This window comes from Pelmatolapia mariae, linkage group LG4, assembly GCF_036321145.2.
Source record: "Pelmatolapia mariae isolate MD_Pm_ZW linkage group LG4, Pm_UMD_F_2, whole genome shotgun sequence".
NCBI classification, from domain to species: domain Eukaryota; kingdom Metazoa; phylum Chordata; class Actinopteri; order Cichliformes; family Cichlidae; genus Pelmatolapia; species Pelmatolapia mariae.
The window spans coordinates 12,182,281-12,304,238 of record NC_086230.1 but is presented as its reverse complement, the minus strand read 5'-3'; the positions used below and the strand labels follow the sequence as shown (position 1 = coordinate 12,304,238).

General features: G+C 41.4%; 6 protein-coding genes across 6 annotated transcripts; 3 read left to right on the top strand and 3 right to left on the bottom strand.

The window, feature by feature from the left end:
• Positions 1–5,537: 5,537 nt before the first annotated feature.
• On the bottom strand, positions 5,538–50,560 carry arhgdig (Rho GDP dissociation inhibitor (GDI) gamma). Its single transcript, XM_063470563.1, has 6 exons — positions 50,012–50,560; positions 21,347–21,520; positions 20,592–20,675; positions 11,378–11,454; positions 7,785–7,848; positions 5,538–7,110 (listed from the first exon to the last, which is right to left on the bottom strand). The coding sequence occupies exons 1-6, from the start codon at positions 50,082–50,084 to the stop codon at positions 6,914–6,916; spliced, it is 669 nt and encodes a 222-aa protein (XP_063326633.1). The 5' UTR covers positions 50,085–50,560; the 3' UTR covers positions 5,538–6,913.
• Positions 50,561–66,420: 15,860 nt separating this feature from the next.
• slc25a17 (solute carrier family 25 member 17) lies at positions 66,421–69,799 on the top strand. The gene is made up of 9 exons (XM_063470561.1): positions 66,421–66,618; positions 67,044–67,104; positions 67,202–67,268; positions 67,421–67,572; positions 67,770–67,886; positions 68,001–68,149; positions 68,459–68,554; positions 68,691–68,779; positions 69,476–69,799. The coding sequence occupies exons 1-9, from the start codon at positions 66,565–66,567 to the stop codon at positions 69,627–69,629; spliced, it is 939 nt and encodes a 312-aa protein (XP_063326631.1). The 5' UTR covers positions 66,421–66,564; the 3' UTR covers positions 69,630–69,799.
• An 853-nt stretch (positions 69,800–70,652) lies between these two features.
• On the top strand, positions 70,653–81,620 carry znf598 (zinc finger protein 598). The gene is made up of 12 exons (XM_063471478.1): positions 70,653–71,134; positions 72,458–72,570; positions 73,128–73,257; positions 73,934–74,145; positions 74,266–74,483; positions 74,578–74,671; positions 75,051–75,238; positions 75,340–75,418; positions 75,525–76,411; positions 77,278–77,443; positions 77,542–77,689; positions 80,432–81,620. Exons 1-12 carry the CDS (start codon positions 70,961–70,963, stop codon positions 80,804–80,806), a joined length of 2,784 nt encoding a protein of 927 aa, XP_063327548.1. The 5' UTR covers positions 70,653–70,960; the 3' UTR covers positions 80,807–81,620.
• A 4,196-nt stretch (positions 81,621–85,816) lies between these two features.
• On the bottom strand, positions 85,817–92,578 carry syngr3a (synaptogyrin 3a). Its single transcript, XM_063470560.1, has 4 exons — positions 92,340–92,578; positions 90,224–90,458; positions 88,418–88,563; positions 85,817–87,687 (listed from the first exon to the last, which is right to left on the bottom strand). The coding sequence occupies exons 1-4, from the start codon at positions 92,439–92,441 to the stop codon at positions 87,472–87,474; spliced, it is 699 nt and encodes a 232-aa protein (XP_063326630.1). The 5' UTR covers positions 92,442–92,578; the 3' UTR covers positions 85,817–87,471.
• Positions 92,579–93,650: 1,072 nt separating this feature from the next.
• On the bottom strand, positions 93,651–96,698 carry gfer (growth factor, augmenter of liver regeneration (ERV1 homolog, S. cerevisiae)). The gene is made up of 3 exons (XM_063471477.1): positions 96,261–96,698; positions 95,805–96,016; positions 93,651–95,610 (listed from the first exon to the last, which is right to left on the bottom strand). The coding sequence occupies exons 1-3, from the start codon at positions 96,477–96,479 to the stop codon at positions 95,448–95,450; spliced, it is 594 nt and encodes a 197-aa protein (XP_063327547.1). The 5' UTR covers positions 96,480–96,698; the 3' UTR covers positions 93,651–95,447.
• Position 96,699: 1 nt separating this feature from the next.
• Positions 96,700–103,247, top strand: drg2 (developmentally regulated GTP binding protein 2). Its single transcript, XM_063471476.1, has 14 exons — positions 96,700–96,783; positions 97,000–97,095; positions 97,339–97,499; positions 98,868–98,957; positions 99,045–99,105; positions 99,402–99,492; positions 99,598–99,670; positions 100,512–100,602; positions 100,715–100,812; positions 101,043–101,119; positions 102,019–102,107; positions 102,224–102,282; positions 102,388–102,441; positions 102,736–103,247. The coding sequence occupies exons 2-14, from the start codon at positions 97,032–97,034 to the stop codon at positions 102,820–102,822; spliced, it is 1,095 nt and encodes a 364-aa protein (XP_063327546.1). The 5' UTR covers positions 96,700–96,783; positions 97,000–97,031; the 3' UTR covers positions 102,823–103,247.
• Positions 103,248–121,958: the final 18,711 nt, after the last annotated feature.

Below are 121,958 nucleotides of genomic sequence, written 5' to 3'. Positions count from 1 at the left end.
AATACCACCTTTATTCTTCAACACAGTTTTAACTGTCTTAGGCAGGGTTCTTGTAATTTCTTTAAGTAGTCTTCAGGAATAGTTCTCCAGGCTTCTTGAAGGACATTCAAAGCTCTTCTTTGGATGTTTTTGCCTTTTGTTCTGTTCTCTATCAAGATGATCACACAATCCTTCAATAATGTTGAAGTCCGGGCTCTGGGGAGGAAAATCCATGACTGATAGTGTTCGACTGTGTGTTTTTTCTATCCAGGTATGCCTTTACCGCACAGTATGTGTGTTTGCGATCATTGTCATGCTGAAAGATGAAGCTGTTGCCAATCAGACGCTTTCCAGATGGATGCGTGGTGGATCAACATCTGACCATACATTTCTGTGTTCATAATTTCTAGTTTGGATTCATCACTCCTTCAGACCTGTTGTCTTTCAGTCCAGTTCTAGTGTGCTGGGTTTTTACCTCAGACTTTTTTCCCTGTTTTTCCTTCTTTAAAAATGGCTTCTTTATAGCCACCCTTCTACTGAGACCATTTATGGTGAGGCTTCAGTGAACAGTAGATGGCTCAAGTGAACAGACAGATTTCTCAGGTCATGAATCAGGTCTGAATGTCTTTCTGTTTCCTAAGAACATGACTTTCAAATACAGTTCAGCTGGCGCAGATATTTTTTAGAAGCCCACTGTTGCTTTTCTCATCCGTCACTTGTCCACTTTCCTCAAATTTATCAAGGATCCACTGCACATATGGCCAAACGAACATTTTTCTTGTAAAACAAAGGGGGCCCTAGCAAAAAAAGTTTGGGAACCACTGCCTTAATAAATGATAAGAAAGTCTGGCTCCTTGGAAGTAAAATAAATTATAAAGAAATCAGGAATAGCTCAAGACGTCTGCACAAAGAGTAGAGAGAATGAATGGGAAATACTTGTCCTTCATCAGAGGATTTAAAGATGTGGTATTTTAGATAAAGCATCTATATTATTTAGGCACGCTATCTGTTCACCTGTGATTTTATTGCCAAGCCAAGCGAAGAGAGTGAGGAAGAAGCTTCCTGATGTTTAGTTTTTAGCCCTATGACAACTGTATTGAAAACTTTGAACAGTTACAAATCAAACAGCTTGTCATCTGGACTGGAGTGAGCGGATTATGTTTATTGCATTTGTCTCATTTTATTATTTATTTATTGCCCTGTGGTACCGTTTCAGGTCAGTCCGCAGTTACTGTGATGTTCATAATCCCTCACCTTCACCTCGGGACTTTAATCTGACGGGTCCATGTGACAATCCAGTATTGTGAGCATGTGGTAGCTGAGGTAATGAAATGCCACGTTTTGTTTATGTGCTTTGTTCAAGTCTGCCCCGGCACGTCCAGGGGCATTGGAGGGCACCTGAGCAACGACGTGTGAGAGGACGAAGACAAAGGGCTCAGATTCAGAGACGGGGTGAAGAAAAAAGTACAGAGATGTCAAATGAATTTTGAAGCGAAAACGTTTCTCCATCTTGTTACGCTTTGACCTCCTCATAGGTCCAAAGCTAATATAGTAAGTGAAGATTCTTTGGAACATTACGTGCTGAAACACATTGGTTGAATAAAGCACAGGCTCTTCCAGAGAGTAATCCCTGAACGCAGACAGGTAATAATGTGTGTTGAGCTAAGAGGATGAAGACTTATTATATAATTGGCATTTCTGTTGTGCAGGTGTGTGTGTGTGTTGAGTCAAATGCTGGAGAATTGGATTCAGTCGTGCTGCTGTGATGCTGTTTTTCTGGTTATTGTTTCGTAACATGTCATAGCAAATCATGCACTCCGATAAGAAGGCACACATGCTCGCACACAGATGCACGTGGCACTAACACAGTCAGATGAGAGAGGATGAGCTGGCAGATACTGTGCAGGAGGCAAGCATCAATACTGATATTGTAAGAGGAAGTTTTTCAGCATCCTTACTGTGGATTGTGTGAAAAAAGATATCCAAAGATTCCTTGTTGCTCTGGATTTGCCTGATTCCTAACCAGCTTTCTCTATCTTGGATGTATTTTTTCTTTTTAGCACTGTTTTGATCTTTTCTGCACCACTTTGAGTTTGGTGCAAGTCTTTGCTGGCCATAATACGAGCATTTTTACAGGTCTTTTCTCAAACTGTTCTTTTTTTTTTTTTTGCCCAGAGACGTGACAAGGCAGGCTGTCTAGATACCGTTTATTTCATATCATTTGGATAAAGAGTGAAGGACATAGCTTATATAAGCGGTATTCATTTTTTTTCCAACTCTGAAAGGTGTAATTTTTCTGACCTTTCATTTATTTCTGTAAGATTACTTTCTGAGACTGCCGTGAGTATTTTAAGCCGCCTCTCCACCATGCATAATAAGTCATTTTTGCAGGCTCGCTGTGATGAGCCTATAATTACGTCGGACTGGGGTCTCCTTTTGCTGCTGGCTCTGCTGCTGCTGGCGCTGGTCTACTCCTTCCTCTACCTGCCTGCCTCCGCCCAGCGAGCCCTGCTAGAGCAGGCCCTCAGCAGCAACAACACCACCACCGCCGTGACTGACTGATTCAGGGATGAACCGTGACAGAAGCTTCACGAATGGATAAGCAGACAAGCGAGGCCATCTTACATATGTAAATAGTGTGGACTGTACTGCTTGTCATTTTGCCCAACAAAAATCAAGAAGCTGTAAAGTGTCAGTAAGGAAACAGAGACATGGATACTTGAAGATGGATTTAAAGTGCGTTTAGACTTGGAGGGGTTTGTAATGAGCCATTTAGCGCCTCTGTGTTTCAGAGAAGAAAAAAAGTATGTAGCTGTGTTGAAGCACTGTATTTTCTGGAGGTCCTACTGGCCATGTTGTTCCTTCTATGTATATTAAAAATGGTATCAGGCATGTGTTCCTGTGCTTCTTTTTTTCCTCTTTAAACTTTGCCATGTGTTTTCAAGACCAATTGATAATAAAATGATATGCAAATCAATGAAATGCACTAAATCTGCACAAAAAGGCTGTTTTGTTCTAATTTCCCAACCCTGTTACAGTCCTGTGAAAATGAGTTTCACACCCTTAATGTTTTTGTAGAAATTAAGGAGTAAGTAGGAGCCAGGTGCTGCTAATAACATGCACTTGATTCACAGATCATCAGGAAGTGTGAGAAACTCTGAAGCTTTGGCAGTTGCTGGTCTGGATCATTAACAATTCCACAATCGTCCAAAGAGTGGATGTCCCAGCAAATTCCTCCCAAGGTCAGACTGTGAAATGTTCGAGGAACCTGCAAAAAATCCAACAGCTATATCTCTGCCGGCCACAGTTAGCATATAAAAGTTCATGACAGTATAATTAGATAAAGAATGAACAAGTATGGCGTGTTTGGAAGTGTTGCCAGGAGAAAGCTCCTCTAAAATCAACATTTTAGCTTGACTTATGTTTGCAAAGTTGCATCTGAACAAACCACAATACTTCTGGAACAATACCCTTTAGGCAAATGACACTAAAGTGAAGATGTTTGGCCATAAAGAACAGCACCATGTTTGGAAAACATCAACATGATCACGTAGAGTCCTGTGAAAATACATGAGCGAGTCACGAGAACAACTTAGTTACCTGCTATTCAATTTCTGCAAAGCAGACTTGGGTTTAAGACAAACGAAAAGCTCTGTTTGAATTACCTTTATTAAAAGATACAGGATACTAGATTTGACACCAATATTTAAAGATGCAGCACTTGATTGTTACAGGCTGAGGCATCAGATCCAGAAAACTTTTTTTTTTTCCTTTCTGCTATTCGTGCCTTACAAATGGTTCCCGTAAATACTGTATCCGCAGTATACGACCACTACTGACATCTGGATATCGCATCGCTAATATTTTTTTTCTTTTAATCACATTAAATCCTTAAAAAAAGAAAGAGAGAATCTTGCTAAACCATGCAACACCCAACAAGCCAACATTTACAGTTAGTCTTAGACCACGATGATTCACTCAAATGGTACTTCAGAGTTCAATATGTTCAGCTACAATGAAAATATCATATCCAAAGACTTGACACAATAATGATATTACGTATTTTTTAAGGGACACCAGTTTATCCCTTGATTTACTGCTCTCACATTCAAGCTCGAAAGCTGAATATTATTCACATCTTACGTCCTTGGTATAAGAGAGAGGTTTAGAAAGGTTTAATTTAGTTCATAAGCGTATCAAATCCTTAAGGACTTACATGCATCTCTTTCTACAATATACACAGTTCAGTTCCAGTCGTTCATTGGTCTGCTCCTTCAAATAAAACATGCCACAAAGTCTCGCGAGAACTGGCGCTTCGATAGCAAACACAAAAGTTAAAACACAGCATATGTATGAAAAACGAAGGCAAAAAGGTCGGGCCTTTTTAGTTGGAGTGTAATCTGGGTTTAGGAGAGATGATGCACCATTATGAGGGGAAGAGAGAATATGTGAAAAGTTATTATAATCAATAACAGAAAAAAAAAACATATGAGAAAACAGAAAACTGAGATGTTAAGAAAGACAGCAAATACAGTGTCAGTGAATCTAAATGATCTAAATGCACTTAATTAAAATGTATCCTATTTTGCTGCCACAGTCTCTCACTCCAAGTAATGCCCTGTGGGTTTCTAAGTGTATGATGCCAGTTCAGAGGCACAATTACGTTTGCTGTATGTTGGGAGCAGGTACGGTTGTGACACCTGTTGTTTCAGTATCTTTAAAATCACAAAATTTTGGACCTACAGTTCCTAAACTTTGATACAAAGTACCCACATTTGTTCACGACAAATAGCGCCAGTTTACATTTGTGCAAGATTATTACAGATGTTTAAGGGTGATGCTAAATATGTGCTGTTCCTACTTTCTTTTCTCCTACTCCCAACTGGTCCTGGTGGATGGTGCATCTTCAGGAAGAAACCTCTGCCGGAGGTTTCTTCCTGTTAAGAGGGAGTTCTTCCTCCTCACCATAGCCAACTGTTCAAAGATCTATATTTGTGAGTGTTTGATGTTATATTTTACTGAGCTATCATTGGGAACATTTTTCAGCTAAATGAGAAAAAATTGAGCACATTGTCTGTCACATGTGCTAATTCTGCTCCTCTACAGGCTAATCTGCCATAAGCTAACCTTTAAAGGTATTTAATTATTAATTTAATAATGATTTGAAACTGAATTGTCCCTTTTTAACTTCATTGGCTGCATTTAAAAAACATTTGCAGGTACACCACAGGCGATCTGTCTTTCAGTTCCCCAGGCTTTCTTTAAAATGAATAAAAACCAACAGTGTTCTTTTTTTTTAAGATGTAACGGAATGATTATGCTATTTTCTAACCCACCCTATCCCTGGTAGCAACTACAAATAACATTAGACTTATAAATAGTATTTATCTTTTAAAATCTCTAATTTTATCTCTAATTGTATGTGCACTAAAAAATTGTGTTGGTCCCAAAAAAATTAAAAAATTGAAACTTGAAAGAAAGAAAGAAAGAAAGAAAGAAAGAAAGAAAGAAAGAAAGAAAGAAAGAAAGAAAGAATGTTACTACCTAAAAATCTCTTATCCTTTAAGCTTACAATGTTAAACACCGAACACCAAAATTTCTCATCCATGGGATAATAAAGGTTTATTCTATTCTATTCTATTAAATCAGGGATGGACAGGGTAAACAATGATCTTGTCCCTCATTGGTATATGACACTGTTATAACCCACATGTTATAAGCACGCCTATTCTCTCCCACCCAGTGACACCCAGACATCAGCCGCTGTATTACTTAGAAACAGATGAAAACTCTAAACTGGTTCTGAGTTGTTTATATTTCTGTAGTTGCTTCTCAACCATTTGCAGCAGAAATGTGAGATACAATCTTGAAGTGTAAGTCACCCTAATTTTAAGGAGGAAAGTGTACCACAGGTGCACTTTGTGATTTTGAGGTTTTTTCAGCTAATCTGGTGCTTAATTGCCTCGATGAGCTGTCCCTGCTGCTGAGTTCACTCTGTGAATGGACCAAACAATGTTTTCTATCACCGGCATGTGCCTGCCCCTCTCATCTTCGCTTTTGTCTGTATCTCTGCTTTTTAAACTTGAAATGCTCTGATGTGTGAATCCGAAATCCCTCCTGCTGGTTCTGCAGGAGGTTTCTTCCTGTTAAAAGTGAGTTTCTTCTTCCCCACTGTGGCCAAGTGCTTGCTCATAGGGGTTGTTTGATTGGTCAGATTTTCTTTCTAATATTGTAGCGTCTTTACCTTACACTATAAAGCACTTAGAGGTGACTGTTGTTGTGATGTTGCTATAAAAAAACCTGTTCTAATGTGTGCTGCAAGCTGTTCAGGACATCTTGTCCCAGTTAACTCTATAATGATAAAATAAAAAAGAATAAATCCACCTTACTTACTGGACACAACAGCAGTCTCTGGAGTTTGTTTCCCTTCAGCTATAAAAACGATTTTGCCATGTTTATATTTTATTGGATTTGTGCCTTGAATGGATTAAACACCCTTTCATTACTTGCCTACACACGCCATGAGGAAGGAACTGAAAGCAAGCGGAAAGGGAGATTTCAGCATATGGTTAACTCTGAACAATAGTAGAGAAAGAGGGCATTCTCTTTTCTAAAAGTCTCAGTCACTCGTGGTTTTCTGGAGGCCTGCATGTAGTGCACTAAACAGAAAAGGAGGGAAAAGGTGGAAGAGAAGAGTTAGAAAACTTCTTGTTTTGGCCACTGCAAGGTAGCTCTCATGAAATGTGGCGGAAGATGACAGAGACAAGAGGGGATGAAGAATAGACGTGAAAGAAGGAAAGAGAGCAGAATTATTACTCTCTCTCTCTCTAACACACACACACACACTCTCTCTCACACACACACACACACACACACACACACACACACACACACACACACACACACACACACACACACATACACTCCCAATTGATTAATTCCAGTCCTTGCTGATATTGAGGTTCCACTCCCAGGATAAGTAGACGTTCTTGTCATCATCAGTGAAGCAGGACTTGATCTGATACTGGCCACGGGACATCACGCCTTTAGCTGCCTCATCGATCGGGCAAAGAAACTCCTGCTCCTCTGCGCGTGGGCCGTAACTTCCTACCATGTACACCGCCTTGTTCACTGTGAAGAGACGCAAACAGAGCATGTAGCTCTCTGAGTCTAACAATCTATCTGTGCATTCAGTGCAAACATTTCAAAGGTGCCATTTTCACCCTTCTGTACTTTTATTTTTGTACAATGTGTAAATATGTGACATACAATATTTTGTTCATAAAAAATTGAAAGACAAGTCCATTTCACTGACTGATGTTCAGTGTCTTTGTTGATGTATGTTTGGTTGCATTCAAACACAATATATGGACAATATGCAGAAGCTGCTCAGCCATGAAGCTCCCTGCACAAAGTTTTTGTGCTGATGTTAATGCCCGGGGAGGTTTGGATCTCTGCAGACGCTGAGTCATCAGCGTGTTGGTTACCCCCATCGTTAACGCTACATAGTCTGACACTTTGTGGCTGAGTTGCTATGGTTACTTAATGGTTCCACTTTGCAATAATACCACTTTAGATGATCGTCACATATTTAGGAGGGATAGAATTTAATGAACTGACTTGGTGCACCATGCTCGAATTAAGTGAGCTCTTTAGAATTACCCATTTTTCAGAAATGTTTGTAAAGGCAGACTGCATGGCTAGATGCTTGATTTTACACACCTGTGGCAATAGGATCCACCTCTTAACTTGGATTCAAAGGTTAAGACGTGTGTTCCAGCACTTTTTTTCATGACTGAACTTACTTCTCACTCCTTTTCTGTAGGTCACTTGACGGTACTTCAGGCCAGAAACTATTTCTCTGTTCACCTGCAGACACACATAGTTTCAAACATGTTCATTAATTTATGATTTCCTCTTTCCAGGCTGCCCCCACTCCCAAAAAAGAAATCAGTTCACACTGACTCAGTGAGCAAAAGGTAATTGAGAGTATCTAATTCACATAATGCATAATGCAGCATAAACCGATGTAAAAAAGAAATCTCCACACAACCTTAAGGATATCTTTGCTACATTAATGGAAACACATTTTTATGTACAAAAGGAAAATGAAGTAATTAAAGAAAAAATACCAGAAACTTAAACAAAATGTACATATCTGAGATTTGTAATCTTATGTGGACTAATTTAGTCCAGATCTTCTAACATGGGACACAAACAGAGATACTACAATTGCTCATCACTCACTATGCAAAGTGCCTTAAAACACAATTACCTTTTATTCAGATGAGACCACAGCTGGAAAAAACAGCTTCGTGTAATATGTAGCAGTATCCTTCCTCAGTCAATACATCCATCATTACAGTACTTCTGCTATTGGAGATTTACTGCTATCCGGCATCCTTTTGGCAAATTAAATCAATTTTTTCATAAGTAGCCCATAAGTAGTTTTTTTTAAGCAGATTTGTGTTGATTAGCTTGTATTTTATCCATTTCACAAAATGGGTTATAAGTTTCACTTTATTCGTTACATTTTAATGAGGTGAGAAAAAATACTAGTCTCAAGGAAAAAAGAGAGAAATTCTGGGATTGTCATTGTTTCTACACATACCCTTACACACACATAAGGTCTGTGGGACCTTAAACATTCAATCAATGAAGTAAACCATCGTTAAATGTAACAGCAAACTGCAGTGATAATCTTTGCCCAGCAGGTGTCCTCGCAGCACAGCTGAGCTGCTCATTCCCTGAGCTGTTTGGCTATTCTACCCACCTCTACCTTTTCCTTCAGGGCAAGATCTCCTGGGTCCTTCCTCAAGCCCAGTACTTCCACACATTCACACTTAGACACACACTGACCTATTTTCTAGGCTTACTTACTTACTCTTTGCTTTTCAATAAAGATCCAGGTGATAGGGTGACTCGCTCCTGGTGATTCATTCAAATTACTTCTGTATCATAACAGCAATGTTTAGCTTTCATCTCCAGGTCAATAGTATTTCCCACACTCTCAGACAATGAGACCTACGCAGGGTTATAGATGAGCTGGCTCCTGGTTGTCTTACAATCAGCTCCACCGAATTTCAAAAATGCGATAAATTACTATCCCTACTGACTCAAGGGAAGTTCCTACATGCAGCTAAACTACAGTTGAGTTCTGACCTTTTCTTATTTCTGTGGCAAATAATTAATGAAGTTACCCTCTGGGGAATTCACTTGGTTTCAAAAACATTTTCATCACCTCAGGTGTTTATTGTGAATGTGACAGCTAAACGTTGAGTGGTTTATTTGTAACAGAGAAAAGAAGGAAGAGATTAGAGGTGTGAGGAAGTGTGGATGGCAGGGCATGAAGTTTAAAAGAAGAGAACAGGGAAGTGAGGCAAGAGACAGGCAGGAAAGGATGACGATGTTGGGAAGAGGAGAGGAGAGTGTGGAGGCTGGGCGGGGTAGCATTTGAATGATTAAAGGAACATTATTAAAAGAGACAGAGGAAAGAGGAATTGAATTAAATCACTGCTATCATCATGCTTATTAATATAACAAATAAACTAGGAGGAATTTGGGCTGTTACTGGTGTCATAATGAGCAAACATAACTAACTGGATATTTACTTTTTTCTTTACATTTACATATATAAAAAAAAGTTCTGCATGCATTTGGCAATACGGAAACACATTCAAATAAAAATATAATTTTCATTTGCAGCATTTATAGCAATGTTATCCACACCTTTCAGGGAAATTTACAACATCAACACAATCATTAAAGTCACTTTCACACATGCACCACAACTCCGAACTTAGCCTGCCGGCTATCTAGCACAAAACCTGTGTGAAGGTGCCAGTGGGAGAATATTTTGGTTATGTGTGCTGCCTCCACTAAACCACACAGAGGACTTCCAGTAGTACAAAAGCTACTGAAGTGGACAATTTCCCACAGTGTGAGAAGTGACAGCTGTGGAAAATGACCCTACCTGTTTCTGTCTCCTTATAATTTTACAGTACGAGATGTAGTCAGTTGTGCACGATATCCTTTGAACACAGTGTTCTCACTGTATCCTGTACTGTGGCTGACAGATACCTTGTCCCTTTGCAAAGACAAATTATAAATCAAAAAGACAAAAAATAAACACCCCCCAAAAAAAAAAAAATCAGGAAATGATTGTTGAGGACTGATTCCTGCTGAACCTTTACCCCTGTCTGGACTGATTTCTGCCGGGTTGTAGAGAAAGAATTTGTGGTGAGATTCGAGTGTGCAACTGAGGTTATCGCATTAAAGAGACAACACTGAACATTTGTAAACATGAGAAACAAGTCTGGCCAAGAAAACACCAATGACGAGATGGATTTCAAAGTCAGGATATCTACAGGACATATACAGAATCGAAATGTCGTTTCTTCCTTCTTCTTCTTTTTTTTAAAGACTTACAATATGTATTGATAGTCTTTGTGCATTAGAGTATAACTGAGGAGAGGTCACTATGAGACTGATGCATGTCTTCAAATGTGGTTTATATGATGGAAAAATATGAAAATGGAGCTGTTAGTGTCATATATGTCTGGGTAAACCATAATGGGCTTCCACAAAGAGGAACATTCAGCTAATGCAGTTAGAAGAGAAAATAGTTCAAGAGAGATAAAAGCCCAGAAAAAAACATGAAACTGGAAGAGTTTGTTGAAGTGAAAAATCCCCCGAAAGCATTAAATGTGTAGCAGAGTGCAGTGACAGAAAGGAAGCTAATGAAAGGGCTCCGGAGAAAAAGAAACTGACAAATCTTCCCAGAGAAATTATTGTGTGTATCCTTCCTTTGAGCCTCAGTGTGTCAGAGTGGATCACAACCTCGAGTGTGCTCCTCCAATGGCTCCACCTAAGTGACCTCTACCTCCACCGCCAGCAAAGAATCAAGATGGACAGACTCTTCCAGTGAGCTGTCTGCAAACAGTATAAAAACATCTTGCCTTTTGGTGCAAACTGCCATATTCTGCAGTTCTGCCCTTGGCCTCTCAGTGTTCACGTAACAAAGACAGCTGATAACGTGAAAACTCCCACCGAGTCTTATTTCCACAGCATTAAAAGGGTTTCATCTCCAGCATGAAGCTTTACAAGCACTATAAAATTAAGCAGCACTGAAAAAGCCCATTAAAAAAAGATAATGGTCTGCTTTGATTTTGGTGGTTTAATTTTATAGCACGTGGTGGCTTACTCAGCACTGTGTCTCCCTTTCCACCTCTTAATCACTTCCAGTAGATACCTTCCCATCTGTTTGTTTCCATCCCTTACACACACACACACACACACACACACACACACACACACACACACACACACACACACAGTAACCCACACTAAGGCTCACCATCCTTAATATATCCTGTGTGACTGTATCTTTCCAACTTACCTTGAAGTGTATCTTTAGTCTGTATTTCACTCCCTCCTGTAAGGAGAAGCTCTTCTCCTTCAGAGCGATCAGGTCTCCTGCACAATCAACAACAAAGAAACAATAAAACATCCCTAATGGACCACATGACATGTATGACATCACTCACTCCACATGTAAAATGAATCGAAGGGTCACGCTCTTGTTGCTTCTTACATATCCAGAAATGTAGCTTACTGACTTACACAGCAACTGGAGAATTGCACCATAATATGACCACCATGATATAATTGTTTAAAGAGGAATGCCAGTGAATTCCCAGTATTGTCTTCTCATGTTTTCTGCTAAATTGGAAGGAATACATTTTAAAAAAAAAAAGTGCTCAAAGTTATAGTGCGTAACATTTTCCCCTTGAGATGTTAGTAGATTGCAGATTGTCCCTCCCAATTAAAGCACATAATCCTAGCTATGGTAGCTGACGTAGGACAAACATGTTTTTGGCAGCCAAAACCAAAAAGATGTGCCCCATCACGGACACAGCCGGTTAGAGTGTTTCGCTACTTTTTTACATGCTATATTTCAACATATTTTAATAATATTATATCAACAATAAATTATGGAATAAAAAACACATATATAGTCCATTAATGATTTTGCAATATTTAACACTATAACCCCAGAGTCACCATAAAATCTCTGAGTGTATTTAGCAAAGCTAAGTTTTGCCACTATCTGTGAAAGGCTGTCAGTCCACCGTTTACCTCAGCTATCAGCGCTGGAAGTGTCTATGTCTGTTTATTTGGGAGGATGTTGTAAAAGTTTGTGAAAGAAGTCAAAGAGTCAGCGCAGCTCACTTCTGACAAATGACAATAATATTGAGGTGAGTTGTTGAGAACTTTTCTGACAGCAGGTGCTGCTGTTTTTGCCATAGTTAGCCAAACCAAGCTAACTTTTAGTTATAAAGCACTTTAGAATAGTACTTAACATTATACATTATACAATACAAAAACAACTCTCAGTCAAACACTGTGGCCAATAAAAAGAAGTGGATTTTAAGAAGTGACTTAAAACAATTAGCCTCTGTTAGCATATGTTAGCCTCTGTTAGCATCTGTTAGCATCTATTATCTGCTGTTAGCTGGTATTAATGAAACTTTCTTTGAAGTGGATATAACTTTGTTGGACTCTGATGGTGAATAAACTATTATAGGATGTGAGAATATAATCAAGGAGAAAGTGCGATTTTAAGGACGCTCAATCCAAATATTACCAGGCATATTGTTAGCTTACTGTATAACTGGCTGGTATTGTATAACCCAGGGGTCAGCAACCTTTAAGACCCAAAGAGCCATTTGGACCCAGGTTCAACGTAAAAGAAAACAATGGGAGCCGCAAATACTTTTTGACATCTAAAATGAAGATAACACTGTATACATTGTTTTTTACCTTTATGCTTTGTGTGAAAAACTAAGGTGTGTTGCTTATGAAATCCATGAAGTGCTACAGAGAAAATTACATTTTATTTATGTAATTAACACATTTTGAACTCTTAAAGAAATATAACAAAAGGAAAGACACCCAGCTGAACTAAAATTATCCAAGTAGCAAACAAAAACTGTTGTGAGCCTCCACCCTTATGTTGCCTTTGGGCTTTTGGAGCCTTGACCTGACTTTTAAAAAATAATTGGAAAAAAAGCACTATGCCGCTAAAAAATGAAAAATAGATATTTGCAAAATTCTGCCTAAATATGTATTTTACCACGTTAATGTGTGTGGCGGGGCGTGGTCTGCAGGGGAGGCGGACGCACCTGAGCGGCACCCGCAATCACGCCTCGCCGCCTTAACGTCTGTGCCATCTATGCTGTTGTGTTGTTGTTGGTATGTGTCGGGCTGTGAGCTGCAAAGCTACAGCCGGCTGTATGCGTACAGCACGTTCATGCAAACATCGTCGGGTCTGCCGTGGTATGTTTACAATGGGACTTCTGCTCCTGAACCTCTGCGCACAGCGTCTGAAAATCGGGGCTGTACGAAGTCACTTTCATCTTTACGCAGGACTGTAAGCTGTCATCTGTGAGGCGTGAGCGGTGTTTATTTTTAACATAGTTCACGGTGGAGAATAGCTGCTGACATAATGTGGATCCGAAGATCCATAATTGGCCTACCTGGGGTTGAAAGTCTCGATAAATGCATGGCGTTTAGGCGGGTATATCGGCTTCCGCGAGTGTGACGCTTATTTTGAATGATGAAAAAATAATAAAATATAATTTTATTTTTATATTTCAATATCACAATAATCTTCCAATTTAGAACTACAAGTTGAAAAAAGAACTAACATAAATAAAATACACTTCAGCTAAATACTTCTAATTTATTTTTTCAAGCCACGCGGAGCCGCACTATACGGACTAAAGAGCAGCAGGTTGCCGACCCCTGGAATAACCTGTCAGTTGTAGGTTGACTGGAGGGAACATGGCACTTTCCATAAAATAACCTATGAAAACGCATCAATTTCTTGGAAGATGACTAATTTATGTACCTTTTTTTTTTTTAAATTATGAAATAACCTGAAAAAAATTGCTGACTACCTTTAAAGGAACTCTGACATACTGGTTATTTATTGTTACTGGGTAAAACCAGTATGGTTTCTTTGTACAGTAAAAGTGTCTCAGTTGTGTGGTGTGGTTGAATGAGTTCATACTGCAGTGGGGGCAAAGCATCCTGGCCCATTGAAAAAGCACAGAGCAATCAGAAATGCATCCACTGCCTAATCACTTTATATGTCAATTTAAACCAAACCATCAGTCCTGAGTGCTTCCTAATGGACAAAGAGAAACAAAAGAGGAAGCAAAGGAGGAGGAGATGAAGGAGAGATAGAAGAATGGGGCAAATAAAAAAAACAGATAGCAGTGATATGATGCGAGGAAGAAGTGAGGCAGTCAGAGAATAAAAGCAAGACATCTTAAAAATCCACGTAGATGTAGTACATTTAAATTCGCAATAAATAAATAAATATAAACTCCTAACTGTCCCTACAGTATGTGGTTATGTCTTAATTTTGACAATCTGCACATCCCCTTGTGGTTTGGGAGCTTCTTGTTGCTGTGAGATAAAGTCATCAGATAAAAACCAAACATGCCATTTACCTCGGTAGCTTCTCCATCTCTATTTCTGTCTCATTTCTTTGGACTCATCTCCCTCTCTGAACTGCAGCCTGTAACCCCCCTCTCATATACCCTCCACCTCCTTCCTCTCCCTACTCTCGTCTCAGGAGACAGAGAGAAGAGAAAAGAAGCTGGCCACCCTTGGGAGCGTCTGACTGAGAAAATAGGTCAATGTGGAAAGCTGTCTACCTGTTCTCCCCCCCCTTCTCTCTTGCAAAAAAACGCAAGCAGGTATGAACACCAGCAAGTATGCATGCAAGGATACACACACACACAAACACACACACAACACACAGACAAATACACCCAATGATCGCATAGGCTTTCAGCCTAAACCTTACACTTTGCACATATTGGACCAATGGCGATCACTGCTTGTTATTTTTTATGCCACAAAATCACAAATTTGTCATTTTCTTTGTCAAGTCAGTTTTAAGTAGTCATTCTGGTTGCTGACCTAATTCAAAGGTCAATTATAGAATTATATTCTGTAGCAGGGTTAATCATATCTATATCTTTTATTTAATAATAATAATACATGGATATTACAGCGGTGCTACATGAGTATCATACTATAGAGAAGCCTTCTACTTTTTTTTATTCCACTCCATTAATCTAACAGCTACACGTGCTTGTATCACACTCTTCAGACTAGTTATTCATTTAAAATTCATGCACACTTTATATTAAATATGATGCATTAGCGCACCTTAAACTCACCAGCCGTATACAAAGCAGTCATTAGTAGTTAACAGCTGGGCGGATGTGTAGTGGCACAGCAGCGAAAAAAATGTCAAAACAGCTGCATAAGTTATGATTTTGACCCGATACCGGTGCTGCATAAGAGTCAAAAGACCACACTGGGATAATTGTGTAGCTGACTTGAGAAACATCCACCCAGTGTTTGTTGATACATGTCAGTCAGGGCTATAATTGACTGATGACACCACTATCTGTTAACACTGCCTACACAATTATGCCTCTGTGTGTAGTCCAGGGTTCGTTTATCATTAGCAGCAAAGGTTATTCTGAATGGGTCAGTTCATCAAACACTTCCCACCTCATCATTCATTTTAGATGTTTTTTTCCTAGCGTTATTTTAAAACTGCATTATCTAGAAAACCACTTTTTATGGTGAATTCCTGCTTCTCTGTGGAATCCCAGGAGTGTAACCCAGGTTAATATAAAATGATGGATTACGAAAATGAACATTTTATTTACAGCGGTCAAAGATTATAATAATATATATAATAATATATATATATATATTTTAAATGTGTTTGTTTTAAAATAAATGGCCTAAATTTCACTCAGTGCCTGCTATTTACTGGGTGAAACTGGATTTGACATCAAGCAGTGCTATAAAAAAATGTCTAAAAATGTTTTACCTTCATCCCTTAAAGCATTTTTATTAGCAAGCTAATGACAGTAGGGGCCTGAAAAGTTGTCATTAAGAATTGCATTTTTGCCCTGGCACCTTTTTAAGCCAATGTGGCGAACACCTTCATCTTAAATGCAAAACATCTGCAGTTCAAGACCAGAAAGAGACACAATCTCAGCTTCACAGATTCACAAGCTAGGACCCTCCTAGTGCTGGCCCCCAGCTTGGATAAATGGGGGGGTGGGGTTGTGTCATATAGGGTGTAAACGAGTCATCCCTTCAGAAATAAGGAGCCAGCTACTTAGCTAATAGATATGATAAGTATAAGATGTGACAATATGATAATTGTGGAGCACTCAAATCACAGAAAAACGAATCAGTAACACGTTGCAGAGCAAACATTCGGACATTAGACACCAGCTTGTGGTAAAAGTGCTCATCCTCTTTCACCTCTGTTTCATCCTCTGACACTCAAACAGCTGAGGTAAAATATTCAGGCTAGCATCCTGTTCTTTTGAATAAATCATCATGTTTTCTGTTCACTCTCAGTCGACTTTATTATATGCATTACACATAAAAAATATACCCTTGAAGTATCACTGACATAAGACACACAGAATATAATAAATGTTGCAGAGGCTGCTTGGTGTCGAGTGTGTGTCTGAATAAATGCGCAGCAGCATGCACGCTCAGCAAAACAACCCCGGGAACATGAAAGTTTAACAAAGCCAGTGCTTGCATTTAGGACACCAAAGCACCAAATGTCAAAGTCACGGATATTGCATTGTGCAGTGTGGCCACACAGAGTGCAATATGTGGTATACAATATATTAGAGCTTTAAGTTAGACTTTTCTACTTGGTTATATGGTTTTTAGTAAAGCTTACATAAGGTTGAAATACAAATTTTAAAAAAATAAGAAAGGACAAAAGTGGCTTGGCACCAGATTTTTATAACATGCATGCAATACAAGATATCTATTATTAAACATTATACTTTTCACAGGAAAAAAATCTCTATCTATATACCTGATAGTCTTGCTGCTATTTCCACTGAGAAAAAAAAACCCTTAAAAAGCTATTTTTGTGCAGAAACAAGGCATTTCTTGTGTTTCAGTGCATTAACACCCAGGCTCACTCAACTAATTAGAAATGACAAAAATAAAACACCAGAAAGTGTCATTCAAGTAAAACTGAAATGGATGGCAACAGTAAAGAGATGTTGATGACTGGCAGGATAAGTAGAAGATGGTTTATTCAAAAGAAGAAACATCAAATAAGTGCATGTGAGCAAGAACGTGGTTTTCAATTCACGTTCTTTGATTTATATTATTCCTTTCATTTAGTTGTGATTAAACAAGATCAATGTTCAATACACAGGCCAATATTACCTAAAGCCCTTCCCCTTCCTGATTTTTTACTTTTTTGCATTTTTGTCACATATACAGGTTTCAGTTCGTCACACAAAGATAACCAGCGTCAATGCAAAATGCAGTTTTTAAATAATGGATTCATTTATTGAAGGAAAAAGTTATCCAAACCTACATGGCCCTGTGTGATAAAGCGATTGCCCCCTAAACCTAATAACTGGTTTTGCCACCCCTAACAGGGAGAACTGTAATCAGGTGTTTGTGATAGAAGCCAATGAGTCTTTCAAATCACTGTGGAGGAATTTTGGCCCACTCTTCTTTGCAGAATTGTTTTAATTAAGACACATTGGAGGGTTTTTGAAGATGAAGGTCATGCCAAAGCATCTCAGTCAGATTAAAATCCTAATGCTGACTGGGACGCTCGAAGACCTTCATTTTGTTTTTGGGGTTTTTTGAGCCATTCAGAGGTGGACTGGCTTTTGTGTTTGTCCTGCTGCATAACCCAAGTCCACCTGAGCTTTAGGACATGAACAGAAGGCCAGACATTCTCCTACAGGATTTTGAAAAAGATGAAAAAGAGTTTTCACATGACTGTATATGATCCTGTTAGAATAGAATAATATATTACATAATGTAACTGGACCACAGAGCAAAGTCTGCTTTCCACCCACCTTGTTGTTGTGACAGAGACTGGGTACTTTGATATACGAGGTAGATTTCACACCCTCTGGGTGAATGAGGGGACGGCTATGATTTCAGATGTTAAGGTTAGGATGTGGACCCAAGTAACCTTGCCAAAAGTGAAAGGTCCCTGATGGGATGACCAGTCAAGCGTGCAGTCAGGCTGAGTGTCTGCTTTCTCTTCTCCCCACACACTGTCAGGTCAGTAAACTCTACTATTGTGCAATATCACCCTATATTTTTTCCAACCCTCTCCACTTCTGTAACATCAATACACACACACACACACACACGCACGCACGCACGCACGCACGCACGCACACACGCGTCGTATACAAACACAGCCTAGAGTGCAAAATGGGATCTCTAATGCATCCACTGAAGTGGTTTTAGCTATCTGACTGCAACATGATACCAGCATGGCTTATAGTGTTATTATGCTGCAGCTACTCTGTAGATTCATGCTTTCGCCAATCTCTCTTTTTCTTTTTAGTTCAAAACATGAACATGAATATCTCAAAGATTAAAGACTGATATATCCACTGGTCCTCCTTACTATCAAAATTAATCAGAATCAGTCATTTGGTACATTAAAAAATGTTGAAGTGTTGGATAGTTCAAAGATGTGGTTTATTTTACAGTGCTGTGAAACTGAAATAAGCATTATTCCGAATTATTGTCATTGAGTGACTTTTTTTTATTAGTGTGTGCACAAATATTGGACTTTGCAGGAGTGCTGGACTATATTATATTAATATATTATTAACTAGCCAGTTATCAGACATTTTTTGATGTATTTGTCCCAAATTACAGATCCTGATTCATTTTGATGGTAAGAAAGATCAGTGAAGATGGTTTTGAGGTATTTATTCAATTCAATTCAATTTTGTTTATACAGCGCCAAATCAAAACAAGAGTCGCCTCAAGGCGCTTCATATTGTAAGGTAGACCCTACAATAATACAGAGAAAAACCCAACAATCATATGACCCCCCATGAGCAAGCGCTTTGGCGACAGTGGGAAAGAAAAACTCCCTTTTAACAGGAAGAAACCTCCAGCAAACCAGGATCAGGGAGTGACGGCCATCTGCTGTGACCGGTTGGGGTGAGAGAAGGAAGACAGGATAAAAGAGTGCAACATGTTCAAACATTTCCACAGCAAAAAAAACAAAATTGAAAGGGGGTCTTTGGACCATTTTTCAAAACAAATATAACTTTAAAAGTATTTGATATATAAAGCTAAAAATTTCACAGCACTCATTATATATGTTCAATCTTTGCATCATGAACATTTTTATGCAAATCTGCAAACGTTTAAGCAGAAAATGTTCTCGAAATCGACAGATTTGAGATGGAATGAATAAAGCAAGGCCTCCATTATTAGTTATTAAGGTTTTTTTTGTCTGCTTGCTATGATGATGAGCATAAATGTTATTGTAACAAAAGCTTTCAGAGCAGTACTTGAATTAAATCATTTTTAGAAACTAAACCTTTACTCCCTGAGTCTTCGCTTGTATTGAAATGGTTCTCCAGATATTTCCAGAGGTTTGAATTCCACTTCTATGGAGAAGTACAGGAATTATGACCTGGTAAAAACAGTATCCTGCATTTTCCATAATTCGTGTTATTACCACTCATTAAAGCCTGTTTCCCTGACAAACTCATACATATTCCACACCTGCAGGTTGTCATAAAGGTTTCCGCAGCCCACGCTGAAATAAACTCATGACTCACTATGACATCACCTTAGCTATTGTCCCACACTTCATTCAGCTCCTGCAAGGCCACAGTAGACATTATACAGCTTTAGTCATTGGATAGCTGAGTCTATCTGAACATCTTGTACATAATCAATGCCGTGTCCTTTTAAAATCTATGCCACTTTGTAATGCAGTGTTTCTTTTAATGGGCAGCACCCAAGCTTAGCCCAAGATTACTCCAATGATTTTCAGTTTGAAAACTTTAGATGTGGAAACATAGCATGCTCTTCAAGCTCCATACAGTCCAGCAGAGCCTTTTACTCTGAAACAAGCGCTCCTAGATGCTTTTCATCGCTCTGCATTTGTATTAGTGGAAGCTGCACAGTACAAAGTCAGCATTGCCTAGCAACCAGGTGACCTTTCTTATTAGCTGTGTGTGAATGTGCATGTATGAGTGACTGTGATTGTAACAGGCAGGGAAATCCTCACATCAGGGTGGGGAAGCAAACCGGCATGCACTTAAATACAGCGCATGCATATCAGACTTGTGAATACACACACACACACACACACACACACACACACACACACACACAGATGTCTCTTATAGGAAGTGACATACACTTACAATTACCATTCAACACATGCACACACTGTAATTAAATATGAGAAAGATCACTCTCTGTCCTTAGTTTGCCACAGGGAGAAAAAAAAGAGTATGTCCACTAAGCAAACATCTAGCTGTCTCCCCTCTCTCGAGCACTGGCACACCCACTGCAGTCTTACTGCACATAAAATGCAGCACAGTGGGATGGGATGCCTTGCTTCAGGGCAAAGCATTAAACTGTTTAAGTGAACAGAAACACCATATCGTATCCACAGCTGGACAAGGTTAGAGAGAAAAAGTAGTTTGGTGAAGAAGTGACGAAACAGAGGCACTGCGTACCTGTCAGGTCCATAGTTATTGGTTCAGGAGCATCATCGCACAGCAGGGTCAATCTGGTCACCTTGACATTAGGACCAGAGGCGTCTGAAGAGGAGAAACAGTCCATTATTGCAGAATTCAAGTACCTGCTTGGCTTTTGTTTGTTCAGTTTTCATCTTTTCTTTTTTTCCTGATTGACTGAGCTCCACATCATGAACAGTAGCAGGGAAAATGAACAAGCTGGCCACATTAGATATCACTTATTTGATCTGTAATCAGAGGCTGGCCATTGCACTAATGCTGGAATATCAAAAGGCATCTTAAAATACAGTATCTAACATTTAGAAACACTAGAAAAACGTATTGTCCCAAGCTGGTATTTAGAGATAGTTTCGGTATTCAGCATACAGCTTCTCTTCGACGATAAAGTCATCTCCCCTCTTTGCTGCTTTTCCATTGTCTCATTATAGCCTTTCTTACAGAATTCAATGCTACTAAGCTGTAGATGAGGTGGTGCTGAGTTACAGCAGTGAGGGAGTCAGAGCTGTACTGATATCAGCTGCCATAACACTGGCTGCTGGGTTAGAGATGCTGAGACAAGCAGGTCCGTAGGAAGTTTGTGTGTGTGTGTGTGTATGTGTGTATGTGCAGGTTTGTGCATCACAAATTGTTGTTGTAAGTGGACAGTATTAAAGTATAAAGCTGCAGTAAGACTGGGCACCAGCGTGAATCATGAATCTTCCTCTTCCACGGCCAAAGAATAAACACACGCCAACCTGCCATCATTGCTTCTGGCCCCAGCAGGGTCTGCTTGTACTTCACCAGACTTTCATCATCCTTGTCCAGCTCCTGAATCTCCTGCAGGGACTTTTGAGCTGGAGGGTTGTAGTTGAGATTTCGCTCATCATCTTCCTCCTCGATGGGCAAGTCATTCTTTTCAGCAATCAGACCTTTGAGAAAGAAGAAAGAATATCATATTACAGATGCACATTTTCTTGCAGTTTGCAGGCTAGGTGGGACCAGTGTTTATATCATGTACATTTCCACCCCCACTTACTCACCGTCATCATCATGTTATTTTTTTCATATTTAAATCATTAACACTAAAAATCTGTTTTTAAAAAGTGAATATTGTTTACACTTCACACCTTTGGACTATTAATGTTTAGATGTGTTTACTTGCAGTTGCACTACATTAGCAGGATTAGCACAAACTAGCTGCTATATATTTTCTAGCTGAGTATTTCATCCATTTATTTTAGAAGCTTGTTTCTGCTACTAAAAAAAAAACCATTGCCATGTTAAAATTTTTTACTTATTAGCTCACAATGTTGACTTAATGACTTTTAACCTCCCAGGACCTGGCGTCCACATATGTGGACATAACATTTTGGGTTGTCTATATTTTTCTCTACAAGGGCCTGATATCCACTTACGAGGACATTATACTGCCACTGTTCTATCAGAATTTAAAATCAGTGGCCTCTTATTTGGATCTCATTTTTCTCAGAAACAAAAATGAGGTAAAAAAAATAAATAAATAAAAAAAAAATCAGGTAATTCTTTGTTTTTACATTCATCAGGTCCAAATCACCCCAAATAGCAAAGAGAAATTAAAAAGGCATGTCATGAAAGAGTTCGGGTCTTAGGAGGTTAAAATTATTTTGTTAATTTCAAGTTATTTTCCCAGAAAGTTTACATTAGTAAGTTGAAATTTTTACTTGTGGATGGGAAAAAATGTTTTTCCTTCTTTCAGTTGCAGAAACAAGCTTACATATAGCCTTTTATTTGTCTCATATTGTAGAGCATACTGTTCACATGCTATTCACATACTGGATAGCAACAAACAAACAGAGCAATGTTAGCGGTAGCAAGCTAAACACAATCTCAGTTGTGATTACAATTTTCAAAACTTGACACAGATGAGCACTTCTGAAACATTTATAGTGTAAAACGCAATGCTGTCCATGGCAACACATCTAATCTGAAGAAACGCCTGGTCAAGTACAAAATAAATAAAAGCTAAAGGGTGTATTGTATTTGGTAACCTGGTAGCCAAATGTTAGCTAATGTTAGCATGCCTCCTTCCAACTTTTACGAAGTTGAACCCACAGCACATGATGATGAAGAAATGTTTATTCATGCACTGACATGTTCTCCAGGGAGTCTAATAAGCTGTTATCAGAAATATGTGTGGTTAACATTTTTACATTAACGGCACTGAAATTTCTTATTAGCATGCTAATTACGCTAAACATGTTAACCATATGTGAGATAGTATGCCTAAAACCTAAGTATACAGTAAGCAATAGTTGTCTAAGATTACTATTTAATACTGTTGTATGCAAACACTGTGACAATGGCATCAACATCACTGACATTATCAGACAATATGGAATTACTTTGTAAGCAAAAATTTGCACTCTATCATTCTAAAACAAGTAAAGTATCAATAAACAAGTAATTAGTACTAAATTCCAAGTACTGGTACAGGTATCAAATGTGAAACGTACTCAGCCCTTAATTACCGTCCTACAAAATACCTTAGGTTTGACAAGCACCTGTATACTATCAAGAAGCCAGTTATAACTGTCTGCCTGACAGTCATCTAATTGCAAGTAAGGAGAACAACCCTGTCAGCAACGTTCATCTGCAGTAAATATTTCTGTTATATTTCTCAGGCAACACAGGCAGGATTGCTTCGTGTCAGCTATATGATGCCTTTTACTCCACATAAGTCTGCTGGCTGCAGCCATCCGGAGTTTGATTTCATCAGGGATTTTGATTCAATACTGAAATTTACAGACATTCGATAATGTGTTCTGCAAGCCAAAATTTCATTTCAGCATCTCCATCTCATGTGCACCTCCAGAGAGCGATGCTTGCAGGCCGGAATAGTTATATAAATGAAAGGATGTGACCAGATAATGCTACATACATGAAAGCTTGTCAGCACTGGCTCATATTTACAGGGATGTACAAAACGTCTAAAACAGGTTGTAGAATTTTGTACATTAGATATCAATTAATTAATTTTTTTTAAGTTTACTTTATTTTTACATAGGGACAAGTGTGTTATAGGAACCAGGCAACACCCCACAGCAAAGCTAGATTGCCTGTCGCTAGTTAGGTATTTATAACAACAATGTTTCAGTTTAATTTTAAAATTTTTAAATTATCCCAATCAGGCTCTGGGTTTGAAGGCAAAAAATTCCACATGCAAATACTCTGAACACAGAATATTGTTTGACAAATGTGAGGATAAAGGAAAATTGCTTTATTATTACAATATATTTCATAGCTTTGTCATAGCACTAATCACACAGCTTATAGCTTTAAGGAAGCCTTGAAACATTTAAACATACTGACACCATATTAATCTCTCACAGGTGCAGTCATAACCATTTTATATTGTTATATCTTTACACACATTGCAGCTCTATGGTCTTAAAGAGTTGAAGCTTTCCCAGGTAAATAAAGGTCACAAGCTTCATTCAGCGCTATGTCTGGGTGATACATTGGTAAGGAAATGGGGAGCTTAAGAAAGATTGCACACATGCTTACAAAACACATATATACATTACATATAACCTAGAAACAGATTTAAGAAGAGGCCTGAAGGCACTCAGTTAACATACTGCACTGGAGGTTCTGTCTTGACAACAGGTGACGAGCGGAGAAGACCAGCCCCTGGAGACCACAGAGGCCTGAGTTTATTGCCTTCTTTGGAAGAAGATGCCAAAAAGGGGAACTCCTGTGTCTGCAGTTAATTCTTAAAATACATAAATGTTCTGTACATGCAAATTATGTGACTGTAAACGCAAGAGGGGGCGTCATAATACTCTGATGATATAAAAGCAATCTGAAGTATAATTTTGGCGAAGACCCTTGCTGATGTATGCAGTGACTGTCTTCCCGCGCGTGAACTTCAATAAAGATTGCTTTGACTCAGACCTTCTGGACTGTCTTGGTTTTGTACTCTCCACCAATTTCGGACCCGTAACAATTGGTGCATTGGCCGGTGTTGGTTGAGGAGAGAGTGGCGTTGTGGACGTCCGAGGGGGTCGCACAATCAGGAGGCAGTGATCGATTTGAGTGGACAAAGGGCAGCCCATCTCACAAGGTAGGCACTACCTGTTGAAATATTCCGAAGTGTGCCGAATTGGATGATTGAAATTGATGTCTACTCATTAGATTACTGATGACTGTTTGTGTTATTAGGTTCTGATGTTGTGTAGTTTATACATTGAAATAAGAAAAGGATAAGTTAAATGCAGTTGGACTGCTGAATAAGAAAAGGTAAAAGTAACGGAAATAGGAAAAAGACAAAGTAAAGTAGTTGGACTACTGAATTTAGGATATAGGTAATTTGAAAACTGTGTATAGTAATACAGTCAGGATTGAATATACAGCTGGGCTGGGACATGAAGAAAGTTGGTTGAGGTGGTTTAATAAGATGTCTTTAAAATATAAGTAAATTTCTGTAGAACGGAACTCTGGGAGTTCTAAGAAGTGCATTTGTCGGAAGGTGACGCTTCCAATTTGTCGCGGACGCTCGGCATTTTCCTCTGGGAGGGATAGTTCACTTGGCAAGTGTGGAAACGACGACGCTCCAGAATAGCCACTGACTGGGTCAGTTTACCGTCTGGGACGGTACTTTGCACTTTTTTGGTCGATAGAAACCGGGTTTCGGGCGTGTAACGTTACAATTATAACTTCGGGGAAGTATAGTTGGTTGCCGCTTTTAAATTATCTTAGATTATTAGTTATGTGACCACGGCCCGGGGCCGAGACTGGTTTTAATTGATTACAAAAAACTCAGGGAGTTCATCGGTTGGACCGTTAAAGTTAAATTTTTCTAAATTCGGTAGGTTGTTAGCTTTAAGGCCTTGTATATATTTGTATATCTTATAAGACGTCTCTAGGTTATATTTTGTTGGTACTATATTTCTGTTTGTGTACATTTTCTGTCTGCCAAGGGCACTGCAGCTAGTTGGTTATTTTTACATTGTGTGTGTGTGTGTGTCTATGTAAATTAGGTGTATGTGAGTTATTTGAAATCACATTTCCTGTTTACTAATGAGTGACTAATGACTGACTGGACAGCCTGGTTAAAGACGACTTGCTGGTGTTTTAAGGAAAGAATTACTTTAATTTTTAATTGGTTGTTATTACGTCGGTTCTATATGGTGTTTTAAAGAAATAACTTTTATCTTTACTTTGTTTATATTACGGTTGTTGACATTATTGTGCATTGTTCTAGTTTCTATTTTTTAAGTACCGGAACTAGTTCACTCTTGCGGTACTTCATAGCACTTGCGTTTTGTAGTTTCTTTGTACTTTTAATATTTTAAGTCTATAAAATAAACTTTAGACATACACACATGCCTGATTCTGGCTATTGCTTACTTCAACATACGCCAATAGGTGATTTTTATGTTGTAACCTGTCGATGTCACCTTGTCTCTTCAGACATTACTTACGGTTTTAAAGTTACCTCAGTGATAGACAGATCAGAAGAGAGATTAGTAGACTTTGCATGCTGTTGTGTCGTTATATTTACTGCCATTCGATTATATTGTAGAGAACATATAAACTTAAGCCCCACTGACGCAGAACGGGACTTTGCTATATTTTGTGCAACTGCATTCAGGGACTTTAACATTCTGTTTGAGTGGCGGGGATAACTCCCAGCCTCAGTTAGCTCCTATGTTTGATAGCGGCTCTTGTGTGGTTGAATATACATGGACAGGCGATATTGCAAACGTCACCTGTCGTTGTGAAGCTCTGCTTTCAGACGTTCGTTATGGTTTTTCAGTAACTGCAGTAATAAGAAATTCGCAACAACTCCTATTAGACTTTACCAATCGCAGTCTGATTATTTTTCGGGCACTGGAATTATACTGTAATCCCTATACTAATCCGGTTGAGGCGGAACGTGACTTTCCGGACCTTTGTGAGCGCGCTTTTCAGGATTTTGACATTAACTTCCAGTGGACGGGATAGCTCACATTGTATTTGTGCGTGTAGGACATTGGACTGTCAGTCTTAAAGAGCACACGTACATTTAATGGAGGACACACAAGATGTTGATTTGGAGTCGGTTAGTAGAAATATGACTGGATTCACTTTCAGTCTGGTGTTGACTCCAGTGACATATGGTGACACGTGGTGGGTAGAAACTGAACTGCGGGTTTGCTGTGAGGTTGGTCTTACTGATCATTACTTTAGTATCACTCTTAATTTGACTGAAACAGAATTCCCCCTGCTATTAAATGATTGCCTGCGTTTGGTAACCTCCCTGCGGGAGATTGTAGAACACAATAGCGAGGAGGCCGCAGAACTGTAGAGCTACATGCCACTGTTGTGTTATAGGCCTATATTTAATTTCCTGTTATATGTCTAGTTTACATTTTCAGCTTCATTACATGTGCTGTGCAGCCTAGCACATGGTAGGAAGTAAATTAATCTTGTTTGCTATTTCTCAGAACACACATAATACTTTGAAAGAGGAAGATGTTCACTTTTGGTTACTGCAGCATAAAACTTATTCCTCTGGGGGAGGGTCTCTACAGGGCGAGTCGGGTTTTCCATGGAGAACGGGCAGAAGCACCTGACGACCCTGTAGATATTGAAGTGGTCACAACTATTACAGAAGCTGAAATTGTCTGGTGGTTGACCACGAGCTTTTCATTATTTAGTGCTATAGTAGATTTGTGCGAGGACGTTCAGATTTCCCCAGAGACATCACAAGATGAAGGACATGGAGAGTGACAGTAATACTGTTAAGGTGGTGTTTTAGTAGCTTTGCATTTGCGGTAATAATGTGCTAGTTTGAAATATTGATCTGAAGCTTGTGCATAATTGCTTTAGCTGATAACGTGTGATGTATTGTTTGATGAGATTTGCTAAAGAGAAGCTTGGTCCCTAGACAGCTAGGGTGTGGTTCCCCTTTGCTCACTAGTGCGTGAATGGCAGTGCATCTGTTTCCTGACAGGCATACTGAGGTCCCTTGAGGGGTGCAGAAATAGTTTTATTCACATTGTGACACACAAAACCAAACCAAACACACTAACATAACAATGATTAATTGAGTGGTAGGTATTTCACTTTTTCTATATTTTCCTATGCTGACTGCCTTTGGGTAAGGGGTGAATGGGTGCCTGATGATACGAATGATGTGGTGGATCATGAGTTCACTGTGTGTGTGTGTCACCAAGCAGAATTAAAAAGAGGAAGTGACTGTTAGAGCGGACGGACGAGCTCTGAGCTGAACTGGGAAGTGCCGGTGGGTGACTGAAAGGGAGGAGCCGACAGCAGCCATTTTGAAGAGGTAAGTGCTGTCTTACAGGAAGACACAAAATGGCTGACAGCTCAGGTACCGCACAGAGACGCTACAAGACATTGAAAGACCAGATGGAGGAGCTGAAAAAGGCCATAAAGATGGCCTGTACAGGTTCATCTAAAGCAGCTGAGAAGGAGTGTCGAGCCATGGAAGAAGAGGTAAGCAAAATTCTTGAATTGCAACACAAAGGTTTAGATGAAAGGACACCACTGGACGCCGTGCTTAAAACAGAGGGAGAGAGATGTGAGAACATACTGAAGAACTTGCAGGAGCAATCAGGAGGCCGATCAGTCAACCGGAAAACAAAAAAGGAAATGACGGTCCTGAAGGCAATGCATGGGAACTGCTGCAAGTGGATGATGATGTGCAGTGCAGTATCGTCCTGGATGAAGGAAAAAGTGGAAGAGTCTGAGCGAGCAAAGGAAGAAGAAATGGCAAGTATAATGAAATTAATGCAGAAATTACAGGAAGATAATGAAAAGCTGGAGGACAAAATGATAAAACTGACGCTAAAAAGCGAAGGAGTGAATAACCCTCACACACCAACAATATATCCGTGGATCACTCAACTTCCCAGTGCCCCGCCACAGCCTGGTGGAGCCGAGGCTCCTCCCCCTTATGTGATGCCAGTAATGACCATAGAAGGAGGACAAGTGCATGGCCCTGGTGGACAAACTGGCATTGCGGTCGGAGGACTCGTAAATGTCCAGTACTCAAGCATGCCCGGTGCAACACAAGCTGAGGAAATGACGGCGGTGGGACAGCAGAACATGGAGAATGCAGGCACACAGACGGTCTGTACCGCAGGTCCAGGTGTGGTATCGTGTCGCCTGGCCCGGACGATGCAGGACTCATCAGGAGAACCGGTAGCGATGGTGGTGTCTCACACCGAAGCCTCACCTGATGCCCCGACTGAAGATGTTACTTCACCAGATGGAGAAGAAGCAAGATCAGCGTTCGCCGACTTGCCGTTCCACATGGGACAGGGAGTGAGCCAGGTAGGCAAGCAGTTCACACAGAAGAAGGACCTCTGGGACGGGCAAGTTCGTGGGCGTATGCACGAGGACAGAGACGCCCTACTGGCGGTAGTAGAAACGTTGACCGCCGCGAAGCAAAAAGCCCTGAAGGAACTTGCGGAGGAGGAAATGAAGGATCTCAAGCCTGGATGGAAAGGGAAAAAAGTACTGAGGAGAGTGATGGAGGAGGACATAAATGATCGCAAGACCTCATCGGAAGAGGAGGAGGACGAAGAACATGAGGAGACTGAAGGAAAAGGCGCCTGTGAGCAGGACAGAAATCTGGATTTGCGCAGTAGAACAGTGTACAGAGCCCCAGATACAAAACCTAGGCCCACCGTCAAAGGGGAGCGCCAATCCATATTTGACACGTCAAGAAAGTCAGGAAAGACTGGGAAGAGCAGAGAAGTGGAATTTGAGGATGAAGCCCCAAGACCAAGCCGTAATTTGCCGCTGATAATGGGCCCCAAACATGAACCAATCTACCGAGCATATAAGGTAAGAGATTTGGAAGCATTGGTTAGACAACTGCCACCCATCACAGAAGGAGGAGCAAAATGGCTGAGGAAACTGCACGTGCTAACAGAAGGAGACGAAATTGCTATTGGTGACTTCCGTGGGGCCGCCGGAAGGGTGATGCTAGGGGGCGCTCTGGCAGACGTGGAAGCAATCGCAGGAACAACTCTCTACGCAAATAACGTGCCATACTGTGAAGTGCGAAATGCCCTGGCAAATGCAGTACGTGAAAAGTACCCGACCCCAAACACGGGAGCCATTCCTAAGATAGTCTGGGATCCACAACACACACCTTTAGAGTTTCTAGCAAGGGCCAAAGAGCAGTGGATGTCAGAAACAGGGATACATCCTGGTCAAGAGGGAGAATCAAGAGCGTGGTTCAGAGCGGCGGTGCTGGCAGGGCTGCCTCAGCAGGTGAGAACTGATTTGGAGAGAAATCCAGACTTTGCTGTGGCCGACTCCACCCAATGGGAGAGGCATGTAACGCATCGGTTGATGTTGGAGAAGGATGACGTGAGCAAACAGAAGAGGGAGCTAGAGGAAGCGCAGGCGATGCTCTTGAAATTACAGCTGATAGAGGCGAGAGACAAAGCAAGCGAAAAGAAAAAGGAGACTAAGGAAGCCGCAAAGAGAATGATGGTGGCAAAGCCACAGCCTGATCCCGTGCCTGACTGGCCAGATCTGGACCCCAACCTGTATCCTGATGACCGCTGGCCCGCCAACACACCAAGGCAGAGACAACCCGCGGGGAATTGGGGAGTGGCGAGACCATACAGAGGGCGTGGTGGTTACGCTGGGAGAGGACAAAGGGCTCGTGAAACGGGGAACCCCGGCAACACGTCTTGGAATGTCTGTTACAGATGTGGAGCTGACGGACATTGGGCGAGAGACTGCCCACAAGCGCTCCCGAACTATCGTGGGCGAGGCTACCAAACCCAGGCACGTGGAGCTCCCAGAGGAAGAGGTGTGTACAGAGGTGGACACCAAGCTCCTAACCCAGGTGCAGCGCCACTCGCCCAGTATCCAGTCGCAGACTGGGGGTGGGAAGAGCAATATTGACGGGGCCCTGAGAAACCGGACGGTGTGGGAATGGCAGATCCCATGCTGTCAATGACTGTGGAAGGAACACCACTGACCTTCCTGGTGGACACTGGAGCGACCTACTCCACGCTTATATCCACACCAAACAGTGCAACCATCTCTGACCACACTGTGAGCGTGGTTGGTTTCTCCGGGGTTCCAATGACTCTGCCACTAACTGATCCAGCACTCACTGAGCTGGGAAGACAGACTTTGAAGCACAGATATGTGGTGTCGCCGCAGGTACCAGTAAATCTCATGGGCAGAGATCTGCTTGTGAAGCTAGGAGCTACCATCACCTGTTCCGCAGATGGCCTGACGGTTACTTTGCCGGGCGGAAACCAGTTCCCGTGCCTGGGGACACTTACAAAGACTCAATATCTGCTCCAAGACTCTGAACAAGCTACAGCCGACATCTACTGGGGGAGGCTGGTGGAAGACGGCATTCTGAGACAATATGAGCTGTGGAGACCCTGGATAATGAGCCTGGCCGTCTACACCCCGCCGCGTGACCCTTACCACGTCACTCTGTTTTATGATAGGGACGACGATGACACGTACCGAGAAAATTTTGAAAATGACCTCGAAGGTCAAATTTGGAGCGTGCGTTGCCATAACATTTATGTGGGCCCGGAAGGGGTAGCAGCGGCTGCAAAATTGACGGAAGAACAACTGCTTTGGTACGAGATGGGCTCCGATTCAGCTCCCCATGTCACTTTGGCGGTCCACGTCGGTCATCAGGCCAGAGAGTTGGGTCCGATGGTCAAGCGAGCCCTGGATAACAGCTGGTGGCAAAGTACTCAAATCCCAAATGTTTGGTATGCACCACAGTGCAAAACCTACCGAATCACCTGTCTGTCTAACGACGCGGTGGTTTTAGAACACAAAGAAATTTCAAGAACACACGGCAGGGAAAAAACAGACCACCCTGACGCAGTTGCAGCGCTTTCACAGCTCCCTGACTGTTTGTGGTCAACAGGGCCCACGGATGTTGGCCTGGCCAATTGTTCACCCGTCCTCTTTCAGCTGAAATCGGAAGTGCCAATTGAGAGACCTCAGTACAGACATAAACCAGAAGCTGAGGAAGGAATTGCAGAAACAATTGAGGGGTTGTTGAAAGTAGGTGTGCTCGAGCCTTCTCAATCATACTGGAACACACCTATTCTGCCAGTAGAAAAGCACGGGACAGGTAAATACAGGATGGCACATGATTTGAGAGCGATTAATGCAATACTACGTACAGACACCGTGCCTGTACCAAACCCATACACGGCGTTAACCGCCATTTCGTGGGAACAAAAGTGGTTTACATGTATTGATCTTGCTAATGCTTTCTTTTGTCTCCCTCTGCATGAATCACTCAGGGACATTTTTTCATTCACATACAGAGGACAGCAGTACAGATACACACGCCTGCCACAGGGTTTTGCCTTGTCTCCAGGCATTTTCAATCAGGTGCTGAAGGACGCACTGTCACCGTGCCATCTGCCTGAAGGCTGTACGCTCATTCAGTACGTGGATGACTTGTTAATAGCAGCCCCGTCCGCATCCGCCTGCACAGCAGCCTCTCTGGTGGTTCTGAATCGCTTGGCAGAATGTGGGTTTAAAGTAAGTAAAGAAAAACTGCAGCTGGTCCGACCGGAAGTAACATTTCTGGGCCGAGTCATTGCACACAGGTCAGTGGGTTTAATGAACACACACAGAGACCAGATTCTGACACACCCAAAACCAAGAACTGTGAAGGAACTACTTTCCTTTCTTGGCCTAACAGGCTACAGCAGACAGTTTATCCCGAACTATGCGGGTAAGACGGCCCCCTTAAGGGACCTGATCAAAAAGGTGGGCGTTCGAAACCTTAAGGCAGAGTTACCATGGACACCACCAACAGAGACAGCATTCATTTCACTGAAACAAGACCTGTCAAGAGCCACAGATTTGGCCACACCCAACTATGATGAACCATTCTATCTTGATGTTTCTGAAACAAATGAGATTGTGAATGGCGTTTTGTTTCAGAAAAAAGGAGGAGGTAGGGATGTGCTTATGTATGTCAGCGTAAGATTAAATCCAACAGAGGCAAGACATCCCCCATGTACACAGCATGCAGCTGGGGTAGCCAAAATCATTCAGAAAACAGCACATGTAGTAAGAGAACATCCACTTAAAGTGCTCACCACACACAGTGTAGTAGCCTATGTAAACTCACAAGCCTTCACAATGACACCACTGAGACAACAGAGACTGAGCAAAGTCCTGGATGCTCCAAACTTGACGTTTACACATGAAGGCATAAACATGGCAGACTTGATGGGGTCAGGGGAACCACACGACTGTGCCAAAAGAGCTGAAGCTGAAGAGAAGGTCAGAGAAGATTTGAAAGCAGAACCTATCATAGGTGCGGAGGACTGGTTCACAGACGGCTGTTGTCACCGTGATGAAGAAGGACTGAAAGCAGGCTACGCGGTGGTTTCCAGAAGAGGACGACAGTATGAGGTAAAAGAAGCAGGAAGAATAGAAGGTCAGCAGTCAGCACAGAGAGCTGAAGTAATAGCCCTGACTCGAGCCCTGAGACTGGCCAAGAACATGAAGGTGAACATCTACACTGATTCGGCTTATGCATTCGGGGCAGCTCACGTGGAACTCGCTCAATGGAAGAGAGCAGGTTTCAGAACAGCAACCAATGCCCCAATATGCCATAAGAAGGAAATGGAGGAACTGGAAGACGCTCTGAACGACCCAGACATGGTAAGTATCATAAAATGTAAAGCACACTCTCAAGAAAACACAATGGTAGCAAAAGGGAACCAGAAAGCAGATGAAGCCGCCAAAGAAGCAGCAGGCTACAAAGGACGGAGACAGATGGTGGAGGTTATTGCTGAAGAAGAGCCAACCGTTAATGTGTTGGAGGAAGCCAGAAGGGCGCAGGAAGAAGTCACTCAGGAAGAAAAGGAGGTGTGGCAGGCCCGAGGAGCCAGAAAAGAAGGAGGTCTGTGGAGAGGGCCCCACGGGCGACCGGCTCTAACAGCCAAGCTGGCTGAAAAGAAGGTAAGTGAGGCACATGGACTTGGTCACGTGGGGGTGGCACAGATGGAGAGAAACTTGTGTCACTGGTGGCACCCTCACCTGAGAGACATGATAAAAGAAAAAGCCAGAACGTGTCTGATCTGTGGGGCACACAATCCAAAACCAGCGGTGAAGCCAGAACCAGGTAAGTTCCTCATGCCAGAGAGACCAGGAGAAGAAATTGTGATTGACTACACTGACATGGTGGATGGGGGACCAGGAGGATTGAGGTACTTGTTGGTATGTGTGGATGCTCTGACCGGCTGGCCAGAGGCATGGGCGACTAAAAGAGAGGATGCAAAAAGTGTGATTAAATGTCTGATTAACCACTACATCCCAAGGCATGGGTTTCCCAAGAGAATTAGATCAGATAATGGGACCCATTTTAGAAATAAGGATTTAGCAGAGGTGGAGAGAATGTTGGGAGTCCAGCATAAATTCGGGACAGTGTACCATCCTCAGTCCCAAGGAAAAGTAGAAAGAATGAACCTAAATTTGAAGAACAAATTGGCTAAAATCTGTGCACAGACGGGGTTGAATTGGGTTGCAGCCCTGCCAATTGCTTTGATGACCATAAGATGTTCTGTTAACCAATCCACAGGTTTCACGCCCTACGAGCTGCTGACAGGACGGCAGTTCCCGGCGCCTTGGACGGTGGTTCCAGCGACAGAACAGTCTAAGAGAAGTAACAAGTCTCATGCTGAATATTTTAATGAAGTAAAAGCTCTTGTGTCCAGTTTTACAAAACAGGTGACCGCCGGGAGGCCCACGGCAGAAGGAGAGGTTCCAGAGGCAAAAGCAGTGTGGCTGAAAGTCATAAAGAGGAAGTGGAAAGAGCCTCGTTGGACCGGACCCTACGAGGTGACGGCTCGGACGGCCACAGCGGTCCGTCTGAAAGGAAAAGGTGAAAATTGGTATCACTGGACGCAGTGTGCTGCAGCAGACGAGAGCCTGGTGGACAGCGACCTAGCTCCACCGAACACGGGGGCTGACGACAGCCAGAGGCAGAATAAATCCTCTCCCCCGTGCAACGGGCCGAACAGTAGTCTACCTGGGAGGCCGAAGCAAGAAGAACAGCAAAGGAGGAGATCCCCACGCCAACGCAAGGGAGCGGTAACACATTAAAAAAAAAAAAAAAAAAAAAAAGGAAAGCAGTTAAATAAATATATTTTGATAAAAGAAGTATAAGTTTCACACGACAACATGCACGCATTTGACATACAGGCACGTAGCAGGAGGCGTGAGGAGAGAAAACTGGTAAAAATGCTCCTCACAACCACATGGTTGTTATATAAGATAGTATTACTTTTGCTAATATGTATTTTTGTGTATTTTTGGCAGATAGCCTGGAACAGCCCACCCGAGCACGGAGGTCAGCCCAGCCCTCCACTGACTGAAAAACAGAACACTGAAATGTGGCCGTTACAGAGACCCAAACGAGAGGTATCAGGTAAAAGGGATGGGTGTCTCAGCGCTTATAATGGCATGGAATTGGACTACGTTAAAGGGTCCACGAGTTCATACTCTTTCGATTTGTGTGAAGTGATTAACTGCAAAGGCGCAAACAGCAGCTGGAGGGGATATGACGTGTGGATCTGCAGTCACCCGGATATTTGTACCCGGGGAGGGAACCCTCACTCCAGCCGGGGAATCCGCCCAGTGCTAGCGTCTTATACCGCAGGGCACTGGTGCATCCCCGGGTGGAGCAAGGTGGTAGCCTGGACTGGAGTGAAGTGGGAGCCACACGTCCCTGAAGGATTGAAAGGGATAGCAATCCAGAGGGACTTTTCTGCCTCACAGAACCCTATCACCCTCTCTCTGGGACCATGGAGCTCTTTGCCCAGGTCAAATAGTCCGGGAGGCGTGTTCTACCTGGTGATTGGGGTAGATGTTTCAGGGACAGACCCGACAGGTGTGATTAGAGTGAATTTAGTAAACCCAAAGCCCAAGCCTCCGGTCATAAATAGTACAGGGGATTGGGGAAACGGGTCGGTAACTGTTGCCCGTGAGGAGCAAAAGCGGCGAGTCCTGATTGTGGATTACACCAGGCTGAAACCTCAGGACTTAATTGAACGCGCCACCGGTTTCAGTGACAGTAACCTGTGGCTGGACTGGGTGGCTCAAAATGCAAAAGAACAAGATGTATCTAACTGTGTTGCTTGTGCTTCAGCTAGGCCGCGCTTGTTTACAGAACCCGCTCCACTGTATCCAGAGGACAAATGGGGATATGACTGCATGCTACAAATCACAAGAGAAGCGGTGAGTACTGGCAATTGTTCGATATTGGCCAGCCTCTTCCCGCCAATTGATAAAGGTACAAAGGTAGGCCCATTTAGACCCAAGAAAGATAACTATACTTGCTTTAAGTTCTCCACAGACAAAGTGAAATACAAGCTGGGAGATATCGATCCCAGCTGGTGCGCTACGACACTCACAGGAAGAACCACCAATGCTAAGAATGACTCGAACACAGTAATAGGTACATGGGCAAGAAGTGGGTTGTACTATTATTGTGGGGAAAGAACTCTTTTGGTCCGTGTTCCAATGGGAAGTGTCGGGACCTGTGCAATGGTAAGGTTGGGTGCTCAACTGATATTAATCGGCAACAGAGTGACAGCAATTCCCCAGAGTAACACACGCACACTGGCAGCCAGACGTAAGCGACATGTATTGGGTAAGGGGACACACGTATATGATCCTAGGATGAATTCACCCACCTGGATCGACTCCATAGGAGTGCCCAGGGGAGTTCCTAACGAGTATAAACTGGCAGATCAAGTAGCAGCTGGTTTTGAAAACTTACCAATCATTTCTGCTCTTTTTCCAGTGACCCCAAACAAGAATGTGGATAGAATAAATTATGTCCATTATAACCTGCTGAGACTCTCAAACCTGACCAGGGATGCCTTTGAGGGAGTGGCGGAGCAGTTGGGCCCGACCTCATTAATGGGGGTCCAAAACAGACTCGCTCTCGACATGGTTCTGGCTGAGAGGGGAGGGGTCTGTGCTATGTTTGGTGACCTGTGTTGTACTTTCATTCCCAATAACACTGCCCCAGATGGCTCAGTTACCCGAGCTCTGGAAGGTCTTAAAACGTTGTCAAGAACCATGCATGAAGATTCTGGAATTGAGAATCCCTTTGAGGGCTGGATGACATCCGTGTTTGGCCAGTGGAAAGGGTTTGTAATGTCTGCCATGTTATCTGTGTCTGCTTTTCTAGGGATTTTGGTCACCTGCGGATGCTGTCTCATTCCTTGTGTCAGAGGATTGTTGGAAAAGGTAATTACGAGGGCAGTGGACCCCGGGGCGGTGACCCCGGTGTCTATGATGCCATTGATGGACGTAGAAATGACTGAGAGGGCCGAGGAGTGACACAGCACACGGTGTGGTGACCTCTTTTGGAAGAGGTCAAAAGGAGGATTGTGAGGATAAAGGAAAATTGCTTTATTATTACAATATATTTCATAGCTTTGTCATAGCACTAATCACACAGCTTATAGCTTTAAGGAAGCCTTGAAACATTTAAACATACTGACACCATATTAATCTCTCACAGGTGCAGTCATAACCATTTTATATTGTTATATCTTTACACACATTGCAGCTCTATGGTCTTAAAGAGTTGAAGCTTTCCCAGGTAAATAAAGGTCACAAGCTTCATTCAGCGCTATGTCTGGGTGATACATTGGTAAGGAAATGGGGAGCTTAAGAAAGATTGCACACATGCTTACAAAACACATATATACATTACATATAACCTAGAAACAGATTTAAGAAGAGGCCTGAAGGCACTCAGTTAACATACTGCACTGGAGGTTCTGTCTTGACAACAGGTGACGAGCGGAGAAGACCAGCCCCTGGAGACCACAGAGGCCTGAGTTTATTGCCTTCTTTGGAAGAAGATGCCAAAAAGGGGAACTCCTGTGTCTGCAGTTAATTCTTAAAATACATAAATGTTCTGTACATGCAAATTATGTGACTGTAAACGCAAGAGGGGGCGTCATAATACTCTGATGATATAAAAGCAATCTGAAGTATAATTTTGGCGAAGACCCTTGCTGATGTATGCAGTGACTGTCTTCCCGCGCGTGAACTTCAATAAAGATTGCTTTGACTCAGACCTTCTGGACTGTCTTGGTTTTGTACTCTCCACCAATTTCGGACCCGTAACACAAACAAGAGGCAACTTGCCTTTACAACTATTATATCGTGCTACTAGTTACTAAGCCCAGAACTTTCACAGGAACCACAAAGTCCCTGAGCTCATTTATGTATAAACTTTTATGTATAAACTTTAGATTAGTGAATGTGATAAAATGATCAGAACTTAAAAGTTTCTAAAGCACTTTACACCCTTTTTCACTCTTGTTAATGCAGGTGAATCATCAGAGTGGGCCCTGATGAACTGATTTCATGTAGCTCCCGGGCAAAGCAGTGTGCAGGTTGTGAAACTTTTCTGGGCTGAGAAGGGCAAGAAAAGCCCTGATGGCATTACGGGCCAGTCATTGATGACTACAAGCCTGTAGTTCTTAAATCTCCTATATCAGTGCATACAAATCTGAATGTGTTCCAGCTTGCCTGTAGGTCAGGCAGGATTTTCATGATGTATTGGGCACTCTACTAAATATGATTCTGGCACATTTAGAGGGTGCAAAAACCTTTGCACCCTTTTTCAATTTCATTTTTCTTCAGCTTATATTTCTATTTGAGACCTGTGAGGATTCATATCATTGATCCTGACTTGATATGTTGGTTATAGCGTGTGATGATTTATGGCATTTTATCCAATCTTCTCCAATATTCTTTCCTCCACTGGACCACCACAGGAACATGTTCTTTTGATGATTTTGTTTGTGCTCTATACTAATGAGTGCCAAAGCCAGGTACCATATTCTTAAGTAAGGAGTGCAAGTTGTCCTTGGACTTATCAAAAACTATGGAAATGATCATGGATTTTAGGAAGAAGCCTATGACCATCTCCCCTGTGGTGATAAAGGAACATGTGTGGAGTCTGAACTGATTATGAGCTGGACTTTGAGCTTCAGGTGGATGCTGTAGCCTGCTAGTGCATATACTTTTATCACAAGCCTTTCGGTTTTCATGTCAACAGAACTTTTATGAGACATTCTCTTTGGTCGCGGGTCACTGAACCTAAAAAAACAAAAACAGACTTCAAGCTACGTACAATGTGCAGCAAACTTGCAGATGTGACCCTGAAAGACCTTCCTTGCCTGTGCAAGGTTAGGACACTGACTGCCTGATGAGTGCACTGAATTTATTTATGTTCTGCTACTAATTGTGACTAAAGGGTTGCCCAGAGATTGAGTGTGTTGCTCACTAACAACTACTTTTGATCATAAGGTGATTGCACAGGTTGCCTGATAGAGGCAACCTTGCAAACAGTTCCAGTTTGATTTGGACTGACTGCAGTCACTCTCAGAGATTGTTGAAGGTTTCCACATAATTGCTGCCTAAGTTATAAATGCAGACAGATTGCCAACCTGTTGCCATCAGTCTGAATGAGTCTTTGTCAATGAGCACATCTCGGGGGAATTGGCTCAGTTTTCTGCCAGCTGGTTATAATCTGGTTATGTTCCTGTAGAGCAGGAAGGTTGCTGAGTACAAATGTAATAGTTAAATGTGAATTTCTGTCCATGTAGAGAGCAATCGATGTGTGATTTTCAATGATTTATTTCAGCAAATTGCTCTATAATCAGAAACACGCTGCATTTAATGGCGAACTTGACCCCATTCAATGACAGACTGATAGCAAACTGAATACATCTTATGGCAACATTAATGACAGGTTTTAGTGACAGTGTTGGTGTATTTGATCTCATTTTGCAGCAAATAAATAACTGAACTGACATCATTTTTATTGGATACTCAGATATTGGCAGTTGGCATAATTTACAGTTGAAGAAAATGGTTTAAATTACAATCGCAGTCATATCGCATAGTCAGTGAAGTATTCTGATAATATTGATCATATTGCTGGGTGCCTGTTTAGTCCCACTTCTACAAGCCCCTCCTTATCAAATGATTTAAGTTGCCTCTGTGTGGCTGCAGATAACATATGCCAAAGTGCAAATATATACAAATATACTCAAAAACCTATACATCCCAGCTGACATCTGTCTTTTGAATGAATCACTGTATTCTTAATGTTGCATTGCCTTTTTATTGCATTTTGTTTGATGGTTATGTGATTTCTGCTGATTGTACAAAAAAATATATTTCCCCTTTAGATTGATACAGATATCCTTGATCCTTTGTAACCACTTTACAAAGAATAATGTAGCTTTGAAGACAATAAAACATTTTCTCATTAATGGACAAACTTTATATTCATGCTGCTTATATTTCATCACAGCCCATCAGTCATATTGGACATGCTGGAATAAAATCTCTCTCTCTTTTTTTTAAAATTACATTTTATGATTGAAGTTAGCAGCACATTCTTTCTAACTTCCACCACACACACACACACACACACACACACAGAGAGACACACACAAACATATTGAGACAGAAGAAAGATAATTTCTTACATAAAGACAACACGGTTACAGACACAGATGCACAATGCATACCTCTAGACCCCAATTATATGTAGAAGAGAAAACGCACACAAACTGTGGCACGCACATCTATTTAGTGCCCAGTAACAGCCCCGTGTAATAACCTCTGGTTCTGTTTTTACTGTTCATAATGAGATGACACAGTGTACATCACCCCAGAGCTGTGTGTAGAGTTAATTGGATGATATGGGGGAGTACACAAACACACTTGCTTACACACAAAACACAGAGATGCACACAAACCGAGCGGTACCTGTGCACTGTCCTTTGAATGTGTGTCTGTTACTTACAGTAGCACCCCACCCAGTCAGGGCCAAACACGGCTGCCTTCACCTATTACCATGGCAACACTTTCAACTCTGCTTTCAGTGACATCATCCTTAAGGTGCATCTGTTTTATATGACCAGATATACAGCAAGAGAGCCATCGTGAATCAGCTTTAATACTGCACATATGTTTGTGAAACTAGATGTTTAATGGTTATAATCTTTTCCTAAACCCATGTTAAGTAAGGTTATTGCTAGACATCTAATTCCCTATCATCACTTACCACACTAATGTTAATAGTTATGGAGCACTAAAAGCAATGATCTTGACTTGACACATGATTTTTTCATTTGTAGTTAGTCATCGTTGTTTAATTAAGCGAGTAAGTAATAAGCCATCCATTTGCTGTACCCACTTATCCTTTTAACAGTGTCACAGGGGGCTGGAGGCAATCCCAGTTGACACTGAATGAGTGGACAGACAGCCAGTCAATCACAGGTCTGACACACACTCACACACACACACACAGACAAAGAACCGGTCATGTTTATATTGACAGGAAAATTAAACTGCAAAGACAACCCACGCAGGGACAAGAACAACATAAAGTTTACACACACAGGCCGCTGTTGGCCTATTGGCTTGTAATGAGGCTAGAAACAGCTGCCACACAGCACCACAGGTGACTTTAGGCACATCAACACATTTTATCTAAATGTGCCACTAAAAATTCCGTCATTACACTTTTCATCGTAAGAAAGTTTACTCACAAGGTCAAACTCAAGAGTAACTGCCGTGCTTTTAAATAACTGGCAACATCAATTAGTACAATTTCTTACTTCCCAAAACCGCCAAGAGCTTTTCCTGGATTTTAACATTAAATATGCATATACTGTGAAGCATTATAGACTAGGATAGCAACAGCCGCCAACACTAACACAGGAGTGGAGTTCTCAAAACTGCAGTTCCTTAAACGTCTATTTCAGGCTGAAGTCAAACTCCCATGTTAAGATGCCCAACCTTGGAAAAAAAACTTAACAAGCACAGAGCCTAGTCCAATCCCAGATTTGGATTAAATTACCTTGGTTCTTTTTATATAACACTGCCTTTTAAAATGTGCTAAGGCCTGAAGATATGCATTATTAGGGACATGGCCTCTTTGACCTACTTGTGGATACTGAAACTGAAGCCGGTACCTGTGTCACCTCTAATTTAAAGCTAATTTGACTCACTGAACTAGAACTCGCGGCTGTGTTTGTGCCTACAGGAGTATTTTAATACAATTATGTAACAAATAATGAACCTTAGCGTGGTTAATTAACAGACCCTTCAATCTTTTAATGATCTAGTTTGATCTAGTTACTTCTTAGCATATAACAGTGGTATGACTTTTACAGATTAAAAATTATGGTTATGTGTTTTTCTTCATTTAAATTTTTACTAGTGACTGATTTTATTTTCAGCAGAACCCGGACCAGCTTATCTAGCACTACTGTCTCTCAATAGTCTCCCACCAAAGATAACAGATTTATTCACAATGCATGTGCTCAACCGGAAAAAGCTGTCCTCCCAGCTTGACAAGCATCAGTTGTTGTTAATAGAAAACTGACATATTTCGTTGTCTCCAAGTCAAGCAGAGTTAAGCCTGTTTCCAGAGACAATAGCTACATGTGCCACAAGATGGCAATAATTTAAAGGATGAATGCAAAAAGGAAGATTTATGGCACAAACCTTTGAGATGCAAGGAGAGCGATTGCTTTCACTTTAGTACGCTTTAATTGATTTCTATTTTTAAATTCACTAGGCAAGTATGTCTTGCCTTGCTTGCCCTGGCCAAACACCACTGGCATACGGTTTGTACCATAGATGCAACTGGCTAACTAGCTGAGGTAAGTTAACTTAGCTGTCCATCTTTAATCTAAATATAGTCATTTCTGACCCCCAAACAGTGATTTTCATCACCATTCAGTGAGACTAAGCAAACTTTCTAGTTGAAGACTGTTTTATTTTAATACAATACCTAAGTAAATCATTTTACATTTTTAGTAAACATCTCTCTCACTTGCATAGTTACATTTAAAATCATGTGGCATGTAATATATGGATGGTTCATGTCTTCATGAATGATTCAGCCACCTGTATTTACATATGAAACCCTGCAGTACAAGCAGCACGTGAGTGTGTATGTGCTCGTACATTAACACACACTGCGGGGCAAACGTGTTTCTGAGCTGCTATTTAAACCAGTTTCCTCTCTGACATCTAAGAGCTCCTCTTTGATCTCCAGACTGCTGACCTGTCACACTAACTGAATCAATTACCATTTATTTTAAAAAGCAGGACATAGTCCACAGTGAAACAGCCTGAGTGTTTTAACATGGATTCCTTTTGAAGTTGTAGCATGTGATGGAAACTTGTCAGGCTTAGCAAAATATCTCCTCTGTTTGAACAGGTTACATTTTGACATAGGTTATATTAAATCTGTCCCAGTTAATCTGGTTCCTTATGGTGACATTGCTGCAAAATACATAGATGCAAACGTTCCCAACGTAATATTGTTTTCTGTAGCATTTTGTGCATATAGCACCTTATGTTGCAGACATTTAAAAGGTCTGGGTGACTTCAGTTTTCTAAAGATAAAAATCTTACAGAAAGGAAAGCTCTGTTTTTGTCCAAAAGCGATTCAGAAGCTTCATTAAATCTAAACATGCAGAGCTATAAACTTCCCATATTGTGTGAATCAGAGTGTGTCCATGTGGTCCTCCAACTGTCTCAGCCCCCATCTGTGAAGTGATATTTACTGGTGGATTTTCTTTGATGCTCATAAAACTGCATCATTAACCCACTTGCTTTCCAAACTATCGTCAGCTTCACTGAACATACACGCTGCTAAACGCTACAAGTTAGAACCAGCCCTTTAAAATAAATATTAAAATCACAGATTTTGGTGTATATAATGTATGTTTTCAGTTTGTTTTTGTTTTGATTTTTAGAAAAAGGATGAAGAGACTGCTTCAAAGAAACAAAAGATACTCGTCACCCCTAAAATGAACTTTATTGCTATTCCACAGAGTAGGTATTTATTATTCATGCGAATTTCTAGGTGCCTCTAGCTACAGTCTGAGAAACAGAAATTGATACTTAAGTCACTCTGTCATCATTTATTTTCTTCGTTTTTATTTAAATAAATGCAAATTTCAGTTTTTAAAATGCAAAAACCCAGTAGTCAAATCTCAAAGTTTAGTAGTGTTTAAAGGAAGTATTAAAGCCTTGCATATGTAAGTAGAATCACAAGACACATCTGCCGGCATTTACAGCTAAACCAACATGTTTAGTGAAAGTCAACACAGCAATCTGTTTGGTGGAGGAGAGTGGGCTTCAGGGGAAGAAGGATACAGAGAGGACTGAACACGAGAGCTGAAATGTATACTAATGGAGGCATGAGTCACAAACATGAGTGCACGCATTAAAGTTGTTCTTTCATTGGTTCCTTGGTGATGCATGTCTACCATATGACTAAATCTACAGTATAGTTGATATACTTTGGATAATTTTTTAAAGGTTTAGCAGAAATTAATAGCAATAAAAACAATTAGAAACATTACTTCTCAGCTGATTTAACATGACAGCGTGAGGTTTCTCTGTGAGTGACTTTGTGTTTCTGACATCTGGTTTCAAGACCCCAAGATGCCAAACGCTGGGCTCCCAAACTAATAATGGGTGATGTGGCAACCTCCATTTATTATCTACAGTCTACAACAAAAATGACCAATGACTGTGCAAAATCACATCATATCCCTACTCAGCATCATCTAAAGCAAGCAGTCAGCTAGACTACAAGTGGGTCTTTCTGACCTGTAGAAAAATAATTTAAAAACTCCTGTAACAGAGATCACAGACTATTTCATGGAGCACTAACTTCCTTCATTCTGTTGGTTTCCTGATAACTTCATAAAAAAAACGTCCTTTAAGTTCTTTGTTGGAGTTCTTTTTGTGGATTAAATCATCTAAATATCGTTTAGTGCAAATGTTTACGTTTTATTACCTTTAGACAAAGTCTGAAAGTTTAAGGCGGGGTGTCAAACATATGGCTGGGGGCCAGAACTGGCCTGCTGAAGACCCCAATCACACTGGACTGCTTTGGAAAACGTGAAGAAGAGCAAATATTTTTGACTTTTATTTCCATTTTCATAAGTTTTACAACTTTTCCTATCAATAAAAACCTCCTTGAAGGCCATTCATACTACACCAAAGTAACTAAATAGTAAATAAACAATAACATGAGAAGAGTTCCTGTTTTTCACTATGTAGAATAATGTAGTAGAAATGTCTAAATTTTATAGTGAGTCCTCAGTAGAATTTTTTTTTTTTAAACCACACATCTGTTACTTACAGATTTCTTCTATTTACTACACCAGCATTTCTTTATCATGTAGAAAAACTGAAACTTACTGTGGAAACGTTTTTTCTTATAAAAAGATATGTGAGCGATTAAATGCATAGTAAAACATCTTTACACTGACAGAAGGTGGAGTTTCACTGGTCTGACCCACTTAAGATCTAAGTGGGTTGAATACGGCCTGCGATATAAAATATTTCCAGTTTTTAGTTTTAGCTTAGCTATTCTTAAAAAGCTGCAGGCTGGAGTGGATTGTGGACAAATGGGCTGTTCATCTACACAATGGAGGCTCTGGGATGAAAATCAAGGTTAAAAAAATAAATCTTCTTTTGATATTTATTTAAAATAACATATCGCAAATGGAGCATTATCTTGTAAACGGAAAAGGAACCTTATTGTGAGTAATCAAAGTTTCACGTCCATGACTTTCCTGCGTCTGTTTGCATAATTGCTTCCTGTCTGCCCCCTCCTCTCTTAACCCAGATAACTGTTCACTGTGTCAGAAACACACTTCTTCTTCTTTGTGTGTGTTCGATGTACGTCTGTGACAGAGCGTGTGTGCCCTCAGTGTTGATTTGCTGGGGGGGCGTCTATAGTCCTTTGAGACACTCTGTCACTGCTCTGTTCTAATACTATAACGAGACCTCTGGGACACTCGCGCAGACTTATATACAAAAAGACACATATAGCTGAAAATAAAAAGGAAGCTTACAGGCCTCTGCACAGCCAGTAACAGCTATAATATGACTGAAAAAAAGGCTGTAAAAGCATATCGGGAGACTGTGCAGGCAGGGTTTGTTTCCATCTGTGGAGCTGCTGGCAGAGTGTGGTCTCTCCTGCCACAAATGACTGCACTTGATCCGTCACCTCTACGATTTCAGAGGGGTGATGCAGACATCCTGTCAACACTGGAGACACTCGTAACACTTAATCATGCTAACCAGCAAAGCACTGTAATCTCTGTCCCCATTTTGCCCTGCTGATGAAAAGCTGAGATGACAAATAAATGACACCAGCTGCTGGTCATATTGGCACATTCACGAGTGACAGTCCGTCTTTGAAATAACATAATGATACTGCAGACATCATTCAGTATGATTTTCACCTGCAGTTTGCAAAGTGCTTAACCTCTTTTAACCTCTGAAAATGCTCTTTTACTCATGACAAAAACTAAAATGTGTGCTATTATTATTAGAAGAGCACCATGCATGCTAAACTGTTTACATCTGTTTTCCTAAACTAAATCAAAATTGACTGCAATCATAATGTGGGGTTAATTCATATCATCGCCATCTGCAGCCATCAAAAGTTTTTCAGTAAACCCGCTTATTCTGTCAAAACCCAGATCTCAAGCAGGACAGCATCAGTAATAAATCTCTATTATGAGACAAAATTGGCTGATAGCCGGATCAAGAAAATTCCTCCTTATATGTGAGCCAAGTCAAAAGAGGCTGAAAAGTTGAAAATGTCATTTTCACCATACCTTCTAAATTAACCCAAACATAAATGTGGAAATCAACTAATGCAATTTGTTCTGACATTAGGCAGTATATCCCCCTAGTGGCTGTGATCCAATTCTCATTCAATTTAGTAAGTAAATAAAAAGTAACAAGAAAGAGCAGTGCTGGCTTTTGCCAGAAAGTAAAGTCAATATGTCATCCTCCAGTTCCAAGACGCTTGTAGTCATAACACCATGGTGCTGTTCAGCCAAAAAAAACCTGACTCACTGCATATAAATTTAACAAAAATTAAATTTAACAAAATGACTCTAATAAATAAATTCAGGTGCCCCTTTTTGTCATGCTGACGCTCTCCCTCTGTAGTCTCCCCCTGCTGACCATCAGAAGGACTGCAGAAGGACTGCTGAGCTCCGTATTCTTGAAAATTCACAAACTAAGGTTTGCCATATATTTAATGTTGCGATAATTAAATGTAGTTGAGTTACGATTATTATTTCAGTTCAGTTCAGTTTTATTTATTTAGCATCAATTCACAGCAACACTTGCCTCAAGGCATTTTATATTGTAAGGTGAAGAGCCTGCAATATAAGAGAGAAATCCCAACGTTCAGATGGCCACCTATGAGCATGCACTTGGCGACAACTCCCTTTTAACAGGAAGAAGCCTCTGTGAACCAGCTCAGGGAGGGGCGGCCATGTGCTGCGACCAGATGTGGGATGAAGAGAATGAGAAAGAAAGAGAAGAGAAAAGAAAAGGGAGAAGACAAATGTTAACATAGTGTTAATTATGGCAAATGTTAAATATGTAGTTGTGGCATATGGACACATATGGACCACAGAAGAACTGTTCCGTCCATCATAGCAGGTCGAGTAGCCGCCTGAAGCTATAGCAACATAACTAATGGAAGATTCAGGGTCACCTGATCCAGCTCTAACTACATGCTCTATCAAAAAGGAAAGTTTGAATCCTAATCTTAAAAGCAGAGAGGGCGTCTGTCTTCCCAATCCAACTCGTATTACTGCTAACACAGCCATGGCATCTTTACCTTGCAAGCTAATGTATCATTATGCTTGATTATCCACTGGCTTTCGCAAATTTAGTCATATGAGCAGACTGGGAAAATGAACCTGCACCCTTTAATCATCATCCTCTTTTGTTAATGTTTGGCACACACGCACACACAGACACCCAGGCGCAGTAATATGTCCACAGCTGCTCTGTCAGCCTTGATGAGACAGCAGGTTGTCTAATTGACTGACTTGATTGCCCTCGTATGTGTCTGTTCACCCATAAAAACCTCATTTATCACTAATAGGACAAAAAAAAAGGAGGCGGGATGATGAACGCAAACAGATACCAGGGATAGCTCAATGGGTAGAGTGGTTGCCCCATGATCGGAAGGTCGGGGGTACGACTCCACTGAACAGCTACCCTGAGGTACCCCTGAGCAAGGTACCGTCCCTACACACTGCTCCCCGGGCACTGCATTGGTGGCTGCCCACTGCTTCACTGGGTGAATGGGTTAAATGCAGAGGAGTAATTTCCCTATGGGGACTAACACATACACATTATTATTATTATTATTAGATACAGTGGTTTTCTTAGATCTCTTATCTGGCAGCTGACAGCGTGTGTGCATGCTGACCTGAGTGGTGGAAGTGAGCAAGAGACGGCAAGACAGGAGAAGGATTAGGGAGGGAAACGCGGAAGTTATGTTGTTGAATCTAAAGAGAGAATAAAGAATATTTGGATGAAAAAGAGGGGCAGACGTGAAGGAAGAAGGAGGCAGGTATGGAGCATCAGCTCTATTCAGATGGAAAAAAAGGAAAAAATGACAGTATAAGTGAGAAAAGAGGGGGAAGCAAGCATGGGAATCATGTGGGTTATAAAATGCAGAGGGACTAGAAAAGAAAAGAGATTTCCATGAGGCATTTTCAAGGCCTGCTGCTCGCTGTGTGAGACAGTGTTTGCTGATTGACAGCTCATGAAAAGCGTTCAGCCACTTGGGCCTCACCCACTCATCCAGTGTCTCTCTCTGTATCTGCCACACATACACACAACACGCTTTGTAAAATATCCCGAGCTGCTCCCTTTTCTTTCCAGGTAACAGCTGCTGACAGAACACGTCAATCTCAAGGTATCCCTCTGCTTTCTTTGTTTTCTGGTGATGTTTATTTTTTTTCCAATACAATAACACCCCATCTTCCTTCTGCCCAGTTTCTTCCTCACCTGCTCTAACCATTTCCACCTTTCCTCTTTGCTCTCTTATGTTTCTTCGCTCTCTTTCCACCACAAACTCCACTGATATGCTTCCCATTCATCCTAGCTTTATCATTTTGCGCCTTCGTCTTGCCGTTTATCTTCCAACTCAGTCACCTCCCACGTTCCTATCAAATTCTCCTACACGTCCTCAAAATTCTGTCCTGGCCAAATGACGATATTTGATGTGTCATATCCACAGGGAAAAAAATGTACAGAGGATGTGCAGATTTTTTTGCATTTATCTTCAACAAGAAATGATGCAAAGATTACCACAGTCAGATTTTGATTGTAAGGAACTAGTAAGTGTAGCATGTTTAAGCAATCATGTTGGTAGGATATTGGACACGATATGATGAATGCATCTAAATGAAGGCATGGAAGCATAAGAGAGTAATTTTACTTTGAAAATCCTAATTAAAGGTCGATTAACAGAGAAAAACTGTCTTCAGTTTGAGAAATGAAAAGCAGCTGAACTTTAGGCCACCGGAAACTGAAGCACTGAGTATTCAATCTGCAGGAGAAACAAGCTGAGAGCTGTAACACTGCTGCACACCTGGAGCGGCGCGATCACGTCAAACTGCTGTTTGAAATTCATACAGTTAATAGAATAGATTATCTGTGCCTTTCTTGGCTCTGAAGCACATTACCTCTCCACTTAAGAGACCTCACTCTCACCGCTCCTGTGGCTCTGTCCTTAAATCATGCTCGTTTTTCTTTTCTAAACCTCCCAAAAACACACACTTATACACACACCTGTGTGAAGGGAAACCCCAGCGCTTTACCACCATCTGGTACTGCACTGGGGTTCAACAATACTGCAGTGTAACAGACACGCTCGCACAGTTTTATCTTGCATTTATTATAGTTTTGCAAATGCAGAAGATGCTGTTAAAAGTAATGCAGAACGTTGGTGATGTAATATGACTCCTGCATACACTGTGTCACCTTCTAAATGCACACACACCCACACACTGACGCACACACCTTTTTCCCTCACCGTTCCCATTAATGAACAGACACACTTTTACAAAAAATGTCAAAAGCTGGCAGCATGCATGCAGATGCACATAAAGACATGCGCATGCATACACAAGCCACACACATGCACACAAAGAGACACACGAGGATACTGTAAGATGTGATCAATAGCTATTGATCTGCCACCTTTGGCTTGTCTTGGCAGCGCTTCATGTCAGACATAAAAATGTCCACACCCGGCAGGATGGAGACAAATTGCACACAGACTCACAGATACACACACACATACACATATGAACATCTCTTAAATACACACACACACACAAATTAGATTTTATCTCTAAATCATGAAAATTCAGCACAAATCGATAACTGATTAGCAGCAACATTAACTTCAGTCACTGAAGTTACATTAATTCACACACACAAAGACACACACACACACGCTCGCGTGCGCTTCTTCATCGCCTCACCTCTGTAGCACATAGTTAGCCAGAGCAGCTCCAGCACCTGACCCCCAAACTCACACACGTCCAATCCCAGCATGGTGCCTCTCTGCGGGGCTTTACTCTGTGAGACGGCAGGCTGAAGTAGAACCAGAGAACCTCCACAGGTAGCAACAAAGTGGCAGAGCAGGGATCGATTAAAAAGAAGAGAATCCACAGAAGTGTTTCAATAGAAAGAAAAGAGGTCAGGCAAGCATCTCTTCCTCTGAGGAAATAACAAGAAATACGTATTTACAGGTGTAGAGGGTTAAAGAGAAAGAGGACCGGCGTGAGAGAAACAGCAGAGGGAAGCAAGGAGGTATCCTTGGGTGTGGGTGTGGATGTGATAGGATGTGTGTGAGCTAGGAAGAGAGAGAGAGTGAGAGGGTGGAGGGAGGTCGAGGGAAGGGAAGCAGCAGACGTGAGAAGCAGCCGGCTTTCTGCGCTACTTCTAGTCTTACATACACTAGAGTTTAGTGACAAAAGGGAAAAAAGAGATCTAAAGGCTGAGGATGCTGTCAGCTGTTTCTGGATGCAGTAAGGGTGCTGGAAGAACAGCGGTAGGCAGACGCTGGCTCAGCCGGCAGAGCTGTCTGCAGTTTAGTGTGTGTGTGTGTGTGTGTGTGAGTGTGTGCGGTGCTCAGACGCTGGCTATCGATTCACAGACAAGCATGGAACCCCTCCCCTCCTGCATCCCTCCCTCTCCTCCCCTCCTCATGCCATCAGCCCAGCGACTGCAATGAGCTCATCCTTTACCCCCCCCCCCCCCCCCCCACACACACACACACATTCTCCCCCTCCCTCCTCCGCTCTTCCTTGCATCCCCTCCTTCCTTTCTTCCACACCTCACTCCTCGCGCCCCCTCCAACTCTCTCATGCTTTCATTTCCCCTCTTCATTTTTCATTACTTTTACGAATTCTCACGTGGCGTCCGCTCTCTCCTCCTTCACCTTTGTATCACAGTGTCAAGCCAACTCTCTCTCTGTTTCCCTATTTATCTCACTTCCCCTTTCCTTCATCTTGTTCTTCATCTCCCTCTGGCTTTAAGTGACCACGCCCTGTCAGCGGCACGCTTCAATCACGACGGTCACTCTCATTCTTTGTCTTTCAGTCTTTTTTTATATATCATCACTGTTTTGGCTCCCTATCTTTTCTTCAGATACCTCTGATGCCACGAGGGAGGTTGTGGTGCTGGAGAATACAAAAGGATTTGCTTCCCCCACTTGACAATCAGACACACTCCTTTTCACTCCTGTCTACGCACACATGCCTTCTTATTTTGTCATTCAGGGGTTGTCCAGCTGTCACCTAACATACTACTGGAGGCAACTTCTCTATTTCCCTGCCTCTCACCCTCTCAGAGTCTGCTAGCTGTTTGCATGATGTTGTTTGATGTCATCAGGAATGACAGTAATAATAAAAAAGGAAGTTTATTAGCATAGCGCTTATCAAAACCCAGCATTTCAAAGTGTTTTGCATGTGGTCATGCATGAATACAGAGGCTGGCATCTGAAATAAAACTGAGTAAAATCAAACATGCATTTTGCCACTATGACTTCAGCAACTGACTTCTGGACTTGGCATTTTGAAGCCTCATTGCTTGTGTTTTTGGCCACCTTAGCACTAGCTATCAGCGGTTGCTTGCTAACATTAGCTAGTGATAATAGAGCAAAAAGACACTGGACTTCACTCAGCAAAAATTTCAGGAAAAGTTTTTGGATGAGCTGAAGGCCAAGTACAATGATTAGGAAGAGGCCAACAACACCAACATGATTTAGTAACTGGAATTAGTGAGTGTGAGGTCTTTGCAGAAAGCAGCTAGCTACAACTCTTGAAATACCTGTCGATCAAAGTGACCACACCCCTAACCATGAGCCTTAACAAAATAGAAAAGTTTTTAAAATAAAAAAAAAAGAATAAATAAATTACAAACTCTCATACAGTCGTCACAACAGCAGACAGTGATAATCTAATTGCTTATTTTGGGAGTGTAGACTGTATAACCGGTGGACATAGCCACTGTTACGTCACCTAAAGTGCCATTTTGAAGCCTCAAGACGAGCGTTTTCGCCGCTCCACCATCTTGAGAGGAGAGTTGGGTGTGATTGTGGCACTGAATGCTTGACTATCAATTCATGATTGACTCGTTTGCTAATGATAAAGCACTTTGAGACTGCAGTTTGCCCTCCAATTTGAAACATAGTATGACCAAAATTTACAAAATAGATGTAATTTTTTAACTCATTGACCCAAAATTAATGACTGAGCCCATAAACTCATCAGGAAAGTGTTTAGAGGGCTCAAGTTAGAAAGCTGTTTTCACATAGACTTCTATAGGACTGGAAGCCTTTTTGCAAACACAGCTATCGCCATCTGGTGGTCTTTAGATAGAATGCAGGTTTAAGACACTTCTGTATTGGCTTCATTTTTCAGACCTGAAGCTACGAGCACGTCTAATGCTTCCTGTATCTGGGAGCCAATACTCATGTGGCCATTAGAGGAACTGCAGTTAATTTTTCAGCTTGAGAGAAGTTGTTAATTGAAAAAAAAAACAAGTAAACATCAACAGGAATAACTCAATAGTTAAGAATAAAATCACCTTAAATTTTTAAAAAGAAATGTTACAAACACATTCTTATAAAATAAGTCTTCAACAATAACTTGAAAGGGTTTATTGATTCAGAAAGCTGGACTTGTTGTTTCCTTCCTGACGATCTCAGGCTGCGGACTGGTTGGTAAGGGGACAACATATTCTGGGGTGAGGGCATGATATAATAATAAAAACACTGTTTAGACAGAAGCTGTGGAATTCAAATTTAGACAATTCTCCTAATATATTTAACTGTATTGCACAATTCCAGTCTGTATGCCAGCGCTTACATGTTTTTCCCATTAGAGCCAGTCTTTAAAGTCAGGCAACAGAGTGTCAGTGGGAAAAAAAATCCAAAACACCCACAACACAATAAATTCACATAAAAAAATGTATATTTTATATATGATTTTAGAACAAAACCAGACGCATGCACCCGAACAGGCTATGTTTGACAAGTGTAAGTCCCTGGATCTGTGACTAAGTTCACATATCACTGAAGCTGTTCCTTCCATGAAAAATATCCCATCAAACTTCATCTTAAGGTTTGTCGTGTCTGTGCAAATCTGTCATTTTCAAACGGTTAACAGCAGTAAAATCTGATTTAATGCCATTGCCTCGCCCGAACAGTCACCCCCGTCAGTGTCTGCGGTGAGCCTCTGTCCTAAAGAAGCTGTTCCATAAACTCATTATATTCATATCACTTTATGGAAAAATAAATCAGCAGCAGTAGTGGGGTGAGTGGTATCTATAAAATGTGTGCTCGAACACGCCAGCCATGAATGAGGTCATAAAGAGTGTGTCGGTGGAAGGGCCCCCCAGGGTTTAGCGTAACCATATTTCACCTCAAACAGGAGAAATCTGACAGAAAACTCAGCGGGTAGCTGACAAGAAGCTGCGCTGTTTTTATCTTCGTAACATAATGACATAACTCAGCTCTCAAGTGAACCAGTCCACTGTCTCCTCATACATTGGTTCACCTGATAAACAGTGACACGCATTAATATATGCAGAATGGATTAGAGAAATAGTTTGACGGATTGGGAATGATCCTGTTTCCTTCGTTGCTTGACAGATGAGATGACTCATAACACCTTCATGGCATAAATATATATTTTAATATGAATCTGCTGTCTTTATGTAAAGACAAGTTAGATTAAGGTTTGAAGGTTAGTCAACAATCTTAAAAATATGATCAAATAAATAAAATGATTAATGGAGAAAACAAAAAGGCAAGAATCATCAGAATCCACCTAAAACCTTCAGTATATGAGCAGAGCCCTCAGATAGCCATATGAAAAAGGTTTTTCATAGTTTTCCTCTTAATAAGAAGTGTGTGGTGGGTGATCTTGTCTCCTAATTCGTCCTGGAGATGTGTTAATACTGCAGTATTTATGTTTCTACTTCCCTGTGCCATTCTAGAAATCCAACATAGCATTGACACAGCCTCCAACTGTGACTGGCCAATTCTTACCCATTTCAAGCTATTTCTTCCTCTGCCACCATTTCTCAAATCAGAGGTTCCCAAAGTGTGGGGCCCGCCCCCTGGGGGGGCGCAGAGCTATTACAGGGCGGGCGCGGTATGAAAAGAAAAAAATCAAACAAAGAACGCTTGGACACTGCTGGCATAATGGACAGGTTTTTGACAGGGCTCCCACACAAATGCAAAGCAGGAGATGAAGCATCGCCAAATATGTTTCCAAAACAACTTCCTTCCAAGCCAAAGACTAGAAAATATGGTGAAGCATATCTTCCCTTTGGCTTCACCTGCACAAGTGCCAAGTGCGACATAATTAGTTTTCCCTGCATCGGGAGCACTAGCTAATATCAGGCTGATCCTGCCGTAATTTCTTCCCCCTGTCCAAATCATGTTTTTAAACCCATTTTGCACAGAGAGGGATTTTTGAAAAATTAATTGATAGCAATGTTGAACATTATTACACAGGAAAAAAAAACAACTACACGTAAAATAATTACACCGTGACGCCTCTGCCTTTCTAAATGGAGGGACAGTAACTGCGTGTGTACATGTAAGCGTGTAAAAACTGTAGGTAGTCAGATTAACAGTAACAGTATTTTGTCTCTATCCACCATTGTAGAAACTCATCTCATGTAAACAATAATGTGGCGCACAGCATGACGTGAAAAAAGGCACATACCTTTGATATATGTTTCTTCCTGCAGCAAACAGTCCTAGTTATCCCTCTCGCTGTTTATGAAATCACAATCAAATGTAATTTAAAAGAAATGAGAAAATGCAATTATCACACACTGTAACACACCTCAAATTGAATTCACGAACTGATATCACATGGCTTCGCAAGCGTAATCTGCTTTGATTTGGCAAGTTATTCCATTAAGCTGCGGCTACATGAGCTGAAATAATTGCTTTCTGCCTTTCTATATATCTCTCTCTCTCTCACACACACACACACACACACACACACACACACAGAAACACTATGTACGTTATACTCTTGGGGTGCCTGAATGAGCAGTGTCTAAATGGTTTTCCGACAGTATATTGCTGAGGGGGCATTTATCTCTTTCTTTTTAGCGTGGAAAGAATAACCTGTCTCATTTGAGGTTCATTCATCCATAAGCAGCAGCAGATTTAGTCAGACTGAGAGTGAATAACACCAGTGTTAATTCTCTGAATAATAATTTCAGGAGGGAAAAGAATGTGACAGGAAAGAATCTATGAATCAGCACAAAGGTGTTTTTAAAGTAGTAACTGAGTAAGTATGAAAGTAATCAGGGCTGGTAATCCAGCTTCTCAGAGGATGGAGGAATGACTCAGAGGTTTTTTTGTTCAGGTGATGAGAATAGCAACCTCTCAAAGGGAGAAGAGGGTAGTATGAGCTGTAATCTACACATTAATAGTGTATATAATGATGAACTCCAGACTTGCCCTTACTTTAGAATACTATTCTTGATTAATTTTAGTGCCGTAATTGTTGATACAAGATCCAACCCACACTTCCAGTTTGTTTTCTTTGTATTCTTTGTTCTCACTTGTTGTGACCATACTAACAAACTGTAGGTATGGTGTAGGTGAAAGTCACAGTGACTTAATAGATTCACCTCACAGGTACAAAAAAGGCCTCGTGGGAGATTTAACCATCATATACACCAGACCTGGGCAGACCAGTAGAGCAGCAGACCTGTAAAGCACATCCAGCCCAGCCACTGGGCTAGTTGGTGTTTACCCTTTTCAGCTTGACTGTGAAAGCACTTAAACGAGTGTTGTAAGATTTCAATCCAATACAGCATAGTGTGTTACCAGTGGTGTTTCTGGTGACTGTGGTCTCAGGTGCGTTCAGATCATTAACAAGCTCCTCCTGTGTAATTTTGTAAAATTCCTCCACCTTTCTCATGATAATTTTAACCCCTTGAGTCAAGATCTTGCATGATGCTCTGGAACAAGGCCGATTGATGGTCATTTTATATTTCTTCCATTTCTGAATAATCACACCGACCTTCTCACCAAGCTTCTTCCTGATGATCGTGTAGCCCATTCCAGCCTTGTGCAGGTTTACAATCATGTCCATGACATGTTTTGACAGCTCTTTGGTCTTGCCCATGATGGTGGAAAGGTTAGAATGGAAGAAACTGATTCTGTGGATAGAATCAGTGCTTTATGATTGATCGATTGCAGTCTGTGTGCCACATGGGCACAAAACACATCTGTGGCAGCCAGAATTCTTGTTGGGTTGTAGGGGATCAAATCCTTATTTCACTCAGTGACATGGGGATCAGTTTATAACTTTAATGTTTGGACCCTGTCTCAATGCTTTGAGCTCATTTGTTATGTTTGTTATGTTCCAGCATTTTAACATTGTATTTGAACAAGTTTATCAATTTTAGAAATGTCACCCGTCCATAGTTTCATTGTTATTGGGTGACTGGTGTAAGTGCCTTGAGGAAAATATCTTACTTCAACAGTTCAACAGCACTGCAAAATTAAGCCTTTCCAATTACTGTGAAGTTAAATCAGTGTCTTCCTAAAACATTTTTTGTAACGGCTGAAGTAGTTGTATATAAGAGGCTCTACCATTAAAAGTCGTGTTTATAGTTTATATCCTTACTACAGGAACAGCCAGCAAACAGTAGTCTCATAATGGGAGATGAATCAGAGGTATGCTTTCAAAGTAATGAGTAGATCAGTCTGCTGCACTCTGGACAAATCTGGAGACTGTGAATTTCTATCAGTACATAATCTAACATACTTTTTAAGGTTAAATACAGGGAATCTTTAATGGCATTAAGGTAACATATGTTCCAGTTCAGTGGACATTTTTACAGATTACATTTTAATATGTCAAAGCAACAAAAACACATGTAAATAATAAAGACACATAAAAACTATCTATTTTATGTTTCTTTATCTATTTCCTACCCAACGGGGTAGTAAGGTTTATTAACAAGTCATGCCACTCAGATTGACCCTCTGCCATGTACAACAATAACATACAGCCTAACGATCTCTCTTTTTTCTTTTTCTTTTTTTCTGAAAAAAACGAAAGTCTTTCTATTTTGTTTTGATTTTTCCTTCTTCTTACTGAGGGAAAAAACAATATGAAACACTCAAAGAATACAAAAGCATTCTACTATTCAAACATGTACATTTCTTCAAACTACAGTGAACATCAATTTCCACAGAATACACAACTCTTCCCCTCAAACAATACAGGCTGTCAAGTCCTCGTTATGTAACATAGTCTTTGTACCAAAGTGGTAGAACCACTTTGTGGCCTGACCTTGTCCTGACACCCCCCAAAACGCCAGTCTTGATCTGCTGCTCACAAGTTTCTGACTGAACTGTCACTGAGCTGCTCAGTGCCCCAGTGTCTGTCATGGCGTTTTCTTGATCTATCACGCCTGCATGTCTCAGGTGCCTCCGATTCCTCCTCAGGACACTTCCAGAGTCCAACTGCACCTCATAGGACCTCGGGTCAACAGTCCCAATCACCACTCCCCTGCTCCAAGTGGAATGGCGGTCAAAAGGCTGAACTCTGACACTGCCCCCTAGCTTCAAAGAGTTCATGTCTCTTGCTGATCAGTCATAGCACACTTTTTGGCGCTTCTGTCTCATCTCCAACTCCCGCAGGGCTGGAATGACTTTTGGCCTTAGCAGGCTTGTCCTGGTTGGCAAAAGCGTCTGTGTCCTCCTGCTGAGCAGCCTCTGAGCTGGGCTGGTCTCCAGGCCTTGTGATGGTGTGTTGCGATGGTCCAGAATCACAAAATATGGGTCATGCCCCGCAAATTTTTGCCTTGAGCAGCAGCCTCTTTGCTGTCTTCACTGCCGATTCAGCCTTCCCATTACTCTGAGGGTAACTTGGTGAAGATGTTTTGTGCTGGAAATCCCACAGTCGACTAAATCTCACAAACTCACCGGACGTATACTGTGGTCCATTACCTGAAACAACAATGTCCGGGATGCCCTGTCTGGCAAAGTGAGCCTTTAACTTTCTAATCACTGTGGTGGACTTAGTGTCCGGGAGATACCGGTAGTCAATTTCCCAGAAGTTTGAATAGTAGTCCACTGTGATAAGGTAGTCCTTGTTGTCAAACATAAACAGGTCTGAGCCCACCTTAGCCCACGGTCTAGTCGGGATCTCATGTGGGACCAAAGTCTCTTTCTGCTGTCTGTAGTCAACTGACCTGCAGATGTCACACTTAGTCACATAAGTCTTAATTCGTTCGTTCATGCCTGGCCAATACACACACTCTCTGGCTCTCCTTAGACAACCTTCTACGCCTAGGTGTGTCGAGTGTAGTCTGGCTATGATCTGCTGTCTCATGGTAGTCGGGACAACAACACGCTCAACTCTAAACACAAGTCCATCCTGACTACTCAGTTCATCCTGGAATGAGAAGTATGGTCTGATGTCACTGTCAGTGTCCTTTTTGTCAGTTGGCCAACCTCTGTGCATTGTATCATTGAGGATCTGTAGTGCTTTGTCCTCTTGTGTAGCAGTCCTTATCCTGTTTAGTCTGTCAGGTGAGATGGGTGCATGAGTGACCATGTTAATGCTCTCTATTTCCTCCTCTATGGAACCCTGTGGTGAGCACTCTGGAAGATATGCCCTACTCAACGTGTCAGCTAATAACATGTCTTTGCCTGGCACATACACCACATCTAAGTCATATTTCTAAATGCGCATAAGCATCCTTTGCAACCGTTTGGGTGCACTCAACATCGGTTTTCTTACAATGGTCTCTAAGGGTTTGTGATCACTGTGTACTACCACTTTACGACCATATGTGTACTGATGAAACTTCTCCATACTGAAAACTAAAGCCAAAAGCTCTTTTTCGATCTGGGCATAACCTTGCTCTGTACGTGTAAGTGCTCTACTCGCAAAAGCCACAGGTTTACCCTTCTGCATGAGTGCTGCACCAACCCGTTGTCAGAAGCGTCACATTGTACTGTCAGCTCTTCCTCTGGGCAGTAGTATTTCAGGACTGGAGCCTCTGCTATAGTCTCTTTCAGTCTCTGGAATGCGTCCTCATGTCGAGTCGTCCAGTTCCACTCACTGTCGTTGTGTGTCAGTTGTCTCAGTACGTCACAGTGGTCAGACAGATGTGGGCAAAACTTTGCTAAGTAGTTCACCATACCTAACAGTCTCTGTACTGCCTTACTTGTGTTCCACTCTAAAACGTCCGTGCAGCAACACAATCCATTGTGGAACAAATCATCTTGCAAACAATAATTTACTTTATTACAGGAGGGACTAATAAAGTTGTGGCACATGGCACATTGCACACAGGCACAATGACCGGGTTCAGTGTGTTTGGCATTTGCGCCAGTACTGTGTTCTGATTGATTAGGGTGTTAACACCTGGCTGTGTCTGTGGCTGGCACACCCAGACTCTATCCAGCTGATGCGATTCCTTCATCGCTGAATTAGAAGATGGCTCTGCTTGACTTGGCCTCATACAAGGTTTTTTGGCCTGCTGAGCATCCTCTTCATGTTCAGAAGACACAAACAAAAACACAATGGTTCTTTTTTAATAGACTTTTGACTTTTTTCATCACATTTGACATGAAAACGATTCCCCGAAATATTCTCTCACCTTTGGTGCAGTTGCGATCTCTGACTCTTTTCCTCTTTTTGCCCTAAAAACAAACACATCAGAATTTTCCTGAGCTGATACAAACTCTCTGCAGTGACTGTTTCATCATTCATTGCAGTGAAAGGCACATGCATGAACTGTATGTTGGCACTTTGGACATACATAGTTCTCTTTGGTTGACCAATTCGGATGTTCTGTGGCGTGATGACATCTTTGTGTTTCCGCCTCGTCAAAATATTTTTTCTGCTCCTTCTTTGAGAGCGACTTCCACTGTGGATAGAAGATCACAAGAACACACTGTCAGCTCGTATAAATACACAGACACACTGCTACTACACATAACTACAGGACAGCTGGTACACATGCACAAACAAGAGCATAGAACATTAACAGATGCATAAATATATTCAGAGTTACACTTACTCTCGCTCCCACAGCTGCATTCACAGCTGCACTGTTACTGATATTTAATTCCGCTTTGACCTTTGGCCTCTGCTCTTTAAGGTACAGCATGAAGGCATTTGGGGGCTTCTTAATGTAAGCCTGGTCTGTACCCTGTTTGGTTTGATGCTTTCTGTTTCAACAGGAATAAAACCCAGAGTGAGAGCATGTGTTACCACCGTGTACAACTGTGAGGAAAGTACTTTAAAAACATGAGTAACGCTGTGAAACTGAATGTAAGGCGACACCATTAAAGGAAGCTGATTACAATAATTCACACACACCTTTATCAATAGAAATCTAACGACAACTAGGTGAGTGTCTCACCTGTCCTTGGCTAGCTATGCCTGGATGGCCGTACATATGAGATGGCTGCATGGTGACTGGAGCAGCCATATATGAAAGTTGGTGCTCGGGCAGAGGAGGAGCGGATCCCAGGGGGGTGTAGCTGACAGACCCTCCACTGTGACTGTCTGCTGGAGGAGGAGGAGGAGGAGGAGGAGAAAAGGGAGCAGGAGGAGCAGGAGGGTCGGAGTTTTCCCTCAGAATACTAGTAAACACCTGTTCAAGACCGTAAGGCACCCCCTCTGACTACATTCTTGTTATAATAAGAGCCAGCTCTTCCCTGTTGTCCATTTTTGGAACAGAGTTGTTCTCTTTCTGGGATCCTGTGGCACGCATTCATAGGAATTTGAACTTCTTAGACTGGGACTGACATTTTATATTATACAGAACTAAACTAAGGACAAGTATTATGTGCAAACAGGACTTATCAGTTAAAGTCAGTTAGTAATTAAAATATGATATTTATTTTATGAAGAAGTCAAATACCAAAAAAGTACATAATATGGTGAATGGGTTGCAGTTGTTCATCAGAAACATTGAAATAGTTCATATATATAGTCAAGAATCTACATTAATTATCAGAGATATAATATTTAACAACACTAACAAGTTATATGACAGTTTCATTTGATTCAAAACATTTTTTTAACCTTTTAGTTCAGATTTAAGTCAAACTGTTACAAATTTAAAATACTGACTTGTGGGATTTAATACCTGATTATGCTGAACTATACTGCAGAGGGAAATATTTAACAGCAGTAGCAACAAGGTACACTGCACGTTCAAGTTTTACTTGCATTCCTGTGATAACCTGATGTTGGTATGATGCACTGAAAGAGATTAAATCATCTCTAACTGTGTACTGTGTGAAGGAAGTTACTGCTTACAGATTCTTTCAAATACTGCAGATATATTTTAAAGTAAATCTTTCTCATAATGCCACTGCATCATCTGTTTTGAATTTTAATTTTCACACAACAGCTCAATAACTTAAACAGAGCTTTTTTTCTTTGAGTTCAAGTTGAAGGACCCAGTAAAACACAAGATTCAGGGACATTTTTGAAGAAAAACTAATTGTGGGATTTGAAAGAGTCTAGTGTATTATTAAGATGTTTCACTGTATCAACCAAAATGACCTTAAAACTACCTATGTAAGTACTCACCAAAAATGTTCAGTGTCGTTTCAGTTGTTTTGTTGTTAAATCTTGTTTAAAATTGAAGTTTGTAGGTTTTCTTTTTGAGGCTCTGATGAATATGTTTTCACACGATGCCGTTCAGAGGTGAAGTGCTGTCAGATTCTCTAGGTTGATACAGTTTAAACTGTTTCCATGTAACTACATCATTCCATTCCTTTTTTTTTTTTCTTTTTTTTTGCCTGTCCCATTTGGTTCTTTTGCCATCAGAATTATTGTCTAAAGGCAAGGAAAGATGCCCAACGGATTTACTTTACCAAATGGACCATCCCAGCCTTGCCGTATTGGTCTATTTGATTCACCTTTGCTTTTATTGTTTATTTTATTTTCATTTGCTGAACATGGGACAGACTTGACTGGGGAAAAGAAAAGGGAGAAAGAAAGAGGGAAAGATAAAGAGCGGGGAAGAGGGACGGTGATAAAGGGCAAAAACCAACAAAACAAACAGGCAAAAAATACATATATCAATCACCTGGATCACCTGTTGAGAAAGAAAAAAGAGAAAACAAGCAAAAAAAAGAGCAATATAATAAACAACATCATCGCGATGATCTATGTGAATATAACAGTAAATACTAAATATTGAATATTATTGTGCAGCACGTAAGATCAACAGTGCACAGTGTGCTTTGAGGTAGGAGCCAAAAAGGGTGTAGTTTGTGTGTGTGAGCACCAGTGTGTACACCTGTGAGCATGAGCGCGCTTGTATTTAAAAGGTTCCTTCATGTAATGATCTGCTAGAGGGTGTGGGGGGCCACAGCCCCGTCCTCCAGGGCATGAAGCAGGTATGGAGGAGATCAAGGCTCCAGACATCCAGAGGCCCCAAGAGCAAAGGAGACCAAGGAAGACCAACAGAGGGGCAACCGTGCCACTGTCCCGGAAAGAGCTGAGGAGACCCCCAGTTGAGGGGTCGCTCAGCAGCCGCAGAGCAGAAGAAGGGGGGGTTGCAGTGACGTGCCCGTGAGCTCCGCCGGCAGCCAGCTATGCCAGAGTGACCGAGCCACAGGCCAAGGGCACCCCACCCCCGAAGGAGCCCGAGCGAGCCCCAGGCTCCAGGTCCCGACAAGCAGCCACCAGGAGTGAGCCGGTGGGTACCTGGACGCCCATCCCCGGACACAAAGAACCACCAATGCACCGATGTCTGAGGGCGTCTGCCACTGGCAGGGGGAGTGGTGGGGGGAGATAGGCCTCCATACCATGGAGGCCCTGAGATGTCCCCAGAGAGGTGGCGTCTGATACCCAACCTGACATATAGACACAAGCAAACAGGCACACACAGATACAAACATCCATTCCCACCCTCATGCTCTCATATGCAATTACTCAGCACTCACCCAACGTGGAGACAGACATAAATAGACACTGTACACACAATCACACTCCCCAAGCGTACTCTATACCCCAGGTCTAGGTACCCTTGCCCCTGGAGGGGGAAACTGCACCCAGACCCAGGTAGTGTTACCCTTTTCCCTGGGGTGGAGAGAAGCAGACCGCCCCGACTCTGCAGCAGCAGGGAGGCCCCACATTCCAGACCCCAATCGGATGGCCAACTCCTCCTCCCAGCCCCCCCGCCCCAACAGGCAACAGAGAACAGGGGTGTGTGAAGACTCCAAACCTCCCTCTGCCCGCTCATATGTAGTGTTGATGCATGTGTGTTCTAAGGTGCATTTGTACTTACCTATGTAAGTACTCACCAAAAATGTTCAGTGTCGTTTCAGTTGTTTTGTTGTTAAATCTTGTTTAAAATTGAAGTTTGTAGGTTTTGTTTTTGAGGCTCTGATGAATATGTTTTCACACGATGACGTTCAAAGGTGAAGTGCTGTCAGATTCTCTAGGTTGTTACAGTTTAAACTGTGTTTCCATGTAACTGCATCATCCCATTCCACATTCCACACCTGCTTGTTTTCAGCATCGTCGGGGCAGAAAGTTGTTCTAGGACCCTCACTGAGCCCACAGTACATGTCAGTGTGCTTATTCCTTTAGTAGCCAAATAATAAGCACAGACACAAAACAATCCTCAGAAATATTAATGTTTGTTTTCTGTTTTGAGCAGGTTTTTTTGAGTGGTGGGTTGAGTGTAATAAACATTTCTTTCTAAACTAGATTATAACTCAAATCATGGAGTACATAAAGTCTGCTTTGTTCACCTGTGGGGCCGGGCCTCCATTCTTTGCCAACTGGATTACAAAAGTGGCTCGCCCTGTACACCAAAAATCAAATATTATTTATAGTTAACTTCATTTGCATATGTCAAATTTACACATTCAAGTATTTTAGAAAATCTTTAAAATCTTTAAACTCTTGCCATTAAAGTACAATTAACCCCTTAAATTAAGATTTCAGATCTAATACAACCTTAATTTGGCTCCAGCAACTTCCTTAGGTACTCGTGCTCAACTAATTAAGGCCAATCAAATGACAGCAACTCCATGTATTTAGGCTGCCTAAGTTCAAACTGAGCATGGTAGTTGGTGCTAAAAGGGCTGGTGTGAGAATTTCACAAACTGTGGGCACAGCCATCTCTGTAGTTTACAGGGAATGGTCTGAAAACAGAAAATGATCCATTGAGCAGCAGTTCTGTGGAGAGAGAAATGCTAGACCGCTTTGAGCTGAAGGACATTAACTGAAACTCAAATAAGCACTTCTTACAACCAAGATATGCAGGAGAGCATCTCTGAATGCACATCATGTCAAACCTTGAAGCAGAGGAGCTACAGCAGTGAACGATCACACTGCGTGCCAGTCCTGTCAGTGAAGAGGAAGGTGAGGTTACAATTAAACATGTGCTCCCCAAAACTGGACAATAGAAGACTGGAAAATCGTTGCCTAGCTGTATTAGTCAACTTCTGCTGCATCAGATTGTAGGGTTAGAATCCGGCGTAAACGACATGAAAGCATGGATCCATCCTGCTCCTATCAACAGTTCATGCTGTAGGTGGTGGTGTGATGGTGTAGGGAATATTTTCTTGGCACGCTTTCCACCAACTGAGCATAGTTTAAACACAACCGTTTACTACCTGAGTGTAGTTACTAGCCATCTCCATCCCTTTATGACTGGCTGTTTCAAACAAGATAACACAGCATGCCATAAAGCTCAAATGATTTCAAACTGGTTTCTTGAACATGACAATGAGTTCATTGTACACAAATGACCCCCACAGTCACCACAGATCACTCCAGCAGTGCACCTGTAGGATGTAGAGGAATGGAAGATTCACATCATGGATGAGCATCGTCTCAATTTGGACCAAGCTCTTTAAGGATTGTTTCCAGCACCACCTTAAAGCCTCAAAGAGTTAATGAGGTTCTGAAGGTGTCTAGGGTGTCTAGCTCTGTAGTTGTAACATGTTTGACATTTCTGTCTGTAGCTTGGAGCTCTTTCAAGGTAGTAGATTAAAAATGTAATGCAAAGTATTTACATGTCTCTGCTATTAAATAGTACAGCTATTTTCTCTGCAGCACAATTACTCATTGCATGGTATGGTCTCAGACACAAAGAGTGAAATGTTACAATTAACCCCATAGTCTGGGTTAGTTGTAACATATCCTGGGGCGAAATGTAACACAATGAAATAAGGGTACTGACAAAATTTTAACATGTAAACTTTTTTATTCAACACATGAATGCACTTAGAACTATTTATGTAGCTATGTGTGTGTGACAGAATGCAGAAATCTAGCTTTTGAACATATTTCAACCCCCCAAAAAAGACAAATTTTGGAATTTTCAGCAATTGAATATTTCATTAATTTTGGTTGGTCTTCCTTGAGTTTGGCCTCATTGGCTCAGTGGGCATTGTAACCTACAACTCTTGCACCAACTTTTGAACATAACAATGAAGCTGAAAAAATGTAGTTGTGCACCAGCGAGAAAGATGAGGAAATCTGTTTCTTGCACCCATCTTGATTTATTTCCACTACCAATACTTCCTACTGACCCATCTCTGACAAAGTGGTCTGCATAACGTATGTGTGGGAACACAAACATGGGAGGAATTGTGTTGCCAGTGGCATTAACCGCATATACAAAGGTGACCAGTGAACCTCTCTCTGCTGATGTCGTTGCCCCAACTTGTTTAATAAGTTAAAGTAATAGTGTGGTAAGTTGTAACATTTGCATTATTGTTACAACTAACCGAGACTGTTGCTGTTACAACTGACCCAGCCTCCTATAGCCATGAACTAGCTAACATTACAGCCAACGGCTAAAACATTAGCACTAAAGACCTACACAGAATATATCCCCATAGACATACAAATAACATAATTTAAGTTTGATGAGTTTAACTGCAAAGCAGATAATGCTATTAGAAATTTAAATAATTTTTTTTTAAACTTACTTTTTGGCATACAAATTACTTTTTTTCTTCTTAAATTGTCTGTGTTTGCCAAAATGTGCAAATTTTTTACATGTGATAGAAGAACTGAATTGGGCATGTATGGCGTTATCACATCATTTGAAACTTAGCCCTGATTGCAGAAATTGGAAGTGTTACAACTGACCCACGTTACAACTATCCCCGGTCTCCCTACTAGCACTTAATAAAGTGGTCAGTGACTGTATGAGAAACTGATGCATAAAGCTCTGTAGCCAAACCCACATGTTGTATCTATAGCACAGTAAAGTGGAAAGTTACAGGAGATCCTACAAAGCATTGTTTTATCCAATCTCTGTAAGAAAATCCTGAAGTTCAAACAGGAACGTGTAGGGCGAAGAGAACTACATTTCCCTAAAGCCATCGCGCGAGTCTGAAACGAGGAAGCGAGCTGTTTATTAGAGAGAGGCAACAAGAACAGCTAGCAAGAGAAGGGGAGGCTGTAATAATAATTATTAGGCTGTCGAGGCAATATTGAATATTATTGAATGTAACAGACTGAATTTGGCGGTGACAATGAACGAGGTTTTCTCGTATGAGAGTTTGGTTCATGCTGTCTCAGGAGCAGTGGTAAGTTGATCTTAGTTTCAGTATGCGCTGCTTAATTTTAAGTCACAAATGGGAGTTGCTGTAGCGTCACTACTTATATGCTTTAAAGATATCCAAACAGAGCTCAGTTCAAAATAACAATTTCCACTCCCAACTTTACCAAAAACAATAAATAGTAGATAATGTAGCTGTAAATGTGGAAGTGTTTACAATAACCTCTTTATTCGGCGAAATGTTAATGTACGTGTAACTTATTAAACGCACCGAATTGAATACTGAATAACAATCATATATAAAACGTCTTATTTTAGATCCTAGTGTGCATTTTAAGCCGTTTACATGTATGTTCCTGTAACTTGCTCGATTTTATATGGGGTTCATTCGAGGGTTTGTTCCATATGTGAAAAACATGGCATGCCATGGATTTCTTACTGTTCCCCCTTTAGGGAAGTGTGACTGCAATGACAGTGTTCTTCCCTCTTGATACTGCCAGACTACGGCTCCAGGGTAAGAGAGCAGAAATCACAGTCTCATTTCCAAAAGTTTTGTTTTTTTGTTTTGTTTTGTTTTTACTGAAAGAAAATCCCCATCTGTTTGTGTTCAGTGGATGAAAACAGGAAAGCCAAATCAACTCCAGCCATTCTGGCAGAAATTGTGAAAGAGGAAGGATTGTGAGTATAAATAGTGAAAATCTCAATGTGTTTCAAGCCAAAATTATTTTAATAAATTTGCACTCATCCCCTCAAACATCAAAATACAGTCTTTCAAGCAGTAGAAGGCTGCTAAGATGTGTTTGTATGTTTACTTCTGCCCCCTTCTTCAGACTGGCACCCTATAGAGGTTGGTTCCCTGTCATCTGCAGCCTGTGCTGTTCCAACTTTGTCTACTTCTACTGCTTCCACTGCCTCAAGGCTAGCTGGCTGAAAGGAAAACAGTCAGCACCAAGCACTGACTTGATCATAGGCATCGCAGCAGGTGAGGTGGTCATTGGCAAGAACTGCCATCTAATTTCAGATGAGTCCCTCATACCTTTGTGCTAAGAATGACTAGCATTAACTCCTATTTAGTAGCCTATTCTGCACAGTGTATAAAACCAATTTACATTATTTACATTTCTAAATGCTAAAACTGGTAGTAAAGATTCAATTTCATCTGCCTTTTTGTCTCTCCAGGGGTTGTAAATGTACTTGTCACCACCCCTTTGTGGGTCGTCAATACCAGACTGAAGCTCCAGGGCTCTAAGTTTCACAATGAAGACATCCGTCCCACCAACTACTCTGGGATTCTCGGTAAATGACCTTACATTTTACTTCTAATGAGTATTTGTGCAAATCTTCTACACATGTGCATACTACAAGTTCTCTCTTTCGCACGTTTGTTTCCAAATTGTTTTGATTTTGCAGATGCATTTGTGCAGATCATCCGTGACGAGGGCGTTGCAGCGCTGTGGAACGGGACCTTCCCGTCCCTGCTGCTGGTGCTGAACCCTGCTATCCAATTTATGATTTATGAGGGCCTGAAGAGGCAGCTGAGGAGAGGCATTCCCAGGGAGGTGAGTAAGAAAAGGGAAGGGAAGTATGCAGACATTGTCTGGATGACAGGACACTGGATATGCATACACTTAGTAATTCTGTTCACATGATTTGTTCAGTGAGTTAGCATGTGTTCCCTGGTCTTTTGAACACCACATGTTTTGAGACATTTTCGGACCGCAGCGTTTGTGGGTATGTTTATTAGCTAAGGAAAACCTTCACCTGTTACTGAGGTCATCTGAACTTAAAACTTTCACCTTTAGGATACGTTTGTTCCTCTGAGGATACACAAAAGATTCAGGTTCTTCTTTCTTTCTTTCTGTCCAAAGCTGTCATCACTGGAGGTCTTTGTGATCGGGGCCATCGCCAAAGCTATCGCCACCACTGTGACATACCCATTACAGACCATACAGTCCATTCTTAGGGTATGTCTGCATTGTGTTATTCACTTTTAAAGTGACACATATAATCTTTTATTAGCTAGATTTGTGAATGTATGAACCTGTAACAAAGAAAACATTAATCTCAGAGATGTTTTTCTTTTTTGTTCAATCACCACAGTTCGGACAGTACAACAACACATCAACAGAGAAGTCAAAGCTGCTGTCCAGTCTCAGGACTATCAAGTGTCTGCTGGTCAACAGGGTGAGGTAAGTGTGTACACACACATATTAACATACTTGCAGTGCAAATTGCCACCATGACGTATGGGTTAGAAGGTCCTGGGTTTGAAGCCACCATCTGACTAGCGTGTTCTTGTAGGTTTTGCCTGTGTCTGGCTGTCGTTCTATGAAAAAGTGGTGATTGAATTGGATAAGGAGAGGAAAATGGCTGGATGGGAACCCCAAATATGGTTTTGTTACATCCACATTAGAATCTGCTTGATTTTGGGTGACCGCATTTAAACAGAGCATACTAGGCAACATGGGTTAGAATTACTATGAAGAACAAGATGAAAGAAATAGCTCCATTTGGTATTTAAAAAAAATCTGTATGTTGTTTTTTTTATTTACAACAGAAACCATTGCAAATGCATTACCATACACATCTGTAATAAGTATGTACAGTCAGACTCTAGAGAGCTCATCAGGAAAACACACTGGATAATCTCTGCATTTATATTTTAACAATTAGATTAATTCTATCCAGCATAACAAGCAAATGATCCCTGGTTTAATTCCTTGATTGAACCTTATGAATTAGGGAGTATTTGAAAGGTGCTTTATACGGAGTATGGGCATTCATCACTGGGCCCTCGTGATGTATCATCTGAGTTACTGAATATTAATAATTTTGCTCTTTCACCTCTTGTTCTTTAACGTTTTCATGCTGGTTTTCTTCTGTAGGAAGTATGGTATGTTGGGTCTTTTTAAAGGCCTTGAAGCGAAGCTGCTGCAGACGGTGCTGACTGCTGCTCTCATGTTCCTTCTCTACGAGAAGATCGCAAGCTGCACCTTCAGAGTGATGAGACTGAGCAACAACCACTACAAGAGGCGCTAGCTTACAAAGACACTTAACAATCCTGCACACTTGACCACAATAAAGGACCGATGAGCGGTGGAAATCACTGCTGACAGACGGTATGAGTGACGGGGGCTTCACCTGCCTGGACACCAGTCACTTTTTTAAAAAGGTGAAACTGTAACTTGCGTAAGCCATCCAATAAAACATTACAAACTAAAGAGTCCTTTTATAGGGAACTTATAAGGTAAAGAGGTAATGTTTGATTATGTGGAAGATGAGAAGTGCAAAGTTTTGGGTGTTTTTTGGAAACAGCCAAATCAGAAAAGTTCTTCTGTCTCTCTGGGTTCTGTCTCCAAGTCGTCCATAGACACAAGGGAGCACCAAGATCTGGGTTACGGCATTGACTCATCTCTTTAGTTAAATACACACAAATAGAAAATCCTTGGTGGACCTGACTGTAGGAATAACTTCCTGTTTACCAGCAGCAGGATAAAAAAGATGAGTGTGTGGATACAAAGATTTTAAGAGGCGATTACAAAACATAAGCACAAGAACTCATGTTAGAAACCAAAGCTTTATTAAAACAGGTAATTTTAACATAGATGTGTTTGATTCAGATGACAGGCTTGGTTTGGAATGACCCTCAGCAAACAAACATTTTAAGCAGCAGTTTTATTATGACCTGGTGGCACGTATAGTTTTTAAGATGAGGGCATTTTACAGACATTGAAGGCCTTAAAGGAAACTGTATCAGGTGGAAATGCATTGCAAAGTATTTGGGCAGGGCAACTAAAGGTTCTGAGTCCCATGGTAGTCAGGTGAACAGGTGGAATAGACAAGAGACATTGAATATCAGACAAATACTAAGGAACAAGGTTATGAAGGTCTGTGAAAGTGGGAAGGAGGATCTTGAAGTTGATGCATAGGTGAACTGGAAGCAGTAGGTATTAATGGACCTAAAGTGTGGCAAGAAATATACACCACCAGCATCCCAATGATCGAGACCAGACAACGATTTAAAATAAAAAATATTATGTATATATATTCCAAGGTGGGCCCGCGTGAATTGTAGCTTCAGTCTGCTGTTTTTCGCCGCAGCTTTAATGAATGTTTTCCAAAGTACAACACCTCCTATCAGCACATTTACCGGTTCCCACCAAGGTACGCACGTGGGGCTCGCACAGATCCCACAAGGTGTGATGGGTAAAAGCACCGCTGCAGCGTGCGCTCGGTCCATCCCTGTGGTGTGTTGATCGCTGGTGTAACAGTTTCGTGACGCGGCAGTAGACTTTCATAATTACGTAACCACTTCAGCTCTGTGGCGCTCCCAAATAACTATTAAGCTTGACTTGTGCCTTTTCACCAAGATGGACTCAACAACGACAAAAGACGCGGAGAAGAACTGTGTTCTGTGCTGCCAAGAGGTCGAGATCTTCGCCTTGGGAAAATGCGACCATCCCGTTTGTTACCGCTGCTCCACCAAGATGAGGGTGCTGTGCGATCAGAAGTACTGCGCCGTCTGCCGGGAGGAGCTCGACAAGGTGCGCGTTCTTGTGCTACTTTAACCCGGGGATGGAGCCTTGTGGCGTTAGCTAGGCCTTAGCGTTCTCATAGTTTTTACTCTATAAAAATAGGCACAAGTTGTGTGTTGGCATCCTAACTGCGTTCAGAATCAATTAAAATAGTCACCAGGGGAAAAAAGAGGTGGCAACTCATTGTGCGTACCCACTGTGGAGACCACTTTTCTCCTCGCTGTCATTAATTTAGCTAAGCTAACTAGCGAATATTAGCAAGTGCATAAGTTAGCTTATCTGTTAGACTGACACTGGTCAGAAAGAGTTGGTTTAGAAGCCGGCTTTTATAATTGAGCTGATGACAGAGTGCTTGTCTGTCCGACGTTTATGGCTATACCTCATTTAGCCAAGGTGACAGTTAACTCTATAATACATTTTTCATTGAACACGTAACTGTCACCTCTCAATCTAGCTTGAGCTTTAGCGGCGCTGGTATGCTACCTGTTATTACTGGGTTGTGATAAATGTTTAATTGATATAGTTTTAGATGTCATTGTGATGTGTGCCTACTGTCAGCCCTGAATAAATCCGAATCTTGATTGCAGATGACGGAATGAGTCAAAACAGGTGGACGGTGGCCCCGGCCTCATAACACTTCCTTAAAGGCCAAATATACCTGTGATCAGAAGCTTACATCCACTCATTATGGGAATGAATGTCATGGTCGTTTGGGGCTTTAAATGACTTCGTTCTTTCTCCAGGGTAAAATGATTGTATAGCACACATCTTTAATGACTTTGACAAAACAAGATCGGGTTAAGTGTGGACACCACAGTTCCAGTAGGACAATGATCCCAAACACACATGAAAACTGGATTTAGAATAGATAAAGCAGGTTAGCAATAAGCCTCTGGAATGGCCTTCCCAAAGTCCCTACTTCAGCCCCACTGAGCATTTGTTGACTGTGCTTAGAAAACAACTCTGAGACTGACCAATTTTATTGAAGTCTAACAATTTTGTCAAGAATAGTAGTCAAATATCCAGCCAGGATTACAGAGAGCATTTCAACCTTTCAGCACTAAATTAACACGACATTCGTGTCCATGATGAGTGGTCGTAAACTTTCCCAACAGCTGGATGTTGTAATGTCAAACTGTGTTGAATTGCCTAGATTAGAAGCGTACCAAATATGCATCGTCTGTACTTATGTGGTTTTGCTCGTTCATCATTTCATGTGATATTACAGTAGGTGTTTGTGAGACATCACTGGTATGCTTTCTATTTCTAAAACAATCATCTTCCTCCAGTTACCACAGGTTATTACTGATCTGACTGTCATGTTGTTTTCAGGTGGTGTTTGTGAAAAAACTGGAGGCCTTTCAGTCTCTGCCCTATCAGCAGTTCTCTTGTGAGAAAAAGTATGACATCTATTTTGTGGATGAGAAGATCTATGCCCAGTACAGGTACTAGATGTCTCTATTCTTTGTGCTTGTGTTGCTCTTTGGCATTTCAGTTCATTTATACTACAAAAGCCAGAAATAACAGTAAAAGAATTACAGTTAACATAGCTGAACTTTTGCTTGAAAAGTACAATGGAAATGTATATCGAGAGCCATGCTGGTATTAACTAATGCTACGTGTGGTTAGAGATGGTGCTCTTGCGGTCTCAGTATATGGTCATATTGTAAATGTATACAAGCATGTATATAAACCGGTATAACTAAAAGTCGGCTTTTAAAGCCTTTAGTGTTATCTTCTTGAACACTCCATGCTGTGTTCTTGTTTTGATTGCTTTTAAAGTGAGTCTAAGTTTGTGTGATGACTAAAGTGAGCGCTTTTATTTGCAAATGTGTAAATGACCTGCTTTAGCAGGAAGTATCCTCAATCTGATCTGATCATTTAACTAAACAAAAACTTGGCTTGAATTTTGGGTTTTTCCTGCTGTATCCAACTGACTTTAATGCCCCTTTTGATTTTTACTTGACTCCGACTGAACTTTTCCTCGATGTGTGTCTGTCAGGCATCTGCTGTTGCCCGAGTGTCTCCGCTGCTCAGAGCCCAAGGTTTTCTCCAGGTTTGAGGAGCTCGAGCAGCACATGAGGAAGCAGCACGAACTTTTCTCCTGCAAGCTCTGCACAAAGCATCTAAAGGTATCATCATCATCATCATCATCATCATCCCTAAAGAGTAAATAAAGGGGTGTCTGATCGGGTTCTCAGTATTACATGACTACAGTAGTAGCACAAATGTACATGGAAACTTTGTAGCACAAACGGTTCTTTTTGGTCTTTTTCTTTTTAATTTACTGGAGCAGTAAATTAAAAAGCAGTAACAGTGTTCAGATATAAATATGAATGCTTAGTCATTGCCCTTGACAGCAGTATCTGCTACTAAATGGTAACAAAAGCACTTACACAATACAGTTGTTGAATCATATTAAATTCAGCCCCCTTTTTAAGGTTGTTATTTGATGTATTGCTTTTCACACCGAATGAGAAACCGTAGCATTGTTCAAGTTGTCTGTCGATAACTGAAAGTGCTGTGCATCAGGTCATTAACTTAAAAGGTTTTGCTTGTACCATTAAGTCAGATTTACAAATTGTGCAATCATTATTTTGCATTTCTTGGTGGAAAGATCTCTTTTTTTTTTTTACCTGCTGTTGCATATAAAAATGGTGAGTTGGACAGACTTACATTTTCAGGCAAATAAGGGCTGGTTGAAGGAAGCAAGATATAAAGATGACAAATATCAATATCCTGATAAAGAGCTTTGTTTGCTAATCTCCTGAATAATTATTTACTTTAAAAGTTACTCTTTCCCTGCAGATCTTTTCCCATGAACGGAAGTGGTATAATCGTAAGGAGCTGGCACGTCACAGAGCGCATGGAGACCCAGATGACACCAGTCACAGAGGCCACCCGCTCTGCAAGTTCTGCGATGACCGTTACCTTGATAACGATGAGCTGCTGAAACACCTGCGTAGGGATCACTACTTTTGCCACTTCTGTGACGCAGACGGCTCTCAGGAGTACTACAGGTGTGTGTGACCCTTTCACTCATCCACACAAACCCTCCTTTGTTTAGTGTTTTTGTTTTTGCTACCTAATGTAGAAGAATATTAAACCAGACTTTTGGTTTTTAACCCTGCTACCAACAGTGATTACCAGTATCTGAGTGAGCACTTCAGAGAGAGTCACTATCTGTGCGAGGAAGGTCGCTGCGCTACAGAACAGTTCACTCACGCGTTTCGCTCCGAGATTGACTACAAGGCCCACAAGGCTGCAGCACACAGCAAGAATCGAGCAGAGGCTCGACAGAACCGCCACATCGACCTGCAGTTTAACTACGCCCCAAGACAGCAAAGGCGAAATGAAGGTCGGTCAGTCGAGACGGTGGTGTTTTTGTATTGCCATACCACCAGGATTTCTGTTTGGCATTTGAGATGATCAGAACACATGCGTTCTTACAGGTATGGTGACAGGCGAGGACTACGAGGAGGTGCGTCACAACCGAGGAGGAAGGGGAAGGCCTCACGGGGGACAGAAAAGCTGGAGGTACTCGAGGTGAGTATAAATGACCAGCTCTGAGTTAACTGGAAGGGAGCATTAGTGGTGGAGCTGTCAGAATTGGAAGAGATGGCTGTTGTTAAAGGGTACATTCGTCTTTGTCTGTGACATGGAAATTTTGCAGGATGTAAAAAGATGGATGGGTGCAGTTATATGCATGAGAACTGGACTGCAGAGCATCCACTTGTATTGAGAGACAGACATGGAAAACATTTGAAGAATGGATGCACAGCATTGTTGCACCTGGGTGTCTCACATTGTGCTGTTACTGTGTTTGCGTGCTTGTGTATCTGTATATTACTTTAAAAAACTTCAGCAGCTGTTAGAGTGGGAGTAGTTTCTTGCTTTTTACCGTTTTGTCTGCTTGTCTGCACAGAAATGAGGAAGACAGGCAGGTGGAAGCTGCTTTGAGGGCATCCATTGCAATGCGAAGACAAGAAGAGAGAGCAGCAGTGCAGGAGAGGAGCGCTCCCAAACACTGCAGAGAGGAGAGGGCCGAGAGACCAGAACCGCAAGAGCTCAGACACCCGACCGGACATGCCAAACAAGCGAGCAAACCTCCAGGTAAAAAGTAAACTGAAAAAACATACATAAAGGTTATGGTTGCTAGATGTCAGGCATGTTTGTCTGCTAGTTTAGTGTATTTATTTCTGCCTCTTTAACAGTAAAAACAATGAAGAGCCAGAACCCCCGAGATGTAGAAGATGACTTCCCAGCTTTGGGAGCCACAGCTGCTGCACCTGTGTAAGCTTCATCAAAGTACAACGTTAAGTTCTCATCATTCAGTGTGTGTGTGAACATAGTGTGACACAAATCTGTCATTTGTGCTGTTTTTTGTTTGTCCCTGCAGTGTAAAGCCAGCTCCTGCAGTGACTGCACCATCCCATGTAGCTTTAAAGGAGGACGACTTCCCCAGCCTGTCAACTGCCACGCTCACAACCCCCATGACTCCAGCTTACTCTGCGCAGCCTAAGAAGACGTCCTCTTTTCAAGAAGAGGATTTCCCTGCTCTCGTCTCCAGAGTCCGGGCCCCCAAACCTGCAGCTGGTACCACCTCTGCTTGGTCCAACCACACATCTGCAGCTAAGCCCAACACTCATCCTCCTCCCTCCTCCAGACCTCCCCCACCCCTCTCCTCTGTATCCTCTGGCCCTCAGCTCCTGTCCTCCTCATCCTCGTCATCTTCACGGAGGAAAAAGAAAGTGGGTGAGAACGGGAAAGCGTTGTCAAATTACTCTCCCCTTCATTCCGACGATGAAAGCGGAGGAATGACGCAGCAGGAGTTCCGCTCAGTGCCCACCATGTTGGATATTTCCTCTCTGCTAACTGTTAAAGCAGGCAGCAGCAAATCCTCAAACCCGGCTGTGACCTCGAGCGCTTCAAATCCAACCCCCAACACCGATCTCCCGACCCCAAAAGCCAACAAGAAGAAAAAACAGAAGAACCCAACTGCTCCCCCTACATCTGCAGCTACAACATCAGACCTGGGAACAACTGTAAATCCAGTCTCAGTGGAAACAACGGCACAAAAGGAAAATGTTCCTGAGAAAACGTGGAACAAACCGCTTTCCGGTCCTGTGACAGCGGCACTTACAAGTGGGCTGGCTAACGGCTACGCTGAGCAATCGCCACCCACTAGCAAAGATGACGCTCCGGTAACAAATCATCCCAATACAGAGCCTGCCGATGAACAAGAGGAGGAGTTCCCTGCCCTCATGACCAAAAATCCACCACCAGGTACGGAATAACAATCCACAGTATTCATTTGCTTCTTTCCATCCAATATATACACCATACAGGTCTTTCTTACAGGACCTCAAACTACAAACGACTAATACATTTAAAACTGAATGTACAGCTGCTTTAATGACTGATAGCTGCCATCACAAAGAAGCGGGGGGGAGACTTCCTGGAAATCATTTGGAAACTCTCCAACTTAGCTCTTACAATAAACAGAGTCAATAAGAATTATGGAAAGTCATTTCTGTTCTTTGATTGTGGTTGATTGGAAACCAGGAATTGTTCATTAATAGGCAATATGATATTTGATTGATATGAGAGTGGTCTGGCAAGCAGTGGTAAAAAGGTAGACAGCTAAGGTTTTCCATAGACTTCATATAAAAGAAGAGCCCCATAGAGTTTGACTCCTCATTTAGTGAACGGTTTGGCTAATCTAATGTTTTGGTTTGGTTTGGGGGTTTTTGTTTGTTTGTTTTTTAGCCAGATGTTACTACAAAGCACCCACATCCCTAAATTTAAAAAAACAACAACAAAAAAAAACCAAGTCACCCACCACACAGTTGTTGTAAAGAGGGAAACTGGTTAAAACCTTTTCATACCTGGCTGTGAACATGCTCTTCAAAATGTTGATAGGTGGATATTTAAACCCCGAGCTTTGAGCTCTGAGCTTTGATTTGACTTAATTTTCGGTTTTCATCAAATTAATGATGTAATGATGTTATACTATTGTAAAACCGTATAAATGCCTCACAAATAAGCGTTTTGTTTAAACACAGCAGTGTTGGTTTTATAGTTAAAACCCTGAGAACTATTTTTCAGAGTTGGTACTGCATCGTTCAAAGTTCACGTTCTTTGTTTTTCAGGCTTTAAGACCTCTTTCCCAATGAAAGCCTCAGCTCCAGCCCCATCCTCCACCATGCCCCTGCCTCCACCTGGCCTGGGTATGTCAGCCCCTAAACCTCCCCCAGGCTTCACAGGGATCCCCCTCAACAGCAATGTGGTGGAGTCTACACCCCCAGTAGTCAACCTGTGAGCCTATCTCGTTTTTCTACATTACATGATCACTGCTTGACACAAAGGTTTTTGGTTGGCCTTGTCGGTACTTAGTGTCTTTTGTCTGTTCCCAGGCCTCCCAAAGTGCCGAGCAATGGTTACCTGGTGCCAGAGGACTTCCGCGAGAGGAACCTGGAGCTGATCCAGTCCATTAGGAAGTACCTCAACGATGACGAATCAAAATTCAACCAGTTCAAAAACTACTCTGCCCAGTTCAGACAGGTACTCACTACATGAGAGCTAAATACTCTGTTGGTATGGATATTTTGTCTGGGGTTTTTTTTGGTTTTTGTTCCCCGTCCCCTTTAAATGCCCCTGAAGTGGTTACAGCTCTGTGTTAAGGTTGTGCATCCCTCCGAGTGTTGTGAAAAGTAGTATCTCAGGGACAGACTTTTATTTTATTTTTTTAATTTTTTAATTCTAGTTCACTTCAACTTAAATGAGTAAGTTAGAATTTAGTTGTATTTGACCTTATACATCAATTATGACATAATAAATAATAACTGTCACTGCTTTATCATCCTCAAATGAGGATAAAGTGATGATGAAGGTCAAAGGTTAACGTACATCATCGTAATGTTGTGCATAAACACAACCATTATTCAGCACCGTTACTCAGAGTCAGGAGGGTAGTGTGCGTGATTACCATAGCGTAGATCAAGAGAATTCATTATAATGATGTCATGATTTTCCACATTTATAAAAAAAAAAAGTTCTTCCGTGCTGCCAGCTAAAAATGTGAATACGTATGTGCATGTACTACCTGATTTTTATGGCTGCAACTTTATTTTCTCTCTGAATCAGCTTTGTTGGCCAAACATAATAAATTTAAATACCTTTGATTTAGGGCTGCACGATTAATCGTTAGAAAATCGCGATCTCGATTCATACTTATGTGCGATCTCATTTCCAAATGACAACGATCTAAAAAAAAGAAAGAAAGACGACGACGATTGTCCCTTTGATCCGGGACATAATCTGCATGAAAACAAGCGCTCACTCTTCCTGCTCAACAAATGACAAGGGCGGAGCCTTATACCACGTGATACAGAAGCTGTGCCGTGATGCTCAAATTGGCAGGAAAGAAACAACGGAGAACACGTCAGGGGTGACGAGAAAGTGACAGGAGAAAATTTGTCCCGGTCAACCACCCAAACATCAATAACGGGAACCTTATACAGCGCTTCCCTATACACGTCGAACTCCCGCAGGCACAAAGAAATTACTTACTTATCACCTGACCAAAGATATGGCTCCCATCAACACTGTGCAAAACGAGGGATTTAGGAAAATGATCAACACCCTAGACCAGGGGTCGGCAACCTGCGGCTCCGGAGCCGCATGCGGATCTTTAGTCCTTCTACGGCTCCGCGTGGTTTGGGGAAATAAATAATTTTTTGTAAGTAATTAGCTAAAGTCTACTTTATTTATGTTAGTTCTTTTTTAACTCGTAGTTCTAAATTGGAAGATTATTGTGATATTGAAATATAAATATAAAATTATATTGTATTAGTTTTTGATCGATCAAAATAAGCGTCACACTTGCGGAAGCCGATATACCCGCCGAAACGCCGTGCGAGACTTTCAACCCCAGGAAGGCCAATTATGGATCTTCGGATCCACATTATGTCAGCAGCTGTTCTCCAAAAACAAACACGTTCACGCCTCACAGACGACAGCTTACAGTCGTGCATAAAGATGAAAGTGACCCCGATCGTACAGCAGACGCTGTGCGCAGAGGTTCAGGAGCGGAAGTCCCATTGTAAACATATCACGGGAGACCCAACTATGTTTCCATGAACACGCTTTTCAGCATCTTTTTATTGTCCACTTTTCACACACGGTTGCTTTACGCATACAGCCGGTGTTAAAGCTCGCAGCCCGACACACACCAACACAACAGCATAGGTGGCACAGATGTTAAGGCGGCGAGGCGTGATTGCGGGTACCGCTAAGGTGCGTCCGCCTCCCCTGCAGCGGCGCTGCAGTCCACGCCCCGCCACACACATTAACCAGGTAAAATACATACTTAGGCGGAATTTTGCAAAGTTCAAAATGTGTTAATTACATAAATAAAATGTAATTTTCTCTGTAGCACTTCATGCATTTAAGCAACACACCTTAGTTGTTCACACAAAGCATAAAGGTAAAAAAAAACCCAATATATACAGTGTTATGTTCATTTTAGATGTCAAAAAGTATTTGCGGCTCCCAGAGTTTTCTTTTGTGTGGAAATCGCGTCCAAATGGCTCTTTGGGTGTTAAAGGTTGCTGACCCCTGCCCTAGACAAACGCTACACAGTGCCGTCCCGCAACTATTTTTCTATTGTTGCACTACCTGCTCTATGCACGCACTGTCGAGCAACGGTGGAGACGGAATTTCAAGCAGTACAACATTTTGCGGCAACAACAAAATGTGAGGCATTTATTGTTTTTATGTTTATTTATTGTTTTTATGTTCAGTTTCAACTGTTACGAAGTTGATGTGCAGTTAATAAGTGCAATAAATATTTATACTGGAAAAGAAAATCGTGAGAGAATCGTGATCTCAATTCTAAGCAAAAAAATCGTGATTCTCATTTTATGCAAAATCGTGCAGCCCTACTTTGATTGGATTACATTAAAGCCTTCACCTCTATATTTTGCTCTAGTTTGGACAGATGTGGATGTAAAGTGCCACTCCCCTGGTTGTAGGACTGTGTAGTCGATCAGTAAAACAAAATTGCAGCTGATTTCTGCATTATATTAATTATTATTAATAATATATAATAATAATGCTTGCGTGTGTTGAGTGAAAAATGTTTAGCTCAGTGGTTATTTTGTTAGGGCTTACCTTTTTCCAAGACTATATTTCTTTATTTAACATGAATGACAAAGGAGAAGAAGCCCACTGAAAGAACCTGCTCCTCACATTTGGCACTTCCTGTTTGTTTACTTTGCTTATATGTCCTCTCTGTCTTTCCAGGGTGTGATATCAGCAGCCCAGTACCACCGCAGCTGTAAGGACCTGCTTGGGGATGGCTTTAACCGCATCTTCAATGAGCTGCTTGTGCTCTTACCAGACACGGGCAAGCAGCAGGAGCTCCTGACTGCGCACGGAGACTGTAAGGCACTGGAGAAGCAGTCTGGGGTTGGAGGAGGAAAGAAAAATAAAAACAAGAAGAACGCCTGGCAGACGCCTGCTACAGCGGTTAACATGGCAGCTGAGCTGGACTGCCGGGTGTGCCCCACTTGCAGACAGGTGCTGGCCCCCAAAGACTTCAACTCCCACAAGACCCTGCACATCACGGAGAGCGAGGAGTTCCCCTCCTTGCAGTCGATTAGCCGCATCATCAGCTAGCCCCCCTTTCTCAGCCTTCCTCTGGTCCGTTTGCCATTGCGAGGCGAATTCAGTTCTGTGGTTCTGACACAGCCACGCAGCAGCCGGTGTGGGAAAGCAGCAGCTCATTTCCTCTGGGAGGAGTCGGAGGCCTAGTGTAGCAAAAGAAGATGGTTCATGGTGTTTCCACTTTGATGGGGATTAATATTGATAGGTTTATGTGATTGGTTTACAATTCAAGATGCACAGGGTCGCCACATCTTAAATCTTCTTTCAACTCTCATCGTTTGAGGACGTCCCCAGCTGGCACTGGCACCGGCAACGTCTAATCAGAACTCTAAATTTATTTAATGAAAGCGGAGAGACGAGCCAGGGCTTTACTTGAAGAATGCAACGCTCCCTAATGCTGAAATTATATTGATTTTCTTTTCTTTCTTTCTTTTTTACCTTGCTCTGGCAAGTTGATAAAATCTGCATGAGTCTCCAGCTGTGCTGCTTGGTTAAATAAGATGTTCAGTTTGAATATTTAGCTTTATATTTATAGCTGTCTAATTGCTTTTAATTGTTCATTGCTCTATGCAGGCCTGTCAACAGTGTCAGTGAATGGACTCCTCATTCAGGACGGTGTGTCAGAAAGTGAGCTGCTTCAGAAATTGGAACAAATTATGGATTCATCAGTTGAATGTTTTTTGTTTTTCTTTCAATAAACCCCATTCTCTTTTATTCCGTTTGCACAACTCACCAGTAGATTTCATAATTTTGTTTATGGACTGATACAAATGTGGCCATGATGTTGCACAAGGTTTCAAAAGGAAATTAAAGAACTGAACAATGAGTCTTGTTGTATATTTCTCAACAGTTTTGTTCAAATTGTCTTTTTAAAAATGGGAGAAACAATTGAGATCTCCACTTCAGACTACACATTTGGTTATGATGAACAAATTCAGCTGAAGGCACCGTTGTTTCCACCCACACTCGGTCTGCGTACTCAAGTAAAATCAAGCACTGACACAAATTTACAGGTGATGGATTATCTACTCATCTCTTTGTCATGCTTGTACTGTTGTCAGCAGTGCGTCTGTGTCTGAATGTGTGTATTAAAGTGGCAGACTAGTTTTCACAGAGTAGACTGCTCTATTTTCGACCTGCTGCCAAAAACACAGTTTCTGTTGACACTGCAAAGTTCTCTGTGTTTGACTTGATGGCAGTTTGGGGGTTTTTTTTAACCATTTTTCAGATATTTTCATACCTTAAATATTGACTAGTAATGCACATAGCTCTGATATATCATTTGTGATATAAAACTTTTTACAGTGACCATCCAAAGTTTGGCTGTCTTAACATTTTAGAGTCTTAACAGACTTTTGGGGGGTTTTGCTTATTCAAAGATGCTGTGAACATATTTCCACCAATCTGGTTCCAGTGTTACTGTAAAGCCAGTTCTACCTTTGTGTCTTCAGGGAACCAGCCCACATTTTGACGAGTTAAAGAATTATTATGTAGAAGAAACTGATGGCAGACCCTGATAACTGCTTTGGGCCTACTGGGGAAGCTCCAATTGTCTTTAGCTGTTTGGGGCTAAAGGTCTGTTTCAGTTACCTGCTTCAATATAAAAAGGGGAGAAAAAACATTTTAAAAGTGGATACAGATGCCAAAATGTGCATGTTTGTCTCTCTGGAGTTATTAATTTGAAAAATGTCATTAGGCACTCGAATATTCCAATTTGGCCATCGTTTCCACCTACGAAACTGCTGGTTTACTACTGCAGACCACTTGATAACTTTCGAAGGCTTTACTGTTGATTTACATGGTTTTGACTATAAGTAGGTCAAATGTAGAAGTTAAGCTTCTCTGCTTCAAGAAAAATAAAATAATTACAGTTACACATGTTACAAGTTGCTCCAGTGGTCTGCTGACACACTGCACAGTGCTGTGCAGGCTCACAAATTACCTTTTAACTCTTAGTTTTATGAATCGTAGTGCTATCGTGGTTCCAACATTTAGCTTGCTGTATTTTGCCCAAGGACACTTCAGTATATGGATGATAGAGCTGGGGAATGAACCGCTGACCATCTGAATAGTAGACAGCACGCACTGAACCACTGTGAGATCTTTGTGGGCCATGAGTAACAGTTGGGTAACTAGTGAGGAGCATAAGGAGATCTAATATATGTACTACTACACCCGACACACATGATGGCACATTATTTAAGCATAAACAAAAAACGTCTTCATGTTTGATTTGACACCAAGATCACATAAAAAGCAAGTGCAGTGCAAGTCTAACTATACTGAAAATGGATCTCTTTATCAGAAAAGCAATAATAAAACAGGTTTTGTACCAATTTTGGTACTTGTATCCACCTGTGAATGATTTCCCTCTAAAGTTAAGTTATCTGGTGCACAATTAGAGCTTTCTTATTGAAGAAGTGTAGGGGTTGGCACAGCTTCCACTCTCTAAAGCTTTGGAAAGCCCAGGGAAATAGTGTGTATATGTAAAATAAAATAAAGTCACAGGTCCTCACCCACGAAACCAAGGGACACAAACAGCCAGTCCAGAACATGGTTTCTTTTTTATTGGAGTGACGGTCAGACTGCAGTCCAGAGACATTCAGGTAATAGACAGTGATACACATCTCTGTACACGCGTTTTTACACTGAAGAGGTCAAACACCTTCAGGAAAGGAAGAAGCAACTCAGAAGAAACGTTTAAGGGGTAACACGCCATAAAATCAATGTTCACTTGAATTCTTGGTTGATGTAGCGTCAATTTTCATCTATGGAGGAAGACACTGTAACATCCATGCAACGTATTGTACTATATGACATGCCTTCTTTACGACCTCGGTCTAACAGATTAATGACATGAACGACTGATTTTAGCCCCTTTAAGAGTGATCGGACAAAGTATTTCCAACAGAGAGTGCTTTCTAGTTATAAATAAGCATTATTGACATAAATTTATTTATTTGTTGTTGTTTTTTTAATTTTCAGTAGTAGTGGACACATCAGACCCTGGACAGCATCACACAATAGTTTCATTTACTTCAATAACATACTGAATTTTACAATCAAACCAATACCACGGTGGTGTACATGGGCCAGAGCACAAAACACAGAGAATGCTTGTATTATTATTATTATTATTATCTACCACAGTGACTGAAGAAGAGACTGAAGCACTGAGAACATCAATACAACCTGACCTGACAGCAACCCAATCTACCCAGTAACACCCCAGCAGCACCTCTCACCCAACCACAGTTATCTGTTCACTACCATCCCGGCAACACTGAAGACTTAAAGGACTACATCGGTGCTTTCTGACACATAACGACAGACTATTTTCAAAACTCATGCCATAAACTGAACTTAAACTTTATCCATAGCTGCTTAAATCCGATTTCTCAGAATGGCAATGGCAGACTCCACCAGCAACAAAGCTGCTTTCAACTATGTCAAATGTCTCCTCTAGAAAAATGGTGTCAAAAATAGTATTAAAAAAACCCCTATATTTATGATTAAATATTCTTTCAACGTTTTTATTTATTAGCAGGTTGTGGTTTATGGTAAGCTGGCGTCCTTAACAGTTAAATCTGAAAAAACAAACAACACGTAAACCAAGCTGGACTCTGTGAGAACATATTCAAAGCATTTTCAAATAAACTAAGACCAGCCCGTGTGAAAAGTAGGGGATCTGTGCACAATTTGCAGCTGGTGGGCTAAAACACAAAGTGTAGTCCTTTAACTCTTACAAATAGACTTAACGGTACTCTTCCTGTCTCCTATTCTAGCTGTAGTCCTGCAGCCAGTGGCGTTGCACCCTGTCCCAAAATAAAACTCTGAAAGACAGGACTGTTGGATTATCCCACGGTTTTAAAGACATGCTTAACTTAACACTCGCTGACAGACGGCGAGGTGAGTAAAACTGGGTTTTTTTTAAAGATCACAGGTAGATCAGTGTTATTCATTTGAGTGCTGGAACTGAGGACACACAGAAATTCTATTATTGCAGAATAAGAGTTTTTTTTCTATAACTACATATCTACAGTAGTTAACATTTTCAGTCTGTTGGCTTCCTGTAGCTCCAGTCCCTGAAATCAAGGGCCGGATCTGGATTTTTAATAATACTTTAAGTTTTTTTTTTTAGATGTGTGTACACACTTGTGCAAAACTACAACTGAGGAATCAGAAAGTTAATTTAAAGTATGGATACATTTGCGGTTACAAACGTATAAAATGATCCAGTCAGCTTCACCGATGCTGCCAGTCTTTCTAAAACATCCTATCAGAGTCAGAGTGACACAGCATTCGATATATAACAAACAATTTTCTTTCCTTATTATGACGATTGCTTCAGTTGTCCTGCCGCAGCAGAGATAACCATTTACACTGGATCCATTAGAACAGCAAGCAAGGCTTTCGACTGGTCATGTGTGTCACTTTAACTAGAATTTTTTTAGATTTGGCCCAGTTAATTTGCTTTGCATTATGTATACCTTATCAGTGACACTGAGGTTAAATAGTGTTTTTACTGAGGCAAAATGATTAAGTATCGTGGCACGCTCGTGATTCCCCCTCTCTGACAAATGCATGTTAAAGAAAAAACAAACTTCGATGCAGCACAGAACCCAACTGACTGCACACACTCACGGCTTTGGACACAAGCGTGCAGACTTACATGTCCCTCGTGCACGATGATGGTGCACATGGACACACTCGCACGGTCGCAGACACACCACACGACACCACAGATTCACTGATGAGAGCGTGCACGCGAAGCACAGCACAGACACCGCTACACACCGACATGGTTGGCATGGGTACTATCTACATCAGGGCCCCTGGTGACCAACATCCACACAACCCTGTCGTCATGGCAACTAATTATTACACCCCAACCCACCGCTCTCTCCTTAATATGGCAGGATTGCAGGATCAATGAATTAGCCAGCGAGCAATCTGTAACACCCCCCAACTATATTCTTTCTTTTGCCGCCCCCCCCCCCCCCCCCCCCCCCCCAGAAGATCCTATTAACAACATAGTAGTAACGTAGTAGTAACGTGGTAATCAGAAGACAGCAATAAGAACACAGGGCAGTTTGGCAGCTTCTAAAACGTAAACATAAACGGACCTACATAATTTACCCAAAATATCTCCCACTCTCCTGATTTTTGTACACATAGCAGTCAGCACAGGGCGCTGTCTCAAATAACACACTGAATACATTCCCTGGCACCGTGGATTGATTGTGAGACAAAGGCCCCCTGGGCACAGCCTGTAAAAGCCCCCACCCTACCCCCGAACTCCTGATCAGTTTGTGTGTGTGTGTGTTTTTAATAGTCATGTGACTGACTTTCCAGGATTAATAATCACTTCCAGCGCAGGAGCCCATTAGGTCCATTTAATAATCCATTCATGCCAGGCACAGAAATATACCAGATTTAATGGTGATTCAATAAGGATGAAGGTTTCCACACTGAATTTTAAGTGTAATCAGGCTCACCCCAAAATTACACCGGCTCAGTCAGGGTGACACTGTACAATTTATATTTTCCACCGTGAGTGTCGTTTGCTTTAAAATGTGCGATAGACTTCATTAAGGGAGACTAAAACATGTCTGAAAGGATGATATAGCACAATTTGAACTTCTCTAATTATATATATAATAGCTCAGCTTCCATGGAAGAGAGATTCCCTCTTTCTCTCTCTCTCTGGAGCGCTTTGATCATCTGATACAACTTCCATTTCCCGTAAAACGTCACCAGGGTGGTCAGATGGTCGAGACTTATCAGCACAATCCAAAGAATTGCATGTGATTTGAGACAGCGCCTGAAATTGACCTAAACTAGTTTACCTACAGTACTGCATCTACCTACTTACATAAAAATGTGAAATATTGCACTTGGTCACAAAAACATTGCCGTTGTGTTTTTTTTTTGTTTTGTTTTTGTTTTTCTTTTCTTTACAGCATGTGGAAAACTACTAAATTAAGTCACTGTCTGAAACACACAGTACAGTATGGCACTTAGTTGATCTCTAAGTTTGGAAACATGCAGATTTAATGCAGATGATGGTTTCTAACTGCAGCAGGGAACATACGAGGAAAGACCAGACTCTAGCTAAAAAAGAAAAAGAAAAACAACAACGAAAAAAAAAAAAAGAAAAAGAAAAACGATTCCCTGCAGTGTTTGGCATGAAAGGGGATTTGGAATAAATGAAAAGAATAGGACAAGGGTGCTCTCTGGATGCGAGTGCCTCCTGCACTATTTTTAGGGATCTAATACTGCTTTGTTGTGGTGGAGTCACTGACTTGTTGATCACTTTTTTTTCTTACTTATTTTTGTCAAAATGCGTTTGAAGTCGGCAAAAGTGGCCTCCTGCTCTGCATTTCCTCCACTTGTTTTTCTTTTTGATTTATCAGCTCTCGTACCTGTGCTGTGGCCTTGCTCCACAGAGAGGCGTACAAAAGTGACGATAAAACTGGAATGTTCGGGAAGGAAAAGGTACCAAGAGGAAGAAATGAGGAATCAGAGGCCGCTAATTCAACGCTTACTGAAAACTCAGCCTGGATCAACATAAACAACTGCACGTGTAACATCACAGAAAGCAGTTTCCTCTTATCTGCATCCCTCTCCCCTGTCGTCTTCTTCTTCTTCCACCACCATCACCAGGTCTATCCTTTCTAGTAAATGGGAACCTGGTATGTGGGTGCTGCGTTGTTTTCGGTGAATGGTGGGCTCTGGTAGGTCTCCGTGGTCTCGGTGGTGGTGCCGCCGCCTCCCGGAGAGTTGGAGGGATATGGCTGGGTGGGTGCGCCTCCGTCCATGTGCTCGGTGGTGAACAGTGTCATGTCTGTGCCGAGCAGATACTTCTGGACCGCACGCACTGTTAGACCAGCCTGGAGGACCGGGAAAAGGGCGACAGAGAGGGGAAAGTGAGTCTGTGACTCAGTGTGAGGTATTCCTAATCATAAAAGCACATTATAACTACACTTTAGCAACAAAGGTTTTAAAAAGAAGAATTTTATCATTTATTTTATAGAATTTAGTAGAAATAAAGCCAGCTAATTTATAGGTAAGCTAGCTAGTCATACAAGCTAGCTAGCTTGTCTGTGCCAACAAAATGTCAGAAAGAAGAGGGGAAAATAGTGAACTGAGTTTACAGCTGACAAAACAGACCATCATGGCAACCAATAAAACTTCAAGAAGAAGCCAAGAGAGAGTCCAAAAGCAAATAACATTTCTATAGTTAGATTTAAAGTAGCTACACTGCAGTATGCGCTAATCACAGAAGTGCTTTAGCAGGTTTTGGTATACTGTGAGCCAGGCAGTTATTACAGTTTCTCTGACTTCTAATTAGTTTTTATTTATATTTTATAAAGGCAATGTCAGAGGTAGCATTTAGGAAAATCAGTACAGCTATTACAATAAAAAAAAAGAGAAACTTTTTGAAAGTCTCGCAGACATCCAAAGTCTCAATAAATACGTCCATCAGTGCCTCATAAGGCCAGTTGCTGCTGGAGTTTCATAATTAACTTTAGACATGGAATCAACTCAGATAGAAAGATTTCCAGCCTCAGCTCTTGGGGTTAAAGGTGGTTTTGCTATTAGGTGGTTGGAGGGGCTTACCCAGGTGATTATGGAGAAGAAAGAGAAGGCGATTGCTGCCCGAGCGGCATCTGCTCCTTGGTTGAGTGGCAGCTCTTCAGCTCTGGTCCGAGACCACTGATTGGCGAGGAAGCAGAAACTTACAAAGTATAGAAAGGTCCAGAAACCTGTCAGAAACCAGCAGAGCAATTAATAGTTTATTCAACGTTAGCATTCTACATAGATGAAAGAACACCTGTAGGTGTTGATTTCTCCGATTTATGGACTGGAAGCACTTCTTTGTTCCCTTTTAGAAACATAAAATACTCCTTAATACTATTTAAAACTTAAATTCAGGTGACAGGTTTCATTCCTTTGAATGTTATTTGAAATAAAGAAGCAAGCTGGTATCTGTAGCATTTTTAGTGTTTTGGGGGAACTCCGGCCTTTTGAATCATGATTCCAGGCTTCGTTCACTCACTTCAGTTTCAGACCATTTAGGCATTCAGTGGTTAGCCTGTGATTTGTCAAGGTGCAGCTCTGATTTGAGCCAGGAAATCAATGTTAGTTATGTATCACACTGTATATAATTGGTTTTATACACTCATCAACCAACTCATTTAGGTACACTTTGCTGGTACTATGTTGGACCCCATTTGTTCTTCAGAACTGGCCTAACTCTACCTGGCACAGATTCAACAGTGTGCTGTGGTCATAAAGTTATGGACATGATCAACACCAATATTCAAATAGGCTGTGGCATTTACAATGCTCAATTAGTACTAAGGGGCCCAAAGAGTACCAAGAAAATATCCCCCACACCATTACACCACAATTGACACAAAGCAGGAGAGTGCCATGCTTTCATGTTGGAGTCATGAGACTAGGCAATGTTTTTCCAATCTACTTGTCAAATTTTGGTGACCCCGTGAAAACTGTTGCCTCCGTTTCCTGTTCTTAGCTGACAGAAACGGCACCTAGTGTGGTCTTCTGCTGCTGTAGCCCATCTGCTTCAAGGTTTGATGTGGTGTGCATTAAGAGATGCTCTTACACATACCTTAAAACGGTCTTGTCATTCTCCTCTGACCTCTGACATCAACAATGCATTTTTTTCCCCAGAGAACTGCTGTTTACTGGATATTTCCTCCTTCTTTTTTTTTTTTACCATTCTCTATAAACCCGAGAGATGATTGTGCGGGAAACTCCCAGTAGATACCTGCCGGACACTGGCGCCCAGTGGCGCCAGTGTCCGGCAGCCTCGCCTCTGTCAGTGCGCCCCAGGGCAGCTGTGGCTACAATGTAGCTTGCCATCGCCAGTGTGTGAATGTGTGTGTGAATGGGTGAATGACTAAATGTAGTGTAAAGCGCTTTGGGGTCCTTAGGGACTGAGTAAAGCGCTATACAAATGCAGGCCATTTACCATTTTACCATCAATACCAATGCTACATTTAAAGTCACTTACCCATTTTAATGCTAGGCTTAAAGTTCAGCAGGTCATCTTGACCATGTCTACATGCATAAATGCTCTAAGTTGCTGCCATGCGATTGGCAGATATGATGGAAAAGTGGACCTAATGAAGTGCCCAGGTGGCCATTTAGATCAAAAATATATTTTCCAAAAACATCCAGTGCACAGTCTCATTACACGGTTCAGCATTATACACTAGTGATGATGTATTTTATTTTATTCCTTCATTTCTTCTCACAGCAAGACCTTTTAAAAACAAATCACTTCCTGTAGCTGCCATAACTCAGACACACCAGGACAGCCTGCAAGAAATGCTCTGTGCCTTCCCTGTTTGCTTGTGTCTGCGAACAACACCTCCCATCACATGTCCGCATCCTCACCTGAGAAGCCGATCTCAAGCATTACAGCCTTCTTCCTGTCTTTAACAGAGCTGATGGAGGAGAACTTGTAGTCAAGCAGGAAGAAGAAGGAGCATGCCAGCAGGCCAACCAGGCCCACGAACACGCCGTAGTTGCACGCGTCTGTGTTCTTATTGAAGATGCAGTGGAGGCGCTCGCTGCCCATGTTGACATAACCCTCGTTCACGATGGAGGCGAAGACCACCAAGGAAAATATCTGTTGTTCGAAGGGAAAGTAGAGGGTGGAGTCAGAGTCAGAACAAAGTGAGCGACAGGAAGGAAGAGCTAGATTAAAGAAAACAACAAAAACAGATTACCATTTAAAGCGATACTGTTTCAGTTTTCTGTCTTTCCAGCAAACAAACACTGCTTGCAGACTCACTGGAAGCAGGATTGTGGCTACACTACTCAAAAGCATCTCTCTGAGCGTACTCAAACCAAAAGGCATTAACCTAATTTCCCCTCTTTCTCTCTGACCGACTGAAGAGGTGGATGCTTCGCTTCCCCTAAAGAATCGCACAGTCCCGAGGCAGTGTGTGTGTAACTGCACGTAAACCTACTACCATAAACTTTTCTCTTTTTCCCACCCTCCAACTTAAAGTTCTCAAGTTCATTTTCAGCCTTTCTTCTTCCCTCTGTTGATCAGCTGACTAACACTCGATGGCAGAATAGGGCCATGTGACAGACACACACACACACACTCACAAAGAAAAAATGCACTCCTACTGGGGGGGCTTCTGGGTCATATGACAGAGGTGGAGGGGACACACAAAGGAATAATGTCAGGTCCACATTTTAAACTAATCACATGTGTGGATTTAATCTGAGCAGACGCACACAGGTGCTTTTAGTGAATCGTTGTGATAAAAAAATAAAAGCTGCTTAAAAACAATATGTCTTTTTAACGGTTGGCTTCTCCTTTTACCTGCCTGCTCTAAACTTTGATTCGCTTCTTCCTTAATTAAAAAAAATCCCTGCGGTCTGCTGTGAGATTTCTAACTGACGAATAGCTTTTTTTCTGTCAAACAAATGAGAGGAAAAGGCATTAACCTAATTGCCTGTTTACTGTGGATTCCCACTACAGACAAGAATTCATTTCCCCCTCCTCCTGAAATAGATTCCTGGTATACTGTCTTCTGTAAACTGCCACTGCAGTGGTGGAAAGTACCACATGGGGCTGGAAGCACAGGGCTACCTTAACGTATATCATAAAGAGTTTAAAAGGCTCCATCTTGAGTGGCCACAGCTATAAAGTGAGGCAGCTTTTTCTGCATAAGTACATCACAGCGCGTATCTTAACGCGACGTGGCAACCTCTGCATCCAGTCAAATTCTTTAAAATCACGTGATGATGATGACATTAATTGCATACGATCCACTGGCTTCCTTTTGAGGTCCTGGCACCACTGAGGAAGACCTTCTCTGTGTCACCCAGAGGTGATGCGTTTAGCCTACACGAAACGTCAGGGCACGAAGCTTCTCGTGGCCCTCCGTGCGTAACGACGATCGCGGACCAATCACAGGTGGGATGACGAACGGCGACGGCAGTGTAGGGGTAAATCAGCAAAATCATGAGCTGAAAATTGTGACTTAACAGTGTAAACGACAGGTGAAATGATAAATAAGAAGTAGTAGGTGAATGGGACCGTAAATAAGTAGCACAATTGCCCAAAAACGTGAATGCTGATGAGTGAATGTGGATGTGCCTCTCTTATTTTCAGCACAATCCGGTCTGCTGCTCAGTGTTTGTTAAACACTGGCAGGTGGCATGTAAAAAAAAAGGGAAAGAGAATAGGTGAGGAGAGGTCGTTTACACCTCACAAACACACACACATCTGTAGTGAAATCACTGGTCACGGTGTCAGATAAGCACCAGGCCCTGGTTACACCCTGTACAGCACATTTCTGTAAATCACCCCCAGCATTAACATTGATTTCATGTCTCCATCTACACCGCGTCCTTATCAGCTTTTGGTGGATTTCTCGAGCCTGTATTTACAGGGAAAACACGTCACTGGTTTCGCGCAGCAACGACAACAGAGAGGACCCCCCCACCCCCCGCACACACACACGGCAGCACCGTGAAAACCCGCTCTCACCCAGGACAGCACTCTGAGGATGGTCTGCGGCTGCTTGGCGAAGGTAATCGGGTCGATAGTGGACCCGGTCCGGCCCGCTCCGAACGATCCCACTCCGTCCATCTTCTGTCGCTCTGTGTGTGCGCTCCTCGCGGCTCCACGCTCCCGGCTCCACGGCAGGATGGATGCGCTGCTGCTCGCTGCTGTAGGGACGGGTCCTGCGCGCTCCCAAACGGCGCGCGGGCGCTCGGTGGAGAACGTGCAGGAGCCAGAACGTGCCCACGCTACGGACGAGCGGGATAGGCCATTTATGCCAGAGCTCACTTTAATGTTGTTACACAGGAATAAAACAGCATAATGGAATAAAATTATAGGAGGATGGCACGTGAGAGCGGGGATAAAACGATGGAGGCCACTTGGACCAATGTTGTTGGTTCAAAATAGAACAAGTTAATCAAATACACATTTATGTTTGACCTCAAAGGGCTTTTGCAGTAGGTTAGTGGGATTAATAATGGCAAAAACAGAGTACACAATACCCGTGTGGGACAGCTTATGTTGCCATACTTTTCCCAAATCTTTGGGCAAACTTTATGTAAACAAATAAAAGTTTAAAAGAAAAGAAACCCAGTCTGGGATAAGGTTATTAAAGAGCACTGTTACAAATTACTGTAAGAACTACATGATTTTATTATTATTTTATGCTGTATTTTTAAAAATACAATAAACTTCTACAAACAACAATGCATTCTGGGAGCTTGTGGAGGTTTGTCCGACATTAAATTAAGTATAAAACCTTTCTTGTAAATTTTAAATTAACAGATGCATTGTGGGATTTCCATTTTAGTGTTTCAAGCTTTCTGTTTAGGAGGTTTAAATTTGTCATGTTTTGTAATGTTAAGCACACATCACCACTGCTAAAAAGGTTAAGGTTAGCTTGGTTGTTGGTAATGCAATCAGTGAGCTTTTGGAGCTTTTGGCACTTTCAGTATGGATCAGCCTCAGATATTTTACGTGGATGAACTGGATTTCATTCTATAAAATTACTGTTTTGAATTACTAGTAAACTTTGCTTAAATCTCCTAACCCTGAGCATATGTCTTTGTTGTCCTGAGCACCATCTAAATCTACAGGTTTACAACTATTCCAGGAGTTAGCATCCAGCTAAGCAGGCTATAAACAATACAGTGGGTGAGACTGTGTGTGCCCCAGTCACAAACACTCTGCGATTATGAAATATGGAATAAAGAAAAGTCTTATGATGGTGCAGGAATGCCAAATACCACAGAAAGTATAGTCACAAGTGTCTCATCATGGGATATTTATTCATTCATGAATCCTCGATGATGACTGAACCATAAAAATCAACATTATCAGCCTTACTAAAAATCCCAGCACAGGTTTACAAGTCATTCCTGGTAAATTTATGTACACGGCCTGAGGACACATGGTTTGTGATTCAATAAATACTACATAAATTAAATAAATGCAACTTGGCTGTACAACCAGTGCATTGTGAATACTAAAAAATATTATATTGTTACACTTGGAGAAAAACAAATGTGCCATTTTTAATATCCAGTGAATTGTTTTATGTAAAGTGTTCTGAGAAAGGCCACTGAAGCAGTAGATGTGTTGATTTATACAATGAAGTGCATTTATGGCTGACACCACTAGAAGTCACTAATGTTTTCTGTAGTTTAATAGTCTATGTTAGAGGAAATAAACTGAATGTGTGATGACACTAGGGTTATAAAGGAAATAATTCTAGACAAGGTTAAAGATTGATACGGCAGGAGAATATGGCATAAATAGAAAAAAAATTATATGATCAGTAAAACAAATATAAGAACTCTTCAAAATAAGAGCTTTAATGTAGAGTCTTTTGAGTCAGTGTGTTTAAATTTTCACAAATGCAATCATTTTGATTAGACATGTTTTATTCCCTCTGGAAAACAGACACATTTCTGTCACACGTTTACACAGTCTAGTGATTTCTGTTGAGTGATTACTTTGTCAGACCAGCAGACAAAACACTGCATAGTGTATAGTAAAAATGAAATGACAGAAATTTAGAAATTTTACTGGTCCAAATTTTACAGTACTTTAACAAAAGTCTTGAGCCACTCTTCATTTCTCTATATTTTTCTGGGAAAATGGGAAATAGGTGCAGTGATATACTGAAACATGCAAAAATACATGAAAATATAGTATACAAGACAAAATGAAAGTTAATATTTCCTATGACTGCCTTTATTTTTCAACACAGTCTGAACTCTCTTAGGCAGCTTTCTTGTCTTTTCTTTGAGTAAGGGGTGGGGGAACTCCAGGCCTCAAGGTCCAGTGTCCTGAAGGTTTTAGATGTATCCTTGATCCAACACAGACAATTTAAATGGCTAAATGACTTCCTCAACATGTCTTGAAGTTCTCCAGAGGCCTGTTAATGAACTAATCATTTGATTCAGGTGTGTTAATCCAGGGTGAGATCTAAAACCTGCAGGACACCGACCCTTGAGGCCTGGAGTTCCCCACCTCTGCTTTGAGTAGTCTTCATTAATAGTTCTCCAGGTTTCTTGAAGGACATTCACAGCTCTACTTTGGATGTCCAAAGATAAACTTTGAAAGACTTTCAGAAAGCCTGGAGAACTATTGCTCAGGACCACTTTGAAAAATTACAAGAAAATCTGGCTCTTGGGAAGCAAAATATAAAGAAATGATGACTCGAGATGTTTCCACAGCACTGAAGGTTGGTGATAATGGACCAATACACAGGTGTCTTTGCTCTAATGGTCAAGTGAGAGTCATACCTGGTTAAGCACTTCCAACAAGGAAAGGATTATAATATAACCCAGAATCTTGAGTTTAGTGTTTTGAGTTTCTCTCTATAATATTGCAGAAAACTGTTTTTATGTTTCAGTGCTTTACAAATAAAACTGAACTGAAAAGATCTGAACTCAAGAAACACTGAGGAAAACTATTATGTAATCTTTAATTTTATTAATAGATTAATTATACTATATTAAAACAAAACCAGAAAAACCCAACACTCAAACATGAGCTCAGTTTAGTGGTGTTTTATACCGACGACAGGGTTTACTCAAGTCTTCAAATCTCTCTCAGCACAGTCACTCAATCACAGGAGCCATCTTTCCATCCATCTCTCCACCTCTCATCCACACGGGAACAGTCAAACTCAGGCTTTCCCAACCTGACGTTGATGTCGTTGTGAAGACGACAGAACCACTGAGAAAGAGCGTGGCGGCTGCTAGTGTCCGGCTGATTGGTTTTCAATCTGTGGAGAGGACATGTGGTTTGGTGATCGTGGCATTTCATCCTAAAGCATCTGAAAGTGTGAGGGTGGTAAATAAAAGAGTAAAATATGCCGAATCATTTCTAAGATCCTTTATGTGTGAAGATGTGCGCAAGTGCCGATATGTGACTTTCAGCCCTGTACATTAAATCTGGCGGCACTCGTGTGGTTCTGACCTGTCCCTGAGGTCTTGTGCACATTCATCACACGGGAAGAACTTGGAGAAAATGTTGATGAACTGCCCCATCTCTTGCTGCTGAGTGGTAGATGGTTGATCCGGGTAATACGCGGCCATAGTGTGCAGAAAGGACCACGTGCTGCGGCCCAGCTCTTCCCTGTCCAGCGGACACTGGGGATCTTGTGCCTCTGAATCTGCAGCTTTTGTCTCCTGCAGGATCAACACAGACAGTCACCTGATTAATTCAAGAGAGACTAGTGGCCTGCTGCCCCGTGTGAATGAATGATTTATGGTTGTTTGGTTATCACAAATACATCATTGATATCTCTCCAGTTTGCTGGCTGCCATCACAACCAAATCTTAAAACAGTGAATCACAATGTAAATTACTTGTAAATTACTTTTACACCGTCAAAGTAATTTGTCAAGTTTCCAGCCTGACTCCATCGTGTCACCTGTGCAGCACCACCACTAGCAGTTGTCGCCTGCTTCTTCTGCATCTTCATCCACGATTTAAAGTCCGTACAAGCCCTGCATGGCTTCTTTTTCACATCCCCGGTCTGCTCCTGCTCTTTACCGGAGCTGTCCTCCGGTGGTCTGCCAGCTATTGGAAAGGGGAATCCTTCAAACGCAGAGGGCACCTGTGATCCTCTCGGTCCTGTGGGCGCAGCCATGCTTGCTTTACGTATAAGCTAATACCGCTAACTGAACACTTGACAGGCATGGACGTATAGCTGTTTAAAATGCGAATGCCTCTTAGTGGACGGGTAAATGCTCTTTAATATTTCCTCTACCGTGGCGACAGTGTCACGGTCACAAGCGGTCACTTCCCCGGCTGATGTAACGACATCGACACATGCGGTAAAAGTTTCCCCGAGTTTTCTTGTTTCCTCCCGGACATTTCACTGGAACGGACCGTGTTCCGGTTGGTGATGTCGGTTAACTGTGCATGCTGTCGAGTGTATCCTCTGCTAAAGTGTAATTTTCTACAGTATTTCAATAATTCAAGCTGTTGACATTACCCGTGTTGTATTCGGGTGCTCGCTTGCTTTGACATACCCTCACTCGCTGTTTTTGTTGTTGTTTCTCAACTGTTAAAGTGTTACTAGTTGCCCGGTTAGCCGGGTGGCTAACAAAGCTAACAACTCTGGAGTGACACGTTTCTTTTTTTTTATTTGCTGATTTTTTTAACAGTGTAAGTGTTGACACCTGTCTGAACTTCAGCCATGGGAATCCTGGAGAAAATCGCGGAAATAGAGAAAGAAATTTCTCGAACACAGAAAAACAAAGGTGAGAGGGAGAAGTCGCAGCGCTAACTGTTAGCGCCACAATGGACCAACTTGTACCCAGCTATGTGTGTTTGTCAGCTATGAGTGTTGCATTATATCTCAAGACGAATCAATATTTAGTCTTATTTCCACCTTTTGTTTATGCATATGTTAAGTACAATTTAAAAACAACTTTATTGTTGTTATTTTAATTGCAGCATTAACAGCTCCATTATTCCCCCTTTCCATTCACTCTTACTTCCAGCCACTGAGTACCATCTGGGTTTGCTCAAGGCCAAGCTAGCCAAATACAGAGCTCAACTTCTGGAGCCCTCCAAGTCAGCAGGGGCCAAAGGGGAGGGGTTCGATGTCATGAAATCAGGAGATGCCCGTGTCGCTCTCATCGGTTTCCCCTCTGTGGGTAAGGTATGTCAACATGGTGGACGGTGGGTTGTGTTTCCTGGTCTGGACGTAGAAGATAAAGGAGTTTGTGCTTGTCTTCCTCTAATAATGTCTTTATTTTTCCATAATCCTACCATGAGAAATCAGGGTAAATTTTAGTATGTTCAGGTTTCCTTGAAGCATGCCTTATTCTGATCATTTGCTGGATCCTAATTTATTTCGGAATTTTTTTCTGGAATAACTTTTAAAGGCTTTAAAAAGGGTAATTTTGAGCATTAATGTTTGCTTGTACTTTGTAGCAACAGCTCTTGTCACCCTCTGAAGGGCTTAGCTTTAAGTCCTGTCTCTTTAAAAAAAAAAAAAACCTTCAGTCCAGTTTGTTCTGATTGCTTAGCCCTTATGACAAAGGTGAGGCCAAAATAAAATTTAGTTGCATGCCATAACTCTTATTTGTTGTTTAAATTAGTGTTAAGGGGAGTCTTTGTAATTTATATGGACAGAATTCATAGGCATAGCTAGTTGGTCCAGGGTCTCTGCTTTGGTGGTCTCAGAATCTCGTCTCTGCTGGATGATGATATTCTTTGGCTTCATTGAGCGGCAACCTCAAGCTTGTTCAGGGAGCTTTGCAGCCGAGTACAAGGCGATGGAAAAAAGAATTAGGATTTCCAAGTCCAAGGCCATGGTTCTCTGCCAGAAAAATGTGGAGTGCTCACTCTAGTGAGCACTCCAGCTTTGGAGCACTCCAAGTGGGAATTATATTTCAGGGTCTTGCTAATAAGTAAGGGAATAGTGGGGCGAGAGATTGACAGTTTAATTGGTGCTGCATCAGTACTATAACAGACTGGTAGTCGGTTGTGGTGAAGAGAGAGCTGATCGTGAAAGTAAAGCTGTTGATTTACCAGCTCATGTTCTGATCCTCCACTGTGGCCACAAGCTCTGGACAGATGGTTCAGGCATCTGACTGGGTTGCCTCCTGGACCCTGCTTAGGTGACGTGTTTCAGGCATGGGAGGACGTCTGAGGCCCATCTTTCAGCTGGCTTGGGAAGGCCTCAGTGTTGCCTCAGATGAGCTGGAGGAGGGTGTCAGGGTCACCTGCTGCCCCTGCAGGTGAACGTCAGGTTATGTAGAAGGTTGCAGCATAGGGTTAGAATGCGGTTTTGTTTATGGCATAGATCTGATGCAGAAGTATAATTCACGTGTAAGACTTGGCGTACTTTGGTGGCTGAAGCAAGTAACAGAAGAACTCTGGAGTACACAGTTAGTGTTTCATGTGAGAGAGAATAACTCCCTTTGCCTTTGTAACACTGCAAACATTTCAAAAGGCTGCGTAACATACTAAAACACCGTCTTTGACTAACGTTGACTCTTTCATTCTCTGCTGTGTTCTGCAGTCCACCTTCCTTAGCTTGATGACATCAACGGAAAGTGAAGCTGCTTCCTATGAGTTTACGACCCTGACCTGCATACCTGGTGTCATAGAGGTACACACATCTACATTGAAAATATTTGGACACATACAGTGTGTTAAGCGCTATATCTTGAAACTCTTCTACTTTGTTTTCCCTCAGTATAAAGGGGCCAACATCCAGCTGCTAGATCTGCCGGGAATCATTGAGGGTGCTGCTCAAGGTACACTTAGGATTTATATTTTTATATTTTGTCACTTTAAATTTAAAGTGAACAGAGACTTTAATATTTAGGTATGAGGGTGTGGTTTTTATAGTTGTGGTTAGAATTATTTATAAACAGATGAATATGATTTTACATGTATTTTGTTGCTGTGTATAATATTGTGGGGAATGGGAAAACCAAATCATACCTGTGGAAGTAAGTGCTTCTAAAAACTGTGAAAAAAACCATGAATAAAAGACCTTAATTTGTAGTTGTTGTGTTAAGCTGATCTCTAACTTTTATACTTCTTATAGGCAAGGGTAGAGGTCGACAGGTCATCGCTGTTGCCAGGACAGCAGATGTTGTCATCATGATGTTGGATGCCACCAAAGGAGATGTTCAGAGGTTTGTGAGTTTGGAGAGCTTGGATGGAGTTTCAGGGACACACAAGTGTTTATTTAGAATTCTTATCCAAACATATCCTTTGTTTGTTTTTTTGTTTGTTTTTAGGACACTTCTAGAAAAGGAGTTGGAGTCAGTGGGCATCAGACTCAACAGAACAAAACCAAATATTTATTTCAAGGTACAGTGTGTATATTTGTCTTTTTTTGTCTCACAGTTGGAATAACTGAAATAAGGAGATTGTAAACAGCATCCACTAACAGCCATTTGGCTGTCTTTTCTCTATATGTAAATGTTGATTTGATGGTGGCAATAACTACTGAAGGGGTTTAGCAAATATCAACACAGCAGTCTGCTCTTTCCCTGACTCTTGCAATACATTATCAATACACTAAACATTTGCAGATATTTATATTTTTATCAATACATCTGTTCTAAATTCCTGCCAGTTTGAGTTACCGGAGTTAATCTTTCATGGTGCACATTAAATAAATTGAGTTGACTGGACGGCAGAGTTATCTTTGAGTTACCTAATTGAACTGACATATTATTAACACTGAATAACTATAATTATACTTTAACTAAAATAATCTTTTTATTATTGTGCAGCTGGTCCTTTTAGAGTTCACAGCAGATCATCTGCCTCCATCTAACCCTGTCTTTAGCATCCTCCTCTGTCATACCAACTCTCTACATGTCCTCCTTCACTTGAGTCTCCTCTCAGGTTTTCCTCTTTGCCTCCTGCCTCGCAGCTCCATATTCAGCATCCTTTGTCCAGTATAGCCACTGTCTCTCCTCTGCAAAAGTCTGAATAACTATACTAATAATACCCTATATGCACAAAGCAGTGATTTGATGTTTTCCTCTAAGTGATTCTTTGTGATGTGCGATTCTGCTTTTTGCTTTTAGCTACAGACATCACGGTATACCACAAATGACCACTTTATGTATCACTGGTATTTTTGAAACTGGAAAACAAACATTAATTTCAGCGCAAATGTGCTTTTTTTCTTCCCCTGTAGCCCAAGAAAGGTGGAGGCCTCTCCTTCAACTCCACAGTTCCTCTCACTCAGTGCTCAGAGAAGCTCGTTCAGCTCATACTTCATGAATATAGTATCCTTCATTGATCTCTTTGATGTACATTTAGCCCAGTTAGCATTTCTGTGACATAATTTGTGAGTAGGCTGCAGAAGTGTCTGGTTATTTCTTTAATTCTGCTCCTCAGAAATCTTTAATGCAGAGGTTCTCTTCAGGGAGGATTGCACACCAGACGAGTTCATTGACGTCATTGTTGGGAACAGAGTTTACATGCCTTGCCTATATGTGAGTCAGTTAAAGCCTTGGACTTATTTAGAAGCTTCCTTGTCATTTTAGAGAGATTTGAGATGATTTTCTGTTTTTTGACTCATAACAAAACCTGGACATTTTCTATCAAAGGGAAATAATTTTGAGATATTAGGCAAATCTCTTGAACTTTGACTTTTTGTGTGTGTGTGTGTGTGTGTGTGTGTGTGTGTGTGCGTGTGTGTGTGTGTGTGTGTGTGTGTTCACAGGTGTACAATAAGGTGGATCAAATCTCCATTGAGGAAGTGGACCGCCTAGCACGCAGACCTCACAGTGTTGTCATCAGGTCAGATATCTTTGCACAGGTTCACAAGAACTTAACACCATAATGAATGTCAGTTAGCTAACTGGCTCCAGAGTAGAGTCCAAATCAAATCATGATATTTTAAGAAATTTTGCAATAACGCTGTCAATTTCCAACAATGAAGGGGAAAAAAACGTAACGTTTTATTGATGTTTGCAGGAAGCAGTGTTTGTTTGTGTCATTAAATGAAGGATATTTTCCATCCTCCTTTTCCAGTGAGCTGTCACTGATGACACCACCTAATTTGAGTGCCAGCAGCAGCATTATATCCAGTGACCGAGCATGATGCAAATGTGAACTCTAAAGCAGCTTAACTTGTGTTAGTAACTTCTATCCACATGAAGCTAAGCTTGCATGTGCGCCAGTGGCACTCGTCTTCTCCTTTGTTTACATTTAAAAAGTATTTTGACTAGCTGAAGGTCTCTGAAATAGCTTCCTTTAAGTGCCTTATTACTAAGTAATTGTAATCATGGGGAACATGCCTGGGAATCTAAACACATGACGTTGCTATACCGATGATATTGCGATATGACATTTTTATATTATATAAAAATTTATACAGGTATTATTGAGAACGATATGATATGGCTCAGTCCAGTCTCTTTAGTCACTTTTAAAATACAAGAAACTGACACATGAAACCTGCTGGCTTAAGTAAAACAATGTAACTTATATAATTGTGATTCACTCATGCTCGTGTAGTTGCAGCAGCACAGAAGGAATTCCTTTATTTTGCCTCTTTGGTCCCATTTTTATCTTAATTAGAAGGTTGGAGGGATTCACAGAGACGTCTTTTTCTCAAATGAGAGCAGTTACTTCACACCTTTTCTGTTTGTATGAAGGAGCTAAAAGGATCCTATTTTTCTGACTGTATGTTTTAGTTGTGGGATGAAGCTGAATCTGGATTACCTTCTGGAAAGGTTGTGGGAATATCTGGCTCTGATCTGCATTTATACAAAGAAAAGAGGAGGTATCCACATGTGCACACATGTATTTTTCTCTTAGTCATTTGTGAGACTTTTGTCTTACATGGATGAATATACACTAGATCTAAATTCATTTACCCATTTCTACTTTCTCTGTTAGAGCGCCCTGACTTTAATGATGCCATCATCATGAGAAGAGGAGCAAGTGTAGAACATGTGGTAAGGAAAGCGCATTTTCAAATCAGATGCTTTTACACGCATAATAAGTTAGAAGCAAACTTTGTGTCTGTGCACAGTCTAATTTTTGTCTTTAAATACTTGCAGTGTCATCGAATCCACAGAACTTTAGCCAGCCAGTTCAAATATGCCCTGGTTTGGGTAAGTTCAAGTTTCCAGGGTCAATGATCTTCAGAGACACATTTTCTGCTTGTCCTGTAAACCGTTTGAGCTAACTCTGTACAATTGTACTCTTGACTAGAGTAAACATAGAGCCTGCTGACGTCCTGGTCACAGGGCATTTAGAACAGTCACTTTCTTTCTACTAGAGATGTAAAGCAAAATTCTCATTTTGAAACATAGAGCAGAGAAGGCAAATAAATTTACAGTTTACACTTGAACATGAAGCCCTTTGATTGAAGGGGAACTAAAATGTGTTGTCTCTCGGTCTTTTAGGGAACCAGTACCAAGTACAGCCCTCAGAGAGTGGGCCTAACGCACATCATGGAGCACGAGGACGTCATCCAAATTGTTAAGAAGTAAAAGAAAAGAAAAGAAGAGGAAAAGCTGTTTGGACAGAGGAGGAACTCGCCAGGAGAGGAGGAAAAAATAAACTGTATAGTAGAGAATGAAAACAAAATAATACCCACCATCCTTATTTTGTATATGAAAATTAAGAGAGGCAGTGAATCAAAGACCTTACAAGAATTGGATAAGGACAGAAAATGGTGCATTTTACCTTTTGATTAAGATAAAGAGACACAAGATGCATTGATTCAGAGAGAATATGGATAGAATAAAGTCCATACAACATTTCCAGTCTTTTTATGTGTGTTTTATTTGTAGCCTTATCTCAATCTTAGATTGAGGCGCATGCAAACCATGTATGTTTTTGTGTCCTTTATTATTATTATTATTTTTTTGTTACACTTCTTTTGTCAAAGTAAAGATTACTTTTTGGCATTTTATTGTCTGACTTTGAATTTGGTCATTTATAGCAATAATAATCCAGTTAAATTGTATTTGCATAGCACAGGTTCACCACCAAAGTGGTCTCAAGGTGATTTGTAAAGAGAACGCCAACAATCAGAAAATCCTAATGAGTGACATTCGGCTATGGTGGGAAGGAAGAACTCCCTTTTGGCAGGAAGATACCATCCAGCATAATGAGGCTCAAAAATTCATTATGTGAACATGCAATTATTTTTAATTAATTTGTTTTGCTATGTGAACTTTTTCCATTGTCAGAGCAATGATGCTTTTGAATTTATATGCTGAGTAAACGTGAAACAGACTTGTAGCAGCACTAGCTGTTCTATTTTATTCTACTTTCTGCTTTTACTCATATTTCTGTTGTAATTATTATTGTATTTTGGACTTCATACCATTTATTTTTAAAGATTTAATTAATAGTTTTCAATTTAAGTGCGTTATTAAGCAATTCAAGCTATGTAGTAACCATTAAAGCAAGCAATAGTACTATCCAAAAACCTCAAACCACCCTTTATTTTTTAAATAGTTTCATATTTTCTGGGTAAAATGGCTGCAGTAATTTATGCACAAACATAAGTGTAAATGGAGTATATAGGGCAAAAACAGTGTTTCAACAATTCTAACAAGCTTGAAAGTCAGTATTTGATGTGACCACCTTCTCAGTCTTCAGGAATAGTTCTCCACATTTCTTCAAAGCTCTTCTTTGAAAAGTTGAGAAGTAGGCCAAAATAACAAAAATTATCATTGTCCAAAAATGTATGAACCAAACTCCATGCCTACATCATCATAAGCTTAAGGTCAAGGGTGAGAAAAGGCAAGTCTTTTCCCTTCGTATGTGTCAAATTGGATTTGCACTGAAGCCACAGGCAACTCCCTTTTAAGTAGAAGAAAGTAGTGATGTGTCGGTCGCGAACGAAACGGCTCTTAGAGCCGGGTCTTTGAATTGAACGACGCGAGTCGGCTGCTTATTGGGGGCCGTGGGTTTTTTTCTTTTTCTTTCTCTCACCCTCTCTCTCGCACTTTTTTTCCGCTTCACTCTGCACGCGAGCCTTGTGCTTTGCGCTGGGAAGATGGGGGAGGGGCGGTAGTTACACTCTCAGTAGCACAGGAACAGAGCGGGAGGGAGAGAGACAGAAAGAGAGCCAGGGACAACAACGTCACATTAGAAAGGTATAGTAATCATCCACAACTATTTTCAGTTGCGGATGATAAAGGATTCAGAAAGTTTATTCATCCAGGCCTATATGACAGAGAATGTGCATCTTCTTTTTGTTTTCATATTTTAATTTATATTTTATTGTGTTGTAGTTTGCAGTGTTTTGTGTTGTTTCACTTTAAATTTGTTTAAAAGGAAAAAGCTGAAAATTTAAATAGTTAAAAGTTGAAATGTAAATAGTTGGTTTTTGTATTATATGATTTATTTATTACATTTTATGTGGAGTGAATAAATAAAAGTATATTTATGGTGGCCCCTAGAGACAAAGCACGTACAAACTCCAAAACACGTAAAAACTCCATAGCACGTACAAACTCCGAGGCACGTACAAACCATGAAGCACGTAAAAACTCTGAAACACGTACAAACTCCGAAGCACGTACAAACTCCAAAACACGTACAAAACACAACAGAAGTGCTCCAGGATGCTAGGCGCAGTGTTGAGCTTTTGTTACCTAGTGGCTACACAAGCCAGGAAGTACCAACGACCGGATTTGGTGTGTGGTAGTAACAGGTAAATGAACATTTTTTAAAATTATTTGAATATATATGAGTGCCTGTGTATAAATACGCAAACAATACACATATGCTTTCAATTGTGTAATTTAAGTGATCTAGGTAGCTCTGTTTTGGAAGTTCAGTTAACGCTAAAAATGTGTTTTGGAGTTTGTATGTGCTTTGTCTCTAGGGGCCACCGCATATATTTATATATAAACATATATAAATAAAACCACGTTGTTGTTTTTTTTTTACATTAGTAATTCCTTTTGTGCGTAATTTTATATTGTTGTTAATAATAAATTAATTAAAGCAACAAAACCTGAAGAGCCGGTTGGGAGCCGAAAGAGCCGGCTCTTTTTAGTGAGCCGAGCCGAAAGAGCTGGTTCTCTAAAAAGAGCCGGAAATCCCATCACTAGAAGAAAGGCGTAGTGGTAGAAACAGTCCCAAATAAATGGGAATCCTACAAAGGTCTAACTAACAGTGATAAAGACTATCACAAAAGGCCAGCAGTGACTTTAAAATGTTTTTGTCACATGAATCCTTCAGGTGCACAGTAGCTGATGGGGATGTCCCCTCTGAGCTCCCCCTCCCATACTGCCTCCATCCTTGCAGCCGAATTGTTTGTATAGCTGTATCCAACGCTCCAAAGCGAGCTGACCATTTGTCTTTCAGAAAGTGTGGACTCCCAGCCAATGGACCCCATTCACTCGCGCACACACAAGCATAATAGGGCCATTAAAAATTCACAAGCATCTCTTCAGTCTAGGAGACGAGGACTGAGTGGATGCTTTATACTAGAAAGAGAGAGAGGGGCTGTGAGTTGATAGGGTTGTACTTCAAGATGCCTTAAAGATGTCTCATCGGAGTGTGTCATGGATGGAGACATTCTGCTTTGAAATTACCTGAGCAGGAGAGGAGAGATGGTGGGATGATATCGTGGTGCAGAAGCAGAAACAAAGGTACTGTTGGCTGGGTGTGTGCTGAGTGGTGCAGGTATGACACTTGATGCTGTTTGGCTCCATATGGCATGGCTAAGCGTGAGTGAGTGTGTGGGGTGCAGGTGTCCATGAGCTAGAGTTGTGTCCTTGTTCATTAGCTGTTTAAAGCAATGAGCTGAGAGAGCACATTTAGTGTGTGAGAGTTAAAGACAGCAGGAAGAAGTAGCTTGTAATTCCTGGATATAAATAACTTTTTTCAAAGCTTGGTGAATAACCATTAGAAACACTTGACTGGGTTACCTATGAGTCACCAACGCATCTATAGCTCCACAACTGCTGCACCTTGTGGTTAACTGAAACCAAAAGTGCATCTTACCTTTGAGATAAGACAATGATAACATGAGGGCCAGGGTCATGACCTGCTGAGACAGTGTGGCTGTTTTTCACACTAAAAGTCTTTCCTGTCTCTCTACTGCAGTTATCATAGTCTGTACTTTTTTTCTTTTCTTATATTTATTTTTTGTTCTGTTTTTAGTTTAGACTGGGGTTGTTTGTTTTAGTTTAGTATTTACTCTTTGGAAACGTTTAGCCTTATTGTGATTTATATTAGTTTCAGAGACAGTTTTTAACCATGGTATGCAAAGTCAGCCCACCAGGGGGCACCACAAGCGAGGGAAGGGAAAAAAAAGGTGGGACTTTAACTATTCTTATACTAAAAATATACTAAAAATACTATTAACCATTAATCTAGAAAAAATAATCCCACATTATTTAACTGTACAGTGATAATAATATTATTAGACTAAACCTGCTCTCTGGAATTGTATTTTTTTTAGATAATAAAATTTAATTACGTTATATAGTCTGCATCTATTTATTTATTTATTCCTAATTATTTTTATTATAATAGTCATTCACACTTTCAGTTTTTGGTTTAGTTTTAATATAATAATGGGGTATTGAGTTTTGTGACCCCTGAAAGCATTATGACAATGTCAAAACTGCCAAAACAGAGAAGAAGAAAAAAAGAAAAGAAGAGGAGGAAAAAGATAACAGAGACAGAGGTACAATGAAGTTAATGTGATGAAAATATTTGTCTGTTGTTTTAGCTATGAGCAGAGTGTAGCGTTAACATGCTAATTTGCTAGTTTTGAATAGCAGTAGCCTTTAGCCTAGCATGGCTTGCTAATCAATAAATAGCTTGTTTTAACATACTGCAGCATTAGGGGTGGGGGTAGGCTGTTGTGTTAATAGTAATGTATGTTCCTTGTCACACTTTACATTCCTCAGGGAAGTTAGATGAGAAAAGATGCATTTTATAATAAATATGTACAGTACAGTGCAGATATCAAAGACAAAGCTATTCAGTTTCTTGTGTGTTTGTAAATGGACAGTGGAAGTTACTGTGATTTATCTAAAATCTTGCCAAGGCAAAGTGTTTAGAGGCAGGACTGATGGTACGGTGAGGTATTTGTCAGGGAAAGGATTTAAGAAGTCCAGAACACCTTTTAACAGGTACAAAGGCTTCACTCACAATTTCCTTGTCCCAGTCTTCATAAACAAATGCACCAAAGGGCCTTCAGGTACCTTGTGTTGATGAATTGTATATTTTTATTTTAGTTAGATTGTAAGTACAAAGTCAAATTTGTTTGTTGTTGTTTGTTTTTGTTTTTTTTTTTGATATAGTCTAGTTTCGATTTTTTTAAATTTAGTTTAATGTATTCATTCACACTTTCAGTTTTTGGTTTAGTTTTAGTTGACTATAATAATCTGTAATATATTTGTAACTCCCTAAATGAGGTAGACTATGTTTATTTACACAGTTAACAGGTTTTCACAAATTTATTTAAAGAAGGGTACAGTGAGGTTTTTGGACAGTGACCTTTTATTGCAATTTTGCCTCTCAACACCATCATAGTGGATTTGAAGTCCAACATTTAAGATATGCCGACTTTCAACTTTAATTCAAAGGATTTAGCAAAAGTGTTGCATTGCCTATTTAGGAATGCAACCTTCAGTTGCTGCCTGTTTGTGGGTTGTTCTGCATTCAGTTTTGTATTTGGTAATTGAAAAGCACGCTCTGTTGGGTTGAGATCGGGTGACTGACTTGGGCTTTGAAGAATATCTAATTTCTTTTCCTTGTCTTTGAGAGACTCTTGGGTTGCTTTTGTAGTTTGCTTTGGGTCATTATCCAGCTGCACTGTGAAGAGGAGTCGGTTTAGCAGCATTTGGCTGAATCTGAGCAGATAAAATAATAATAATATAACTCTGTACACTTCACAAGTCCTCCTGGTACTTACATCAGCAGTCACATTACTCAAAAAAACAAACCCAAACTGACTTGATTCAGTTAGCATTCACACCATAATATTGCCTCCACCATGACTTAAAGATAATGTATTATGGTTTGGATCAGGAGCTGTTTGTGTCATCTTCCATACTCTCTTCCCAGTGTTCTGGTACATGTGGTTTCATTTGTCTAAAGATGTTTTTTTCAGAACTGGGCAAGTGATGTGGATTGTAGACTTTGACAATGACTTGGTTAGATGCTGTGAAATTGTGTTTCCTGACATGAAAATAACTCTGTGATTGTGCACTTTAGCTGTCTTATCTGGTCCTTCAGGCCATCAGGTGGATTTATTATTGATTTGGCCACTCCTAAACTTTCTATCTCTAATAGGTTTATTTTCTTCTATTTCAGCCCACTGATGGCTCTTTCATTTGCATTGATCTCTGGGCCTCATTGAAAAATTTCAGTGAAGAGCTGCTAAATGCAAGCTCAAGACTTGGAATAAACTTTAAATGTCTTTAACCGTCCACAGGTCTCGTCTGTCCATGAAGCTGCACGCTAGTCGATGGTTTAAATTATTTTGAGCCTTTATGAATGTTAATCCAACAATAATGTCATCCCCTTTGAATTAAAGCTGAAAGTCTATAATCCAGTCACATCACGATTGTTTGATTTAAAGTTTACTGCGGTGGTGTGCAGGGGCAAAAGTACAAAAACATGTGTCACTTTACAAAAAACCTACAGACCTGACTGTATGGGCTGAGAAAACTTCATTAAAAATAGTAAGCAGACATGCAAGTCTCACGAGACTCTAAGTTGAATAGTAGTTAGTGGGAACCAAGCTTTGCTTTTTTTAATGAATATTTTTTTAGGGTGCCTTGAAAAATAATTACAGACAAAACCACACTGTGAATAATCGCATTTGACAAAAAGTGTAAAATTACAAACGTACAAAACAACATACAGAACTCAAGCGTCGATCTGAGAGCCTGGATCACGTTGTCTCTCCTGCCCTCTTGTGCTTCATTTTGCTCACTACATGAAGTTGCATACTTGAGTTAAGAGTCCAGTTATCACAGTGTTTACTGCAGTGAAAAGTTAACAAACAGAAGATGACTAAATGTCACCTACAAAGAAATCTAAATGTTTAAAAGTTGTCGGATATAAAAAAAAAATTGGACATTGTGAAAAGGTCTATATTGTTTTAGCCAATTGGTTCAACCATAAGAGATCAAACCAAGTGCCGAATATGCAAATTAACTTTTTAGAAGTTGGACATTCCTGTATTTTGATCCTTTATTGACCTTAAGAAATATTCCAATGATTTGAGATACTGAATTTCTTATTTTCATGAGATATATGCCATAGCCATCTATTTTCTTCCACTTGGAGCCTATCCCATGTTTCTGTCACAGCATAACCATGAAAAAAAGGATTGAGACTTTTCATGGATACAGAATATGTAAGTTCACCTTTTTGAAATACATTTTTAAAATGAAAAAATATTCTAGCTGTGAAAGATTAAGAAGAATATGATTACAAAATGCAACTGTCTCATTGCTGTGGATTTTTTTATCCTTAGTTAAAGAAACATTTGTGCAGTTTCATGTCTCTATAGACAGCAAGACATATTTAACTACTCATATACGCACTTCAGTTGTCAGAAAATGTTTGCTCAGCTGCTACAAGAATAGAGTTTTACCTTTTGCACTAAGTTATATAAAACACTCTGCAGTAATATCTGTGGATGTTAGTTTCTATAGACATTGTTTGTATTGATCATGTGTACTTTTGTAAGGTAAAGAATGGCAGACTGCTAACAGACATTTGCCTTTGTGTGACTTAAATGCCTTTTAAGGCCAGTAATAGGTGGTCCAGTTGTTTCTCTGTCTAAAGCATCAGTTAGAATATTGACATCCATAGAGAAGCAGGCCCGGTACAGAGAAACTAATCCAGCATTGTATTCTCGCTTCTCCCACGCAAGCCCAGTTTCTGTTTTGTTAAAAGCACAGATTGAATCATTAACAGGTAAACACACTTAGTAATTTCCCTCGCAAATCTGATTCCTATTGGCCTGCTTTAAATGTTATTTTAATTTGAAATGCTCATAAAGTCATGAAATATTTCAACAAAACCTAGAAAGTAACCAAGTGAATGCAGTTTTCACATAACTGTCGTGTTTCCTGTTTAAAAAAACATTTAAGTAAAGAAGAAAATAGAAAGCAGGAACTGTTGTGTTAGAATTATAGCCATTGGTCACTTTATTAGGTACATCTGTGAATCAGATAATGCAAATATCTAGTCAGCCCAAGTTTAAGATGACCTGCTGAACTTCAAAGCAAGAATCCAAACGTGGAAGAAAGCGATGCAATGTTGATATTTTGTCCCAAAAATATAATTTTCCTGTAAAAACAGAGTTAATAGAGTTTGTCATTTTATCATTAGTCTCGTTACTTCTGCAGATATCATCTGATGTGAAAGATATTCTCAGGTCTGTGAGGCTTTGTTGTGATGCTATTGTTATCATAGGCATCCTATCGCACTCTATTATTCTGGCATCTGCAGAATGTATCGATATATATATATTAATATATATATTATCAGAGCTACAATCCTGTGATTTATGTCTGTGTGTGTGTTTGAAAGAGAGAGAGACGACTTCTGAAAAAGCACCCCAACAGAGAAACGCACACACAAACACACAAATGTCTCACAGCTATTGTCACCGCACAGGATTTATAACAAATAACTTTTTGGGCTCTGACGTTGAGACATGCTTTGGCAATGATGATAGCGTGATATGTATGTGTGAGTGTGGTAAGGAGAGGATGCTTGTGTGCCAATCCTGCCATTAATGCACAAAGGATCTGCCCGGTTGTTTGCTTAAACAGTTTATTGGGACAGGAAGCGGGGTAATGCTGCACGTAGACATTTGTAAGTGCAGCGTGTTTACCGAGAAACCCAATCGCTGCGCTAATGATGCGTGGGATAGCAAAAAAAAAAAAAGCATATGTCTGAATCACCACTGTTCTCTCTCTGCTCCCTGTTGTGCCTTTGTTCTGTAGATGTACAGGTGGATACTGAAGCATCAGAAGTTATGTTTACCATTCGATCTGCTCATTTCATTTAAGAGAAGCGAGGTGAACTTTGTGTGTCTGTGCGTGTGTGTGGCCACTATATAAATGTCCAGAAGAGGAGTCGGTCCATGCACAGAGGAGTCGTCGAGTTTAGTGGTTTTATTCCAGACGGCGGGTGGGTTGGTTCATAAATTGATGGATTTTCGTAGCAAACAGATGATCTGAATATCAGTCACAGTCACTCAGATTAACAGATGAGGTAAGCTACTTAAAAGCCAGGGGCTTATTGTGCTTTTATAACTAAAGAAGGGCCATCAACTTCACTGTCATGAGATGTTTTATCCACTCGTGCTGCTGCTTTCTGTGGAAAAAGAAAAAGGGAGATCGGTGAAATAGCAGATGCCATTTAAGGCTTTAAAACTGTGTTCTTAAATTTGGCATGGCACAAATCGCTGTATAATGAATTATTTTTAGCTGCTGTGTTCCAACTAACAAATATTTGCACTTGTATATCTTTAGTCGGTTAAACTTTTACAACTTTGTGGAAAACTTGTTAAAGAGAAGTCCCAGTGAGGAACCTAACAGTTGTTAAAAAAGATGTTATTTTCACAGTTACAGTTTTAAAGTAAAATATGTAGCACAAAGTGTCAGATCTCTTTGTGACAGTACTGGAGGAGTTACAATACTGTAACAGTGGCTTGTGTTGATTTAACACTGTGAGTTTGTGTTTGTGTGTCCTCATGCAAATCTGGATCTGCTGATGCCTTCTGTAGGAGGAACTAAAGACCTTTTTAGTTTTTTTAAACAAGTTTTTAACTGTCTTTCAGCTCCTCAATAGACAAATTTCAATAAAACAATAGATGAAATTAAAACCATTAAAGGGAATCAAGGACACCTACGTCAGTGTTGCTGTTTGAATGAGCTGATGGGTCATTGCAATTATCTTTATAAGGAATGTTTTTGAAAATAAGGTCGGAGAGCGCACAGGCATTCTGCTTCGTGTCGTCTGATGACAAAATGGTGTATATATAAGAACCAGTCTATTCATTCATGTCCTCTGTAATGGACATGTGTTTTTGGTCTATATATTTTGACTTATTTGAGCTACCATACTGATCCTGATGTACTAAATAGAGGACATCCTGAGCTTTCCACTGACATCTCATGTGTTTGATCGGCCTCTTTTAGCTCCAAAGAGGCAGGAAGTCAAAAAGTTCAATGGGAAGATCCTTTTTCCTTGGATCTTAGGAGGCTATAATTGGTCAATTTTCCATTGTCATGGATAATCGCCCACATAATATAATTATTATCTGAAAAGAAAGCATGCTCACGCTCAATTCTTTTAAAGATAACATTATAAATGATTTAAAAAACCTCACATCAAAGCAGAATATTCTCAGCCTGCATAAAATTTATCAGTTTTTGACATGCAAAGGTTCACTTTAGTTGTTTGCAAGGATAAAGTTGGACCCTGTTATTGAGAAACTAATGACTTCTCTTGATTCTGGTCATAGGGATCAGTCACAAGTACAGCATTACATCTTATATTTAATATAAGCCTCACACACTGAGGCTTCATATGAAAGTCCCAGTTTTGGAATACAGCTATTGGGTTTAGCCGACAGCCCCTGGGCCCTGCCTCTGTACCACAATGTTTGTGATTGTTTCATTCTCTGTAGAATGTAGAAATATAAAACATAGTTGGCTGGTTTTACACTGAAGGCCTTGGACTGGCCTAAACTTTGATTCTAGACTTCTAGACTTATTGAACATGAGGTTTGGGGGTTATAATTAGTACGTGCAATCTTCAAAACTACATCCGTGCATGTACTGCAGGAAGTTTGTCAGTATTACTTCATCAAAAATATTTACAAAGCTGTGAAGTATTCTCTCTTTTCTCGAGGTCTATTCTTTTTGTCAAAATTCTGACTAATTTTCTAAATGTTTGTGTAAAGTCTGAACTTGTACATATTTTATTATGCATTTATTTTCTTTACCACTTTGTGGTAAAAGCTCAGTTTTTTACAGAGCGATAGGCAGGGTGCATAAGTGAATAGCCAGAACATTTACATCCAGTAACATTAAACAAGTCAAAGTGTGTGTCTTATCTTTAGTGAGTCTGTTCAAGCAGTCAAACCAACCAAGAAATGATGTCTGATCCTCTGAGACAAGTCTTCAGTGAGTTACTAGCTGCTGGCATTTCCTGCATTGTCAAGTCTGACAGCGCAGGTTAAGACCTGAATGGGGCTTAAAGGCTTACAGGAAACCTGAATCCAGCCTCCTCATCCTCCTGTCTTTCCTTCAGTCTGAAAGACACTCTCCCTCCTTAACTCTGTGTTTCTTTCTGTCAGTCATTTTCCTCTTTATGTTTTACACCCATGTTTCATAAGCAAATATGTCACTGTGGAGTATTATTCTGTCACTTTGACTGTATAGCAGGTTGTGTGATTATCTCCAGCATTTTGTTTGTTTAAAGGTCAATTGTAGATCCATTACTTTGGTCTGTTTATATTATATTTATGGCTTGTGAGCAAAACTAATGATGTCATCTAAACTTTGTGTTTAGTGCTATGTAGTAAATGTTAGCATGCTAACATGCTAAGCCAAGATGCTAAGATAATTAACATTGTTATTGTGAAAATGACATGATGTGCATCAAGGTTCAGGGTTCACATGTCTTGGTCTCTGGGCCTCTGCATGTTCTCCTCCATGTACTCAGGTAGTGATGCTAAATATGCCATAGTTGTGAGTGCAAGGTAAATAAAGCTCTTAAGTGCATAGAATAAAGTGCTGTATGAATGTGACTGATAATATGAATGGCCATCGGGGAAGTCTTTATCAACAGGAAAAGTTTATTCAAATACATTTAAAAGTCCAAAAACGTATACCCTTCTTCACTGTTTCAAGTGCTGTCCAGTTGGTTGAAACCCCTGACGTGTAGATGCATGTAGCAATTAACATATTCCAGGAAGAGGGCAAATGCAATCATAATAAATGCTGCTGCTTTTCCCGCAAATAAATTGCCCCTATAACACTAGTGTGTGTGTGTGTGTGTGTGTGTGTTTTAGTGGGGGGCATGCTTTCAATTCCCAAATTAATGTGTATACGGTAGCTGTCAATCTCTAACCTCTCTGTATGATTCACATCCTGGATTCACTGATCATGCAATCTTCATTATGAGACATAACCTACATGTGCGTGTGGTTGCATAGATGTGTGTGTGTGTGTGTGTGTGTGTGTGTGTGTGTGTGTGTGTGTGTGTGTGTGTGTGTGCACGTGCCCCCACTCACTGAATGAGCTTGTTGGCTATGCTCTGCTCAGGTGATCTCCTTTATTAGTATTGTATCAGTGAGTGGGTTCGCTGAAAGCCTGTTGTCAGTGGTTGGCACACGGATGAAAAGACTTTTGCCCGTCATCTCTCGTTCACTCTCTATCTTCCTTTCCGGCCTCTCCTCGTTTTCACTTCTTCTCAGTAACAGTTTTCTCTGAGGGACACCTATCACCACATAGTAATCCATAGTTTATTTGGAGTAATCCGCAGTTTACACACTATTACAGATTCTGTCTCTTACATGCCTTCTACCTCCCCTCTTTTTCCACCTCAGTCATTTCTGTCACTTGTGCTCTGTTCATTGCACAGTCACTCAGTCAGCAGGCCACATCAGTCAGACAGCAGATGCATATCACACATATCAAATAGAGCATTTTGTGTGTCTTGTTACCTGCCTGGTGACCAACAGTGTTCACATGGAAGGAACTTTTGAACTTTCCTCTGGGCCCGTTCTCTGTGCTGTCTTCACCCTCTTATCTCTACCGGCAGTTAGATGATACCGACAACTGCTGTTGTTATTGCTGCACAGGCTGCAGACAGTTTAGAGTGTGCTATGGTCACTGCCTTCGAGGAAATGTGATACCCATTTCTGCTTGGATGTACTCTCAGGTCAAGACTATTAGTCATTCCAATTCAGTGGTTAGAAAAGTTAGAGGTCAACCTGTTAACTGTGGTTGGCATTAATAACCACAATCCTTATTTTGTTCATTGTAACTTTCCTTGTAGATAAATGGTTGTAAATGCCAGTATTAAACCATTACTTTCCATCTGCTGTGTGATGTCTGGCTGTTAACCCCTGACAGCAGTATGTATAATATATTGGTTGGGCAGCGGGCCTGGGCGGGGTTGACCCTTTGTGATATATTTAGAGGAGCCCTTGCTGAATGTTTTATCCATGCTGCGTAGAAAGAACACAGGGCAGTCATTAAACATTCATATCTGCCACTGAGATGACCTCCTGGAATATCAGCCCATCATCAATGAATCCACGAGAGACACTTCTGTAATTCTCTCAGCACTTCCCATTGCGCATCTACTAACAGCCCATACATGTATGTATGTGTTCGTGCTTTTACCAGTCTAAATATGCCAGCATGCCACAATAATGAGGGGAAAAATAATAAAAAGGTTTCTGTTGTTTGGCTGTTCTTTAGTTTGCCTCATAGCAGCCATCATTAATATTTAGAAAGATGCATAATAGCCAGTTTACAGTCACGAAGCAGAGTTTTTAAAAGATCTGGGCAATATCAATAAGAAGCAAAGCGACTTGATTTTCTTAAATCTTTCCTAAATCCTTACTTGCTTTTTTTTGTTGACATTTTAGATCCCTGAATGGTGTCTTTTTCCATAAAATGTATTGTGCATATGCACTGTAGGAACCTAATAGAAGGCATCACTCTCAGCTGTGGTCCATGCTGCTTCTTGTGTGTGTGTGTGTGTGTCTGTGTGCGTGTATGTGTGTGGTTAGGCTATGTGAAGCTTTGCCTCTCAGACACAGTTTAGCAACAGCTCAGCCAGCTTGCATTATTCATACAGAAGTGAGGCAGCAGATAGTGTTACCCCAAGCCAGTATAGCTGGGACATTATGGTTCCCTTTGCAATTGTAACTGGGGAGACTCATATTCTGATGCACATGCACGCACAGACATACAATATATTTATATATTTATATATATGCTCCTATGTCATGCAAATGGATTGAGATGCGGAAGAGGCCTCGTGTTGAGGTGAACTGGGCTGTGGAAGTTTCAGTAACCAGAGAGAGATGGAGAAGGTTGCAGGAGGTCACAAAGGCAAGCTGACGCGGTTGTGGGTGGATACAACCGCAAACGCAACACTTGTGCACGCTCATTCTGAGACAAAGAAGAGGACATCCCTGGACACGGAGACTCACTCTGACGCACTTGCATCGGCTCTCCTTGTTGGGGGGAGCATTGCGCTAAAGTTGGTGCGGTGGCCAAGATGAGGATTCACTGCTGGACTCACAGGACGAACTGACAATGGGAGACACACAAAGGACTACACAGAGTCTGTCAGTGGGATAGCAGGGTCTTTTATGTGTCGTGTGAACCTGGGAAATTACTTACAAACCCATACAGACCATCGGGACCAGGAGCTTGCCTTGCCATGATGGATTCTTTTCTTATTTTAGATGTTAAGTGGGTAAAACTTGGAAACAATCAGCAAGATTTTTTTTTCCATATGTGATATTTGAAAATCAGTAAGCATCTGCAGTTTGGGTTTTTTTTTTTTGTTTGTTTTGTTTTTTGCAATACTCCTGGAAAGGAGGTTTGTTTCTCTTTTTGTGCTTAGAAAACAGCTTTTTTGCCAAGGATTGAGGATTGTAATGCGAGCGAGCACTGATGGCTGAGATTCCGACTCCGTTACTAGATCGTCTTTTGAAGGACTGTGGTTTGTGTTTATCTTGGTGTGCATTATAGAACAACTGACTCGAGACAGAGTATCCTGCAGTGTGTGTTTGTGGTGTCACACTGACAGATCGAATGGAGGAAAAAGGAGAGAAGACATTAAAGCAACTGGGGATGAGAGGATGTCGCTTCTGTTTAAACTGCTTTTCTCAATGCTGCATATCAACATTTACATTAATGCTGCCCTGTCCAGCATGCTTTTGGGAACTTCCTGACCTTCTTTGAAATGATTTGACTCAGAATTCATCATGCCACCCAAAAAAGGTGACCCAAAATCAGCTGCCAAGAAAGGCAAGTCAGAGGAACCAAAGAAGGGAGGGAAGGATGATAAGAAAGGAGGAAAAGATGACAAGAAAGGGGGGAAGAAGGTGGAGGAGCCCCCAGCTAAGGGGAAAGGAAAGGATGATGGAAAGAAGGGAAAAGGAAAGAAACCTGTCAGTGAGTCGGAGGAGGGGTCGGAGGAAGAAGAAGAGGAGATGAAGACTGAGGAAGAAGAAAGTGGTGACAGTGAAGAAGAAGTAGTGACCAAGAAGCCAGATAAAGGGAAAGGGAAAGCAGCTCTTAAAGGTGCATCCAAGGCCATGGCTGTAAAGGGTTTTAAGCCTCCTTCTAAACAGCCTCCTCCATCAGATGATGAGAGTGATGATGGAAAGCCACAAATCAAAAAAGGAATGGGTGCAGTAAACCTGAAAAAGATGAGTGATGTACACATTAAAGGAGCGTCTAAGGCCATGATGGGATTTGCTGCAGAGGGGCAAAAGAAGACCTTAGGAGCAGCAAAAGTACAGAAGACACCCGATGTGAAATCTCACCTGAAAGGAGCTTCCAAAGCCATAACAGGCCTTACAGGAAAGGCATCCCCTTTCAGTTTTCCCTCTAAACAACAGCAGCCAGAGAAGGCAAAACCAAAGAGAAACCTTAAAAGCACATCCCGTCTCTTCCTACGACTCTCCAAAAAAAAGAAACCAGCTGCTGGTAGTAAACCACTTCTAGGCACCAGCAAGCTTTTTGCTGGTTTTGGGGCAAAGTCTGCTGACAAAAAGCCAGGCTTGTCTGGCTTCAGCTTGCTTAATAAAAAAGACAACAATGCAAAAGAAACCACACCACCTAAAAAGACAATAAATCTATCCAGTTTAGGAGGTAAAGGAAACATGGCAACAGAGGCAAAGGGACTAGGAGGGAAGTTCAAAGGCATGTTTGGCAAAAAGAAAACTACACCAGGCTTTAAGGCTAAAGGTTGGATGTTAGGGAGGATAGCTGCAGCAACAAACTGGTTGACAGGGAGGTTCCTGACTTCAAAGGGCCATGGTCGATTTGGTGCAAGGGCTGGAGGACGAGGCCGAAAGCGCTTGTCATTTGCTAACAGGGACACTAGAGGGAGACAGACACATTATTACAATGGAGAATATGAGTATGATGATAATGAGTATGGATATGAGGATGATTACCATGACAGGTGGAGGCCTAGAGGCTTTGGTAGACAACCAATTGACTATGACCCATATGACCCTTTTGGAGAGGAAATGGATTACTATGATGATGATGAGTGGGAAGATGAATATGGTTACTATGATGAGGAAGGCAACTTTTATTACGATGACGAGCTTTACTATGATGATGAAATGGATTACTATGATTACCCTTATGGCTACTATGAGGATGAGTATGACGATTACTATGGTGATGAAGGGGTGGAGTACTACTATGGTGAGGATGGAATGCTATATGCAATAGAGTCAGAACCATATGGCTATTATGGTGATGCCATAAATGGTTTCTCTGACCCATATGACCCTTGGCCATATGAAGAATACTTTGACCACAATGTGGGATCTGCCTTTGGCCTTTCAGACTCTTATGGACTGATGAATGGTGGAAATGGTTTTGTTTCCGGTCTATATAATGACTCAATGCTGGGATATCCACAGCCTGCTCCTACTTATAATCATTATCAGCAACCTTTCCATATGGATTCTGGGCTGATTCCAGTTGAGATTGGGCAGCTATATGGACAAGAACAGCTGTCTTATCCTCTACCTGAGCCAGTTCCTACACAGCAGTTCAGGTTTCCCAGGCCCCAGGTTAGGTTATTTGGAAAAGACAGACTAGAGGTGGAAACATTGCCACCACCTCCTCTTCATTCTCGTCCCCCATCCCCTATGGTTCCTCCTCCCTCCCCAGTTCTGGCCCTCAACAATCAGGAGATGATGTCAGATATACAATATGAGCAACCCATCCACACATATCATCCTACACAGCCAAATTACCCTACTGTCATGAACCAACAACACACTTCCATTCTTGCTGGACACGCCCCCTTTCTTACAGCTGCAAGCATTCAACAAGAACACATTCCTTTCCCTCAGCACACTTACCCTCCTTTCCCTGTTTCTCCTAGTCATCTGACCCCATCTCCCCTGCCACCTCAGTTCTCCTCACAAGTCTATCAAGATCCCCTTACACAAGACCCACAGACATTCCAGATGGTCCAAATGACACCACTGGGCCCACCAGTGCAGCCAATGATGCATTCACAGCTACATTCACCTGTTGCCTCACCTAGGCCAGTGCGCCGAATGAGTCTCCTTCCATCCCCACAGCTATCACTGAGGCTGGGATCAACTAGGGCAATGGCACCTCCTTCATCTCGCCTTTCACCACATCACATGGACTTCCAAACAGGCATCCAGTCTGACCTACACCTCTCTCCTCACTCACATAGGCGGGTGCTCAGTCAGCGGGCCCCAGTGCCAGGTCAAAGGCCAACATCCCCAGTTAACAGGCGCAGACCACACAGCCCACCACCTTCTTCTCCACTACAACATAGGAGAGGTATGTCAGTGAGAACTCAGCCTTCAATGACAAAAGAGAGGGGAGATATTCGGTTGCGTCGAGCTCCTTCATCTGTCAGACCCCAATCCCCAATTTCCAGCCCGCTAGCTTCTCCCCGGGGATCGCTAAGGAAGAGAGCAAGCCCACCACCTTCCCCCAGACTCTCCTTTAGACAGCAACCTCCACCAGATGCAGTCCATTTGCCTTCTACCAGACCGCAATTGTTCAGAGGAAGAAAACAGACATCTAAGATGAGGCGTTCCCCCTCTCCACCCCAGCCACATACACAAAGAAGGAGCCCAACTCAACCTGAAAGAGCTGAGTCGCCTCCGCGATCCTTCCGCCCCACCTCTCCCCATCGCCCTCCTTCTCCATCGCCGTCGCGCGTCACCAGTAGACCCCTCCCCACCCGCTCCTCTACTCGCAGAATGAGAGGTGGTGCAGGGGTTCGAAGCCATGTGCCCATGGGGGCTGTGAAACCGTCTCCAGCCAACCCCTACTTACAGAGACACAGTCGACACGGGGCCCCTGTTACTCAGCATGTTGCCCCATTTAGGTCCTCCATCCATAGTGGTCCCGCCCCTCTTTCAGGTCAGATAGAGGATATAGCTGGAACACCCATGTTAGCCAGGGCAGGCTCCCGGCCTACAGGGTTAAGGGAGTCCAAGCGAATTGGTACCCCCCAACGAGGATTCCACAGACCTGTAGGTAGGGGGCAGCCATTAGTCAGAATGCCCAGAAACCAGCCCTCTCTTCAGTCTAGGCAGTCATTCAGAGCACCTCCTCCAGGTCCCCCTGCCCCTCCACAGCAATCATTGAAACAGAGTGGCCCTCTTTCTTCCCAGCCATCAGTGCGCCGGCTTCAGAGTAGACCTCCATCTCCACAGCCCTTGCAGCAACAATCTCCGATGCTGTCCCGTTCTGCATCTCCCATGCACCATTTGTCTCACCCACCCTCCCCTTTGCCTCACAGGGCAATGAGTCCCCATGGTTTCGGACCAGCATCTTTTCAGCCTCCTGTTCCTAATGCTAATATTTCTCTTGGTACTTATCCACCATCACAGAATATCACTCAGTATGACTATACATTGATGGAGCCAGACCCATCTCCAATGCTTACAAATGCTTTACCAAACCGTCAAATTGTAGGCTCACCCTTTCCTACCTCTCCTCTCCCTTACTCCACTATAGCTCGCACTTCACCTTTACAAAGGCCCAGCTCCCCACAAACACAGCATGAGATTTACCCTCAGAGCCTCCCTCAACTTACACCCTCATCACCTAATCTTGGACGCACACTCCAGAACCCTTACCTGCACAATGTCAGCAACACCACAGCTTTTCAGAGGAGCCCATCACCTGTCATGCCTGCTGGACAGGAGGAGATATCAGCTAATGTACAGGAGAGCCAGATGATGCCCCAGTATCCCACTGCTGGTCTATCCAATGCTTTAATGCAGAACTCACGCCTACGGAGTGCCTCCTACTCATTTCCTTTGCAACGCAATGCCAACCTCTATACAACAGTTCTCACGCCACCTGAAGCAGAAGTCCCTCTTGCCCCTTCTGTCCCTTCCTCCCCACAGTTGTCCCCTGCTATGCTGACCTCTCAGCTACGTAATGCTTCTTTTGCTTCACCATTTCAGCGACAAGCCTCCCCCACATTGCCAGGCTCACCTGCTCCTCCACCTTCCCCACAACAACAAGGAGGTGTCAGAGGTAGCTCCCCACTTCTCTCAGGTGGATTGCAAACTTCACACATCCAGGGATCCATGTTCAAGCTTCCAGGTGGCACTTTGACAATGTCCCGGGGCCCTGTTGAGACTCCAGTTAACACCAATAGTGTAGGTGGTGTTAGCAGTGGGATGCTTTCTAATGCCTTACAGAACCAAAGTCTACGTCGGGCGACCTATAGACTACCTGATGGCTCTTTTGTCACAAGAAATGAACCTGCTGAACATGTCTCAGGTCCATCTCCACTGTCTTCCCCTATGCTGTCCTCTGCTTTGCTCAATCCCAATTTGCGACAAGCCACATATCGTTTACCTGATGGTACGCTTGTTACCAGGACA

Bases quoted from the DNA above. Each gene is read 5' to 3' on its own strand.
- arhgdig (XM_063470563.1), bottom strand. From the start codon at position 50,084: ATGCTGGGATTGGACGTGTGTGAGTTTGGGGGTCAGGTGCTGGAGCTG. The intron at 20,676-21,346 runs GTTGGCGTGTGT...TCTCCTCTTCAG, and splicing joins GCCAGAAGCAATGATGGCAG to ACGCCTCTGGTCCTAATGTC. The intron at 7,849-11,377 runs GTAAGTTGGAAA...GTGTGTCTGCAG, and splicing joins GACTAAAGATACACTTCAAG to GTGAACAGAGAAATAGTTTC.
- slc25a17 (XM_063470561.1), top strand. From the start codon at position 66,565: ATGAACGAGGTTTTCTCGTATGAGAGTTTGGTTCATGCTGTCTCAGGA. The intron at 67,269-67,420 runs GTGAGTATAAAT...CCCCTTCTTCAG, and splicing joins ATTGTGAAAGAGGAAGGATT to ACTGGCACCCTATAGAGGTT. The intron at 67,887-68,000 runs GTAAATGACCTT...TTGATTTTGCAG, and splicing joins CAACTACTCTGGGATTCTCG to ATGCATTTGTGCAGATCATC.
- znf598 (XM_063471478.1), top strand. From the start codon at position 70,961: ATGGACTCAACAACGACAAAAGACGCGGAGAAGAACTGTGTTCTGTGC. The intron at 71,135-72,457 runs GTGCGCGTTCTT...TGTTGTTTTCAG, and splicing joins GCCGGGAGGAGCTCGACAAG to GTGGTGTTTGTGAAAAAACT. The intron at 77,444-77,541 runs GTGAGCCTATCT...GTCTGTTCCCAG, and splicing joins ACACCCCCAGTAGTCAACCT to GCCTCCCAAAGTGCCGAGCA.
- syngr3a (XM_063470560.1), bottom strand. From the start codon at position 92,441: ATGGACGGAGTGGGATCGTTCGGAGCGGGCCGGACCGGGTCCACTATC. The intron at 90,459-92,339 runs GTGAGAGCGGGT...TTCGAACAACAG, and splicing joins TCCTCAGAGTGCTGTCCTGG to ATATTTTCCTTGGTGGTCTT. The intron at 87,688-88,417 runs GTAAGCCCCTCC...CCGGTCCTCCAG, and splicing joins TCTTCTCCATAATCACCTGG to GCTGGTCTAACAGTGCGTGC.
- gfer (XM_063471477.1), bottom strand. From the start codon at position 96,479: ATGGCTGCGCCCACAGGACCGAGAGGATCACAGGTGCCCTCTGCGTTT. The intron at 96,017-96,260 runs GTGACACGATGG...TTGATCCTGCAG, and splicing joins CTAGTGGTGGTGCTGCACAG to GAGACAAAAGCTGCAGATTC. The intron at 95,611-95,804 runs GTCAGAACCACA...TCCTCTCCACAG, and splicing joins GCACAAGACCTCAGGGACAG to ATTGAAAACCAATCAGCCGG.
- drg2 (XM_063471476.1), top strand. From the start codon at position 97,032: ATGGGAATCCTGGAGAAAATCGCGGAAATAGAGAAAGAAATTTCTCGA. The intron at 97,500-98,867 runs GTATGTCAACAT...TGTGTTCTGCAG, and splicing joins GTTTCCCCTCTGTGGGTAAG to TCCACCTTCCTTAGCTTGAT. The intron at 100,603-100,714 runs GTATCCTTCATT...TCTGCTCCTCAG, and splicing joins GCTCATACTTCATGAATATA to AAATCTTTAATGCAGAGGTT.